The following is a 144,179-nucleotide window of genomic DNA, read 5'->3' on the forward strand; positions in this document are numbered from 1 at the left end:
AATTGCAATAGGGCCATGATGTACTATAGCTTTATCGAGAACATTTGTGTGACAAAAGTGTACAAAGTCTCCTTATCAGTTATTATTTTTGATATACAGTGAAACCTGTCTAAACCAAATCTTAAATAAACTGAAAACCTGCGTAAACATAACATGATCTGAAGCTCAGTTTAAAATTGTATGCATTGTGTACAATATAAAACAGAAAATCTACTAAAGCTGAACAAAATCATGACCACAAGTCTTGGAGAGGTAAATCGGTTTAGACAGGTTTCAAGCAAAGTCAAAATGTATTTCAATGAGTAATTTCAACAAAGTATCTCTACAGTGCCATTCTGCATTGAATTTTCAACTGAACAAATAGAAATATTGAGTTTCTTTAAGTGACTTTTAAAAATAATTGAATTTCTGCTGTTACAAAGTAATAAAGATGGAAGGAAAATGTCATGATGGCATTAGGTTTGCGTTAAAAATTACCAGTTTCAAAATCAAATTCAAAAATAAAGTTATTCGGAAACAATGAATAGACTTGTATAAGTTGAAAAATTAATGAAAATTGAATGAGAAATGTTTTCAAAATATAATTTGATACAAATTTTGTTTTATTCATATGAAATACATGATGTACTTTTCCTTTAATGTGACATACAATATTTGTACGTAATGTTCTCTAAATTTTATTTTCATATTTGTGCTTGTATTTACTGTTATACAGGTTGTAGTATTTTGAAAGTGCTATTTTGATTATTTCAGTTTTCATAAAAGTGTGAGACAAAACTGTTTCATATTTCCTTAAATTGACTTCATTGGTTATATTTCAATTGTTATCTACACCTCTATTTTTTTGGTATTTAAAAGATGGTTTGATATTACATCATTTGTATGTTTGTTGAGCTTTAAATCTACTTCAGTAGATTGAGCTAAGGGATGATTATCTAATTGGGATATATATTGGTTATAGAATTAAAATACTTGAGTAAGTTACTTAGGGTTGGGTTGAATACCGTGCAAAGGAATACAGATGAATGCTTTAAAAAAGACATTTGGGAATGTTAATCTTGTCAACTAGAGTGTAGAAATCCAGTTTTCACATTAATCATTCAAAATACATCAACAATCAGCGTTAAGGAAGTTTGCTGCTCAGTTTCAAAATAAATAACTTTCCATAAAACAGTAAATATTGATAGGGGATTAATTGAGGAATCAAAAAAGCAAAAATAATAATGGGGTCAAAGTGCTTGTTTTCGAGATATTAGCCATTTGAATTTTGACAGGAAATTAAATGTTCTTACTTGATTTTTCATAGCTTTATCATTGACAAGTTAAAATTCTTAAAAACTATTAAAAAATAAATAAGATTTTATAAGACTTTAACAAATGGCTTATAATTATACCTGTAAAAGATTTATGAAAAGTAAAAAGGGGTTCCATGGGCAAATTTTTTTAAGGTATTCAAATGGATAAAACCAGAGGATTTCGAAAAATCTGACAAAAATTCTGAAACATGACAAGCAAACATCCTTAAATAAAAGTGTTTTCTCGTATAAATTGATTTAAATGAATCAAATATATTACATGTTTCTCACATTTTCCAGTGTGAAAATCTTATCTAACACCTATCTTGCAGAGAATTATGTACTAAATAGGTTGTCATACATATCTGATTGTAGAGAAATATAAAAGGATTTGATTTTTTTTTATTGTCTGTGAAATTTCAATTGTATTGTAGTTTATTACCATGCAATATATTTATGATTATCCTTACTGATGCAGTGGTTAAGTTACATGACTAGAAACCTCAGGAATGTGGCTTTCAGGTCTTCTTTATGAAGGAATCCTGTTTATTTTCAACAACAGTTATTTAAAAAAAAAAAAATTTGTAAGTACCACAAAAAAGTCAATAACCTCTGTTAAAATTGTACAGATGTAATAACTATAATACCTTGAATTAATAAATGTTTGTTCCATATTAATTTTTCTGGATTTCTTAGAATGGGAGAAACTTATATTTAGATACTGAATGAAATGAAGTTTTCTGTTACTTAAGTCTTTAATTGAAGTAAAAGATAAAACCATTAAGTCTAGTACCTTTTTCTCTAGTTATACTTTAAAGGTTTTAAATTTAACTGAATGTTAAAACGACTGTTTAAATATTTTGCCAACTTATACATCACACCTGTTGATAAAGTAAGTTTTTTGTTGTCATTGAAATTTGTAAAAAAATATGTACTTGAAAACTTTCAAATAAATTGAAAAGATTTTATTCATTTTTGATGGGGAAAAGGTTAATTCTGTGAAAGCTGGTTCAAAGTTGTTTTTCAAAGAAAATATTTGGAAGAACTCGGGATTACATAACATAATTAGACCAAGGTTTATTTTCTCACTTCTTGTATTTTAAACGGGGGGATAAAATCAAGGTTTTTTCTGTTTCAATGCTGATAACCAGATAGTAACCTAACGCAAACAGTTAAAGTTTACAAATGATTTTAAATAAATTTATTTTATTCATTGAAGTATAAAGTTTAACATCTTAATAGGTTGTAACTTTTAATTTAAAATTGTTGTATAGAATTAAATCCCTGTTATATAAAATGTTTAGCAATATAAATATTGATATTATGTATTAAAATATGCATTGTATTGAAAAGTAGCAAGATGTAGAAATCTGCAAAAAGTTTTATTTCTAAACTTGTAATTAATTGCTTCTGGTTTATGGTTCTTAACTTTATTAACACAGTTTTCACAATTTGCACATTTATTAAAATCAGGGGAAAAACAAGTCAAGCTAACTGTATGTACTCCATGTTGTTGGGGAAATGGAAATTTGTTATCAATTGACATTTGGAAAATATCATCAGCAATATTGAATACATTTCTAGGCTGTGATTTCTACAAAAAGTTTTTCTCTGCTGCATGAATGGTAATATTTTATACATGTATATAATTTGCATACCAATATACCTATTTAGTTCAAATAAAATTATAAATGGCTTGATAAAATGAAATCGATTTTGCCGTTATTTATTTTTTTGACATTCTCAAAAATATGTTGACTATAGCTTATTCAAAGTTTAAAAGCCAGTTTGTGCTGTAACCAAAGCAATGACTGTCTGAAACTCGAAAGTTAAGTGTGTAAATATTTAGTTAATATTATTTGTCATAAAACTCTTGTGTTCATTTTTAATGTTCAATATTTACACTTTGTACAAATTTTAAATATTGTTGATATTTATAAAACTCTCTCGTTATGTACATTTTGTATATAGATATTTATATATAGAAGGCATTTGATGTTATATTTATGCCTGTAAATTTTATATATATGAGAAGTAGTTGGTGTTATATTCTATATATATTTGTTATCACATAAGAAACTGTTACAGGTATACATATATATATGTCATATGTATGTACTGGAAAAAGTGCTATTTGTGAACTGAATAAAACCGTTTTAAGAATTTTTGTGCTTTCGAAACATTATGGGACCAATTTTGAGTTACTGTATATTTAGAAATTATTGTGTGCATTTATAATTGCGATTTTGTCATTTTAGACTAAATTGCTATTTTAATTTTTGCGATATTGAGAAAAATCTTGTTCAATTCTTATCAAAAGTTTCAAAATGCGAGTTTGAATTATTGCGATAATAACCCTGTCGCATTTCTCGCAATAATAAAACAATGCAAAAATTTCTAAATTTTAAAGTAGTTGTTGATATTGTTAAAGATTTTGAAAAGTAAACTACTCAGATTCTCTTTTTGAAAGATATGATTATACTGTTCCCAATGGCAGATAACTCTTATAAAACTTTCCTGTTTTAAGAGGTTGAAGAATTGTCTTACATTGTTGATAACATTTTCTTTCTGTTTCTATTTGTTAATTTTATCCATTTTTGAGAACAATGAATGTCATTAAAAGTGCTGTCTGCTTAAGTATGAGTCTTTTGCTATTTATTGTGTGGAGAACCATTCATGTTATTTATATAACTGTTTGCTTTAGTATGTGTCTCTCATTATTTAATGTATGGTGAACCATTCATGTCATTTATAGAAGTGTCTGCTTTAGTATGTGTCTCTCATTATTTAATGTATGGTGAACCATTCATGTCATTTATAGCAGTGTCTGCTTTAGTATGTGTCTCTCATTATTTAATGTATGGTGAACATTTCATGTTATTTATAGCAGTTTCTGTGATATTTTTTCAGTATTAGAAAGCTGTTAGATCTTGTTTGTTATTGCTGACTAAATTATTGTTTTGATAGAAGCATTGTTTTCATTAAAACTGTCAAACTATTTTATTGTTTATTACATTTGTTATATTTCCATTCATTACAACATGGATCACTTTAATTGACTGATCCATTCAAATGTAAGCCCTCCACTCACACAATATTTCTATGTTCCAAGAACTATGAAATCAGCGTTAAAACCCTTATTTTGCGTTTAATTTTGAAAGTTTACCTTATGAATATGTGCACCAAGTTTCAAGTTGATGTGACCACAACTTGATGGTCATCTTCTTTGACCCTAAATTTAACCTGATATGGGTAAACTAACAGTCAGACACAGATGTACAGGCTGGTTAACTTAATGTCCCTTACTGTTGTAGGCTCGACATACCTATTTGCAAATTTATATTTGAAAAGGAATCGTTTCTTAAGACAACTGAAAGAACACATAATAACAACTTTCCATTATTTATTTAAATGCAATTTTAATTAAATTAAGCTAATGACAAACAAGTGTGCCTTCTGTACTTTCCATTGATTTTAGTTTGATAAATCTAAATATGAAGCTTTACTACCACACAAACTTAACATGATCCAAGAAAGAGGCCAAAGTCGGATAGACCAAACTGGAAAAACATGTTCACCTTAGAATCATTCCATACACCAAATATGCTTTAAATATAGTTGAAAATTGCACAAAATATCTGAGAAACAAACTTAACCAAGAAAATTTATCATTGATCATTAGTCCATGAAAATAAGGTCAAGGTCAGATGAATCCAGCCAGACAGATATGCACACCTTATAATCATTACATGCTTTAAATATAGTTGACCTATTGCATATAGTTTCTGAGAAACAAACTTAACCAGGAAATCTAAAGATTGACCAATGAACAATGAAAAGGATGTCATGGTCAGATGACAATTGCCAGACAGACATGTACACCTTACAATCATTCCATACACCAAATATAGTTGACTCATTGCTTATAATATAAGATAATTGGACCAAAGAACTTAACATTGTGCAAAGACCGTAAAAATGAAGTTAAGGTCAAATGAAACATGCCAGACTGACATGTAAATCATAAGATATTTTCATACACCAAATAGTTGACCTATTGCACAGCATTAGAAAAACAAACCTAAATACAAATCTTAACTTAAACCACTGAACCATGAAAATGAGGTCAAGGTCACATAGCACCTGCCTGTTGCACATGTACACCTTACAATCATTCCATATACCACATATATTAAACCTATTGCTTATAGTATCAGAGATATGGACTTGATCACGAAAACTTAACCTTGTTCACTGATCCACCAAATGAGGTTGAGGTCAAGTGAAAACTGTGACAGACATGAGGACCTTGTAAGGTACACACATACCAAATATAGTTATCCTTTTACTCATAATAAGAGAAAAAATAAGAATACTAAAAATCTAAACTTTTTTTTCAAATAGTCCCTGAACCATGAAAATTAGGTGAAGGACAATATACACATGACAGTCGAAACTTAATAACATAAGGCATCTATACAAAGTATGAAGGAATCAGGTCCTCTACCTTCAAAAATATTAAGCTTTTCAGAAGTTAGGTAACACTGCCAGAGCACTTTCCCTAGGGCGAGTAGTCACAACTTCTAGACAAAAACTAGATATTAAACAAATGAAACGGATGGATTCATGACAAAATTGTGTTTTGGTGATAGTGATGTGTTTGTAGATCATACTTTACTGATCATTCTTGCTACTTACAATTTTCTCTATCTGTAATGAACTTGGCCCTTTAGTTACAGAGGAAACATTTTGTAGAAACTTACCAAAATTTACCAAATTAATGAAAATAGTTAAAAATTTACCATAAAGGGCAATAACTCCTTAAGGGGTCAACTGACCATTTTGGTCATGTTGACTTATTTATAGATCTTAATTTGCTGAACATTATTGTTTTTTACAGTTGATATCTATCTATAATAGTATTCAAGATTATAACCAAAAACAGTAAAATTTCCTCAAAATTACCAATTTAGGGGCAGCAACCCGATTCATCTGTAAATTTTAGAGCAGATAGATCTTGACCTGATAAACAATTTTACCCCATGTCAGATTTGCTCTAAATGCTTTGGTTTTTGAGTTATAAGCCAAAAACTGCATTTTACCCCTATGTTCTATTTTTAGCCATGGCAGCCATCTTGGTTGGATGGCCTGGTCACCGGACACATTTTTTTAAATAGATACCCCAATGATGATTGTGGCCAAGATTGGTTTAATTTGGTCCAGTAGTTTCAGAGGAGAAGATTTTTGTAAAAGTTAACAAAGACAACGGATGCAAAGTGATGGGAAAAGCTCACTTGGCCATCCAGGCCAGGTGAGCTAAAAGTGACTATTAAGGGCAATAACTCCTTAAGGGGTCAACTTACCATTTTGATCATGTTGACTTATTTGTAGATCTTACTTTGCTGAACATTATTGCTGTTTACAGTTTATCTCTATCTATAATAATTTTCAAGATAATAACCGAAAACAGACAAAATTTCCTTAAAATTACCAATTCAGGGGCAGCAACCCAACAACCCATTTTCAAATTTCAGGGCAGATAGATTTTGACTTAATAAACAATTTAAAGCCTTGTCAGATTTGTTCTAAATGCTTTGGTTTCAGAGTTATAAGCCAAAATATACATTTTACCCCTATGTTCTATTTTTAGCCATGGCAGCCATCTTGGTTGGTTTGGCGGGTCACCGCACACAATATTAAAACTAGATACCCCAATGATGATTGTGGCCAAGTTTGGTTAAATTTGGCTCAGCAGTTTCAGAGGAGAAGATTTTTGTAAATGTTAACGACGACGGACGATGACAACAGACGACGACAGACGACGACAGACGATGGACGCCAAGTGATGAGAAAAGCTCACTTGGCCCTTTGGGCCAGGTGAGCTAAAATTCAAATTGATATGTTTAACCTGTGTGACAGTAGTTCAACATATAGTTTAGTATAAGTTTGCTAAGATAGCTTAAAAACAGCAGTCTGAAATGGACCTAGCTGTTAGACAGCAGAGTGATATCAAAGTCTAGCCTTGATTAAACGCTTGTTAGAATAAAGAATTGGTATTAAAGACAATTTAAAATAGAATGAAATGGCCAAAGGGGAAAAAATGTAATAGCATAGATTATATTTCCATAGAACATAATAGAAAAAAGAGAAGCTAAATATCATATTTTATTTTTGATAAAATAATGTCAAATATTTCAATAAATTATCACAAAATACATTGTTTGTCCTTTAAAATAATAATAGACATTTTTGTTAATTCAAAAATCTCCTTAAGTTTTTTCATTGTTGTAAGCATTTTTACAATATAATCTTATCACAAATTGTGCCATGAATGCAGGAGTTACCTCCTATGTGAAGAATAACATAATAAAACATATAAAGTGACCAGTGCTTGTATGTTCATTGCAGATGACGACTAGAATTCTCATAATAAATGCTAAAAATAAATAAAGCAAATATCATGAAAAAAAAGTTACACATAATAATCATAAAAATATATGGGTACTCAGACATAAAAACATTATAAACTTGCATGTTTTGACATATCCATCCACACCAATAAAACAAAAGACAAATCAATAAAATACAGAAGATGTTTTAAAATGACTATTCATCTTACCATTGAATAAAATCTGTTATCTTTTTGGAAATAAAAAAATGAACATCTATTGGAATGAAGGAAGAAATGGATAAAGATCAAGAATGTGTCCATAGTACACAGATGCCCCAATGGCAATATAATTATTCAGTGGACCATTAAATTGGGGTCAAAACTCTTGTTTGGTATTAACATTAGAAAGATCATATCACAAGGAACATGTGAACTAAGTTTCAAGTTAATAGGACTTCAACTTCATCAAAAACTATCTTGACCAAAAACTTTAAGCTGAAGTGGGACCCACAAAGGGACGAACAAACAGGCACACAGACCAAACATAATGCCCATAAATGGGGCATAAAAAACAAAACACATGTGATAAGCATTTAAATAATGTCATTAACAATCTCTTTTTGTTGACTAAAATCACATTTTTGGAAGACCAGTTAATAAAATGTTGTCCTTCGATAATCTATTTCCAACAGATAAATGTCTACTAATATTTGTCTCTAAGTACCAGATTGCTTCTGTATATTAATTATGGTATACATATTTAACTACGGTATTCTTGAAAAAATGAATAAATCAACAATAAAAAGCTGCACCAGTATTCAAATATACATCTGGATATTGGAATTGTTATATCAATTTAATGGTACATTTAATAATTAATAAAAACAGAAGTCAGTTAAAACTAGTTCTGAAAAATAATTTGTATGAGATTATCCTTTTGTCTAAAATTTGATGGTAAAAGTCCAATAACTCTGGAAAAGCAAGTTCAAAACTTAAATTACATAGAGAATTACTTTGAGAAATCCCAACACCAATAAAAAGTTTGAGATAAATTAGTTGAAACAAATTGAATCTCACCCTGATGAGGTACAACAACATATCTATAATCTGGTGATTCAAGTCCTACATTATTTTAGAATGACAAATTATATAACATGCTTTAAAATACAAATCCCCACAAAAATGTAATATTCAAGTAAGTTTAATAACTAATCATAAATTTCTATGAAAGGTTAACATACTACAACTTTTAAAAATATATATTTGAGCAAAACTGAATTTTGATAATATTCTTAAGCTGCCAAAAATCTCACCAAGGATGTAGCCCAATAATTCTTTGAAATGCCCATTTAATTGATTGGTTACAATAATTCCATCATCTTAACTGTAATATTCATGGTTTATTACAAGATCTTTTGACAACATCACAATGCAATAAAAAAATGAATAAATAAACAACATTTCTGAAATTGCATTTAAAATTAACACTTCCATTTTTTGGGGAAATTAGAGGTTTCACTATTACAGATTCCTTTTTCTGCTCTGCTAACAATCTGAAGAAAACTCAGTATATGACACCATGAACTAAATTTGTGACAGAAAATGCCTCAATCTACATCTGTATGTACACACACAAAAAACCTCAGCTGTCATATGTAAGCTTCTGTTATAAAAAACTCAGTAATTTTCTTCAAACTTTTAGATTGATTCTGGTTGCTTATGTCTTCAGACCTAGACTTCATGAATATTGGATAATAAAAATAAAAATAATTAAACAAAATATTAGACAAAAACATGGCAAACATAAACATTCTAGTCATCAATTTTGACAATATCTCATACTGCCAAACTTCTCTACAAAAATCCAGAATTTGAGATTCACGCATAAATTCTGTGAATTATATTTTCTTGATTATATAAAAGGAAAAAAACATTTCCCTATACTAAAAGCAATATTGATGAAAAGTCAGTAAGATCAGTTATTTGTGTTTTAGCAAATGATTTAAAAAACAAAATGGTTAAATAACGTAAAACAGATTTTTCCAAAACATGACAGTATTATGGATACATGTAGAGACAAGCTCATGTCACGTTGTGTCAGAGCATCTAAACCCTATAAAATGTAACCCTAATGTCAACTCAATCTAGTTTCCTTCTTCATAGAATGGAATGTAAGACAGTCTAAGCCATGAGGCTATTTGGTTTATTTCTAGGTGTTCAAAGATGATGTTATGAAAATGACCCCTTCTTTTGTCGAAGATGTAGAACTGCATTAGGTACAAGTCCACTAGCTTCTAATGTCTTTGTATCATCAGTATGTGTTTTATTTGGGTAGGCAGAAACTATATTGAAGTCTGATTCTGCTGGTGATCTGAAATGAAAAGTATGTAAATAAAATAATATGCATTTGATGCTTATGAACTTAATAGATATGATGTGTAGATGGCTTTTCCAATACTACATACAAACTATGTATCAAAAAGTGATACGCTAACATTCTAAATAACTCATGTTGATGAAGGGACAAAATTACAATACAAGTCTTTCTCTCAATTCACAATAAAAATTCATTGTAAACTGTGATATTGATTTCTATAAGTAATCAGGGATTCATATTTAGATATGAATGGAAAGTACATATAAGTGAAAATTGAAATATAAGTGCAGATATTAAATTTGTTGTAGTAATGTACATGTAAAAAGCTCAAGAAAAGAGTGGTTTGGTAGACAGACTATATCTATCTACTTGTACAGATAAGCTCATCCAAGAAGAAAATGGTTTAGTAGATTGCCTGTATCTTACCTAATCATATTCATAATTGTATCATTGAATAAATACTCAGGTTTTCATGAAAAGGCCATGAGTTCAATGATGTTTCTATGATATATATAATAAAGAAGATGGGGTATGATTGCCAATGAGACAACTCTCCACAAGGGACCAAATGATACAGAAATTAACAGCTATGGGTGACTCTATGGCCTTCAACAATGAGCAAAGTCCATACCACATAGTCAGTAACAAAAGGTCCAGAAATCACAAATGTAAAACAATGCAAATGAAACAAATGGCCTTGTTAATGTACAAACAAGTTGCTTTCTTTAAAAAAAGAAATGCAATCGTAAACCCAAATGCTTGTTTGGCATTATATATTAGAAAATTGTTTAATAAAGACGTATTGTTTTACATTACTTTTGTTGTATAAGAATTAGAAACTGACATTGATTGTTTACTTAATGTAATACCGGCGTCACACATCAATGTATATATATAAAGCTCCGACGTACGTCGGACGTGGTAAAAAATCATGCACGCTACCAATACGCTAGTAATTTAGGATGCATTCAACATGTCAATCATATCTGTATCGTGTGCACAACGAGCTTAAAACGTGTATTGGGCGTGCGAGAAGCGTACCTAAGCGTTTATCTGGCGTTTAGGTGACGAATGTTAGCGTATGCCTGGCGTATGTCTAACGTAGATGGAATGTACGCTACGAAGGAAAAACGTATATTGTACGTATTTGAGACGTGTCTTGGTCGTATCTGGAACGATAATCCGTGCTTTCGGAGTTTCTGGGACATGATGGGGTGTTTGTTTTAGTTAAAGTCTAACGATTTTGAAGCGTATACAACGTGCCCTAAACGTGTCTTAAACTTATCTGTAGCATTTTCAAAGCCCTTGTAGCGTGTATATTATTTGCGTGTAGCGTACAGGTGTACGCTTGACACACGCTTGTCGAGCTGAATGAGTTTTTGTATGCTCCATAAAAAATTCCTGGAGTAAAAGCGTTCACCAAGCGTATACCTTTCCATTTCGACGTACTTTAATTTAACGTATGCAACGCGCGTTTAACGCTTGCTTAGCGTTCCTCTAGCGAGCAACTAAGTTACGTATACGGACTTTGTTAATTTTCTGTTTTGACTGATTGTTTTACAGTGTAATTTCGGGGTCTTTTATAGCCGACTATGCTCATGTTGTTGAAAACATACTTTTTATAAACGTAGAAAAAAAAATCGTTTAAACAGGTTGAAGTTAGAAACAAATTAATGTTTGCAAGTATTGTATTAACAAACGAAAAACGACAAAACATTTTATAGTCAAGTGTATATTTTTAAAAATATATTTTAGATGTAGGTTTCCGTTTTATTTTATTTTTTCATATTCAATATCTTTTTAATTACATTTTTAATAACCATTTTTATTTTTATTAAAGTTGCAATATTTAATCACAAAAAAAATAACTGTAATTTAATCATATGCAAGAAAGACTTCCCTTTAATTTCAGTATTAAAAAAATAAATAACTTGCTTTTTACATCATGTAAATCTTCCCTAAACTTAAAATCTAAAATAAAATGCTACTAATACTTTTTTTAAAGATTTCATTTTTAATTATTCTTGTTCAGAATATAAATCGCATTGTTTACATGAAATCTTATCTCATATCTAAACACAGCTGGTTTCAACGTTTGACTCCAATTAAAATACTACGCATGAAGGTTAATATTAGCAGCTTGTAATCGTGTGCAAGGAAATATTATATCATAATAAATTTCAGGTCATACGTAAAATATCTCTATAGCAACTTAAGATGCTTATGCTTATTCAACAGATTAGTAAGCTATTGCGCATGTATTTGAAAGGTGGTAATAGAAAGAACAGAAGTGTTCCGAAAGACTACATCTATCGTCCAATATATACTATAGTCAAGAATGTGTCCATAGTACACAGATGCCCCACTCACCCTATCATTTTTTATGCTTAGTAGACCGTGGAATTGGAGTAAAAACATGTTCCCTATGATATGATCTTTCTAATTTGGCAGTAAAATTAGAAAGATCATATCATAGGGAACATGTATACTAAGTTTCAAGTTGATTTAACTTCATAAAAAACTTTAACCTGAAGCGAGACAGACTGAAGAACGGATGAACGAGCAAACAACCGAACGAACGGACGGACTCACTGACCAGAAAACAGAATGCCCCTCTACTATCATAGGTGGGGCATAAAAACAAATGAACAAAAAACAAATAATTTACCCAGCAACAAAAGACAACAACTGAATTACGGGCTCCTGACTTTGGGACAAGCACATACATACAGAATGAAGTGGGGTTAAACATGTTGGTAGGATCCCAATCATATCCCTAACCTGGGACAATGGTGTACCAGTACAACATAAGAATGAACACTAGTCTTATTTTAGTCTAATTCTGGTAAAGTTTAAATGTAAAACTGGTTCAATTCCACCACATATTTAATACCATGTTAAATATCTATAATTTACTTTCATTCATACCTTTGTAGATTTAAATATTTCCTCAGATCACCTACAGTTTCATTAAACTTCATCTTTAAGATATATGTCTGATTGCCTGTTTCTGATTTAATTCTCAGAGTTGTTATATTCCTTGGGGTTGATGGTCTGACTGACTCTTCAAGTTCTAACCTGGTAAAAAAATATATTCATCAGTTTTCAGATACCTACTATTGTGATTTACCTTTGTTCTACAATCTCGCCACATTTTTATATATAGATAAATGAAAGAACTCATTTTAATTAGCAGTGGATTAACATTAACAAATAGATGTGTATGCATGTTCATTAAAAAGATTATATTTATAGACACAATTTATGGTAAGAAATTATAGGTTTCATTAAGAGTGAGAATTAGATATTACTTGATATCGATCAAGTTATTTTATTTTGATATAATAACACGCCATCGGCAAATTTTATTATTATTTTTTGAATTAAATAACAAGTTCATATCAATTGATATGACAGGAATAATATCTCTTTATGCAAGTAATAGATAACATGATAAATCACCTGCTTTTCTTGTTTTGTTTGACCTTATTGTACTAACCTTTTCTTTAATTCATTAACTGTTTCTGTTTCTACAACTGTTACAACTGGTTTCTCACTTTTTGTCTTATCCTAAAATAAACAGGTAAAATAAATTATTTTTAAACATGTAATAAGATGGTGACATATACTTTTAATCTATGACTTGAATTCAAACAGACCAAGAAAATTCATCAAATACTATTCATGGGTCTGTTTATATTGGTGTTTATATCAGGTCACATGATCATCAGCAGAGGTCAGAGGTCATATCATGGGTTAATTTGATACGGTGTCCTATCTGTAGGTAATGCATATGAAAGCTTAAGCTCCTTGCATCTTGATTTGCCAAACTGTTTACATTTCAAAGTGGCGCAACATCTTTAAATAATTCTTGATCAAGATGAATATTAAAACTTATCCAAGATATTTCTGATGTTAACCTTAAACATTAATTTGAATAAACTGTAATTTAAAAAGTTGATTTTACAATTAGTATTTCATTTCAAGAGGTATAACTCCCAAAAGATATTTGATCCCTGCAGATTTTTTGTCTAATATGTTGATGAACGTTAACCTTGGACATAAAATTCTATTGAAAACTTATGAGTTTTGTCGGCCTTAAAATACTAACAATATGGGACAGATGGAAGGACACCAGAATTTCCCAATGCAATGATCTGTGTTCAACTGGGGATAACAAGAATGTGTCCACAGTACACAGATGCCCCAATCGCACTATCATTTTCTATGTTCAGTTGACCGTGAAATTGGGATAAAAAATCTAATTTGGCATTTAAATTAGAAAGCCCATATCATAGGGAACATGTGTACTTAGTTTCAAGTTGATTGGACTTTAACTATATCAAAAACTACCTTGACCAAAAACTTAAACCTGAACAGACCAGAAAACATAATGCCACTCTACTATCGTAGGTGGGGCATAAAAATTCAATACTCTTAATAATAATTGACTTACACTTAGATGTTCATTCAGTGTGTTTCTAATATCAACAATCTTTCCACCTTTAACAACAGATTGTGGTAATTTGTTTAAAAATTGGTCTTTCGTCAAGGTTTTACCTAAAAAAAAAACCATGCATATTACAATATTATTTTTTCATTAAATAAAGAAAATACTGAAGATGGTTTTTTTTATTAGTTGTACAAAATTTGTTATGTTATAAACACTGCAAAGAGAGTGGCCCATGTAGTTACAAAGTTCTGTTATTAACCTGTAGATTGTTATAACTATTTAGAACTGTTTATAACAACAGATCATGTAAAACAGCAAGACAGCACAAATATTTCACTTTCAATTGGGCTTCTTGAGATAATTTTTTGTATGAATGTACCATATATCCCATCTATTAGATGTATTTATTACTGTGGATTCATTAATATTTGTTGGATAACAATTTTAGTGGATTTTGTGGCTACAGGGGAACAAGAATTTAAATGTTCAATGAATACAAAATTTTCTAAAGGAATGAATGCAGACTTTTCCGCAGTGTTCTCCCCAGAAATTTTGGATAGCATCACATTTTGCGTTAAAAAAAATAACTATTTTTTTAATGTCATTTGTCGCGTCGCGTCGATGCTCTTTTTCCTTTATATGTTTTAGTTTATATTGTTATATATTCATAACTGAGAATACAATTAAACTATAACCACAAAAACAGTTGTTTCAGTTTATGTTTTCTTTATTCATTTATAGTTACAGAATTATTTTTTTCCTCTTGTGCCAAATAAAAATAAATATGTGGTTTCAGTTACCCAACAATAAGTCAAATGAATGAATGGTTCATTATAGTGCAAGCTGTATATATACAAAACTAAATATCTAGTACACAAAATTAACTATTCATATTATATTAAGTAAAGATAAAGTAGCAAAAGTAGCAAAAAAAAATCAATTTAAAAACTTTTTTGTTTGGTTTATCATTTTATGAAATTCATTGTTTCATGGCACTCAATCAATTAGTCCCAGTTGATTCTTATCTTTACATCAAAATGATATGTATTTTTAACAAAGTTATCTAACAAATACTAAGTCTATTAATGCGTAGTTTTTTCTCTTGGTATATTTTTTCGATCTGTTGTCATTATCGTGAAAATGCGGATTTTTGTCATATCTGGTCCGGTTCCGATCCGTAGTTTTCCCAAAAATGTGCAATGGCGGCCGTGGAAAAATTTACGAAAATGAGTCCGAGAATAAACATTGTTTGACAAGAGATTGTGAATGAATAAGACGCTTTTAATGCATTAAATAGATTAAACATAAACTTAAGCCAATTATGATAACTTTTGAAAGAAGTATTAAACTTATTTTAGCTCTAAACCAAAATTCTCGCTCTCGGAAGAGAAAGAAAGTAATTTTTGGAGAGTTGCACAAATAAACGACCTTTTATTAAAAAAATAAAAATCATTCCAATCTTTGCAAATTTCGTAATACAAAACGTAGATTTCGAATTGTTTTGTGATTGCATTTTCCCATGTCGAAATTGGTGATTGCACACGTGCCGTGGTATTAGTCATGTTATAAGTGTCAGCTTGGGATATTCGCATCCAAACAGTTATCACCCTGAAGGCAATTAACACCTAGCTATTTAATCTCTTAATTGCCTGTAGTGTCCGACTTAAAGGGATTACAATTAAAGGTGATATAATGTTTATGATCATAATCGATAATAGATGAAATATTAAAATTGAGGACAAGTAAAAAAGCATCTTCAAAATAATTATAGCGTCGCGGGAATAATTATAGCGTCGCGGTAATTATTATAGCATCACGGTAAAAACATATAGCGTAGCGGTACCGCGACGCTAAAACGGCCTGGGGAGAACACTGTTCCGTCATAACAAAATTAAATATCCACAAATATGCAAGTTTTCCTTAAACCACGAAAATTGGTACCAACAAAAATAAATGAATCTACAGTATTAGAACTATCTTACTTCCTGATTATGAAAATATTTTTTATTATCAATTCACTTAGAAAATAATAATATTGCAGCATTGATTAGACTATGTGGATTTACATGAAGATAATTTCTATCTAAACAATTTCAGCAAAGATGTTTATTGGTAAAAAAAATCACAAAATTGTACTTCAAAATCAGAACAGAATGTCAATAAAAATATGTGCCCTTTGCACAATCTTATTTCAATGTTCAATGAACCATGAAATCTTAAAAACACTAATTCGCATATATGTTATGCACATTCGTAATGATTATCTGTACAAGGTAAAAAGTTGATGTGATCATGTAGCTTCCTAAAACAAAAACTTTAACCTGATACAGACGAAACACATCTTTCAAAAAAACATAATGCTCCTTTAGATCTACTAAGAGTCTACCGTAAGCTGGGAATATAAATATTGCAATTTAAAAGAAGTATAAACATAGATGTGTCCATAGTACATGGATGCCCTATCCACACTATCATTTTCTATCTTCAGTGGACCATAAAAATGGGGTAGAAACTCTAATTTGGCATTAAAATTAGAAACATCACATTATAGTGAACATGTGTACTGAGTTTCAAGTGGATTGGACTTCAACTTCATCAAAAACTACCTTGACCAAAAACTTTAACCTGAAGCGGGACAGAAGGACAGATGAATGGAAGAATGGATGCACAGACCAGAAAACATAATGCCCATAAATGGGGCATAAAAATTAGTAGTCACTATTCATTACTGGTAACTGATAAAATTAAACCATTTTTATATTTCGTACCTGGTCGTTTGTTGGTTACTGAAACACTAATAGGGTGTTCTGGGTTCTCATGTGTATCAGATTTCTGTGTAGTTTTGTTCAGTGTGGAAGCTACTAGTCTTGATGGTTGAATGCCTCCACCTAGAGTTTGTCCAACACCTTTAAATGCTTTCAAGGGTTTCTTTATCTCAAAATGTGTATGTCGAAAATCTTTTACCTAAAAAACAAAATAAATGATTATATTGTCACTTAAGGTGGTACCTAACACTACAAGGAGATAACTCTGTAAAGTCAACTAAACGTTTTAATTACATTGTGTTGTAAAGGGAATATTAAGCTTCTCAATGACCAAAATTGGTATTTGTCAAACTGCTATATAACCAGTGTATTCCTTTTGACAAAACAGTTGGTTCAAAATTTTAGAAATTTTTATATATTTGTTTAAGGGTCAAAGTAAACGAGCCAAATTAATTTTAGTGAAAGTGTTGGGTACCACCTTAAATCTTAGCGATTGGCACCTTAATGCACATTGGGAATACTACAACTTAAATATAGCATTTAAGAGTGAAAAGTTTTACCTGAAATTAAGAATTTTAAATAAAAAAAGTATAAATAATAGCTCAGTATTGATATCCAAATATAGTTCAATAGCTATCTTCATAAATACGGTTATATTCAACAATCAGTTTGTTCTTTGAAACAGTAGAAAATGTCAAATTTTGCAAGTTTTTTTGTTGTTAAGAAAGCCAAAGTTGTGAACAAAATGGAAATAATTCACAATTTTCAACAGTAAACAAGACTACATTTCACAAAGACCAAAGCCATATTGGTATCTCCTAAAAGTATAATATACAAACTTACACAAATATCTTCATACAAATATTAAAACATTCAATTTTTTAACAAACTATACTCACTACAAAAGGAATACCACTTGGATATCTTGTTTGTAACTCAGATGGGAAATATCCATCCAATATGTCTTTTAGTAAATGCTGTGTTGGTGGGTCACTGAAGGGACGGAATGGACCACTATACATCATTATACCATTTGCATACAAAGCTAAATCAACTGGGTCAGGCATCTGTTAATAAAAAATAGTTTGAAATTTAAAGCAGAAAATCATTTAATCTTCAAAACAAATGGATCAACTGCATAAAATTTCTACAAAATTTATTAGTCAATTACATGTGACTTTGTCCATGAGAGTTCATATAACCAAAGCTTTAGTTTTCAGCGCTTCTTGAACTTTCCACTTTCATATCTACGATTAATGAATTGTATGCTAGATTTTGCCCTGTTGTAAATAGCCTTTTAGTCTGGTTTTGCCTCACTGAAATTGACTTGTAAACTCTATCCCTCCTTCCTAAGTGAAACATCCTATTTTAGCTGCAGTCAGTTATCATAAGAATCTAAAGGACTATAGGAAGTTCTCATTTTTCATACCCCAAAATTAAGATAATGTCAAGCAATTGGTTAAGTTTCCATAGATTTAGTTTGATGTAAGCAATCACAACACGTTTGTGTAAGCTTTTAAAAAATTTACCAGAATAGTGAAATGGTGAATTATGTACCTTGGTCTGATTCCATTCTACTTTCAAATCAAGTCACATATTTAGCACTTTACTGCAGAAAACAAGTTTAATTGAAATGAGAGCTAATGATTCAGTCTAACAAAAGTTTTTTGTATTGGATTATAATTATCTCAATAATGGGGTATTTCTCACAAATTACACAAAAGTTCACCCCTACACTTGGTTTGCCTAATTACTTTTTTTTATTTGATAAATGCTGCATTGTATAACATTTTATAATAAAATATGAAATATTAATTGCTTTATAAAAGGATAACACTGGGTAATCTATTTCACCTTTAGTCTAGCACCATCAGTTGTATGTTGTATTCTGGAAATACCGTCGCCAGCTAAAACATTGAGGTCTTTGATATTCTCTAATATTTTATCATAGTCTATTGATGGGGATGGTGGAGGGTCATCATCACCAGCAAGGGAAGATTCTGAAATAAAGTAATTTTACTATATGTCAATCATATTTGATAATCCCTAGTTAAAAGCATTTATGACAAATCTACCAACTTTGTTTATAGGTTTATTAACTACAGCATTATTTCTGACTATTTTTTCTGATAGAAATATTTCAAAATAATTTGAAACAATGTAGAAACAACTATTTGATATAAAAAAAAGTTGTGGTATCATTTAAAATCCTATAGGTTATTGTACGACCTTCAACTATGAGTAAAATCGCATAGTCAGCTATAAAAGTTTGAATTTATTTTATTTTGATCAGAGTGACATTGAAGGAACCTGTGTGTACATTTTCTGCTTAATATGCCCATATCCAATATGAACATTGGCATATAATAGATGTAAGAATATGAGGTATGAGTTCCAATGAGATAACTCTCCATCCATGTCACAATTTATAAAAGTAAACCATTCGAGGTCAAAGTATAGTCTTTAACACGCAGCTTATCTAAACCTGTTAAACAAACATACCTGGTCTCCATAACTCTTCACTACTACCATCGGACAACTCTTCATCATTGTAAACATCTGAGTGAGGATCACTCTTTTCACCAATCCAAACCATTCCATAATCCGCTAAAAATGTCTGCAAACAAACACAATTGAAAATAACATAATTCCAGGTAAATTTTTCTAATAAATATATTTTTACATATTGTGTCTTGTGATAGTCACAGTGTATCCTTTTTTGTTTTTGATGATTGAAACTATCTTTTTTTAAATGAAACTTAACGACAGTAATTGCAGTTAAATACTTTGGATCATTTTTATTTTGCTGTCGATATTTTTAGCTCAGATTATGGTCTGCATAAAATACTATAGAACAATTGACTTTTGTTAAAAATGTATTTCATTTTGTGGTTCATTTCTACCCACAAAATCCCAGAAAATTGATATCCCACAATTAATAATGAATCCACAGTAAGTGAGAGTAATTTTAACCTTAGTCATGTGCACATTGCTAACCTCTCCATATTTTGTTTATTTTTAATCATACATTTCTCATCAGTTTTCAAGAAATTTAAATGAGTCCTTGTTATTTTTCATTTTTTGTTGGGTTTTACAAATGAGCTTAAACTGTCTATGGAGCGGGACAAATTCCCCATGCTTTCACTGTAAGTATAATAATTTCTCTTTAAAAAGGGGCATAACTGTAGGATTTGTCAATGGGCCATCATAGCAAACATGTACTTTTATGCACATATTCCTGTAAGGATCTAACAAAACATGAAGTTTCATGAAAATTTGATGAAACATGTAGGATGAGATCATACTTAATAGTATAGATAGTTTCTTAGTTCAAAGAGGCATAACTCTGGCATTTGTCAATGAAAATAGTTGCATCTTCATGGCAGAATCTTACAATGAACAAAGAAGTTAATGGGGGAGATGTTCCAAGAGATTTCAAACTGAAAAGTTACAAATTTTTAGAGGTCAGATGGCACAGTTTCGGCAATAACCACTGAAGACAAATTCTGCAAATCTGAAACATCAAACCTGTTAATCATACATTGTTTGTTCTAAATTTAAAAACGACAAAAAAGTTTGTTTCAGATGACAGGCTGATTCCTTCAAACCACTTACTTTGAGTGGTGGTTATAACGATATCGGTAAAAGCAAAATTACCAAAATAACCACACAAGTACATTCTGCTGCTTTTATCTAGTATAAAATTATGAGGGAATGTGCTTCTTAACTATATAGCTACATATAAAAGTGTATTTTTCATTAAAAACTACTTTCCGAAGTGCATGAGACACACAGTGGTCATGAATTCATCAGACTAACCTCCATTTCATGGACATTCTGTTGTAGCAACAAACATTTCCTTTCCAATGCCTGTGTCTTACTATCCGTGTCTTCTGCAAAAACACAACATTTCAAAATTAAACTATGAAAGTATAGTACATATATATAAAGGGTAAAGTTTACGACTTGTCATTTGTCTTTCATCAACCTTTAACAACAAAAGTCAGGAATATGTGGACAAATTCTTCTTGCAGTTTGTAATTTTAATTAGAATTTAAGCTATAGTAATTGAAACAGTTGTTAGATTTGAAAATGAATATTGCTCAGGTGAAGTTGTTTGTTTCCAGTATTTTCCCTTACACTGCCTTTTTTGGATTGATGCAATTTTGTTTTGGACATAAGAAATCTTAGAAAACAGCTCCAAATAAGATTAAACAGAACTGAAAACTTTGATTATTACATGAAAGTTTGCTTCACCTGTTATTTATTTATTACTGACATTTCTAGCTTGTCTATCAGCTTATGTTGCTGTTAGATGTCTACCTATTCATAACACCACTATTTATAAATATTTGTTCAACTTTTACAATCTTGTTCCATATAACCATGCCTGGATTAATATTTATTATCGCTATTTTACGAAATTTGATCATACTTACTGATAATTTCCTACCCAAGCACAGTATAGTGATATGAAAAATTATTGCTAGAAACTAAGGACGAACATGCCGTTAACAATAATGAATTAACATCATTGTCATAGGTAAAATAGCGATAAACAGATTATCAGGTCATCTCAACTCAAGAGCTTTTCTCTCTTTCTCTGTACCGGCTCAACCGAGGTAATCAATCTCATTGAGATGACCAACAATAATCTGTAAGTCTCACCTGGTACTTTAGAAGACTGCACAATCTGAAGTTTCTCTTCAAGAATTTTGATTCTTTTATCCTGTAACAAAGAAATTGATTAGTTTTTACTCATTTTTTGGATGAAAAATCAACCGTCTTGTTGCCCATGTTATTCAGTGTGCACCACATTTTTTAAGTTATTTCTTCATAGTCAGAAAAAATAGTACAGTCATTCCTTATACATTTATACATGTGAATATTTTTCCATTAAGAATGTGAAATTTTTTACATTTTTATTGAAAGTTTTCTTTGTAGCTCCTCAGTAATTGTCTTAACTTTATATTAGTATTTCTTTTCTTTTATAGGAAAAAATGATTTTATTGGCAGATCCTTGGTAATCTCTGAAATATTTTCACTTGTTTTAACTTGGAATGATGTATAAGGCTTGGAATAAAGACACACACTCGTATATGGTTGAAATCCATAAATTGACCTCTAAATACATTGGGTTTTTTTGTGTGTTGTAACTTGTAAGGTTGCTACCTCTGTTACATATACCTAATTAAGTCAATAAAATTGTACTAAAACCATCCTATTAACCTACTTTTTCTGATATTTCTTTGCCTTGTGAAACAACTCTTGTTTCTAATGCTGTAATTTTACTCATCATGGCTGACATTAAGTCATGATCACTTGGAGCTGTAAAAGAGAGCAATATACCATAAAATAAATAAACTTCTAACATACTTAGTAACTTGTAAATGTAACACCAGAAAAATAAAATATTATTACAGAAATCACACATCTTGCCAAAACATTGTTATATAACAGGCGAAATAAACATTTAATTTTACAACCTTTCCATTATCAAAAGCGTTTATAACTTTAAATACAACACATTTTTCTATAGATGCAAAATTTATTGGCAGTCATATATTAACAGTGATTAAAAATCATAAACTTCAACATACTTCTTAATACAATTAATTATTGAATATACATATGTAACAAAAACAAGATGTAGTGAAGATCATAGTTATTCAAATGCTAGTATTAATAAATGGTTGGTTTCAAGCTTTTCATTTGTTTTTGAATAAAATCAACATTTTTTTAATTGTTTTTATCTATATGATAAAATCTGAGTAAATAAGTTTGAGGACCAAAACCATATTTTTGATTAATTCAGAAAGATAAAGGTGACAGTAAAAATGCATATATAATGTAAGATTTATATTAATTAATGTCAGACATTGTCTAAAGAGTAGAAAAGCCACACATTCTATATAAAACACAGGCAAAGAACATTATCCTGATTTAGAGTAATTTCTCGCAATTTGATTGGCTGATAATGTCCTAATAAATTTCAGTACAATTTTTTATTACGTCAATTGGAATTATCTCCCTCACACCATTGACCTAATAAAAAACAAATTTGAGTTGCTTTTTTGTCCTAATATTTTTATTTTTTCACAGTTTAAGATTAAATATGTAAAAAATATTTGATTGATATTGTCCCAATATTGAATTTGAATACAATAATATAATATAACAAATCAGGATAAATTCGTTTCACACGTTCAATTGTGCTAATACAAAATTTATCTGGTCAATAAAATTCATATCAGGTTTAGCTTCGCCTCACCCAATAAATTCTAGTATTGGGACAATTGAACACTGTGTAACTAATATTTAGTCACTAAACATAGACATTAATATTAGGCTATGTATAAAGAAATATTTTCTATTTCGAAATAATTTCTTATCAATTCAAGCAAAAGCACTAAATAAATTCCATCTTTGTTTAACAGTTAACCAAGAGTCATGATACAGCCCTTCCCTCTCTGGAGAGGAGGGGTGAATTGTAACCTTTGGCTAAAGGCTAGTGAAAATGTCACTATTTATATTAAGTATGCATATTAACAAGCAGAATAATTTTGATGTGTCATACAGTTTCTATTGATCAATAAAATACTCTTTTTTTTAATTTATAAACAGGCTAGATAGTTATGAACATTATAATGTTCTTTAAAACTGAAATATCTAGCTACAAACACAATGTATGATTCATGCAAAGATAATGCCATCATTCGTCACTGATGTATCTAATATTTACTATAAACCAGAATAAAAAAACTTTAAAATAAATGTTAATTTCTTAAATTTTATAAAAAAATAATTAATTCTGTGGAAATATAGCAGTCAAAGAAATAGCTTAAAAAGCAAAACACTACATATATATCTATAAGTCAATATATTGAAGTACAAGATATTACAAGGTGCTGTGCAAATAATTGTTTATCATTTGTTATGACATAATAGACTAACACAACTTATTTGATGTAAATTTGTAATTTTTGATTTTTTTTCTAAAGAACCTGGTAAGAAATGTGATGATATAAATAAAGAGGAATCATAAAAATCTGCCCCCCCCCCTTTTTTCCTCAAAAATGCATGGTTGGACCACATTTAAGTTGTCTGAAATTGTCTTTAATTATCAATATAAGATAATTGTAGTAAACATATATTTGTTGTTTTCAAATTAGTAATTGTCATGGCATTGGGGCTGCTAGTTTAACAATGAATTAGGAAAAGGAAAGACTGAGAAATAAAGTTTTTGAGTTCATAAAGTTTGATTAAGAGGAATATAAACATATGATATATACTTGTTAGATATTGGTTTAGCTACGGAACCAGTCCACAAATCGTAAAAAGCATCTTTAGGACCTGAGGTCTATACAGTTCCACAGCTAAAATTGGTTATGCTGCGTACATATCAGTGCTGAAGCAAGCCTGACTTACCTGTCAGAAAAGTATTGTGATTGTGGAAATCATAGGTGTTACGATCATAGGTGTTACGATCGTAGGAAGAGGCACTGGGAGGTCTTTCTACAACAGTTATCATACACAACAACATTACATACACAACATTTCCATCACCATTGCACAAAAAAATTGTGTGTATATGTCACTTAGGTTATATAATATTAATAATTGCAACTTTTCAAACAAATTTTCCTCTTTCCAACAAAACTCAAAACTGTGCATAAATCTATAACCAAAAGCAAAATAACCACCTACTAAAGTTTACCCTCTTAAATATTATTTCATTTAATTTTTTCTTTTTCATTTTAAATTCAGCACAACAAAGTATAAGATTCAACAAGTGTTCAGGCCCTTTAACCTTTAAATTATCAGTAACCCTACCTAATGATGATGTATTAGACATTCTAGGAGTATTCTGGTTGGACAGAAGACCCCTTGTGGTATCTAGTTTTGGAAGACCTCCAATGAACGGATCTCTAATTTTCATCCTCGCTGTAGCCATATTAGTAGTAATTTCTTCCAGTAGTCTACTTTCATCCTCTGTAAAATAAAAGAAAGGTAATTGTAATATACATGTTATTACAATGTAAAAAATCAAAAATCAAATATTTGACAACTTATAGTTGACAAAAAAAGTTTTGGTCATTAAAAAGCCAACATGTCAGCAATATCTTTCTGCTGATAATCATTACAGTGGGTTCAGGGGGTTGGAACCCCCTCCCCCCTTTTTGTTGACAATCAATGCATTTGAATTGGGACATTAGGTTGGAACCCACCCTTTTAAAAATAGCTTGATCCACCCCTGCATTCTTAATCCAAGACCCTTATGATGCATCATACTGTGGATTCATTATTATTCGTTGGATACCAATTTTCGTGGGTTTCGTTGGTACAGGTGAACCACGAATTCAAATGTTCAACGAATATCATATTTCCAATAGGCTTTGTATACAGAGATTGTTAAAACCACGAAATCAAATATCCACGAATATGCAAGTTTTCAGCAATCCACGAAAATTGATACCCACGAAAATAAATGAATCCACAGTATTATATACATGTATATATATGACAACTACAGACTCGAGTATCTCTCTGAATGTTGTCTATCCCCTATTTAATATCCTGGATCTACACCTGTGTGTTACATTTAAAATCAAATGCATTTTTATCAAGCAATTGCAACAACAAATTCAATAACTTACTTGACTCAAAATATTTCCACCTGTCCAGCATCCAAGCCATGGTCAAAAGAATTTATCAAATCTTGCAAAGAATGAATTATATATATATCCACCTGTCAATATCATTCCATAAGGAAAATCAATTTATATTCATCCCCAATAATAAAATCCAATAAAAGGATCTAATAGTTCTGTCTATACACTTTCTATTGTATCCTATGCTGTGATACATGCACATTTCTTTATCAAACAACTGCTCATATCCTTGATAAAATTCAATTTACAATCAATGATATCTAACACATTCTGCCATATACTTTATATTAATAAAAGTTCCTAAATGTTTACTTTGACTTTTACTATCTGAAAACTTCTATATATAATTAACATATTTTTCTAAATGGTCTGTACTCTGAAAAGGTACTAATTTTAATTATGATAAATATTGATTATGCAGTTCTACCATGAACCTCAGTGAAGCAAATCTTGTTATATATTTAAATAAGGCCAACTATAAAAAATGTAGGTTTCAGGTCACACATAGTGCTGCTGAGATTTTAATATAATTGATATTTGTTTTATCTTTAACGTTTCATGTCTCCAGGTGCAGTTTGCATATTAAATTTGTTATCCATTTTCAAAAGTACTTCCGGATAAAAATCCAATAGAAGGTGTATGTATAAGACAAAATCATGTAATACCCAAAACATATCTACATTCAGCAGGCCTTAAACTTAATGAACATATTAATCTCTGGTATAAGTTTATTACAGACATGTTTAACTCCTTTTAAAGTACACTGATGAGATATGTATACAAACAAATGATTTAAAGATTAAAATATTGTTTAAAACCAATGTGTCTTTACATGCTCCAGAAATCAATCAATGATTAACAATCTTTCATTAATGAATTTAAAAGATTTGATTTGATATTAAGGCCACCAAAGTGAAAAAAATCTGAAGTCATTCTTTGTAAAAATAAATGAAAGTGTGGATGGAGGATAACAGAATAGAGAATAATGCAAAAAAATATAAAGAATAGGGAAAATGTACCCAAACGTAAATAATAAAGAATATCAAGGCGCAAAAATATTAGGAATAGAGAATAATGGACAAAGAGTATAGAGAATAGAGAATAATGGACAAAAATATAAGGAATAGAGAATAATGGACAAAAAGTATAGAGAATAGAGAATAATGGACAAAAATATAAGGAATAGAGAATAATGGACAAAAAGTATAGAGAATAGAGAATAATGGACAAAAATACAAGGAATAGAGAATAATGGACAAAAATACAAGGAATAGAGAATAATGGACAAAAAGTATAGAGAATAGAGAATAATGGACAAAAATATAAGGAATAGAGAATAATGGACAAAGAGTATAGAGAATAGAGAATAATGGACAAAGAGTATAGAGAATAGAGAATAATGGACAAAGAGTATAGAGAATAGAGGACAAAAATATAAGGAATAGAGAATAATGGACAAAGAGTATAGAGAATAGAGAATAATGGACAAAAATATAAGGAATAGAGAATAATGGACAAAAATATAAGGAATAGAGAATAATGGACAAAGAGTATAGAGAATAGAGAATAATGGACAAAAAGTATAGAGAATAGAGAATAATGGACAAAAATATAAGGAATAGAGAATAATGGACAAAGAATATAGAGAATAGAGAATAATGGACAAAAATATAAGGAATAGAGAATAATGGACAAAGAGTATAGAGAATAGAGAATAATGGACAAAAATATAATGAATAGAGAATAATGGACAAAGAGTATAGAGAATAGAGAATAATGGACAAAAAGTATAGAGAATAGAGAATAATGGACAAAAATACAAGGAATAGAGAATAATGGACAAAGAGTATAGAGAATAGAGAATAATGGACAAAAATATAAGGAATAGAGAATAATGGACAAAGAGTATAGAGAATAGAGAATAATGGACAAAAATATAAGGAATAGAGAATAATGGACAAAAATATAAGGAATAGAGAATAATGGACAAAAAGTATAGAGAATAGAGAATAATGGACAAAGAGTATAGAGAATAGAGAATAATGGACAAAGAGTATAGAGAATAGAGAATAATGGACAAAGAGTATAGAGAATAGAGAATAATGGACAAAGAGTATAGAGAATAGAGAATAATGGACAAAAATACAAGGAATAGAGAATAATGGACAAAGAGTATAGAGAATAGAGAATAATGGACAAAGAGTATAGAGAATAGAGAATAATGGACAAAGAGTATAGAGAATAGAGAATAATGGACAAAAATACAAGGAATAGAGAATAATGGACAAAGAGTATAGAGAATAGAGAATAATGGACAAAGAGTATAGAGAATAGAGAATAATGGACAAAGAGTATAGAGAATAGAGGACAAAAATATAAATAATAGAGAATAATGGACAAAGAGTATAGAGAATAGAGAATAATGGACAAAAATATAAGGAATAGAGAATAATGGACAAAAATATAAGGAATAGAGAATAATGGACAAAGAGTATAGAGAATAGAGAATAATGGACAAAAAGTATAGAGAATAGAGAATAATGGACAAAAATATAAGGAATAGAGAATAATGGACAAAGAATATAGAGAATAGAGAATAATGGACAAAAATATAAGGAATAGAGAATAATGGACAAAGAGTATAGAGAATAGAGAATAATGGACAAAAATATAATGAATAGAGAATAATGGACAAAGAGTATAGAGAATAGAGAATAATGGACAAAAAGTATAGAGAATAGAGAATAATGGACAAAAATATAAGGAATAGAGAATAATGGACAAAGAGTATAGAGAATAGAGAATAATGGACAAAAATATAAGGAATAGAGAATAATGGACAAAGAATATAGAGAATAGAGAATAATGGACAAAAATATAAGGAATAGAGAATAATGGACAAAGAGTATATAGAGAATAGAGAATAATGGACAAAAATATAAGGAATAGAGAATAATGGACAAAGAGTATAGAGAATAGAGAATAATGGACAAAAATATAAGGAATAGAGAATAATGGACAAAAAGTATAGAGAATAGAGAATAATGGACAAAGAGTATAGAGAATAGAGAATAATGGACAAAGAGTATAGAGAATAGAGAATAATGGACAAAGAGTATAGAGAATAGAGAATAATGGACAAAAATATAAGGAATAGAGAATAATGGACAAAGAGTATAGAGAATAGAGAATAATGGACAAAAATATAAGGAATAGAGAATAATGGACAAAGAATATAGAGAATAGAGAATAATGGACAAAAATATAAGGAATAGAGAATAATGGACAAAGAGTATAGAGAATAGAGAATAATGGACAAAAATATAATGAATAGAGAATAATGGACAAAGAGTATAGAGAATAGAGAATAATGGACAAAAAGTATAGAGAATAGAGAATAATGGACAAAAATATAAGGAATAGAGAATAATGGACAAAGAGTATAGAGAATAAAGAATAATGGACAAAAATATAAGGAATAGAGAATAATGGACAAAGAATATAGAGAATAGAGAATAATGGACAAAAATATAAGGAATAGAGAATAATGGACAAAGAGTATATAGAGAATAGAGAATAATGGACAAAAATATAAGGAATAGAGAATAATGGACAAAGAGTATAGAGAATAGAGAATAATGGACAAAAATATAAGGAATAGAGAATAATGGACAAAAAGTATAGAGAATAGAGAATAATGGACAAAAATATAAGGAATAGAGAATAATGGACAAAGAGTATAGAGAATAGAGAATAATGGACAAAAATATAAGGAATATAGAATAATGGACAAAGAGTATAGAGAATAGAGAATAATGGACAAAAATACAAGGAATAGAGAATAATGGACAAAGAGTATAGAGAATAGAGGACAAAAATATAAGGAATAGAGAATAATGGACAAAGAGTATAGAGAATAGAGAATAATGGACAAAAATATAAGGAATAGAGAATAATGGACAAAGAGTATAGAGAATAGAGAATAATGGACAAAAATATAAGGAATAGAGAATAATGGACAAAGAGTATAGAGAATAGAGAATAATGGACAAAAATATAAGGAATAGAGAATAATGGACAAAAATATAAGGAATAGAGAATAATGGACAAAAAGTATAGAGAATAGAGAATAATGGACAAAAATATAAGGAATAGAGAATAATGGACAAAGAGTATAGAGAATAGAGAATAATGGACAAAAATATAAGGAATAGAGAATAATGGACAAAAATATAAGGAATAGAGAATAATGGACAAAAAGTATAGAGAATAGGGAAAAATGGCCTAAAATCCAAAGAAACCAGAAACAAAGGACCATCCAATACAGACCTTCATTAATAAATAAAAGGGAACTTTACAATTGTTCAATATATTTACCCATTACATATATATACACTAGAACACACCCATGATATCGCGGGTCCATGACTGAATTAAAGTATCTAATTATGTGTAAGCCTTATTGTAAGTCTAGATTTTTTTGGTATTCGTATTGTCATTTTATAAAGCCATGCTGATTAAAATACTACAATAGGAAACAATGTGACATTGATGAATTTAGTAGCGTAAACCCCCGTGTATATAGCAAATACCAAATACACGTTTGGTGGTGGGCCTGACAGATGCGGAATGTACAGATAAGGTAATAGGTAACATATGACATAATTATAATGACATGACTAAAAGGAAATCGCATTGGAGAGTTGAAACTTATTAATTTGTCTAATTGCTTATTGTTTGAAAAAGTAATTGATGTAAAAGGGTAAAATTTTCAGTATACCCTATCAAGTATATATACCCTTATATAAATTTGACTTGTAGCTTTCTTTGGTTATATGTTTATTAGGTGAAAGAAAAAAGGTTTTAGATTTAGTAGTATAGATATATTTCATAATTTTCAAATATGCAGAAAACTGCATGATAATATATATGATCACGGTTTTGACTTCAGGTATCACATAACCTTAACATACCGATAATCAATGATCCATAAAAATGAGGTCAAGGTCAGATGAACCCTGTCGGCCATGCAGACAAACATACCTTACAATCATCCCAGGCACCATATATAGTTGCTTATTGTATCTGAGAAACAGACCTGACCTTGTTTGAATTAATATTGAAGAATTTTCAATGGTACTAAAGTTCCTTTTTTAAGAAAAGATTCGGTTCTGTTTTAGAGTTTTTGCAAAAAAGTCTATCAGTATCTAACAATTGTAAAATGGTGTTTGGAAAGATTAAAGAAATTATGTAATGGCACCAAATTGTTGAGAATTTTGACTGATTTGACCATAAGCATGAACTTGACTAAGACAAAGATAGCTATACAAAATAAGTTCTTATTACATGTACATACCATCTTTGAAATAGTTCTAACCTTTTCTTTTTGTTATAGAATTGCCTTAACTGGTTAGTCTGATCTATTTTTTTTTAAATAAAATATAAATTCATCTTTTCAGAATCTAATGAATTCTGGGTTTACCTTTTAACAAGCCTAAAACCAAAATATTTGATTTGCTTACAACATCCTAAACAATTGGGATTCAACCAATAACATAACATTATTTTCATTTAAGGCGCCAGAAAGTAAACATCAGTGCGTTGATGGTTTTCTGTAACAAAAGAAGAAGAATGGTTCAAGCATTGAAATTACCCACAATCCTTTTTATTTTAATTTTGAATGTAACAAGTCTTCTGATTGGCTGAATGTGTTTTGTCTATCAGCTCATAGACATAAGTTGTCATGTAACTGTGATGTCACTAAGTTTTTTTCAAAATTTACTCCATGCAAATAGATTTTATTATAAAATTATAAGGAATGATTGTAATATTTCTTCTGTCTATTCAAAATAACTTTTAAAATGTGTTGCACTTTTAAATAACTGGCTAAATAACTCTAAAACAGTGTGCACCACATTTTTTATTTTATTTCTTCATAGACACAAAAATATAACAGTCATTCCTTAAATATTTCTTAATGGTGAATTGTGGATAGAAATTGTTTTTCTTTCATAATTACCTGAATATTCTGGATGCCTGAATGGTAGTGACCTTGACCTGAAATAAATTAAACAAATAAGTACAAACTTTAAAATACTTTATATTTCAAATAAACAGATTTTGTGTGAACTTATGACCTCTAAAGTTCTGTATAATTCTTTTTATAGAATATAGTCTATACAGTTCATGTATATGTAGCTGAGGATTAAAACAATTTCATGGAAAAACATGATTTTCTATAAAATAAAATATATCACTGGTTTATATACATGTACCATTGCTTTTATAAAGAAAACAAAGTTTATTATACATATACTTTGTTGCTTATACAGTTTAAAACACATACAAATATCTCATAAAAAAATTCTATTTACATGTACATTATGTATGTAAAATGCAAATATTTAATATCTGATAAAAAGAATTCTTTCCACAGGTTTACTTTCTCTCAGGTACATTTTCATAATCCCTTTGTATATTTACATTATTACACACCAGTAAACTGTCCTTTATTTTACTTTTACTATCAGATATTATATTGATCAGTTGTCTAATATTTTTTTTTAAATTGTTAACAGGCTTTCATCTTCATTTTACTTGTTAGAAAAAACAAAAAATAAAGGCCATAAAGATTTTTTGTTTCAAGAATTTTTCAATGACAATGTAAATAGTTCTCCTATTAAGCTGATCAAGAAATCTTCTAGTTTTTATTTGTTTTGACAATGGTTCCTTTGATAATGGTAAACAAGATATTTCTTTGTAGTGCTATTTATTCATTTATATTCAAATACCTACAAATATATATATACCTGTATATACTAATAAAGGACACAAATATCATTTGTTCAAAAGTGATTTTTATCTAGTAGTTTGTAAAAATACAAATTGACTTGAAAATGTAATTTCATGTTCTAAATAGTTTTATAAATACTTTTCCTGTTACATTATGATCGGGTGACTAGAGAGCTACAAATTGTGAAAGAATAACAATGGTTTATACCCTTTTTATCATACATTTTGTTAAGTTTCCAGATTCAGTTTATAATGCATTCTTTTTATTTGTGATCTAATTGCATTTTGAGAAATAGACCTGAGCACCAACACAAAAACAAATTACATTTTTATGACTATTGATCTTTCTTTTCTATTCCATAAAAACCTAGATTAAAGACAGGATATACAGAGAAAAACATTAAAATAGTTTTATTTCAACAGGATGAAGTTCATTAAAATTGAGAATGGAAATGTGGAATGTGCCAAAGAGACAACAACCCGGCCATAGAAAATAACAACAGCAGAAGGTCACCAACAGGTCTTCAATGTAGCATTAACCTTTCCTGAAACTCAAATTAAAGAAGACATTGCAAGCCAGAGAGAATTAATATCTCCATTCTGTGTCAACTTTTCAACCAACATCATTCAGAATATTACAGATATCTGTAGTTCAACCAACATCAATTAAAATATTTAACAGATACCTGTAGTTCAACCAACAGCAATTAAAATATTCAACAGATACCTGTTTATACACAACACAATTTAAGATTTATGTTTATTAATAAAATATCAAAACATACTAAAACTACAACTAAATATTAAAATAAACTGTATCATAACAGTACATATCTTTCTACATTGTATGACAAACTATATAATACATTATTGGCTTTCTGGGGGCTACTCATTCACTTAAGAGAATTGAAATAAACATTTCAAACTATTCAAAATATGAGAAATAAATTCAAAACTTATCAAAATATGAGAAAAATAAAAATAAGCGATTAGTGAAAAATGTTCCTGTGGCGATCCCCAGGAATGAACCTATTTGTTCCTCGGCAGGAACGAACCTATTTCCTGGGGTGATCCCTAGGAATGACCTAGTTCCTGGGGCGATCCCCAGGAATGAACCTATTTTCCTCGACAGGAATGGACCTAATTCCTGAGGCGACCCCCAGGAATGAACCTAGTTCCTGGGGCGATCCCCAGGAATGAACCTATTTGTTCCTCGACAGGAATGAACCTAATTCCTGGGGCGATCCCCAGGAATGAACCTAATTGCTCCTGGGCGATCCCAGCGTAGTAAAAATACTACTTAAAATACAATTTGTTCCTCGACAGGAATTAACCTATCTGATGTATTATTGAATTGGGGGAGTATGATTCCCCTGGAATTAAAAGAAAAGGCACATATCATTTCCATAAGAGTAGCCCCTAAACAAGAGATGAACAAATATATATATATTTAAACTAACGAACAAGATATATAAAAGAAAATATAACATGTCATATAGCAATTTCAAATCACTCTTTCTATAACTTCAATTGTATAGATGATATATTTTAGACTTTGCAGGAATGCATTGCATGAAAACACTTTAGCTTGAATGAAAATATAACAAACTAAACAACTATATGAATATTCTAAACAGAAATAACAGATATACCAAGAACTTGCAGTCAGAATTACACAATATTGGTCTGACTGTAACTTAGAGTAACTCCTTTAAATTTTAACATATTTAATACATCCATATCATAACTATCACGTAGGCTAAATACCCAGTTAATGCACAGGTGTAGTTGGGGCTGGTGGGTGGGATAACTGATTGTAATTGCATCAAATACAACGATGCTTCCTCTCAATTCATCAACAATACTCTAACCCCCCTCTAGGGCACTATTCCTACTAAGCTAAAAATAGATGTTATGTAATTTCCTAAGAATAGACTAGATACCTGCCTGCTGAAATCATTGATGACAGATACATTGTATTGTGTATAAACTATAATTTAATAAATCAAATTTCCTTTTATACACAACACAATTTAAGATTTATGTTTATTAATAAAATATCAAAACATACTAAAACTACAACTAAATATTAAAATAAACTGTATCATAACAGTACATATCTTTCTACATTGTATGACAAACTATATAATACATTATTGGCTTTCTGGGGGCTACTCATTCACTTAAGAGAATTGAAATAAACATTTCAAACTATTCAAAATATGAGAAATAAATTCAAAACTTATCAAAATATGAGAAAAATAAAAATAAGCGATTAGTGAAAAATGTTCCTGTGGCGATCCCCAGGAATGAACCTATTTGTTCCTCGGCAGGAACGAACCTATTTCCTGGGGTGATCCCTAGGAATGACCTAGTTCCTGGGGCGATCCCCAGGAATGAACCTATTTTCCTCGACAGGAATGGACCTAATTCCTGAGGCGACCCCCAGGAATGAACCTAGTTCCTGGGGCGATCCCCAGGAATGAACCTATTTGTTCCTCGACAGGAATGAACCTAATTCCTGGGGCGATCCCCAGGAATGAACCTAATTGCTCCTGGGCGATCCCAGCGTAGTAAAAATACTACTTAAAATACAATTTGTTCCTCGACAGGAATTAACCTATCTGATGTATTATTGAATTGGGGGAGTATGATTCCCCTGGAATTAAAAGCCAAATGAAATGAGTTCATAAAATGAAAGAATGAAAGCCCCCAAGAAATAATAATGCTAGCAAATACAAATGTAAAAAAGAAAAAAAAAAAAATTACATTAACAATACAATAATTTCAAAAACAACACATTTCTGTAGTGCTTTAAAAAGAACACTCTACCAGTTCTGAAAGAGTGATAACAGTAATCACTTCTCTCTAACCCAGACGGATAAAATAACTCTGTCTTACATAGTTAAAATTCTTGCGTTTAATGCTTAAAGAAGTGTGACTGTAGTTCTGACACATTAACTATGAATGCATGAATCAAGGTATCGTCCTCCTTATATTTTCAGTTGCTATATAGTTCTGAAGTTTGCTTCAAGATATTGCTATCCTCATATTCCAGTGCTTAATAGTTCTGAATTCTGCATCCGAAAATGATAGGTAAAAATAAACAAAAGTTGAACTGTTGTCTAACACATTATACTATATATGAAGGCAGGCATCAGGGTATTGTTTTCTATATATAACGGTGCTATAAAGTTCTGAAGTCTTCATCCGATAAAACGAAGGTTTTGATATCTGTATCTGTATTTTCCTGTAAAATAAAAGAAAAGAAACAACCTGGGAAGTCTTAGTAATCCTTAAACAAGAGAGTCTAAGTGGAAATACTAGCTGAGTTAAATATAACACATTAATACATAATAAAAGATAATATGACCTGTGGCGATCCAGCAGGCATAGTACAATACACATAATTAAATTAACCTGTAGCGATCCAGCATGCGTAGTACAGTATACATTAAGATAATGAATGATCTGTGGCCATGCAGCAAGTACCATACGACCTGTGGCGATCCAGCAGGTGTAGTACAATATACATAAAAAGAATGAAAGACCTGTAGCGATCCAGCAGGTTCGACCTGAAATATAATATATATAACTGTACTGTATGAAATGTACACCTGGAGAGATCCCTGCATGTGTGGAGCAATCTAGACTAAAGATATAAACATGATAAATACTGTGTGCTACATGTACTATGTGCTGAAATATAATACATATAAAATAAACCTACATGTATGCATTACTATACTGAAATAATGAATGACCTGTGGCGATCCAGCAGGGGTAGTACGACCTGTGGCGATCCAGCAGGCGTAGTACAATACACATAAGTAAAATAACCTGTGGCGATCCAGCAGGCGTAGTACAATACACAAAAAATAAAATAACCTGTGGCGATCCAGCAGGCGTAGTACAATATACATAAATAAAATAACCTGTGGCGATCCAGCAGGCGTAGTACAATATACATAAATAAAAAAAAAACTGTTGCGATCAAGCAGGCGTAGTACAATGTACATAAATAAAATAACATGTGGCGATCCAGCATATGTTATACAATATACATAAATAAATTAACCTGTGACGATCCAGCAGGCGTAGTACAATACACATAAATAAAATAACCTGTGGCAATCCAGCAGGCGTAGTACAATACACATAAATAAAATAACCTGTGGCGATCCAGCAGGCGTAGTACAATACACATAAATAAAATAACCTGTGGCGATCCAGCAGATGTAGTACAATACATGTATACATAAATAAAATTTCCTGTGGCGATCCAGCAGGCGTAGTACAATATATATAAATAAAATAACCTGTGGCGATCCAGCAGGTGTAGTACAATACACATAAATAAAATAACCTGTGGCGATCCAGCAGGCGTAGTGCAATATACATAATAAGAAAATGACCTGTGGCGATCCAGCAGGCGTAGTACAATACACATAAATAGACAGAATGACCTGTGGCGATCCAGCAGGTGTAGTACAGTATACATAAATAGAATGACCTGTGGCGATCCAGCAGGTGTAGTACAGTATACATAAATAGAATGAATGACCTGTGGCGATCCAGCAGGGTGATACGACCTGTGGCGATCCAACAGGCGTAGTACAATACACATAAATAAAATTACCTGTGGCGATCCAGCAGGCGTAGTACAATATATATAAATAAAATAACCTGTGGCGATCCAGCAGGCGTAGTACAATACACATAAATAAAATAACCTGTGGCGATCCAGCAGGCGTAGTGCAATATACATAATAAGAAAATGACTGTCCAGCAGGTGTAGTACAGTATACATAAAGAGAATGAATGACCTGTGGCGATCCAGCAGGATGATACGACCTGTGGCGATCCAACAGGCGTAGTACAATACACATAAATAGACAGAATGACCTGTGGCGATCCAGCAGGTGTAGTACAGTATACATAAAGAGAATGAATGACCTGTGGCGATCCAGCAGGATGATATGACCTGTGGCGATCCAGCAGGATGATATGACCTGTGGCGATCCACAGGCGTAGTACAATACACATAAATAGACAGAATGACCTGTGGCGATCCAGCAGGTGTAGTACAGTATACATAAATAGAATGACCTGTGGCGATCCAGCAGGTGTAGTACAGTATACATAAAGAGAATGAATGACCTGTGGCGATCCAGCAGGATGATACGACCTGTGGCGATCCAACAGGCGTAGTACAATACACACAAATAGAATGACCTGTGGCGATCCAGCAGTTTTTTTTTTTTTTTTTTTTTTTTTTTTTACGACCTGAAATATAATATATGTAACTGTACTGTATGAAATGTACACCTGGGGAGATCCCTGCATGTGTGGAGCAATCTAGACTAAAGATATAAACACAATAAATAACTGTGTGCTACATGTACTATGCTATGTGCTGAAATATAATAGATATAAAATAAATATATACATGTATGCATACCAATACTGCGAAATGTCCATCTGGAAGATCCTGGAATGTGTAAAATAATCTAGTATAGAGATAGCAAATAGAATAGCGATATGAACATGATAAAAACTGTGTGCTTCATGTACTTTGTGCTAAAATATATATACATTTAAATTCATATAATTCTAATATACCGTACGAAATATACACCTGAAGAGATTTTGGACGGTTGTGGAACACTCATGAATAAATATAAATATGATAAAAACTGTGCTATGTGATGAAATATCATACATATAAAATAAATACATATGACTGAGAAATGTCCTGGAAGGTGTAGAATAATCTAGAATAGATATACATGTACATGTAGCAATCTATAATAGCAATATGAACATGATAAATACTGTTGCTTCTGTACTACATGTATGTGGAATATATACATGTACATAAAATATAAATTCATACTATATGTACGAAATGTTAACCTGAAGAGATCTCTGTCGGTGTGGAACAATCTAGAATAGAGATAAAGATACCGAGTGATACTATGTTCTAAAATATGAGACATTAATACATAGTATTACTTATTTAAATACATGTATGTGTCTGCTGTTATTACAGATGTATGTTGTGCTTATCAATAAAATAAAAATAAAAATATTACTAATATACTTAACAAAGGCAGAGTTTCCACCAATACAATACATTCAGTTGCATATCCTTAAGAAGTTCAGACATATATATGTGCTGAGTATACGTGTCTTCGAATCTCCGTGCTGCTCTTCACACCCTACTCTGCAGTAGTATAAGATAAACCTGTATACTAGCCTAGTATATGGTAAACCCGGTGTGTTCTGTATGATCTAAGCGTTCCCTCAGTGCCCTTGGACTAGTGTTGAAGAACTGCGGAAATAATACATGTAAGGACTAAACTGGAACTATATATCTACGTTGAAGCAAAGTGTCCACCAGACGCAGTGGTTCTGCATAAAACCATAACAAATTTGTATATATCTCATGTATCACGATCACTGACTTCCGAGCCTGGGCTGTAGAAACATGCTTATCGGCTGCTTATCAAAGAAATTAAGCATTAAATGCCGACGCAAATGGAATGTGTATGCATAGCTAGTGTGCTGATATAGCATGAGTTCAAACGTAGTGTTTATGGAATATTGAATGCCGTCGACATAGCGATAAAACTGGCGGGCATAATGTACGGAAACTGTAATGATACTGACATTGGAAAAACTGACCAACAGTTATTATTAATTCAAGCTGTGTAGTAAATATTAAACGAACGTTAACGTTTACACACTTAATCTACTCAATCGTGGTTCTATTCCAATATGTTATTGTTTACATATATGCGTTGCATTGTGGGATCGCGCACTTGTAAATGCTGTCATGGCCGAATGTCTCCATATCGAAATAAGGTCAATCAGTCATTCTCATAGCGTGAGCCGGACATCTATGTTCTTGTTCTCAACTCTACAAGAAGAGTTAATCCAGTTTCGAAATATTAAAGCTCATAATACGATATCTGTGTTTACCTGGGTGCGTACCCATAGCACGCACTTGGAAAGTGACAATGAAGTGATAATAATACTCAATCAAATGAACAATATTCAATCAATATTCCAAAGAAACGTATATCTATGTCAATATCCGTTAACATAAAAATATTTTTTCGAATATGGTTCGAAAACAGTAAATAATAACTGATTGTAATTGCATCAAATACAACGATGCTTCCTCTCAATTCATCAACAATACTCTAACCCCCCTCTAGGGCACTATTCCTACTAAGCTAAAAATAGATGTTATGTAATTTCCTAAGAATAGACTAGATACCTGCCTGCTGAAATCATTGATGACAGATACATTGTATTGTGTATAAACTATAATTTAATAAATCAAATTTCCTTAGTTCAACCAATATCAAATAAAATATTTAACAGATACCTGTAGTTCAGCCAACATCAATTAGAATACTAGTAATCTAACAGATACATGTACCAGTAGAACAACCAAAATCAATTAGAATAATCAAACAGATATCAGTAGTTCAACCAACATCAATTAGAATATTACATACATCAATAGTTGATAGAATTACTCAGCTGGAATGAATAAGGGGAAGTAAATTAAAAAAATGTTGTTTATCCCAATCTTTTTTTCATCAAATTACAAAATTGCAACAAAAACAGGAAACAAAACTCTTTAAAATCATGTATATACATGACCCATTCATGGAATTGATCACAGAGGGTTAAATAATTAAAGCTACTGTTTTTCTTATGGTAAGATACCAATAAAAGGGATGTGACAGCAATGCAAACAAAGAAAAACATAAAATATCTACTTGTCAACACCCAGTCTTTAACAAGACTTGTGTCTTCACGTGATAACATTAACTTAACATGTGGCCTTGGATTGCTGGTCTTTTATTTCATAGAAAATTCTGCTTAAACAGAAAACAGGAGAAAAGGAATACTGTGAATTCATTTTTATTCATTGGATACCATTATTTCCATGGGTTTCATGAGTACAGGTAAACCATGATTTCAAAAGTTCATTGAATTAAAAAAATTCTACAGTATTATGTACATACATACACACAAATATCCAGGAATATGCGGTACAAGTAAACTATGAAGTGCAAAGAACTATACATTTTCTATAGACTTGTATGCCATTTATTAGCAAAACCATGAAATAAAATATCCACAAATATGTAAGTTTTCCTCATTCCTTGAATATCAGTATACCATTATGTACATGAAAATAAATGAACCACAGCACTGTATCTTTACCATTCTCAAAGAAGTATGTATTTATCACCTACAATCATAACCATCTACAGTTATTTTCAAATATGATCTACCAGTCTCAGACTAAGAATCATGTTAGTATTAGTAGAAAAATACATGTATCAGATCACCACAAAATGATGTTGACGTTCACAACAAACATGTTAGTTCCTACCTAAAAATTTAGTTGGTTTGTGCTTTTCGTGTGTTAGCGGGTGAAAGACAATAAAGGGGAATTTACAATTGGTCTTTAGTATGTTAGCTTTACAGCTAACTTATATAGAAAGATGCCAGTCTGTTTTTAATATTTAGAATTGAGTTCTTCAACTTCAGACAAAATTTCAAGATTCTATCTTGAAACTGACAGTTTTGTGAGCACCCTTCTTTTCAGTTCAATCAGTGTCCTATTCAGTGAAATAATGAATTATAGAAAACAGTAGTGCTAAATATCTCATTCCCTATTGTGCTAAAACATGTCTTATTTCAATGTAAGCAGTGCACATTCATTGGATAGTACATGTATTCACATATATGTACGCCATTGCTTATATCCGGCATGATTCTTACCTTGACTTTTTACCCTTTTTACCATCATCTAATTTTCGACTTTTTGAAGACCTAAATTTATTTAAGATAAACAAATAAAATCTAAAAAAAATAATTGTTACTGTACGGCTTTCAAAATTTTATTTGAATCTTATATTGTACAACTTTTTGTTAATGTTTGTTTAAATTGAGTTACATGTTTCAGGTAATGTTTGTTAAAATTTTTCTTCTGTATACATTGTTCACACAAATGTACTTGATTTTCATGATTTTCTTTTTTTTTTTAATTTTCAACTTCATCTTCTAAATAAACATATAGCAAGTCAATTAATGAAAAACAAATATAACAAAAATGAACCAAAGAAAACTTCTAAATTCCAGGCTCCTGAATGTGAAAAGGTTAATAAATGTTTACGAGAAACAGTTGTGTTTAACTCCAGGGCCGTAACTACCTATGAGGCAGGAGAGGCAACTGCCTCCCCTGAATTTTCTACACCAAATTTTTTTTTAAGTAATAAAATAAAATATTGAAAATATGTACACGAAGAAATTGAATTTATATTATAAACAACACAATTAACCATTTCAGTTACTTTTTTTTTCGTGTGGCCGTCCGTCTGTTATTCAGTATTGAGGGGGTCAGTATTTGAGAACACATATGAAACTTTGCTTTCGATAATTTTGAATAAAAACTTAACTATTCACATTTCTTTGGGGCTTAATTAAGCAGAGGAAGTTCCTTTTGTATTGTAAGTCTTTTAAGATATCGGATATTCGTTACCGGCTGAATCAGCTGTTAGATCGTTTTTTTAAGTCTCCCGATCGAACGAGAACATACATGTAATTTATGGTCAATGTCTTAGTAGGTAAACACTCCCATTCGTTGTAGCAGGGACTTTCTATACTAAGTATATACTAGACTAGGATAGAAAGTCCCTGGTTGTAGTTATATACATGTCTATTCAGCTTTCAACAATATTGAAATTCAAGATCCTCGATAAAAAAAAAAATATCTTGCGTTCTATTATCTTGCTTTATATGTTTTTTTTTAACTTACCAGTTTCTTAAAAAAATATCTTTAAATACAGATAATAATTGTTTGCATGAAAATCCAGCAAAACTGATCTTTCTTAAAGTAGGGAAATCGAAGGAAATTTTTAGCCATATCATTTGAGAAAAAAAATCCGCGGTCATAATGTATTTAATGTTAACAATTATAGATCAAAGTACGGCCTTCACGACGGAGCCTTGGCTCACCCCGAATAGCAATCTTAGCTTGTTTTTGCATAAGTTTGAGTGCTTCCAGGTTCAAGCAATACTGATGTTTCTTAAAGTAAGGAAATCGAAGGGAAACGGGTCATTTTTAGCCAATGACTGAGGGAAAAAAATATTGGGGGCCTCAATCGGTGGTCCCCATACCCCTGCCTCCCCTGAAGTCGAACTCTAGTTACGGCCCTGAACTCAGTTGCAAATCAATAGATTGGTAAGAAACACAGTGAATATTAATAGACACATGTTTGTTTCATGAACAAATTCAATGAGCCTTAAACTATTTGTGGTGGCTAAAAGGATGTCAGATCAGGTGTCAGGTATGGTGTAAAGTAAAACTGCTTTATTAAAACCTTAAATTTAGCTATCTTGATATAAGCACCACGATATGAAGGTCACATTATAGCTTACACGCAGACTGAACTCAGTGATGATCACAGCAAAGAAGAGTGAGCATGGAGTAGATACATGTATAAGAAGATGTGGTATAAGTGCCAATGAGACAACTCTCTATCCAAGTCACAATTTGTAAAAGTAAACCCTTATTTGTAAGGCCTCCAACAAGGAGCCTTGGCTCACAATGAGCGATAAGCTATAAAGGGCCCCAAAATTGACATTGTCCTGGTCTAGGTAGGGTGACATGTTTCCTATAGACTTACTTTGTAAATCATCAGATTAAAAAATCTGTTTTGAACAAAGCAGTGTATGTTCATCTCACAATAGTTTGATTTTGTCCATAATATGCTGCTTTTGTGTGTAATTTTTGTCAATTAACATGAATATAATAATCTAAAACTTAACTTCACAGTGACCTAGAGCTCACACTAATGAAAATGCACAGTAACAGTCAAATATGTGTTCAGAAAGTGACCTACATGTATAACTAGGTTCATATAATAAATTCCCAAATGTGTACATAATTCAATCTTTAAAAAGTTTACTGTACATGGAGGAAGTTCAATTGGTAACCATGTGTTCATTACATATGCATATACTAAAATAGATGTGTATTTTTCATGCAGGGATAAAGGACAGACACTTATATGTTACTGGGATACATGCAAATGTACATGTAAAAATGGTATGTGTCAAGTCATTTAGGATAGACAGCACATTAAACATGAAAACAAATAACAGTACAATGTGGGACACAGACCACTACATGTGAAACATTGTTTCTCCCACCTCAAACACTCTTACCTATCTGTAAGGCTGTGTTCCATTTGGTCCAATCTCCTATAAATAGCCACAGACTTAAACAATTGGTAATAAGTGATAAGTTTTACAAAACATGAATAGTAAACTAGTCTAGAAAAAAATGCAGTTGTACTTCATTCAGGTTGCAAATAAGAAATATAGTACTTAAAGGTTAATAACATTTAATAAAAGAAATGAGTTCCAATGTCCAATGCGTTGCACATATTTTAATAAAAAAAAAAAAAAAATCAAAAGTGTTCAATTTTTTTTTTGTCGCGTTTTTGAATTTCTGGATCGACGCAGAAATCTACTTCCGTTTCCGGTCTTGTTTACATGAGACTTTAAATAAAATGTATATTCATTAGTCTAAGAAAGGAACTTATACTAATTCATTTAAAAAAAAAATGTTTGTTATTAAAAAAACGTTACCTGATGACAGCGTTTCTTTGTTTACATTAAATATGACGTCATAACTTAAATAATGTCATAACTTAAATAACGTCACAACTAAAATCCCTAACAACAGAACCAAAATCGGAAACGTTACGGTATTTCTGTTTCTCTTTTTAACATTGTTGATCACTGTTGATTAAACAAAAAATCATAGACTTCGTCCCCATTCACAGGTAATGCCTGCCTCATATTATATCTAAGGTACAGAGTCAATAACTAGAAAGCTCTTTTGGGGGGATTCTTTGTTATACACTACTGTATAATTTATAAAATTTGGTAAGAATTGTTCCATAAATTTATAATTTTTCCAAGGGGAATAACTCTTTCAAAAATGATGTTATCATACATGTACATGTACATGTACATGTACATAATCATACCCGTAGCCAGGGGGGTTCAGACTAACACCCCTTGTCTGAACCCCCCTTGAAATCAAATAAGCACTGTTAAAGTCAACGTTTTGTTCAAATTGTGACTGTCAAAGTCAGGTTCATGAGTCCAACGAAACCCCCCATGGAAATTCCTGGCTACAGGCCTGATAATTACATTGTAACCTTGGTCTAATTTTTAATATACATGTATTAAACTGTATAGTGTAAGTTACATGTATATCAAAAACCAGACAAGAATTTACCCTGAGAGCGCCAAATAGGCCATTTTCCTTAAATCTAATATTTCCAAGGGGCATAACTCTTTTAAAAAAATAGCACATATACAATGTACATATTAACACACAAAAAATGCATTATAGTTAGCTGCAACTTCTGTTTACATACAATCTGAGACTACTATAACACATAGTAGTCTCAGATACAATGTGTATATATATATACACATCATTCGTCACATGTATATAAAATGCTGTGCCTGTTCTGAGATTATGGGCGTGGGTGAACAGGCTGAAATGAAAATATTGAGAATGACTTTAACTCACCCTGGCAGTAAAGACTGTTTGTGTGATTTCTTCAAACTTGATAGTGGTGAACTCATTCTGATGATAAAAAGTTATTTCACTTCCATAGGCTTATGCACAGATCATATGCTTTTGTTATTATTTTCCTGTGTAAATATTTTGTGCGTTAACGTGGTTCAGTTGTCGAAGAAGACCTCAGCTTATTGTAATATAAGAAGATCTTCAAATGTGTTGAATAGTTGTCGAAGTAACACGACTAGGTTTTAACATCTTCGTGAAATAAAACATATATAAAATACTCAGAAATCAATACACCACATTTTGTTTGTTTACTTGCCACCGGAAATATAATGAAATACAAGTATATCCGGAACAGTATCGGAATAATAATTCCGTAATCATAGTAAACTGGAACCCTGCTGTTGTTTCAATATTATCTACACAAAAGTGTCGAAGTATCAATCAGCGGGTGGCCAGTAAATATTCACATAGTAGGCGCAATCAGATTTTTCTATTATTTTATTAATAGCCAAATCCAGATATATATATATATATACACATGTTTCTGCCAAATCATAGTACGGGTTAAAAGGGCACTATAGCTACGAGATATGAAAAACATAAAATATGATTTCGTTTGGTACAATGATTGATAAAAGTGAAATAATGAAACAATAATTCGTTTTAAGCAAGCAATTTGGTACAATTTTGTCTATTATAAGCAAAGAAATATCGCTGATGAATTATTCACTTGCAATTGAATAATTCGACCTCGATAAATCCGTGTCATGTGACCTTCAATTTATCACCGAATCACATAGCGATTGGTTACGCATGCATAAGTTGTCCCCTAAGTTGTGTCCAGCCATTAAAAGGAAAATAAAGTCAACAATGAAAATGAAACAAGGGTGACCATTTCTTTGACTGATATTCGATCCACAAAAAAACCCTATTCTTATAAAGGAAAAAGTCACTTGATTAACTATTTTTTTAACCTATAACATGAAATCCAGCAGATATATAAAGAATCCAAATACACGAGGTAGTCATCTATTTATATCATGTTTATGTTTATATCGGGTTATGTGACTATCGGCAGTATTCGGAGGTAATATCGATAGTTAGCTTGAGACGGCGTCTAGACTACAGTACTATCTGTGACATTATCTTACTAATGGTGGCCATAAAAGCTATGTTCACCATGCATTGTAGCCCTATATGTCCAACATTAGACCTCCTGTTGATTAGCAACGGTTAATACACAACTGAGGTATTAATAAAAAAAAAACTGTTGTAACATACATACGAAATTCTGAGATATATTATCAAGAACATGCCTTTAACTGTTATTTCAGACTTATTGTAATTTGGATATACGATTTAGAATACATGTAATACATCAAACATTAGAATTATGTAAAATCGGTGAATATGATGACTTTGACAGCTAGTGCCTCTTTAAATATATTTAATCTAGCTTCGGATTGAACATTTTCAATGAATTTAAGTATAGTATACAAATACATATAAAATTAGTTTATTCGTAAAGGAAATGATAAACATCATAGAATAGAAGCCGGACAAACCCGACGATTCCCTGACGCCCTCAATTGGACGCGCTTAAACTTATACCAAGCACCCATGAGCATATAGCCTCGAAAAAGTTTTTAGACTTTAAATTTACGTAGACTGAAATTCCGGTGTGCTTATATTTGTATTTCAATTTGAGCGTAAATGTATTGATCAACTGAACTGACCATATTGTATGAGTTTCATAACTAAAATTTGCGCACGTTTAACGCTTTTCCTACCTTTATAAACAATATAAAAAGACCCATTTTACCAACATGATTATGCTACAACAATGAAATAAGGATTAAGCCTCTCATGTGTTTTCCTATGCATTCAGGCCTCAACCCCTCATGTGCTGTCAATAAATAGTAAAACCAGTATCTTATAATGGATGTATTTGCTTTGGTTAAAGTAGCAGTACACAGAAGATATGCTGAAGAGTAATGTAATCATCATGTGAACTATTTATTTGAGTCATTCTACACTTGGTAAACCTTTTATTCCTTTTTTTTCAGAAAACAGAGGACTTTGACCCAAATCCTGTTCAAATTATATTGAGAATGGAAATGAGGAATATGTCAAAGAAACAACAACCCGACCATTCGATCGCCGAAGGCCACCTACGTTTACTGTGACCAAGTTTTTGATTGAAAACTCTGAAAGTGATAACAGAACTTCGACATAGTAATGAAATATTGACCCATACGAGCTCTTAATTAACTTGATGAACTATAACGCAACAGAATACTACATAAAGAGGATACAAATAAAAGCATTGGATAGTAAACAACAGATCATACCGAAAAACAACTCATGACTTCTCCGAAAAACACATTCAAACAAAGACAAACCACGTGAAGAAAAATAAAAATTATTAATAGATAATCTGATTAATTATATGATATATCATATTTAGATATTTCATACAAAAACTATTTTAAATAGTAAATAGAGATGTTCTGAAAGTCATATAACAAAACAGATAAAAAAAATCTGATATGCGTAAAACGTCTACAGATTCAGCTTCCGTAATTCAATCATCCAGGCACGTATCTGTGTAGCATTCTTTCAGTTGTGTCAGCTGATATGGTTTCCAGCTCAATGCAGTTTGGATGAAGCGAAGACCGATACAAGTATTTATTATTTTACTTTTTAGGATGCTTAAGTAGTTTATTTTAGACAAGAATCGAGCAGTGATCTGAGGACATTCAGATAAGAATAGATTGATGAACTCTTGAGTACAATTTCCAGAAATACATTAGATATCCTTCGAACGCGTGTAATGTGCAGTTCTCAGAAATGCACTTGAAAATTAATTGGTATCGCATGTATTTTGACTAATATACTTTTCAAGACATTTTAATCCCAGTCTAAATAATTTAATTGTTAGTGTGTAAAAACAGCAACATTAATCAATACCTTGGTGTTTCGAGATAGTTCTGAACTAATTTCAAAATTATTGATACAGCGGACGAAGAACAAACACATTATTCCATTTAAATATGAGGAACAGATAAACTTTTGCAATGATCATTGACTATGAGAGGTGTCTCCATCATGTTGATACTTCTGATATGCGCAGGGTATAATAATGGAGAAGAAGACACCAAAACACATCATGATAGAGCACTGATACCTGGTCACAGTTGTGATCTCAGTAGGCAAGAAATTTATGGTTGAATATGACTGATATATTCGTATATGTTGGGATAAACTAGATTCAAAGGCAATTCAGATCTAACAAAAAGACAACAATCTAAACATTAAGCTTATCGTGGAGTTCTTCATTCTAACAATGAAACTATTCATAGTCTTGTCATGTCTGAAAATATATAAGGTCAGTATGCAGTTGAATAAATTAAAAAAAATATATCTCTTGCTCGAGATTTAAATGTTGATAGTTCAAAGTATTTTGAAAAATGTATTTATCAAGAGTTAAAATAGTTTTGTGTTTGCTCTTAAGCAGAGTCAGAAAAACCATTTTAATATCTATTTGAGTTAGTTCTAGACATGACTGAATGATAGAATGTCTTCTCAAAATAATTTTAAATCGACAATGATGTTATGCCTGGCTATAAGTGTGAATCGAGAAACTGCCAATAAGTTTTCCCTGATATCATTGGAGTTTAAACGGTTTGGTTTTGCTGCATTTCGTTAAACTTAACGGTCGTTCAAACTGAAGGCTTTTATGTTCTTTTTAGTCATAAAGTTCTTCTAACTATTTCGGTTCTTTTACAATCTTGACCTTCATCATTCGGTTTTGACCATTTTTGGGGAAGACAATTCTAGACTCTTAGAAGAAGGATTCGGACACATGCCATTAATAAAGTGTTCGTTGTTTTCCTATTTTACAGCACTGGATTGATACCGCTCCTCGTGGACTATTAGTGCCCAAGGATAGGTAGCCAGTATGTCGGCACTGACATAATTTATTACAGACATGAACACATATAAATTGTATACGTCAATTTTCTATTTTTGAATTAAGAACTTATAATGTAACTAAGTTTTCAACTCCATCAGGCAAAGTTGTTCTAAGATGGAGTTGGCTATAATTTTTAAATTATAAGAAATAAATAAAATTTTGTTTTAATTTTTGTCAGAATTGTAATAAATCATTTATTGTGTTTGTCCTGTTTCTTCTTTATTACCGTGTGTTTTTTTTTTTATAGAATAATGACGAACTTATCTTACAGATTCTTTGACGCACTCAGAAACTGAAAACTCGATTTTTGTGCATTAAACTAGTAGGTATGCATTTACTTGGTTTATTTATTTATTTGAAATGAGAGGCCAACTTCCCATACATATAAATAATATTTATGTTTTGTATGGAACAAGATTCCCATGCCAAATATTGTAGATGCAACCTTTTTTTTTATTCTAACGGAGGCCCGTTCATACCCGTATAGAAAGACACATTAGATAGAATTAAAAATTTTGCGCAATATTTTTAAATCTTTAAGAGATATTAACGAATTGTTTAAAGAATTATAGGACATGCTTGTTGCATGTCTTAGTTGTGCCAAAAGATTAACATTTGGAAATAGGGGAGGGTTGATATGGTATATTTTGTAAATCAAAACAGGGACTTGGGTTTACTTTGAAAAAATACTATAACAACTAATGCTTTGCTTCAGCTTGATACACTATTTTACACGATATTGTTTTTAGCACGGCAGACTGACTCATGCAATTGTTTCTCCGGTTCTTATCATGGGGATGTACCTGAAGAAATATAAAGGAATATTAGGCCGCTTGTTCTCCCAATTTGATTATTTCTTATTTTTCATGTTGGTGCATTTTATTGCTGACTACATAGACTCGTCAATCATACTATGTTGTGTATTTGAAATTTTACAAACATGATTACTCCATTATATTTTGTTTTTCAATACTCTGTGGTCTGTCAATTCTGGACATCTCCTTCTGACATTTAATAACTATTGTCCATCTCCATATAAAACATGTATGTATACCACCCGACATAACCCTACAATAACATCCCAAATAAATTATGCAAATCCACTGAATTAACAATTTATTGTTTATTATTTGTTTATGTTATGAGTGTGCTTTGGGTTGATGTTTTATATTTGAACATTCACATGTGCGTATATATGGAGTTTATAGATATAAAAAGATGTGGTATGAGAGCCAAGGTGTGGGTGATATACACACATATCTATGCACGTTCAAATACATTTTTTTCATTTTTTTTCATTAACATTTGTCTTAGATATTGTCGGTAAAGCTAGTAATATAGTCTTTGTGGGCACATTCAATGGAAATAAACACTTCTTTATCTTTTTCTTCATATTATAATATTTTACATCTACGTCATAAATTATTTTTTAGATTAAAAAGAAATTTCTTTCGCTGTCCATAATTTTGCATTGCAGATATCATATATTTATGATTCATAATTAAAGATATTCTGAAAAAAACACACAACAATACAGGAAAAGCAATGTGATATGCGTATACATTATTTGGGCGGATTGGGCCTATACAGATTCTTCCGTAATTTAATCAGTTTTTAGACTGTTTAGCATTGTTAATAATTTGTGAGAGATAAATTGATGTCCAGAGTTTTAAAATAAAGTTTGGACGAAGCAAAGATCGATAAAAGTATTTGTCTTTTACTTTTTATGATGCATTAAATAGATTAGTTAATAAGTGACATTTTGAAGAGATTCAGCTAAAAATAGATTAATATACATGCACCAGTATGATTTCCAGAAATACATTCGATATCGACTGAATCCTACGAATCTTAGAAACTATTGTCATGCGCATGCAAATTCGAATCATATGTATACTCGCTAATTTACTTTCCAAGTCATTTCAATTATATTTTAAAGAAGTTAATCATTTTTTTAGAAAATAGAACACAATGAAAACTTGGTTGTTTGCCGATAATTACAAAGGAATAAGATTTTCTAATAACAGAACGATACAGATAGAGGAAATGGAAGAACAAAAATCCAAGCTTACGAGGAAACTTAAAATCTTTTTGAAAAAAGATTTATATGTATATGTAGACATTACTAATCTATCATTGGTACTGATATACTTTTTAATGTTCAATGACACCAGTATTTATCATAAACTAGACTGTTGTGACGAACAATTGTATATCTGATCATCCTAATAGTCAATAACCTAAATAATTTAGTTAATGCATGGTGTCATTCTTGTCATCTTTTGAATACATTATCACAAATTGCAGCGAGAACTTGAAGAAATAGAAATAGAAATCAGAATTTGAATGTTGATTGTTCAAAGATTCGTGTGTTTGCTTTTAAACAGTCAGACCAACAATTTTATCAAGTTTAAGTTAGTTTAGTAAGACGGGGGAAAAATAAAATCACAAAAGTACCTAGCTCTGAGAAAATTCATATAAGAAAGTTCCTGATTAATTTTATCAAAAAAAGGCAACAGTAGTATACCGCTGTCCGAAAGTCATAAATGGATTGAGATAAAACAAATCCGAGTTACAAACTCAAACAGTGGGAAACATCAACTATAAGTAAGATAACAACTGCCAATATCCTAACTTGGTACAGATTTTTAAGAAAACATGGTGGGATGAACCTGGTTTTGTGGCGAACAAATGTTTTTAATGTTATGCCTGGCCTAGTGGCATCTCAGAAACTAGTGAATAGTTTTCTATAACTTATAAGACCATGAAATACTGGTTTGCATCTTTTTTGGTTCTGTACGTTTCAATAAGTTTTGAAATTAAAAAGAAATTAGTTTTCAACTCCCTGAAGCAAAGTTGACCTTAGATGAATTTGGCGAATCTTTGGTTATATAGCTCTTCAACTGTTCGGTTCTAGCACATCCTCGGCTTTCATATATCCGGCATTCCTGATGACATTTTTTTGAAAAGGGTACCTAGCATTCATATAATTTTGGAATGACTAAAATTTGAATATAGAACATAAAGGCAGCAGTAGTATACCGCTGTTCAAAACTCGTAATTCTATGGACAAAAAACAAAATCGGGTTAAGAAACTAAAACTGAGGGACACACATTAAATATAAGAGGAGAACAATTGGGTTGCAATAGAAGCTTCTCAACAGATGGTGCAATTTGTTATATTAAAAAGATAACAATTGGTGAAAGCAGCAAGCAACCGTTTATTTTGGAAAAAGTTCAACCCCAACTTTAAACAAACCGTAAATTCGAATATATTGCGCGCATTTATTATTGCAATTTTGTCATTTTAGACTAAATAGTTACCAAAGGTACCAGGCTGATTATTATTTAATACGCCAGACGCGCGTTTCGTCTACATAAGACTCATCTAAACACCATAAGACTAAAAATGCGTTACTGAGAGAAATTATGTTTAATTCATATAAAAAATTTCAAAATGCGAGTTTGAATTATTGCGATTATAAATAACCCTGTCGCATTTTTCACAATCATAAAAACAAATCCCAATAAGTTCTGAACAGCTTTAGAACTTGACAGTGTGGTCGCGATCGTCGACGACATACTGGTTTACGGATCAATCCGGGAAGAATATGATTCAAACCTGCGGCGAGTATTACAGATCTCTCGCGAAAAAGACATGAAACTTAACGATGATAAATTAGAGGTTGGGGTCACTGAGGTTACTTATTTTGGTCATGTTATAACCTCATCTGGTCTGAGGGCAGATCCTCACAAGGTCCAGGCTATCTCGGATATGCCACCCCCTTCTAACAAAGCTGAAGTGCAGACTATATTGGGTATGGTCAATTATCTTTCAAAATTTGCGCCCAACTTAGCGGAAATCACTAGCCCAATGCGAGCCATATTGAATAAAGATGTTGAATTTGCATGGGACAAACATCGAATCGCGGCATTTCAAAAGGTCAAGGAGATTTTGACGAGGTCACCCGGTCCGATTCTTTCTTAGTATGACCCAACCAAAATCTTAACTTTACAAGTTGACGCATCCACATACGGTCTAGGCGCAGTTTTACTGCAAGACGACAAACCGGTAGCTTACGCTTCAAAATCCTTAACAACATCAGAAATAAATTACGCACAGATAGAAAAAGAAATGTACGCAATTGTTTTTGGGTGTACCAGATTTCACCAATACATTTAAGGCCGTAGTATCAGGGTTGAAACGGATCATAAACCGCTAGTTTCAATTATGAAGAAATCATTATTAGACGCCCCCGCAAGATTGTTACGCATGATTTTACGGTTACAGCGTTATGAACTCGATGTTGTACATTTGCCCGGAAAATGTATCCCCGTGGCTGATACCCTGTCGCGCAAATTTCTATCGGACACTTACCCTGGTCTTTCTGATAGTTCTGAGGCACAAGTTCACATGATTTTTTCTAGTCTACCGATTAGTGATAGAAAGACAGAGAAAATCGAAAAGGTCACTTTGTCAGACCCCCAGTTTGATATTTTAAAATCTGTAATTCTTGAAGGTTGGACAGAATCTCGTAGTGAAGGCCCAGCACAAATTTTAGAATTTTGGAACCATAGAGATGAACTTTCTGTGAATAGTGGTATTATTTTTAAGGGACACAAAATTGTTATCCCAACTAGTTTGAGGGACATCATGTTAGACAAAATTCATACTGGGCACATGGGAGTAGAGAAATGTATTTGCAGAGCTCGTGATGTTCTCTTTTGGCCTAAAATGTCATTGGATATTTCGGACATGGTGTTAAAGTGTTCAGTTTTTTTTGGAACGTAGAAATTCTAATGCTAAAGAACCATTAGAACCGCAGAAAATTCCTCAATATTCTTGGCAAGTTGTAGCAACTGATCTTTTTTATTGGAATAATGCCGATTACATTGTAATAGTTGATTATTATAGTCTCTATTTAGAAGTCCATAAACTACATGGTACTACAAGTACAACTGTTATTAATAAGTTGAAGGATACATTTTCTAGACTTGGTATCTCTGAGACAGTTGTTTCTGACAATGGTCATCAGTATTCGTCCCAAGAGTTTAGTGAGTTTGCGAAAAAATGGGATTTTAAACATGTTACATCCAGTCCCCATTACCCTCAATCTAATGGGTTGGCAGAGAAAACGGTACAAACTGTAAAAAATATGTTTAATAAATGTAAAAAGGATGGTAAAGACCCATATGTAGCTCTCTTGGAGTATCGCACAACTCCTTTGGATATCGGATATACCCCTTCACAGTTACTGATGTGCAGAAAACTCAGATCAGTTCTACCTACCACTCTAGAGGGACTTATACCAAAAACACCTATTTATAACGAAGTTCAGAATAAAATTGATTGTTAAAAGTCTTATAAAAAAAATACTATGACAAGGGCTCAAAACCATTAAAATCTTTCAATTCCGGAGATTCTGTCAGAATTAAGGGAAGAAATGGACTCTGGAAACCTGCTATTATCTCTAGTCAACACCCTGCTAGTAGGTCTTACATTGTAGAAAGTCAAGATGGTGGTATTTATAGACGCAATAGACGTCATATAAGAGGATGTACCCCTTACTACTATGAAAATAACACAATTGTACCCCCTGTTCGTTACGAACTGCAGTGCAACCTAACTCCCCCTAAATTAGCTGAACCTACTTCGAACATAAATAACTCGCCCCAAATTACGAGCGATACAGAAACTACAGAAACCCAACAAATTCCTTCTGATGGTTTATACATTACAAGATTTGAACGTATCGTAAAGCATAAAATCATTGAATCAATGTAACTTCCTGTATATGCTTATATTTTTTTCTAATTCATATATGGTATATACATGCATTTTGAGTCTTTTTATGCTTGTGTAATGAACTTTATTATGCAAGGACAATTATTGAACACTGACTTTATATTGGAACATTAATTGAATTTGTCTATTGTATTTGTATAGCTTGTGCATTTTATTTTATTTTTATTTGTGTTGAGAAGGGAGATGTAACATTATTCTTATATAGTACTTTACGTACTTTGATTTACGTTCGTTGAGTTACTTCCCTTTGGTATCAGTCTGACATGATTTATGTAAACCATATATTGTTTGTATTATTATTCGTGTGGAATACAAATGAACATGCTGCTTTTTTGTCATTCTTATTATCGCCATATACGGCCTCAGAGAATATTACAATTTCCATTCTCAATTTCAAATCAACCAATCAACAATACAAGATAACAAAACAATTCAACATTACTTAAACCATTTACCGTTCCTCATTGGAGAAATAATAAAAAAAAATTCAATTTTGACCAATAAAGCATGCATGTTATTCATATCATATCAAACAACATTGTAATTAGATTGAAAGTCAATAAAAACAGTAAACTGCTAAAATGGGCAATATTTATACTCGCCTCTACTTATTCTTACATGGAAGGATAGTGTTGGGCTCTCTGTACATTAAGAACTCTTCAACGGTTATGTTGATGACCTTTTGAATGGCAACATGTAAATCAATTACGTTTTATACCCTCGTGTTCAGCGGCAGAAATGTCTGCCCTTCATTCTGGTCAGTCCACTTTATTCCTAATTTGTTGTCGTCCTTAATATTAGTGAAACATTTGCATCTGTATATAAAAAACAACAAAATCTTTTTTTCCTGCTTTGTATTACACAGTTACTGTTCTGTTTTGATATTCTATTTCTGAAAATTAGATTGTAAGTTTTAAGGATTTTCTTACCCCAGGCATAGATTACCTTAGCCGTATTTGACACAACTTTTTGGAATTTTGGATCCTCATTGCTCTTCAACTTTGTACTTGTTTGGCTTTATGAATATTTTGATATGAGCGTCATTGATGAGTCTTATGTAGACGAAACGCGCGTCTGGCGTACTAAATTATAATCCTGGTACCTTTGATAACTAATTATTCTATTGTAACAACTTTTTTTTTGTCCTTCTGTCATCAAGTAAATTCTCTGAAAATTCAGGTATTTTAAAAAAAAAAAAAGAAGTCTTAAGCGAATAGACAAAAGTAAAAGAAAGAAAAAAGATAATCTCTACAAAATTCAAAACGGTAGTCTCTCTTTAAATGGCAAAATCAAAAATTCAAACACATCAAACGAATGGGTAATAAGTGTCATATTTCTGACTTGTTACCGACATTTTCTTATGTGAAAGGGTTCGGGTCTCACCACATACTGACCCATATAGATCCTATCAGATCACTAACACCCTATGAAACCAATAATTAATATGCATTTTTCTGATTAAAATATCCTATTTCTTTGCAGTAAAAATTCAAAGTTATTAAATGCAAGGTTTTAGTTGTGCCGGCATTAATGTTTATATGACGATATTTGTTGAATCAAAATGGTTACAATCGAAAAAAAAAAAGAATACTCCTGCAATGAAAAAACATCTGACAATTAATTTTGTTTCTTTAGAGTAAGTTTTCTGTATACGTAAGGGGCTAAACATACTTATCTTTAAAATGTTATTTTCCATTACAGACTTGCAAATAGTGAAACATTTTCGGCATGTACAACTGGTTCTACCTCGGCCAATGTACTCATGAAAAATTTGATTTATAAAGGTAGCACAATTTCGAAAGATCATTATTATCTCCATGATCTCACCCTCTGTGTTGCTATGAATGTGAATAGAAATTGGATATACGTATACCATACATAGATTCTTCCGTAATTGAACGAGCCTTTACATTATTTACCTTTTAGGATGTTTTCGGTAGTTTAGTTTAGAATCAAACTTTTGAAGAGGTTTGGATATTTACTGAAGCATATCTCGTAAAAACTTGTGTTATTGGGAGAAAATTGCTATCTGATGTGTCTAGAGTACGTATCTACTTTTCCAAGAAATAAGGATGATAGTCAAAGAATGTTATTGTGAAATTATAACCAAACTAATAAGTTTTTGATGGCAGATAATTCAAATCAATAAACAGAATGATTTATTTGATTTGATTTACTTTGTTTTAACGCTACTTTTAAGCACCGCATTTAGGCTATTTCGTGGCGGCCAGTTTTTATTGGTGGAAGAAGCCAGAGTGCCCGGAGAAAACCACCGACGAATGATTGAGGTAGTGGAAGAATATCAAGAAACAATATACCGTGTGAACATGAGGAAATTAAATTGATTTGGCGTCCTCCCCTATGGATTTTACTAACCCTCTATGGATCCGTATGGGGTCAGTAGCGAACCATATAACTTATAATAGTGCACCGTTGTTGGTCGTTTAACGTCAAGTTTAAAATATGTCATGCATGTTCTGGACAAAAAATCTGAATTGAAGATAAGGAAAAAATGAAACTGAATTAAAGACATGGATATAATGAAATTGAACTAATGATAAGGACATACGTAAATTACACTTAAAAATATGGTGTGCGCCGTATTTTTTTACTGAAAAGTTCACATCGTCACAATTACACATACTGATAGACCATTCTCATTCCATGACTTTGGTGTTAATATGGAAGATATAAATGCTCGAGTTTACTGATATTTATTCTTGTATGGACGCCAGTTGTTAGAATCAACTAGACTACTAACTATAGCAGGTAATTCTGAACCTATTATTTAAGACATATAGTTATTAGTTTAATAATGGTGCTCTTGCTTCGACCATGATACTATACACATTGTTGTGATGGCTATAAACATATTAAAAAATTATTACACCAGGGTTTTCGATATCACAAACTAGTCAAAACATTTACTAAATTTTATCATCGGTATAAAGACATCATTCGTAAATATAGCTCAACATGCAGACTTCTAATACGTTCAGGTATTTCACATCCAATTTTTTTATGGAAATATTCTTTATAAAGCACAAAGATGTCAGTATTCACCTCAGAAACTTACAAAACCTTTGAATAGACTTATTAAGAAGGGATATAATTACGATACTGTTGTCAAGTCATTAAAGATTGCATATTTTGGAGTTAATATTGAGTCACTGATAAGGTCTTTGCATCGGAACTAAACACTCTAACATTCTAAAAACAGTTGTTGGCATGACACGGGTTACGTTCTTCTCATATATGTTATGATAGTATGATACTAAACCCTCTAACGGGAAGGATTGTGCCTGATGTTCATATGATGAAATCATAATCTTTCAGTCAGTTTAATTGAAGTCTGGAGCTGGCATGTCAGTTAACTGCTAGTAGTCTGTTGTTATTTATGTATTATTGTCATTTTGTTTATTTTCTTTGGTTACATCTTCTGACATCAGACTCGGACTTCTCTTGAATTGAATTTTAATGTGCGTATTGTTATGCGTTTACTTTTCTACATTGGTTAGAGGTATAGGGGGAGGGTTGAGATCTCACAAACATGTTTAACCCCGCCGCATTTTTGCGCCTGTCCCAAGTCAGGAGCCTCTGGCCTTTGTTAGTCTTGTATTATTTTAATTTTAGTTTCTTGTGTACAATTTGGAAATTAGTATGGCGTTCATTATCACTGGACTAGTATATATTTGTTTAGGGGCCAGCTGAAGGACGCCTCCGGGTGCGGGAATTTCTCGCTACATTGAAGACCTGTTGGTGACCCTCTGCTGTTGTTTTTTATTTGGTCGGGTTGTTGTCTCCTTGACACATTCCCCATTTCCATTCTCAATTTTAGCTCAACAAGCAGTTAGAACTTGAAGAATTGGCAATATTTTTCAATATTTAAATGTCTTATGGATTATGAATAGTTACGTGGGAATACATTATTTAAATGTTTTCAAATCATTCTTATTAAAAAAAAAAGGGAAAAAGTATGCATTAGAGCAAATAAATGTAGTGACGGACATTTTCCATGTCAGCTACTATCTTTATTCAAAAACCATTTAATTTTTATTTTTTAGCCATGGCGTTGTCAGTTTATTTTCGATCTATAAGTTTGACTCTCCCTCTGGTATCTTTCGTTCACAATGCATATTCATATAATTCATATTTGATCTTCGAGTGACAGATACTTCAAGCACAAATTGATCGGCTGCCTTATGATAACTTACGGTCAAACAATATTGCAAACAAGATACAAACGTTTCTAGCATTTTTTTTTCCAGCACGATTATTAAGAACACGAACAAGAAAAAATAACGAACAGTGCCATACACTACAGAAGTAAAAGTGAGAATGGAAGTTAGGGAAGTATTTCTAGGCACACTTGGTACACGAACATGTTTGGGGTTCATCATATTTTTCTAGTGTCTTTGACTCACTTCACGTTGCATTGATTCATACAGGTTTTAAAGAAAAATGAAACTAATATAAGGATTATATAAAAGCTTTTTGTCGAGCCTGCTACTTTTGTAGCACCCGTCGTGTTGCTCACGTTATAACATGAGTTAATGAGACAAATTTTCCTCATTGCAATGAATTAAATAAAATCAAAAATGGAAATGGGGAATGTGTCAAAGAGACAACAACCCTACCATAGAACAGACAACAACAGAAGGCCACCAATAGGTCTTCAATGCAGCGAGAAACTCCCGTACCCGGAGGCGTCCTTCAACTGGCCCCTAAACAAATATTTATACTAGTTCAGTGGTAATGGACGTCATACTAAACTCCAAATTATACACAAGAAACCTAAATTAAAAATCATACAAGACCAACAAAGACTAGAGGCTTCTGACTTGGGACAGGCGCAACAATGCAGCGGGGTTAAACCTGTTTTTTGAGATCTCAACCCTCCCCCTATACCTCTAGCCGATGTAGAAAAGTAAACGCATAACAGTACGGACAGTAAAATTCAGTTCAAGAGAAGTCCGAGTCCGATGTCAGAAAAGGTAACAAAAGAAAATAAAGAAATGACAATAGTACATAAATAACAACAGACTACTAGCAGTTACTGACATGCCAGCTCAAGACCTCAATTAAACTGATTGAAAGATTATGTCTTCATCATATGAATATCAGGCACAATCCCTCCTGTTAGGGGTTTAGTATAACACCATCATAACATATATGAGAAGAACATAACCCGTGTCATGCCAATAACTTGTTTTTAAATAAATGTGTTTAATTCCGATGCGAAGGCCCTATAAGTGAATCAATATTTAAGCCAAAACATGCAATCTTTAATGACCTGACAACAGTATCGTAACTATATTCCTTCCTGTATAAGTCTGTTTAAAAGTATTGTTACCCTCTGAGGTGAATTCTTGTGCTTTGTAAAGAATATTACCATAACAGATTGGATATGAAATACCTGAACGTATTAGAAATCTGCATGTTATGTTATATTTACGAATGATGTCCTTGTACCGATGAAAAATTTTAGTGAATGTTTTGACTAGTTTGTGATATCGAAAACCCTGCTGTAATAATTTTTCAGTAATACATAAATTTCTCTCGTTAAAATCTAAAACGTTGTTACATACACGAGCGAATCGTACAAGTTGAGATATATAAACACCGTAAGATGGTGACAAGGGAACGTCACTATCTAAAAATGAATAATTAACAATTTGAAAAGAAAAATCATCTCCTTTATCATAAATTTGTGTAATAAGCTTTCCGTTAATGATATTGATATCAAGATGGAGTAAGGGCAGTGGTCATTGTTAGCATTAGCTTTATTTAAAATAAGTTCAACAGGACAAATGTCTTTAGTATACATACTGAAGTCGTCATTATTGAGAGCCAATATATCATCCAAATATCTAAAAGTATTATTAATTTTTTTTATTAGATATTGTTTCGATTGGTCTTTCCTGATTTTAGTCATAAATTGTAACTCATAGCAATACACAATGTATTTTTAAAGTCTCAAATATCTCTAAACAAGCGCAAAAAATCTTTATAAATTAAAAAAAAAATTGACATAATGAGAGCCATTCCGTACCGAATTAAAATATACTACTAGTATGAAAATGCATAGATACACTACATCAATCAATATGAAATTAAAATTGACATACATAATTTCTACGTCTTATTAAAGTTAACAGGTTTTGGCACACGCAATTATCATATTTACAAATGAAAAATAATAAGACTAATTTTTGGTTGTCATCAGTATAAAAAAACAATGTGAACAATGTAAAATCTAAATTTTAAGGTATATCTTAACTTGATACTTAACCTACAGGGTATAATAAAGTGACATTAGACATATAATCTCCTATGCGTTATTTGTCATATCAATGTCAAATGTAAAGGACATATAGATTCTTACTATTTCAAGGTGATAGCAATATTACACATTCTTATCATGGAATGATAAAATGATGCATGCAAACCAAGAAATTTCTATTGCAAAGGTTTACAGTCCCTTTTCAATCGTATACTTTGAAAAAACAAAGACGTATTTTTAATAAAATATTCTCTTCAGAAAATTGGAAAAATAACTGAAATATTTTTTGGGTTATATTTGCACTGGAAAGAGCCGCAGATGCCATAAACTAGATTTTCTAAATTTTCTATAACCCCTCTCATCCCCACAAAATCCTAGAAGATCTATGAGTTGTCTCTTCTAAACCAAGGATATATATTCTTGTTTTCCAAATCATCCTTCATATTCCACATGCTTTTATTCACATATATTTTATTTTATATTAAAAAAAACCCATTGGTTACCATAGCAACACCTTAATACCGTAAACCTGACAAATTGTATTTTTTTTTTTACAGAAATTGACCTTTTTAAAATTGTATTGCAGAAAATATACAACCCGCCCTAAAGAAATGAAAATGTACTAAATATACCTCTAACTATAGGCAATTATGTAATGAATTTAAAACTGGTACTTGTTTACGTTTATTGATAAAAATTACTTAAAAAACTGAAGAAAAAAAATGGAAATTTTGCATACTTTGAGATTTTGTGCATATTTAGTGTTTGTCTCTTTTTCACAGTAAAAGAAATATATCAATAATTGCATTAACTGTAATTGAAACAAATGAAACGATATTGATTATATTCTGCTGCAATTCACATAATTTCTATTATAGTAATTAAGACAATTTATTATAGCCTTCTACTACATTTAGGTAAATTTTGTTAGAATTGAAGCCTTTATAATTGAAAGAGAAAATACGTATTGGACTTGCTTTTCCCAAAATTACATCATTCATTTTTTTTATCTTTTTTTTCTGAATAGTTCCAAAATTACATTCATCAATCCCCTTTCGAAGGGGAGTCACTTTGTAAAGGTTCATCTGTATTCTTCAACTTCAACTTCATTACTCGTCAAAATCAACACTGGATATCTAAAAACGAGGATTTGTGTCCATATGAGTAGAATGATGTTCTTTGTTTCCCCCTGTATTTCAATCGGGAGTGACAGGTTGGTCTTACAATGATTGATATGTCTCCACAGCACACTATGTAGTTTATTATGTGCTACTGATGACAAGATGTTAAAGTTGTTGTTTGCAAATATTCATTTTTTATCCAATTTTATATGTACTAGTGGGTTCACTCATCAGTTGATTTTACAAAGATACATGTATATGTTGTGTACAAGTTGTAATGTTGTACAAATTATAATTTGTACATATATTTTGTACAAGTTATCAGTGTTTTATGAACTGCTTAACACAAATGAATGATTTAAGCACACAGTCTTTTGATTCGCATATTTCTGTCATATTTTCACAACTACATGATACAATCTAATACTGAGCATTGATACAAAAACATTATAAGACCACAAAAAGACTCTTTATGGATAAATATGGTATCAGGAGGAAAATACAATTTGAATTTTAACCATTCAGGTATCCTCATTTCCAGTTGGATGACAAGTAGAATAGCAGTAGATGTTAGGTTGAAGTATATTAATTTGAATTTAAAACATTAAACTAGTACATTTTAGAAGATAAAACTGTATCACCTGGTGCAAGAAGGTATGAGTCAAAGTTATAATTTGTACAAAAACTCTGTACAGATTATAATTTGTACAAACTTACATCTTGTACACAACATATATACAGAATTTAACCGGAATCAAAGAATTTTCTCAAATTCAAAATCAAAAGGACTGGCCTTACAATCCAAAAGAGGTTGTTATGATGTTTATAGAAGCCAATCCTACAATCAACACACTTACACTCATCTATCCCCTTTTTGAGGAGAGTGACAGTTTTAAAAATATTTCAACTATCTTCTTTGTTATCCTCTGTATTTCAATCGAGACTGCCAGGTTGGTCTTGATTTGATTGATATGTCTACACAGCATAGTTTTCACACTGTGTAGCTTATTATTAATGTTATCTATAACAAGATGTTAAAGCTGTCGTAGGTAAAAAAAAATCTAAAATTCATAATCAAAAGGATTGGCCTTACAATCCAAAAGAGGTTGTTATGATGTTTATAGAAGCCAATCTTACAATCAACACACTTACACTCATCTATCCCCTCTTACAGGTAATCACTGTGTAAAGGTTCATCTGTCTTCTTCTATTACCGTTTCGCAATCGGGACGAACAAGTTTGTTTTGATATGAATGATATGTCCCCACAGCACAATTTGTACACTCTGTAGTTTATACATGTTACGAATTTGAATATGTTAAAAAGCTATTCATATAACTAGATTTCAAAGGAAATACAGTATTCCTAAATTCATAATTAAATGGACAAGCTTAAGTTGCCATTTGATTAGGGACTTTCCGTTTTGAATTTTCCTCGTAATTCAGTAATTTTGTGATTTAATTTTTCATAAAGAGGTTGTTATGGTGTTTATAGAAACCAATTTTATAATTAGCATACAAACACCTATCCATTCCCCTCTAGCAGGGAGTCACTGTTTAAATGTTCATCTGTCTTCTTCTATGCTTTTCTGTTACTCAATCGGAACACACAGGTTGGTCTGGATATGATTGATATGTTTCTACACAAAAATTGTACCCATAATGTTCCTTATTTGTAAGAAGATAGCAAAGATGTTGTCGTAAATGTTTATTTTTGTAATTTTTTTTTTCTGCATAACTGGGGTCTACTTAGTTGTTTTATATAAAGATGTTTGTATAAATAGATTTCACTGGAAATATAATTTTCTCATGTTCATTATTAAAATAATAGGCTAAATAATTCAATTAGAGGTTGTTATGATGTTTATAGAAGCCAATCTCACAATCACCATACTTCAACTCATCGATCTCCTTTTTGAGGACAGTCATTGTGTAATGATTCCAATGTCGTCTTCTTTGTTTTTTCTCTCTATGTATCTCAATCGTGACAAAATGTTGGTCTGGGTATGATTAATTTATTTCTACAGAAAAGTTTACCCTCTGTGTACCTAATAAGAAGATGTTAAAGATTTTGTCGGTAAATGTTTATTTTTGTTAATTTACTAGAGTAGAGACTAAATGTGTACAAACCTGACATCTAACTATGTTGTAGAAAATGTGATCATCAATTCATCAAAAATATATACACAGAGAACAATATATTTCACAATACATATATGCATTAATCCAAATTTATATCTCTTCGTACGGTCTCAATCGAAGAATTTCCCGCGGAAATGTCATGTGATATAAACATGGAATTGTCCACACCGATACAGGTGAAATGCGTAGAATAACAATTGTGGACACAGCAATAAAATCAGATATAATGACCTTCATGAGCTCGGTGTAAAGTAAAGAAAAAGTAAAAATCAATTATTAAATAAATTTGCTCGATTAACCTTGAAGTTAAGACTAATAAAAATTTGCATCTATCGAGTGAACCCCCTAAATAAAATAATACTGTGTTTTTGACGACTTCCCAGCGGGATGATCGATAGAAAAGATATTTACTATATAGTATGTTAATAATATCTGCATATATGGGTTTACAAGTGTCCTGTACCAAGTCAGGAAGATGGCCATTGTTATATTATTGTTCGTTTCTGTGTGTGTTGCATTTTAACGTTGAGTCGTTTGTGTTTTCTCTTATTTTTGAGATATTGAGATCAGACGTGCACGGTACTTGTCTATCCCAAATTCATGTATTTGGTTTTCATGTTATATTTGTTATTCTCGTGGTGTTTTGTCTGATGCTTGGTCCGTTTCTGTGTGTGTTACGTTTCAGTGTGATGTCGTTGTTCTCCTCTTATATTTAATGCGTTTCCCTCGGTTTTAGTTTGTTACCCCGATTTTGTTTTTTGTCCCTGGATTTATGAGTTTTGAACAGCGGTATACTACTGTTGCCTTTATTTACTTGTCAAATGGTACTCGTTCTAGAAAGGATGTAATTTTTGTTACGTCAGATAAAAATAACTAGACAACCATTATTTTCTATAGATATATTTGTATGACTTGGTTTCACTGGTAACATAATTATCTCAAATTTACAATCAATAGGAAGCACCTTACAATTTCTAAAGAGGTTGTTATTATGTTTATATCAGCCAATCTCACAATCAATATACTTACACTCATCAATCCCCTCTTGGAGTATAGTCACTGTGTAAATGTTCATCTGTCTTCTTCTATGCTTTTCCCGTTATTCAATCGAGATAAAACATTTTGATCTGCATATGATTGATACGTGTCTACAGAATAGTTTATCCACTGTGTATATACCTAGTTAGTGTTATTTATAACGAGAAATTAAAGACATTGTCAGTAAATGATTATTTTTGTAATTTAATTTTATCTGCGTAAGTTCTACTTAGTTGTTTTATTTATTTAATATAGGATTTCTCTATATTTTTCTATAAATGAACTTTATCTTATGCTAAATAGAAAAATGAAATAAAAAATGGGATCACCGTTCATTAACGCGCACAATCTGCCTTCGAAAGAAGCATACATTTTTGTTAATGTCCTTTTTTTCTATTGAACTAATAGAAGAAATAGCGGTAATATCGAAATAAAAAAAATTACAGAAATCGCTAAAATTTTACAATTATTTAGTTTATGTACAGCTTATTCGAAAACAACAATAAAAAATATAGGTCACCGATGAGTTTAAAAAGATATTTCAATTTAAATGAGAAAAAAATGGCATTTTTGCACCAAAGGGAGATAATTTGGAGCTTTTCAATGATATCTACATTTTAAAAGCCCACTGGGGCCAACACGAATTGTTTTTTTGGAATGATTTTTGTACCATATGATAAAGTAACAACTACTCAAGGTAATAAATAAAATTTGTAATGAAAAATTAATGTTTAATTTTTTTCTGAAAATCTTATACCCGCGAGCCTCCTTAAAATGGGTATACTTAGATAATACATAGTAATATCATTGAAACTATTTTCCATCTCAACTTTGTTATCCTAGTTATCGTTTTTTTTTTATCCAGATCCACAATAATTTCATAAAATTGAGAAAGGAAATGGTGAATATGTCAAAGCGACAACCACCCGACCATAGAGCAAACAACAGCCGAAGGCAACCAATGGGTCTTCAATGTAGCGAGAATTCCCGCACCCGTAGGTGTCCTTCAGCTGGCCCCTAAAATATGCATAATAGTACAGTGATAATGGACGTCATACTAAACTCCGAATTATACACAAGAAACTAAAATTTAAAATCATACAAGACTAACAAAGGCCAGAGGCTCCTGACTTGGGACAGGCGCAAAATTGCGGCGGGGTTAAACATGTTTATGAGATCTCAACCCTCCCCCTATACCTCTAGCCAATGTAGAAAAGTAAAAGAATAACAATACGCACATTAAAATTCAGTTCAAGAGAAGTCCGAGTCTGATGTCAAAAGATGTAACAAAAGAAAATAAATAAAATGACAATAATACATAAATAACAACAGACTACTAGCAGTTAACTGACATGCCAGCTCCAGACCTCAATTAAACTGATTGAAAGATTATGTCTTCATCATATGAATATCACCGATTTTTAATAAACTTTAATTTAGGTTTAAGATGGATAGTCTTGGCATGTAGTCTTAAAGTGAAGAACTTGCTAAATTTTCCTGAGGGTATATTAGATTTCCGGTTTTACTGCTATTTGTATGAACACAGCTGTATAATACTGAAGCTTTTATAGAAACTACTCCCAGAGAATACTCGGAATTTATTGTTTAGCAGTCAATGAGGAAGAGTTTTGTTATTACAATTCCAAGTTAAAAATATTTCCAATTTTGATGAATTTCTTAAAATCTACATTTCTAATTTAGATATCTCTTTTGCATTTCATTGCTATTATGTTCTTTCATATAATATTATTATGTTCTTTGATACAATATTAACTTATAATTGTGAACTTATAACTAGTACCAGTTTAAGAGTGTAAAATGGGTTACACTGTGCTGTGTAAACTTTTTGTCTCTTCGTTATTTCCAGGAAATCCCTGCATTTCTTCAGTTGTAACTTTTGCGAGATCGACCTCACTTTAAACCCAATTTTCTGCCGATTCAAGATAATGATAACCAATTTTCCTGAAATAATTTTTTTCATCAAATGAAATTGAGATCTAGAAGTGAAATTGAGTTTTATTTTGCTCACTGTAACTTATATATTATACTTAAAGTTGTCGATTTTCGCGTCTGTTACAAGTAATATTTCGCGCAACCCTTAAATGCTTCAGATTTACGGCTTACGATTTAACAGGTTGATCAAAAAGATCAAATTGATCACACTTCACAGATTACAGTAAATAAAGGCAACAGTAGTATATTGCGGTTCAAAACTTGTAAATCTATGGACAAAAACAAAATCGGGGAAACAAACTAAAACTGAGGGAAACGCATTAAATATAAGAGGAGAACAACGACACAACATTAAAATGTAACACACACAGCAACGGACTAATCATTAGTCAAAATCCGATGAGAATAACCAATATAACATCAAACCAAATACAAATAAATAGGAGAACGTATTAGGCAAAGAAACACATGAATAATAGATAACAAAAGGCATCAGGTTCAAAATTCAATACGTCAAAAACGCGCTTCGTCCACACAAGACTTACCAGTGACGCCCAGATATAAAAGTTCGAAAGTCAAAAAAAAGGTACAAAGTTGTACAGCTCTGAGGATCAAAAGTTGAAAAAGGTTGTGCCAAATACGGCTAGGGTTTTCTGCTTGTGATAAGAACATCCTCATTATTTAGAACAATTTATGCTGTTGCAAACAATACATTTTATCAAATGAATATGAAAGATTTACATGATAAAACTGACGTCTTAACTAATTACAGAAAACAAAACCCGAATACATAATACATTGAAGACCAACACAGAAAATAGACACACCGACTTAGTCCAGGCCTCAACGCAAAGTTTGATTTTTTGTTACAAAAAATTATATTTAGTTAAATAAGAAAAGTTATCGTTTTAGTTATAGGTATATTTAATTTTTCCATTCTTATATCTTATTTTTCATTTTAGTGTTACAAGATATACTATAGAACACTTGTATTGTTTTGAATAGATGAATAAATAATGAAAATAAGCTACAAGACATCTCTGGAACAATTCTTATTTTGAGTTTTATAAGATAAAGAAAAAAACTGAAAGACATACGCTACTAGTAAAATATGAAGTATATTTGAATAAGTTATACAAATAAAAATCCTAGGAGTTTTATGGTCAAAACTACACTGCTGTAAAAGTCTGTGGTATTCGTCTAGAGTTAACGAAGTATTCTAAATAATTTACGAACATTATTCTAAAAATGAAAATTCATTTGAAAAAAAATATATAATAGCTAACGATGGTAGTGAAGTCTGTAACACAATTGTCATTATATCTTAGCTTATATGAATTGAGATTCACAGGTATTAATAGAATCTTTAAAATTTAGACATTTGCTGTAGCACAGGCCAAGCTTGAACACTTGTCTCTCTAAATTTGTTGGTAATGCAAAGAGTCAGTTAGCAAAGTTCGTATACTAAATAAAGGCAACACTAGTATACCGCTGTTCAAAATTCATAATCGATAGAGAAAAAACTAATCCTGGTAACAAACTAAAACTGAGGGAAACGTATCAAATATAAGAGAACTACGACACAACAGAGACACAACACCGAAACGTAACACACATAGAAACGAACTATAATGTAACAATGGCCATTTTCCTGACTTTGTACAGGGCATTTTATGAAAAAAAATGGTGGGTTGAACCTGGTTTTGTGTCATGCCAAACCTCCCGCTTTAATGGCAGTGTTAATTTTAACATTAAAATGACAACATTACACGACAGGGTTACAATAAATCAACAGATAAATAGGAGAAAATATTGGACTGAGAAACAAACGAATAATAGCCATCAAAAGGCAACAGGTTAAAAATATTTTTATACGCCAGACGCGCGCTATGTCCACATAAAACTATGCTGAGATGTATAAAGTTTGAAAGCCATAACAACTACAAAGTTGAAGATCGCCGAAGACCAAAAGTTTAAAAAAGTTGTGAGGCCAGGGTTATCCGCCTTGAACAAAAACATCATTATTATCAAGAATACTACATAGTTTTGCAAACAGTAAATTTTATAAAATGACTATATAATAGATATACATGATTAAACTAAAGTGGTGACTAGCTATCGAATAAAAACGAATACATTACAAAATCACAGCCCTGTTAGCCATAGTCAATGCAACGTTCAAAGTGACGTCAATTTAAAATTTCTAAAACGTGTTCCGAAAATTAAGAAAGAATTTGGATGAAATTCAAGATAAGATTTGTATGACTTATCTAACTTATATTAATAACAGTGAAAATTATAATACTAATTAATATTTAATTGTAGTAGTAATAAGTTAATTAATTGTATTATCTAGCTTTGTGGGTGTTTATTCTGATCAAACTGCAAACCTATTATATATTGTGTAGAATTTGTTGATCCAAAATTAAATCTAGCAAATGAACTGGATGAGTAGTTATCCCCAAAACAACACAAAAATACAACAGAAAAAATACGATTAACAACTATAAACGTTAAGACATTTGACAAAATCCGATGAGAACAACAAACACAACATCAAAACTCAACAAATTAATTTGGGATGGAAAAGTACCCTGCCACGTCTTAAAGCAATACGAATTTACACTCAGCAAAACAGTCACATTCGGGGAAAAGTCACGTTCTGTAATAAAAAGATCAAACGAAGTAATGACAAACCACAATCTAACACGTGTTAAAAATGTCCATAGTTAGTTTGGACAAAGATACATCGTATGGATCAACCAATTCGTGATGGTGTCCGGAAAACAACTCATATTAAAAGGATACACAACATCATCATCTATAATTTAAAACAAATACTATGTGAAGTTTACACTGAATAATTGTCTATCAGTTCTAAGTAGCGTTCGATGAACTGTTAAAAGAAAAAAAAATGAATCGTGGTTTGAAGCTGCTATCGGAAAATTTATTTTAGATTCAATTTAATATACATATTATTGGTTCAATTAGTAGTTTTTTTATGAAGATAATATATACAAGTAGATTTCACTGAAACTAATTAGTATCAATTCGGATTTATTTGTTGGTGCGATTACTACGACTGGTTAAGAATCGCAATAAAAAGAACTCTCATTCTGGTTTATGTATACAGATTTCCAGAAGTTGCAATAATTAATATCGCAAAAATTTGTTCATTCTTAAAACACCTTAATATTAAATGCATTCTATAATTTCTGAATATGCATTATTTCTTTCTATCAAATACAAAAACGTTACACTTTGGGGAATAAAGAGGAAAGTACCTGTACCATAATTTGTATAAGGAATAAACCTATTATTTGATCGAGCCCAATTACATGTTTGTAAATGTTAATACTATTGTCTTTGTAGTATCCAATCTGAAGCAGCTCAAATGTCAAGTTGTCTTTTATTTGGCATCCAGATTAAAAAAAAAGATGTGATGATATCTTCCGATTTGCCTTTAGCCTTTACATCTATTAAATTCATGTTTCTAATTTTACTTCAAACTGAATTTTCACAAAAATGAAAGAAAACAATAAGTCACCCTTCTTTGTAAAGGGTACATTAAGAGAACACATGTATGGTATTATTATTAAAATAGCCTATATCACCGCTTACGCATTCACATAAATGTCACTGGTTTTATCGGATTCAGGATATGTTTGATAGGAAAATGACAGTTGTTTTCTATTTGTTTGATGTTGTGTTGCGTCTGGCGTAAATATAAAATTTCATTCCTGGTATCTATGATGATTATAAAAAAGAAGATGTGATATGATTGCCAATGAGACAACTGTCCACAAAAGATCAAAATGACATAGACATAAAACAACTATAGGTCACAGTACGATCTTCAACAATGAGCAAAGCCCATACCGTATAGTCAGCTTTAAAAGGCCCAGATATGACAATGTAAAACAATTCAAACTAGAGAACTAACGGCCTTATTTATATAAAATAATGAACGAAAAATAAATATGTAACACATAAACAAACGACAACCATTAAAAAACAGGCTCCTGACTTGGGATTTGAGTTTATTTACAACCACTGGGTCGATGCCACTGCTGGTGGAGATTTATTTTCCCGAGAGTATCACCAGCCCAATAGCCAGCACTTCTGTGTTGACTTGAGTTATCATTGATATGTTTATAATTATAAATTAACTGTTAACAAAACTTTGAATTTTTCATATACTAAGGCTTTTCTACCTCAGGATATAGATCACCTTAGCTGTATTTTGCAAAACTTTAAGGAATTTTTGGTCCTCATTGCTCTTCAATTTCGTACTTTTTTTGGCCCTTTAAACAATATTTGACACGAGTATCACTGATGAGTCGTTTGTTTATTTCCTGGTTTGTTTTGTAACGAGCTGAACCACTGGATAAACAGTATTTCTGTCTTTTCTTTGATTGGTTTGAACATTACTTTTATGTACTTATATCATGAAACAGAAGTTCCATGTTAATAAAAGTTCCAAGTGAAAGATGGAGGTAAAAACTCCGTTATTTCCACTCGAACACAAATTACGGAATTAATAGTATCGAATATGTGTCCAACAGGAACAAATATCATGGCATTGTTTATAACAAAGATTTATAAGTGAGTTTCTGTAAAGGCGAAAAATATATACGTTGACTCTTACCATACCAAATTTTGTGTTTAATGATGTCTGATAAATGCCAGTATGATATTCACACAAATCTATTTTCTTAAGACTGATTTTTTTGGGGATTTTTCAGAATATTTTTAAACTGATCAATAAACGAATAATTACAGGCGAAAACCCAGTTGAAATAGAACAAAAGAATCGAAGCTCTTTGTTAGAGAAGGCTATAAATGCTTACTGTAATGTTTACTATAGTCTTTGTTAGAGAAGGCTATAAATGCATACTGTAATGTTTACTATAGTAACAAAAATTTTAAAAGTTAAAAGAAACAAATGAAATGACAATTTTCTTCCAATTACGAATTATTTTTATTTTATAAACACCATTTGCATAAGTTTTCAATTTATCTATAACATAGTTAAGCAGAAAAATTTGATATCAGGTCGACGACATAGGTACATAGATGACATTTAAGTGCATTAAAAATGATGCCCCATCATATCTTACTAACAAGTTTCATTATGTTTCAGACAGAAATCCATACCCCTTGAGAAATGCTGTTCAAGGAACCCTCATACTCCCTAAACCAAAAACAGAATTGTTCAAAAAATCTTTTATGTATTCTGGACCATTCTTGTGGAATAATTTGCCAATACCGTTAAGAAATATTACAAATGTTAATTCTTTCAAATACAAAATAACAGATCATTTATTGAAATCAACCTAGCTATAACAATAATATTAAAAACTGATCATGTCATCATGTTTATTTTTTTTCATCACATTTTATCAAGTTGAATTAAACATTATTATCATACTTGACTTTTTATACTGATGTATGCAATGTATATGTTTGCATTTTGTTTTGAGTCATGATGAGGGCCTCAGGGAAGATTAGTTATATAGCTAACTGTGTAACCCTCTTAAAATAAAGTATTGTTGTTGTTGTTGTTGTTGTTGTTGTTGTTGTTGTTGTTGTTGTTGTTGTTGTTGTTGTTGTTGTTGTTGTATCTATCAAGTTGGATGTAGAAAATGCATAACCTCCGATTTGTTTGAAAAAATTACCACGGACGGAGAACTTATCAATCTATACACATGGAAAAAAGTATTGCAACACCTTGATTTTTCAAAAATCAGCCTCTTTTTTTGGATGAAATATAATAAAATATTTGTATAATACTATTGAAACATAGTTTATGATAACATTGGCATTGAAACGAACAAAAAATGTTTGAAAAAAAATGATTTATATCACCACAATTTTAATAACAAAATGAAGTGTTTTTTGTACAAAAAAATGTATTTTACAACTTTTACTGTAGTCGAACTTTACAATGTCAGACATTTCAAAATTAATCTTCATATGACTATTCACATCATGGTTGATCGTTATACGCCAAAGAATTAGAATTTTGTGCGCAGCCTCCATTCAAACGGATAACCGCATCTAAACGTCTTCTGATTCCTGTCAAAAATCGACTAATTTGTTGCTAAGGTAGCAGCAACCATTTCTGATGAAGGGCATTGTTTATTTCATGATGTGTTTGAACTGGGGTGTCCGTTTTCGCGCACGTTCCGCCCAATAGTATCCCATATATGCTCGATATGGTTCAAATCCGGGCTACGATCCGTCCAAGGAAGATGAACCGAATTCCATTGGAACAATGGATCTTCCTCCACGATGCTAATTTTCAACTTTAGCGAGCTCTGCACTACATTGGATACGGAAAACTGTGTGTCTGTTCGTAAGCAACGTCTCCGAAATGGTCTTATCGCACAATAACCAGTAGCGATGAGTCGATCTCGAACAGTTCTTGTTAAAAGACTCCTGTATGCCCACCACTCTCTTTTTAGGATTGTATTGTATGCAATGGGTTTCCTTCTGACCAACCTTCATTATGCTTGATTTTCCCTAGCAAATGGTATAGGGGGTCTTCTTTATCTCGGAAGGTCTTTAACATCGTTTAGTGCCTTATTTTTATTCTCAAAACGACTTATAGTGGAATGGAAGAACCGTTACAAGGTGTCAATCACATAACTTTAAAAACTTGGTTATTTAAAGTGTTAAAAACAATGAGGATGAAAACATCTGTTTTGCTGTTTACGGGTATAGTAGCTGCATGTAAAATAATGTAAAAGCAGATAAAAAACTTATCGAGTCGATATTTATTGATTAAACTCAGGTGATACTTAAATAATGTTTAATTAGTTCTATTTTACCAAATTATATCACAAAAAAATTCCAAAAAATGGGTAACAATTGTATCGAAAAGAGAAAATCGAGTGCACCTTTTTATGATAGGGCGTGTTTGAGTTAAATATTTTATCCTGAAATCGTACAAAACAAGACTATTTGATAAGTCATCTCGCTTCAGATTCAATCATTTTTATATATCAAAGCTACAGGTTGACTGTATAACATAAACAAATAACAGTACTAAAAGATGAAATATATTGGTCAAGTGAAATACCTATCTAATGAATCACAAAAACATAGTAGGTGTGTTCGAATAGGATTTTTTTTTACTAAAAGTACTTGACGACAGTCTTTTAAGTTGGATGATGAGAATGCATATCTTCGAAAAAACGATATTTTTGTGTGTGATAACAAGGGTTTATAGCCTTCAACCACTAGTTTGCCCTTCCACGAAATATTTAATTAGAATTTTTTTAAATGTTTAAGAATTTTCGAAAGTTCCACCTGACAACCGATCAGACAATAGTTTTAAGTTGAATCAATGCAGACAAGATCATTAACTGATGCGCATTAGCTGGTTGGTATATTTGTATTTTAAAATACAACTGACATAATTATAAGAATCATAATGGTGCTATGTGGATTAATTTATCGGTTTTCAAGAGCAAAATTGGCAGCGCGTCATCTCTACAATGGCTTCCATTTGTACGATTGTGAAAATGACCTGGCGTAATGGGGAGATAATTTTGAAGATATAGAATCCTGACTGATTATGAACAACATAAGTAACCTTCACCTCTAATATAAAGTTCGTCTGTTATCTTTTTACTAAAGACTTTTTTTGAAAGTCTTAAGTAAAGTTGAAATAAGTACTTACATGCTTCTTAACCGAAACCTTGAGATTTTCACATTTAGAACATCGTCTTGGCACAGAACTCAAGTAAACTTAGAGATACATCATCTATGGTATTATCATTAAAAATCCTTTATTAAGTCTGACACAGTTAGTTTTGCTACCTTTTCTTTACCAAATTTACTATTAAAATGTGTAAATCGTAATGCATGTATGTGGACAGTACTTCCTCAAGTGCATAATATAATTCTGGTTGTGTCACTATTTGTTTGGAATGTAGCTGTTTAATTGCTTTACAGTAATGTAGCAACTTGTTATGAAATTTGTATGAAATTGATGATAATAATTTCAAGCTGGTATCCAGTTTAATATCAGTGAAATATTCATATACATTAATTGTTTATCCTTTATCTGTCAACAAAGTAGAGTTTTAATGAAGTTTTACAAGGAAGAAATATTTCCATATATCCGTAATTTTTTTTAGATGTAGAGAACTCTTGCATTTATATGCTTTACCTTTCTTTTATATAAATCTTGCTTTATCTTATTGTGAATTTATTCTTTCAGTTGTAAATTTTGCGAGATAGACCTCACGTAAGACATCCAAATTTACAAAGAAACCTGGTTTTTCCTGATGTAAAATGGATTTCTAGAATTAACCATACCCCACTTAAGATTATGTTTTGCGCTTGAAATTGTCGATGTTTGCGTCGGTTTCAAGTAATATTTCTCGCAACCCGTTATTACTATAGATTTACAGCTAGCAATTTGATAGATGGTCTGCAGAAATCCAGTTTAGTATAATGACTTCTGCAGAAAAAATCTTCAAAAATGTTTTATTTTACGGAAAACGTAGAATATATAAATGTGGATACTTCTCAAATTCTATATTTTTAACTCTTTGTCGGATGATATTAAGGAAAAATATCCAGCTTGGTATGACAATGGTATTTGATATGCAATTGTTTTAGCATTGGCATAGTCTGAATAAGTATTTTCATGTCCCAAGCCAGGAGCATGTAATTCAGTGGTTGTCGTTTGTTGATGTGTAACATTTTTGTTTTTCTTTCATTTTTTGTACATACATTTTTGGTCTCTTGTGGAGAGTTGTCTCATTGACAATCATACCACATCTTCTTTTTATATGTCTCATTATAGGAGATTATTTGACCGTGTCAAATCAGTCCTGGTACATTGAACATGTTAAAATAATGCCATGGGTTTTCCCTTTTGATTTTTTACATCATTTGTCATGCCTAGGTCTTTTATAGCTTAAAATACGGTATCGGTTTTGCTTATTATTAAAGGTTGTTCAAGATATGTTAACATCCATGTACTGTTTGACTACAATGGATGGCTTTCTAATTGGCAATATCACAACATCTCCTTGTTTTTATATTAAAATTAGGATTTAAAACAAACGCAATGATGTCAGTATGTCCACGTGTATATCTCTTTATATAGATTTCACTATCAGAACATGGGTGTTTTCCTAACTCAAAAACTTTTCTAGTAGAGTTTTTGTCACTTACTAGTATAAAGAATGAAATCGACAATTCATAAGCGTTATGGTCACCATTAATGACTGGTTGACCGATGTCTCAGTACATAAACTCAAGAGACATATCGGTTCGGTTTCCTAGATCTTAATATACAAAACTAGTCGTCCGATCTGTCTTTATGTTTTACCGATTCTGGATTCGCGTGGCAGGTGCTGCATGCGAACTGGATACGCTTGTCATGTAGAAGCACCGGTTTTATCTCCGTTTTGAGGTCATGTGATTTCCTCAGAGTTTCATATCTTGTATTACGCCATTTGAACATTTTTAGATTACTGTCGTCTCTTATTTTGTAATTCAGAAAAACATGGTTTCAAAAAATGAAAATATCTACTATTTTTCTCATGGATTCTAAAAAAACTAATCTGTAAATGATCACCCGTTTCTGCAAAGAAGTTGCACAGTTAGCATAACAATAAGATGATGATAAATATTGAAATGAAAGAGCTATGTATTCCTTTATCTTGAAACTGGCTGTTGACAAGTAAAGGATTATTAAGTCAGATGCTTGGTTAGTTAGATAATAGAATAAGAGATTGCTTAATATATATGTTACAGTGAATTTGTAAAATCATGGTATGGTAAAATCACTGAAATTTTAGGGAATATGTATAATCACTGAATTGTTTAGTGATTTTATAAAATCCCTGATTTTGACTTGGAATTTTACAAAATTACTGAAATAATTATGATATTTTACAGATTCCCTGATTAAATTCAGTGAATTTGTAAAAAAAAATGTAAATTATTTTTTATCTAAAAATTCATATAAAAAATTAACAACAATTTAACTCAACAATTCTGAGGCTAAACAAGCCTTAATAGTAATATTATATAAGCAATTTTCATTAAACAACTGACACACTCTAGAAAAATTGCTCAGGTACACACGTCTTAAAATCAAGAGCAAGTATACACACATAAAATAATTCTACTAATTTAGGGAAATTTAAAATGTAACATATTGAACCAGGAAAAAATAAGAACTTTAAAAACCTTATTATTTTATGCATGTCTTGAAGAAATATACAAGATACAGTTTAAACTTGTAATCAGGGGTTTTGTAAAAAAAATAAAACTGTTAGTGATTTTACAAAAACACTAATTATCCAGGAATTTTACAAAATCCATAATTTCACAAATTCACTGTAATATATGTTTTGTTCCATTCAGTATTATTTAATTCTTATGACTGATACTACCTCTCGAAAGATGATTTTGGTGGTCTTTGCTGTAAACCTCAATGAATATTTTTATAAACAATATTTTATATAAACTATTTACTGTTCAATTGTATGATGAAACACTTGTCAATGACCTAAGAGATGTATTTATAACAATATGTATTATAGCAATATAAATGATATTATAAATTTAATACGCAGTATTACCAAATTATGGTTTTATATTGTCTATTGAATATGTGTGTTTTAATTATCTTTCAAGTGTGACGACACGAACTTACTATTTTACGATGATTAGGAATTTTCCCATAAATGTTTAAATTTCCAATGCTGATATCTTAAGTTTGTAATACAATATGATTACTTGAATAGATTTCGCACTAACAAAAAAGTCAGATTAATTTAATATCATATTTATATTTGATAATTGAATTTTTCAAGTACTAATTAGCCTTGATGAAATAGAAAGTTACTTTAGTTTCCATTTCTAGGACGGGAGACCTTATGTGAAGTTAATTTTGTTTAGTAGTTTTTCTTCCTTCTCTGTCTTTCAAACCACCTTGTCCAAAAGGGTATTGAGTTTAAGATCATGACACAAAATGTACACAAAAAGTAAATTAACAGCGCGTTTAACATTTTAGTGTTTTGGGAGAGGGTTATTCGCCCTTTTACATACATATGTATAACCATAAAATGGTTTCAATATATATATTTATATAATAAATATGCAATTTGGCATTAGTGTCAGCATAATCAATTTTTATTTTATTTTCCAGGAGATGAAATTGATGGCATAGGCTTTAGATATTCGGCACATATTCCGATGTGTTTCGTACTATTGAAAATGACCGCCGACCTTCAATATAAATAACTTAGTTTTTATATATACACCCCAATAACACGTTTATAACCCTGGTACCTTAGATAACTATTTACTGTTTTTATCCCCCTATCCATCTCCTCTCATCATTACAGTTAATGTAGCGGATCACATCATTCAGGCATCAAATTATAAATAAGGCGATAACTCGAGTATGCGGTCTATAAGTATCTTTTATTTCTTCAAAATTACATTTAATTTTGGCTTCTTATACTTTATATCATATCAACCGATTCTCTACAATAGAATACAAATACACATAAACATACATCGTAAGTAAAAATATAACTTAAAACACTAAAATCATAATACTAAACAAACAATAAGAAACACTTTCTTTCACGCTTAATGAATAACTTGTTAAATTAAAAGTTAATTGAATAAATATTACTTTATAAATACTTTTACAATTCTTCATATTTCTTCCTTAACTAAATATTGTTCTTAAAAATGTACATAAATTATCTCTTACCGATTATGATCTCTCTATAAAAATAACGATGTGTCTCCGAATATCAAATAATTTGTAATGAATAAAAACTAGACAACGTAACTAACGTACGTAAAAGGCTAAACGTCATAAAACTTTAAAAACGGGAAATATAACAATTCATAAGAGCGCAACGTTACATGTATGCGCAAATACCCAAAAATCGTATCTACAAGTATTACAAATAAAATAAATAACTTCAGTAATAATAAATGAAGTAACCCAACAATTTGGAATTACATTTCAAATCTAACACTCCCCACCATGACATTTCTTAAAATTGTCATCACACAAAAAACTAATAAAAATATCAATTAATTATTGTAAATTCTATTGAGAACATTCAAGTATGCATAATTTAGTTACTGGTCTTAAAAATTTTGACTCTTTTGTTTTGATCACACAACTACGTATAAGACTATCGCGGCTCCTAATGACCTCAATTACTCGGCCCAATGGCCACTGTCCTCTCGATGTATGGTCATCTGCAACGATTACAATGTCGTCAATCTTTACATCTCGTTGTTCTCTTTGCCATTTATTTCTCTGTTGTATAGTTGGCAAATATTCACGTAACCAACGTCTCCAGAATACATTGGCTAAGTATTGTATCTGCTTCCACCACCTTTTAGCATACACATCTTTCTCGTCAAACACCCCTTGCGGTATTGAAGTGTTGTTTTTCATTAGTAATAACATATTCGGTGTGAGAACTGGCAAATCTCGAGAATCATTACTGACTGCTGTTATCGGTCTATCATTGACGATTCTTTCGGCTTCAGCCATAAAGGTTAGTAACTGTTCATCGGTAAGCAGTTGTTCATTTGCAAGAGCTCTGATAATTTTGCGTGTCGTACGAATCATTCTTTCCCATACACCACCACGATGACTAGCGTTTGGCGGATTGAAAGTCCAATTAATATCCTTGTGTGACATGTAACTGGATATTTTTGTTTTGTTCCATTGATCAATATATTTCCGAAGTTCCGATTCTCCACTGACAAGATTTGTCCCGTTATCACTATACACCTTTTCAGGTATGCCTCGCCTGCTCGTAAAACGTTGGAAAGCAGAAATAAAGGAATCTGTAGTCAAACTATGAGCTACTTCTATGTGAACAGCTCTTGTTGTCAGACATGTAAAAAGGCAACCGTATCTTTTAACGACTGAACGTCCAACTTTAACATTTAATGGACCAAAGTAGTCTATTCCAACAAAGGTAAATGGTGGTTTATCAGGAGTTTTCTGATCGTCTATAACAGAAGCCATCTTCTGAAAACAAAGCGGTGCTTGATATCGTCTACATCTTACACACCTGTTCAAAACTGTTCGGACAGTACTAGGTCCTTTTAAAATCCAATACTTTTCCCGTAATGATGCTAGCACTTGTGCCATTCCTGTATGACCATTTTGTTCATGAAACGACCTGATTATCAAAGTGGTCACGTGATGAGAATTTGGTATAATGACCGGACATTTGCTTAGTGACAAGTTGAGACGTCCCTTGACGCGCAATAACCCATCATGCATAACAGGATTTAAAGATGCTAAACGACTATCTTTCTTAACAGGATTTTGCTTTTCAATCATTTTGATTTCATTTAAGAATGATTCTTGTTGTACATGTATCAATATATACCTTGTTGCTTCCTGTAATTCATCAGCATTTAAGCTGTCTGTCTTTATTTCGTCGTCTCGTTTTAAGAAACGACGTATACAATATTTCTTGAAACGGATTAGCCATGCTACAGTCCGTTGTAATACTTGCCAGTTTGAAAAGTATGTAATTATATCGCGTATCGAATCAGTTGTAGTTGAGTTAATCATAACGACCCTTTTGATCTCAATGTCTTGCTCGTCTACCGTTGATACAGCTTTTGGTTTCGGCCATTCATACGAGTCTTTCAACAAGAATTCTGGTCCATGGAGCCAAAATTTGATCTGTTTATTTTCTGTTGCAAGAATGCCTCTAGATGCTATGTCGGCAGGATTTGATCTTGTATCTACATATCGCCACTGACCTGGTGATGTCAACTCGTGAATACTGCTTAATCTGTTTGCAACAAATGTTTTAAAACGACGAGATTCATTCTTAATGTATCCAAGTACTATCATAGAGTCGGTCCAAAATACTACGCTGTCAATCTTAATCTCTAATTCGTCTCTAATTATTTCGTAAAGTTTGCAAGCAACAACGGCACCTGATAACTCTAGTCTGGGAATCGTTGTCTGTTTTAATGGCGCTAAACGAGATTTTCCCAGAATAAGCGAACAGTTCACTTTTCCATTAGTGTCTACTAGACGTAAGTAAGCGCATGCTCCATAACCAATTTCAGAACCATCGCTAAATATATGAAGTTGAGCATCATATATTTCTTTCATGTCTTTTGTCTTGAAGCATCTAGGTATTGATATATTTTCAATTTCTGGCAGTGTCGATTTCCATTTTATCCATTCTTCTTCTTTTTCTTTTGGTATAGGATCGTCCCATCCAAGCTTAATTGGCTGTTTACTTAGATCTTGTAATATAATCTTCCCTTTTAAAATGATTGGCGCTATGAGTCCCAGTGGATCAAATATCGAACTTACCGTAGAAGTTATTCCGCGTCTTGTCAGCGGCTTCTCCTCGAGTTTGACTTTATATTTGATGGCATCATCATTTACGTCCCATATTACGCCTAGTGCGCGATCGGTCGGCAAAGCTGTGTTTGACTTCAAAATTTCAACTGAAGGTGCTCGTTCCGAATTCGGTATTTCGTTTATAACGACTTTACTGTTACTTAACCACTTCGTTAATCGGAATCCACCACGTTTCATAATTTCTCGTAAATCCGTTGCAAGCTGAACGGCCCTTTCTTCCGTGTCCACTGACTTCAAGAGGTCGTCTACATAAAAGTTTCTCTCTACGGTTGATGCTATCTCTGTTTCAAATAACTCACCGTTGTCAATAGCTGTCTTTTTCAATGCGTATGCGGCACAACTGGGCGATGATGTTGCACCAAACAGATGAACCTGCATCTGGTAACATTTTGGCTGTACTTTTAAGTTTCCATTAGGCCACCATAAAAATCGTAAAGCATCACAGTCATCGTCTTTCACGCGGACTTGATGAAACATAGCCTCTATATCAGCAGCTAATGCAATGTGGTCTTGTCTAAATCTCATTAGAACTCCTACCAAGCTGTTCATAAAGTCTGGACCTTGTAATAATCGGCTATTTAGCGAAACATCTTTAAATTTGGCTGCACAGTCGAAGACTACTCTCACCTTTCCGGGTTTATGTTCATTTGTGACAGGGTGGTGTGGAAGGTACCATATGTGACTTGACTCATTACTTACATCAGTAACTTCCTTTGCATATCCTTTTTGTATATAATCACTTACCGTTGCTGTGTACATCTCATGCAGCTTCGGATCATGTGACAATTTGCGGTGTAATTGATTTAATCGAGCATGTGCTAAAGGCAAATTATTCGGCAATTTTACATTTTCATCCCGCCACGGTAATCCGAGTTTATAGTGTCCATCTTCATAGGCTATTGTTGACTCCATTGTTTTCAAGGCGCGTTTATCCTCCAGAGACATGCATACTTTCTCCGTGCTAGGCTGATCGAGAAAATCAGTGGTCCAAAGTCGCTCTAACTGCTGCTGCAAAAGTACATTATCTGCATGCTCAAAATTGATGTTAACTACATCACTGGTGCTTGTGTTGTTGATTGGTCCTCTAACGATCCATCCTAAGCGTGTTCGTACGGCATATGGCTCATGACTACTTCCTGAACGCACTTCTATGGGAATATGTGCTTCTGGTGTATCGGTGCCTATTAGAAGCAGAACTTTATTGCTGCTTATTTCTGGTATATAAATATCTGACAAGTGTTTAATACTCTTAATATCTTTATTATTTGCGGCTGAGTGTGTCGATATCGGTAGATTTTTAACTGACCATACCTTACTAAGTGTTATCGGACAGTTGCTGCCAACTGATTGTACATGTAAGTCAACCTCTTGACCTTCATGTCGGACTCGCTGTGCTGTTGCTGTTGTCATTTTAAATGTAACCGGTCTACTTTCGGTTTCTAGCATTTTTATCAAACGCTCGTCACATAACGTTTTATCCGCTCCATCATCAATCAAGGCATAAGTTTGACAAGTTTTTCCATTTGACCCTTTAACCTCGACGGGTATAATTCCTAGACAATTCTTAATAACTGTCCCGGCGGATGAACAATGGATGCCTACCTTTGTAGCCGTGTGATCAGTGTTGTTATTTTTACCCCAACTATGCATTAAAATGTGATGTTTAGAGCTACAATTTTCTACAGTACACATTTTAGCTTTTCTACAGTCCCTTGAAAAATGTTTACCCTTTAAACAATTAAAACATAGCTTAGCAGTTCTTACAAAATTGACTCTATCGATTAAACTCATAGACTTGAATTTTACACACAATTCTAAATTATTACATGTACCATTACAACAAATACATTTATGATCTTGTGTCGTAGCCTTGCTGTCATACATATTATTAGAAGCAAATGTAGATACCTTTTCTCTTGTATTCATATCAGTACGTTTGTCTATATCTTTTCTATATGTATTTGAGTTTTCTCTTACGAGATCTAGACCAAACATTGACGAAGCTAGACGAGACTTTTTATCAATAAAATTTGCTAAATCAGAAAATCTAGGTTCTCTACCATTTTCAGTAATGGAATGAGCAATATCAACCCATTTTACCCTTAAATGCATAGGTAAACGCTTTACAATCTTTCTAAGATTATCAGTATTATCTATATCAGAAACATATCCTAATTGTGATAAAGTTATCTCACACTTTTGCATTTCAAGAGCTAATTTTGAAAGTGACTCAAAATCTGACGCCTTTATCGGGGCACCATATACAAGATTTTCTATATAAGACCTAACTATCATGTGTGACCTGCCATAACGTGAGTGTAAAATAGACCTAGCACGTTCATAACCCTTTTTCTCTAACAATACACAATCTTCAATCGAAGATTTAGCCTCACCTTTACAATACTGTATTAAATAACTTAACTTTAACTGATCATCTGTAACTCTACATTCAACATTCGTTTCAAAGTTCTTTATAAATTTGCAGTAATCTGTGGGTTTTCCATCAAAAGTCAAAAGTTCAGGTTTAGGTAGATTGAATCCTTCTTGTAGTGTTGATGCTAATCTTTGGAATGCAGTGTCGATGCTGCTGCTTGACTGTAAACTTCCGGCAGTGGTGCACTCTATCCTTGAAACGACATTTTCTGTACTCTTTGTTGTAACATGTTCCTTATTATTAAGTGTCTTATTTTCTGTGTTAAATGGCACGTTTATGTTTTGCTGGTTCTTAAATGTTACCTCAGTATCTTCTTCTTCTTCTTGCCACACAGATTCTTCCAACTTTGCTTCTTCTAGCTGACTTTTTCTTTCTAACATCTGTTCTTTCATTTCTATTTCTCGACGAGCGCGTTCTAGTTCTTGCTTTTCTGCCATTTTCTTTACTTGAACCTCGGCCTTTAAACGGTTAGCCCTCGCTAGCTTCAGCCTATACTGTGTTGACGATGAAGTCCGAGACACAGACGTAATACGGCTATTCTTGTCTTCTTCCTCTTTTGCCTTTTCGGGTTCGCGAATCCACTCATTATATCTTTCACGGAATTCTATGAAGTTTTTCTGTGAGCTGTCAAAGTTCATTTCTAATGTCTCAATTATATCCGAATTTGTACAAAAATCCAAACATTCCAAATGTGCAGCTTTAAAGTGTTCATAGCGGTCACACAATTTTGTGAATAATATTTTCACAGTTTCCACATTATCACGTGAAATCATCTTTGTTTCCAATTCATTGTATAACTTAGTAAGCTGAGACAAATTAACTGTTCTTTTCTTCCGGGATTCTTCATACGCTCGCTCCGCTTCTTCACTATCCATCTTTTTGGAGTAAATCGAGAATTGTAGCGGATCACATCATTCAGGCATCAAATTATAAATAAGGCGATAACTCGAGTATGCGGTCTATAAGTATCTTTTATTTCTTCAAAATTACATTTAATTTTGGCTTCTTATACTTTATATCATATCAACCGATTCTCTACAATAGAATACAAATACACATAAACATACATCGTAAGTAAAAATATAACTTAAAACACTAAAATCATAATACTAAACAAACAATAAGAAACACTTTCTTTCACGCTTAATGAATAACTTGTTAAATTAAAAGTTAATTGAATAAATATTACTTTATAAATACTTTTACAATTCTTCATATTTCTTCCTTAACTAAATATTGTTCTTAAAAATGTACATAAATTATCTCTTACCGATTATGATCTCTCTATAAAAATAACGATGTGTCTCCGAATATCAAATAATTTGTAATGAATAAAAACTAGACAACGTAACTAACGTACGTAAAAGGCTAAACGTCATAAAACTTTAAAAACGGGAAATATAACAATTCATAAGAGCGCAACGTTACATGTATGCGCAAATACCAAAAAATCGTATCTACAAGTATTACAAATAAAATAAATAACTTCAGTAATAATAAATGAAGTAACCCAACAATTTGGAATTACATTTCAAATCTAACAGTTAATATAGATTTTCTTATCTGCCACGACAATACTGGACTTTCCTGTACTGTTATGTTTTCTTTACCACGTACAGTTACTTTTATGTCTGTTAAGGAAGAGGAGGAACATACGTTTGCATCTACTAAAATAGTTTCACTTTTTATATATAAGTTGTCTGTCTTGAATATTTATTATATATATATATATATATGTCGTGGTCACAGCTTTAATATTTAAAGTGAGAGGTTATGTTAACTACAAAAACAGGTTCATTCACCCTTTTCTACATTAAAAAATGCCTGTAACAAGTCAGGAATATGACAGTTTGATGGGTTTGAGCTTTTGATTTTGCCATTTGATTTGGCACTTTTAGTTCTGAATTTTCCTCTGAGTTCAGTATTTTTGTGATTTTACTTTTTGAACTAATATAGTAAAGATTTGTTTTGAAATTTTGTTTTTACGTTATTATATTGTTGTACTCGTTTTTAGCTCAACTGGCCCACATGGCCAAGTGAGTTTTTCTCATCACTTGGCGTCCAGCGTCTGTCGTCGTCCGTCGTCGTCGTCGTAAAATTTTACAAAATTCTTCTCCTCTGAAACCACTGGGCCAAATTAAACCAAACTTGGCCACAATCATCATTGGGGTATCTAGTTTAAAAATGTGTCCGGTGACCCAGCTTACCAACCAATATGGCCGCCAGGGCTAAAAATAAAACATAGGGGTAAAATGTAAATTTTTGGTTATAACTCTGAAACCAAAGCATTAAGAGCAAAATTGACAATGGGGTTAAATTGTTGCTCAAGTCAAGATCTATCTGCCCTGAAATTTTCAGATGAATCGGACGACTGGTTGTTGGGTTGCTGCCCCTGAATTGAAAATTTTGAGGAAATTTTGCAGTTTTTGGTCATTATCTTGAATATTATTATAGATAGAGATAAACTGTAAACAGCAATAATGTTAAGTAAAGTAAGATCTACAAATAAGTCAAACATGACGAAAATGGTCAGTTGACCCTTTTGCAAAATATTTTCCTCTGTAACTAATTGGCCAAGTTTGTTTTAGATAGAGGTAATTGCAAATAGCAATTCAGTAAAGTAAGATCTACAAACACATCACTATCACCAAAACACAATTTTGCCATGAATCCATCTGTATCTGTTGTTTAATCTGCACATATACCAAGGTGAGCGACACAGGCTCTTTAGAGCCTCTAGTTTATATCAGTGATTGGACTGTCATTTACATGTACGAAAACATAATGTTACCTTAAGCTCTCCAGTCTTTTTTAAAGAAAAAACATATTCTTTATTAATGATAAAAGTAATAAAATAAACGTATTGAACAGCTGTAGGCAGCATAATTGATTCTTACAGGTAAAAAAAAAAAAAACGGTTCAAAGACTGAAAAATATGACATCAATTAACACTATTTGAATTTCAGATTGAAATTTTTTTTTTTTTTTTTTTTTAAATATTTATAGTTAAATTATGTTTTAATTAAGGTCACCTTCCAATAAAATAATTTCGTTGCTCATTTAAAACTTTCGATTTGAATTTAAAACTGTCAGCATTAATATATATTTTACGGTCATATTTTTCATGTTTTAGGTTGTCTACTTTAAAATAAACTTTGAATTTTGAAATAATAAGGCTTTTCTCCCTCAGGAATAGATTACAGTAGTTGTATTTGACAAATGTTTAGGAATTTTTCGTCCACAACTTCGTACTTTGTTTGGCCTTTTTAACACTTTCGATATGAGCGTCACTGATGAGTCTTTTGTAGACCAAACGCGCGTCAGACATACATACAAATCTCAATCCTGGTATCTATAATGAGTTTATTTACAACCACTGGATCGATGCCACTGCTGGTGAAGGTTTTATTCTCCGAGGGTATCACCAGCCCAGCAGTCAGCACTTCTGTTTTGACATGAGTTAAAATTGATATGGTCATATTTATAAATTAACTGATATTTTGAATATTTAGGCTTTTCTACCTCAGGAATAGATTACCTTAGTTGTATTTGGCAAAACTTTTAGGATTATTTTGTCCCCAATGCTCTTCAACTTCGTACTTTATTTGGCCTTTTTTTTTTATCTTTTCTGATTTGAGCATCACTTTTGAGCAAGAGTCTTTTATAGAGGAAGCGTGCGTCAGCGCAAATACAAAATTTCAATCCTGGTATCTTTAATGAGTTTCTTTAGCACAAATTTAGCTGTCAATGCTCGTTGCAAGTGTAGTTTTATGTGCTTATCAGGGTTTCCCCTGGGTCAATTATTTTTTTCGCCACCTCTTTCGCCAAAACAATATATTTTTCGCCACTTTATTATTTTTTTTCGCCAAGTAACATAAATATATTTTTCATTTAAAATTTACCTTTTTTTCCACCCCTCCCCCCTCCTTCCCTTAAATAAGATGATTTCGCCCTTTTGTACTAAGAAGTGGTTTTTTTTATACAATACAAAAGTTTTTATCACATGAAATTGATCCCTTATTTCATGTGTAGTCATTACATTGAAGGGTTACTCTCATTCGAGGGGTTGTTCCCAACCTTTTGAATATATTTCTTCATAACGACAGTTTTTTTTTCTTGACCATCATAAATGAAAAAGTTGAGACGTAAAACTATGCTTGAAACCGTAACGTGTGTCACTCAAACGACTTTAAAGTAGTCTCCCTAATCAATTACCTATATTAAGTAAATGGATAATTAAAGTTTTAAATCGGAGATTTTTCTTGGTTTTGAACATTTTTCGTCACAACAACAGCTTTCGTTTCTAAACTATCTTTAAAAGGAGAGGAGACGTCAAAAGTTTGCTTCAAACACGTGCGTCACAAAGTGGTAAATAAATTCTGTATGTGACATTTAGTGGAAGCAATTTAACCATATCATTTTGTCAAACAATTCAATCAAGACCTTTATTAATTAGTCCTTTGTTGTTGATAGCTATAAAATGCAATCAGCTGATTATTGATTTTCTGTCCAAATCTTAATGAGGTCAAGGTAAATTCTGAGTATTGTCTGATCCGGTAAAGTCCGAGAAACTCGGAAAAAGTAAATAAACAAGATGGAGGAAAATAAATCGTTATATATATATTTCTTTCGCCAAATTCTTTCGCAAATGACGAATTTTTATCGCCACAATTATTATTTTTTCGCAATTTGCGAAAATGGCGACCGACAGCGGAAACCCTGGTGCTTATAGATATTTCTTTTTTTTGCACAAAAGTTGTTATATCCTCGTCCGTCTTAGGGTTTGAATATAGACCTCTGGTGTAGCTCTCATTCTTCTTATTATCATTTTCAGCCACAATGAAAATGAGAAAAATTAAAATTAAAAAATAAAAATGCCGCAATACCACGGGTAGTACGGTCGTCATATCGAGGGGCGTTTAGTACAGTGATTTTGTCATAGTTTGGATAAGTTAGACATGGTTGTGTTAAGAGTTTTTATTGACAATCAATGACAAAATATAAACATTCAGATTTTTCGCTAAAGGAACCTCTGAATAGAAATTCAAGCTGGTCAGCATCTTTGTTTATTGCTAATATGATAGTACATTAAAGTTTTTGTCAAATAGTTATAATTTGACACAGAATAATGCTTGCGTATGTCAAAATTTATAAGTTGTTGTTCGTTGCTAATGCATAAAGTACAGCTATTTATTTACTGTCTGTTACATCCCATATTTCGATATGGTATGAATCTGCCGTCAATTAATCCGGGAAAAAACTACATTTGCACACAATTAAATATTGCAGAAAATTCGTTGTCATGGTTTGGTTCATAAGTGTCATGGTTTAGTACATGTTCGACATGGTTCAGTTATAAGATTCCTGTTGTGATAATGGAAGGTTTACGATCAAAATAAACAATATTTTCGCTGATATTTTTTTTCATGTTAAACCCATTCTATCCTATTTTGAGGCAATATAGTGTCGTTATTTTCTGATGTTGTTTTGTTCACAGACGAGTAGATCTGAGTTTTACATATAAACGATGATCTTCTACTCGCAAAAATACACCGTGGCGCTCAAGAAAATAAGTCGTCAACAGTAAAGCTGAGATACTATCATTATAATAATAGAGCAAGCACTTATAATGGGATCACTAGAGTGTTATTTTAATGAATTTGAATCATAGCAAATTCTGTAAAAGTTGGTGTATTCAAAATTCGAATATGACATAAGAAAGCATATAGTAATATACAATTTGTAAATACAGTATGATTTCCAATGAGACAACTATCAACCAAAGACCAAAGAGGGACGAAAGATACCAGAGGGACAGTTAAACTCATAAATCGAAAACAAACTGACAACGTCATGGCTAAAAATGAAAAAGACAAACAGACAAACAATAGTACATATGACACAACATATAAAACTCAAGAATAAGCAACACGAACCCTAACAAAAACTGGGGAGGGGGTGGTGATCTCCGGTGCTCCGAAAGGTCAGGCAGATCCTGCTCCACATGTGGCACCCGTCGTGTTGCCGTTACTATTATGTCATCGAAAGCCTTCAACAATTAACAAATCTCATACCTTTTAGCAAGTAAGTAAAGTCTCTAACAAAATTAAAGATAAAAGAATTCAAATAAGAAAACTTACAGTCTGACTTATGCAAAACATAACAGTGAGAAATCAAAAAAATAATTTTCGGTACTAATTTTCAAATCAGTCCAAAACATTGCTGATATGAACCTATGAGTTAATTTTCATAAAATTCGGGTATAAATTGTACATATGAGAGCGCTTAAAATGAAGTTTTCCATATAATTAAATATTTATAAGGGACACAACTCTTTTAAAATTAATAGACCACTTTCGAGTTCATCCGTCACCGGAAAAAAACTCTTCTATTTGGCAAAACTTTTACGAATTTTGGTCCTCAATGCTCTTCAACTTCGTTCTTTATTTGGCCTTTTTAACTTTTTTGGATTCAAGTGTCACTGATGAGTCTTTTGTAGACGAAACGCGCGTCTGGCGTATCTATTAAATTTAGTCCTGGTATCTATGATGAGTTTATTTACAACCACTGTGTCGATGCGACTGCTGGTGGAGATTTATTTCCCCGAGGGTATCACAAGCCCAGTTGTCAGCACTTTTTGTGCTGACATGAATTGTCATTTCTCTAATTCTTCGTCAATTTTTTCCCTTTCTGCACCCATTGTAAAAAAAAGGTAACCAACGTGTGGTTCCTTTGATCTCAGTACCTTATTTGTTAAAATTCGATTATGACGTCGAATTTTCTTGCTTTCCTCTGAAATTCCTATTGTAACGGCATGAAAAAATGCGACCCTGCCTGATGACGTCACATAGAAAGAACACATCTTTTTGCAGATCATTTGAAAAGAAGATATAAGTTTGCCTGCATAATGTTAGAAAATCATTAGAGAAACAGATTCTACCACTAAATCTCGTGTAATACGATATTTATCCCCTCTTGACAGTTAAATTTTAAATATTTAAAACGCTCGGGTAAGCCTCGCGTTTTAAATTTGAAAATTTAACTGTCTCGAGTGGATAAATATCGTGTTACACTCGATGCAGTGGTAGAATCTATATTGATATGGTTATATCTATAAATTTACTGTTTACAAAATATTGAATTTTTGAAATACTAAGGCTTCTTATCTCAGGCATAGATTATCTTACCTGTATTTGGCAAAACGTTTAGGAATTTTGGTCCCAATGCTCTTCAACTTCGTACTTTAATTGGCCTTTTTAACTTTTTTGGATTCGAACGTCACTGATGAGTCTTTTGTAGGCGAAATGCGCGTCTGGCGTATCAATTAAATTTAGTCCTGGTATATATGATGAGTTCATTTACAACCACTGGGTTGATGTCACTGCTGGTGGATATTTATTTCCCTGAGGGTATCACAAGCCCAGTAGTCGGCACTTTTTGTGCTGACATGAATTTTCATTGATATGGTTATATTTATAAATTTACTGTTTACAAAATATTGATTTTTTTGAAATACTAAGGCTTTTCTACCTCAGACATAGATTACCTTAGCTGTATATGGCAAAACTTTTAGGAATTTTGGTCCTCAATGCTCTTCAACTTCGTACTTTATTTGGCCTTTTAAACTTTTTTGGATTCGAGCGTCACTGATAAGTCTGTTGTAGACGAAACGCTCGTCTGGCGTATCTATTAAATTTAGTCCTGGTATCTATGATGAGTTTATATTCAAGTATGCGCGCCTTTATGACGTCATTTACAAGATAGAAGAGATCTCCTGTATCCCTGCCCTTTTAACGTTCATCAAGCGTCTTATTGATCGTCATCGTACAGGATAAACGAGAAAAAGTATTTGTTTCGTAAATACGTAATTGAAATTCCCAAATGAATGCAGTGCCGATTATCAATTATGATAATTTAATTTGCCGTATAATTCGTGCAATACAACATTCTAGTCTCTCAACCACTCGCTCAACATTGGAACGGAAGTGACGATGCCCTTAAACGCACTAATGATGTTCACTAAAACCAAAGTTTTTGATGGAAATGCTTCGAACTCGAAAGTTGTCTATTGATAGGCGATAATTTTTGAATTCGTCGAAGACATTGCTAATATAAACCTATGATGTTTCTTAAAATTCTGGCAAGAATTGTACATGTGAGAGTGCTAACAATGCAATTTTAATATAACTAATGTTTCCAAGGGGCATTACTCTTTTAAAAAATGGATAATCGGCACTGATGTTCGAACTAGCCCAAATCATTACTAAAAAACTATGATATAAGTTTCATAAAAAATCAAGCAAGAATTGTAAACGTGAGACCGGGTGGATGAAAGCACAAACAAACGGACGGAAGGATGGACACCCGATATTTCCATTTACACCGCAATGCGTTACGCGGGGTATAAAAATATTTAAAATGTACAATTTGCCGTTTACGCCAACCAAATTGGTTAGAAGGCTTTTCCCCTTTTTAGTCAATTAGTTAATTGTGTTACTTTAATTTTGCACAATCGCCTTCAAAATTATCAATATCAATGTGCCACAAATATGTATTGATTTGGATCTAAACCATGACAAATGTAATCAAAACCATGACGAATTTCTAGACTCTTATCTGAACCATGTCAATCGCTTAACCAAACCATACCAATTTGAATATTTTGGTTATCCTGCGTTAATTTCTTAAAAACAACAATTTCAATTTAAAAAGTTTGACTTACAATATAGATTCAAACATTGAAATTGCTTTTTATTTGCTCATTTGTAAAGAACTGAGGCAATCTTTTTTAGAAGTAAGTTTAAGTAACATAGCTTATCCATGACCAACTTAACCAAACTATGACAAAATCACTGTACTAAACGCTCCTCGATATGACGACCTTACTACCCGTGAATACAAGTAAAATAATTGTATTATCATAATGAGAAGAAACTCGTTCATCTGAAGTACATGTTGGGCCAAATGTTTACAAAATGTGTATGCTAGCCATAGATTATTCATTGAACAAAATAGCTTTTCTAAGAATTTGATGAGCAACCCACATCACACCTTGTATGCACAGTTCAAATCAAGAACTTGCTTAATGAAATAGGGGCTACGGCGGTTTGTTTTTAATTTTTTCAGGTGTCGAAGTTGATTTGTAAGATATTAGGTTAAAAAAATCTGTTGTTTTTGCCAGTTTAGAAATATGATACAATCCTTCGTACTTTATTTTGGCTTTTTTAACATTTTTTGATTCAAGCGTCAGTGATGAGTATTTTGTAGACGAAACGTGCGTCTGGCGTTAATATAAATTTTTAATCCTGGCATCTATGATGAGTTTATTCGCAGTTTCAATATTTTTTTTGTGTGTCTGATTTTCACTTTGTTTGTAGTGAACGTTTTTTTTAAGAAACATATGTAGTCTCTTGAAATTAAATAAAAGTAGGTTGTAGATTTATTAAATATGTTTTTAAACAAATCTGTGAATAGATTCTATGAATTTGAACATAAAACCCTTGATCGAAAACTGGGGAAATATATATGAAGGTATTTTAACCATGTGTAATGTCATATCTCTTTACGAATTACATTACACTATCCGTCCAAGTTACAATTTGTAAAAGTAAAGCATTATAGTTCAAAGCACGGTTTTCAACACGGAGCCTTGGCTGACACCGAACAGCAAGTTATAAAGGGCACCACAAATGACTAGTATAAAACCATCCGAACAGGAAAACCAATGATATAATCTGTATTAAAAAAGACACACGAGAAACACTTATGAACCACATCACCAAACTACTGGACATCAGGTTCCTGACGTAGGACAGGTACACACATATGCATATGGTTTAAACGTTTTTAAAAATTAATCCTTCACCCTTACTTGACACAATAGTGTAACATCGAAAGAAACACTATATAATATCAATCAAATGGCTTAACTCAATCAAACGACCTATTGACACAAGTGGATATGTCTGAATAAGTAATTTACTCTATGACACAATGTTGATTCGAAATCTAAAATAATTGGTGAATACATAAAGGCAACAGTAGTATATAAACTCATCATAGATACCAGGACTAAATTTAGTATATACGCTAAATACAGATAAGGTAATCTATGCCTGAGGTAGAAAAGCTAGTCATACTAAACACTTATCAGAGCTTGTTTATATCAAAAATCGAGACACGAGATATAACGCTAAATAAGTAATCATTAAATAACAAAAAAAGCATTACAAATTGTATCCACCGGTTAAATTAACACGAAAGTGCGATTTGGTAGAAGGTGAATACGTCTGATCGTTTTCTTGATTTCTGGATATTCCATGGCAACGAATTTTGATGTTATGACTTTATTCATTCATTTCAATAAAATGATACATTTTACATAGCTTTTGTTCCTAACTATTTCTATCGCATCTTAATATAAAAGGTATAGATAAATTAATTTGATTATGCTGTTATAGTTATTATCATAGGTGCAGCACGTTAAAAACGAAAACAACACGTACGTTCTAAAAATAAGAAATTTTGACCAAAAACAACTATGAATATAAGAAAAAAAAAGGTAAAAATAATATCGCAGTTTAAGGAAATCATTTGGGTGTCTGATTTTCATGTTAATACTGCATCAGGTTTAATCCATTTTACCGAAAATGCCTATTCCATGTCAGCAATATGATAGTCGTTTTTAGACGTTCCAGTGGTTGATATACAGTTTTATTTTTATGTGTGTGCATAAGATAGATGAATAAAAATCACACAGTAAATCATGCACAATAGAAAAACAGTTTAAAGAGGAACTTTAAGGTTTCATTATAATGTATGGGTTTTGTCTCAAGATAATAATACTATTATAAAACAATAATAAACTTTGTTGTAGATTTGTTTCATATCACAGTTATTTTTCAATGTCTCCACGAGGTTGATATACCGGTAGTCGAGAGTTTGCCTTGAACAAATTTTAGGGACTTCTTTTGATTTACCTCGGAGATCGGTAATTTTGTTATAACATTTTGTGCATTGTTTACTCGTATCAGTTTGGATTTTTAACTATGTCTCAAACATAACAATAGATAAATTAAATGGATCAGGTTAACAACGGATACCCTTGTTAAAATCGGTGAATCAATCTATAGAACCATGTTCGTTTGCAACAAATAGTAGTGTGTGTACATAGAGTGTTTACAACCGATTTTTTTAAATCAAAACTGCATGGTTCCTTATGACAAGGATGGCATATGAATCTTCCACATTTACAAAGTACAATGCGATGTGTCAGAAAGTTGTTGATGATTTAAATTCAGGTAAGTTTATCAATTAATACACTATTCAATGATTATTTGAATGAATTATTTTCTTCTGTATAAGGGGTCGACATCTTGAAAGCTCTAGAAATTTAAAATGAGCTTTCTAATATCTTCAAATATTACTCCGACCTTGAAACGTTATTTCATTTATAGATAACAAAATAACAAAAAAAGCAAATATTATCAGGAATATGCAAAATTATGATGATATTTAAAGTTAGGATTTTTGTCTTTTTTGAAATGCAATTATAAATGGAAGTTATATATGCACCAAGTGTCAAATGTTATAACGCTCGTTAAGACACTATTATTACATTAATCTTATTGTGTTTATTTAAATGCATAATTCTTTTATCAATTATCACTTTCAGTTCTGCAGTCAACTTAGTGCAATGAATGTCTTGATATTTTAGATATTTGTTCTACTTGATATCTTCATTTTCTTTTGTCTTATAAGTGAAGTATCCCGTATTATTAAAATTGGTTGACAATTTATCTCTTATTGTTTCAAGATCATCACTCTGTGTTTTGGAGCGTATACAATTATACAGTTGTCTATCATTTCACACATTGATAAATGAATATAAAATGGAGGATCATAACTGTACTGAACAGTCACTTACAAATACATCAGCTATGACTTTCAATATCATGATTATATTGATATTTAAGTTAGTATAGAAACAAAGTTCCAAACTTTAAAACAATCGTAAACAAAACTATGCCCTATATAGTAAAACAATGAATACAACCGCTCCACAAAATTCCTATTTATGTTATGTTTTATTTTCTGTAACATGGTTTTCAATATTATGGAATTTATTCGACTGTCATACAATTTAGAGGTTTAGCTAGCTATAAAACCGGATTTAATTCACCACCATTTTCTACATTAGGAAACGTATTACAAAGTCAGGAATATGACAGTTGTTTCCATTCGATTGACATGTTTGATGTTTTGAATTTTTCTTGGAGTTCAGATTTTTTGTTATTTTACTTTAAACACAAAGTATCTAGATGTACATTGTTTTTTCCAACATCTATTTCATAAGATTTACATTGAATCTATATCTGCATACATCTGTTTTAACTAAACAGCACTATTATGAATTGAAAAAAATAAAGTAGTACCCTATACAGGATCTGACAGTGTTGTTGAAACTAATGTTAGCATCGATAACCACGTCAGGTTGCATAGAACCCAATGCTCTAGACCACTCTAGATCATTAACTTCTGGTGCAAAATCCCAAAACAGCTACACACTCTATGTTTAATTTTTCTTTTTTGCTGTACAGGTCTTTATTGTCCACTGCGAAATAACTATTTGTTGTATTTCTGAAGACCTTTTTTACTTTTTAACCTATAGATGAAATGTTCTACTTGGACATAGATCAGTCATACCTAAGGCATAGATCCAATAGAACAAAGAATAGCTCTTTACATAAAAACCACTAATGAGCTGTTGCTTAATCATATTCTTTAATTTCTTAAATGTCGTTATTGAGTGATGATAGATGGAATTCAGATAGATGAAAATCTCGGATGATTTTGATTAATGCTGTGTCTGTTTTTTTAAACTTCAGATGATATCAAACACCTGAAATTTTGTCTTAGAAGCACTCTTACAAAAGGGGAATTAGAAAATATAGAAGATGGCCAAGATCTCATTACTACATTAGAAAAACGAGATTTATTGTCTCAGAAAAATGTGTCTCTGCTGCATGATTTGTTGAAAAAAAAGTGTGGAAGATTAGCTAAAATAGTTGGTGCTTATGGCTTGACTATCACGCCTCAAAGAACATTCAACAAAGGTAAAACATGTATATTGCATAAACTTAATAAAGTACCTGTCACCGTAGAAGACTTTATCTTAATTCATAAATATTCAGAAATTGCTGTGGGGATAATGTCAGAACATCAATTCCTGCGTATATTCGTACCCAAACAGATTCTTAAAATATCTTGGGTATATTTATGAATTTATTGAATATTGATGATTTGGATACCGCATTGAAACAGCTGTAGGAATGTTAACAGGATATTTGTATAGAAATCAAATTGAAACTTTTAAAGATACATCTTTATGTACAGTAACGTTGTGATAACTTGTACACAATATATGCATAAAAAAAATAGAATTATAGGTGTTAGGAGCTATACACTCATTATAGACACTAGGAATGCAATTGAGTATGCCAGACGAGCGTTTTGTCCTCAAGTGACTCATCAGTTACACTCGATTCAAAAAAGCGATAAGATCCAATAAAGTACGAAAAAGAGGGACGAAAGATACCAAAGGGACAGTCAAACCCATAGATTGCAAATAAACTGACAACGCCATGACTAAAAGCAAAAAGACAAACAGACAAACAATAGCACAAACTAAAGACTAAGCAACACAAATCCCACCAAAAACTGGGAGTGATCTCAGGTGCTCCGGAGGAGTTAGCAGACCCTGATCCATATGTGGCACCCATTGTGTTGCTACTGTTATTACAAATCCGGTAAATAATACAGTAGGTCAAGTTCCTGAAAAGGGAAGGGTATTGTAGTTAGGTCATAAAGAAGACATCCGATGTCATCTGTGAAACAGTTTTTCCATAACAGTCAACCAACTCGTGATGGCGTCCGTAAAATTTACGAAGGGATGATTTCAACTTCACCAATTGGAACTCTTGGTTTAATACCTTCCTTGTGAGCAGTAATCTTCTGTCAAGGAAATCATGATAGGAAGTACAAGCGCGGGAATTTCGTATCAATTGGGAGATATCTACTCCGTATGCAGGGGCTGACGGAATGATGCTGCATAGAAATGGAAAGTTCACAATTGGGAAGCTGAAATCATCTCTTTTGTCGTAAAGTTGAGGACCATACATTCCTAGAGGTTTTGCCAAATACAGCTATTCCTGGTGCTTCCACGATGCTTAGGGTGGATAAGAGGTCTTTCACCCTCCTTGATTGTAAATAAACCATTCATAGATACCAGACTAAAAAGCGGCACACCTGAAGGGCGTTTCGGCTACAAAAGACTCATAAAATAGCAGCAAGCAATCTGTCTATATTTTAAATTTTTCAAAATTTAGTATGCGCTGTGGTGTACTTTATATTGATAAAATGAGATAAGGTGTGTTTGTCACAACATTTACAAAAAGACATCTAGCTGACAATTTGTTTTGTAGACAAAATAAACTGTAATGCTGCTTTTGAATATCATCTTTGCCATGAAGAGCAGAGCCTCAATGTATTGATCATATCTGCATTCATATAGTTTCACATCTTAATGTAGTGAATGATTAGTTAAATTGTCATGTTTAGCACAATGATTGTTCTCGTTGTAGAAATTTTAATTGACGCTATTGTTTTAGTCAGAAGAAGCAGCTAAATCGATTTTCTTCCATTTCAGATAAATATGATATATCGTCAATGAATATTGTTGATCACTTCGTAAAGACTTCTGCAGCTGATCAGGTTTTTCATTTATTGAAGAATAAAGGAGCTGCATTCATAAAAGGTATTGCTATTATTTCTACTAATACAGCTGTTAATGATGATAACTAGAGGCTCAAAGAAAATATGTCCCTCGCCAGATAGTATGTGCATTTTTAACTTTTGCACCTTTCGAACAATGTAGACTAGAATAATAAATAATCTAATCTTTTTTTCTGGTCATGGCTTGCTAATCATTATTATTGTTTACATTTAGAACATATCTGTCGTTATCTGTGAAATGTATATTCAATAACTAACAACTAACTCGTGATGGTGTCCGTAAATTTTCGAAGGGATGATTTTAACTTCTCTACTTAGATCTCAGAAAGGTTCAAAATGGGGGCAGTTCTGTTTATTTTCTACATTTCTATATTTTCAGAAATTCGCTCGTGTCAATATTTATTTTAAGCGATGTGTTAAACGCTTGAAAGAACTTTTTCCGAATGGATTAAGGTTGTGAGGTCGTTGATACCAACATAATTTAAAAAAAATTGAACGGGTCCATAAATACCCATGATACATACAATGTGCTAAACATCTGTTCTACCGTCATAAGCCCCACCAAACATCGCTTTTTGAGTGTTAATAATCCCTACACACTGCGGGTTCATTATTATTCGTTGGATACCAATTTTCGTGAATTTTGTGGGTACAGGTTAACAACAAACTAAATCTTTCAATCAATTGCAAATTGTTCATAATATTGTTTGCAGACTTTGGCCAAACCACAAAATTAAATGTACAAGTTTTCATCAATCCACAAAATTGGGTATCCTCGAAAATCAACATTGAATCCAGAAAACTATTTGATCAGTGAATGAGTATTAACGATTCACATAGAAATTCAACATGTACCCCAACGACACTTACCAAGGAGGAAATCCTGTATAATCATAGGTATGTTCTTTTTTCCCATGGAAATTCAACAAAAGATTGAGAAATGGATATTCCTTCATTGTATAACTATTGTATATTTTCTTTTGTTTCCTATTCTGACATCGGTCTCGAACTTCTCTTAAACTGAGTTTTACTGTGCGTACTGTTGTTCGTTAGTTTTTTCTACATTGGATAGAGGTATGGGGGCAGGTTGAGATCTCAAAAACATGTTTTAACTCTCCCAGTTTTGCACCTTACCCTTGTCAGGAGCCTGTGGCCTTTGATAGTATTGTATAATTTTTAATTTTAGTTTTTTGTGTATAATTTGGAGTTTAATATGACGTCCATTGTCACTGAATTAGTATACATATTTGTTTAGGGGCCAGCTGAAGGACGACTCCGGTGCGGGAGTTTCTCGCTGCATCAAAAACCCATTTGTGGCCTTCGGCTGTCGTCCGCTCCATGGTTGGGTTGTTGTCTCTTTGACTAAGACGGCCTAACATACAGCATTGTATTGCTTGGTCTTCAAAGTGTTCCACGAAACCTCTTTCTAAATTATTTATAGCCGTTTTATTAGCAATCAAAACCGGAAATCAAAGTATTATGAAACTTCATATTCTAGAGGGGGTATGAATCAAGCGTAAATACTTAAACATTCTAAATGTGCGAAAACAGATTTCAACACAGCGAAAAATTCAGCATCCGAAGACAGGTTTTACCTATTAAAACGTTCAAACCCGCTTCATTTGCTTGCACCTGTCATAAGTCAGGAACCTGATGTTCAGTAGTTGTCGTTTGTAAATGTGGTTCATAAGTAAAATTGAGAATGGAAATGGGGAATGTGTCACAGAGACAACAACCCGACCATAGAACAGACAACAGCGGAAGGTCACCAATAGGTCTTCAATGCAACGAGAAACTCCCTCAGCCGGAGGCGTCCTTCAGCTGGCCCCTAAACAAATATCTCTCGTTATTTATATACTAGTAGATTCCAATACATCGGGATCGTTGATTTTCTTGTTTTGATGGTTATACACTTGTCATTTTTGGAGCCATTTATAGCTGACTGTACGATGTTAGCATAGTCGCCGTGTTGAAGACCGTATTTTGACCAATAATGGTTTTTCTTTACAAATTTTGACTTGGATGGACAGTCCTCTCATTGGCACTCATACCACATCTTCTTATATCTATTAAGGTTGTCCCTTATAAAATGTATACTATCTCATTCATTCTAAGAATCTTTCATCTTGCAATATTATAGAATTTTTACTTTTGACTTTTCTACACTTTTTAAAGGTCTCCACCATTCCAAACTAAAAGACAAATTGAAAGAATTGGTCTTGATTTGTTTCATAAAAAAGGATACTCTTATTGTCTTAGGGAAGGATAAATTTATGAAACTGATACTATCACGATACTTGATTTCTTAAACGACAACATATTTGTTAGGTTTGGAAGACTTTTTTTCAACAATCGGCAGTCCCCTGCTCCTCTTCCTCTGGACTTGTTCCTTTGTTCCTATAAGATCTAGTTCATGCAGTAGCTTATAAGAAAGATAGTAAAGACATTAGCTCTATCCTTCAACTTCACTTTCAGCTATAAAGATGCTATTATGTCACAAAATAAATCAAAAGTTGATGAAATTCCCCTTCAGGTAAAGAATACGACAGATATAACAAAGTATCTTATCTTGATTAACATCTACAAATTGGCAATAAATGTCGATTGAAAACAAAATTTTACAAAAAGGGATGGTTTCAGCTTTCCAATGGTAAACTTTACATTTTTATGAAATAACATTCCAGCAGCACGAAATTTCCCAGCTGATTCGATATTCAAGGGTTTGTACACAAGGAAGCCAGTTAACCAAAAGTTTCACGTAATGAAGTTGAAATCATTCCTTTGTAAGTTTTATAGACGTTTATAGATGCTCTCACGAGTTGTTTGACTATTATGGAATACTATATACAGTATCTGTTTCTCTAATGTTTGTGCCATTTTCACATTTCCTGATCAGTGTGAGAAAAATATTTCTCCTCACTAGTGAAAAATCTGTTCTCGGCAAATGGTTGGTCGAAATTTAATTGTGACGTTTAATTTTCTTGGTTTCTTTCGAATTTTCCTCTTGTGACACCATGAAATAAGGCGACCATGTCTGATGACGTCACATAAAAAGTACACAACTTTCAACTTTTTTTTCGAAAGGAAGGATAAAAATCATAAGATAAACATATTCCACCACTATAACTCGTGTATTACGATATTTCTCCACTCTCATATGTTAAATTTTAATTATTTAAAAAGCTCGGCAAGCCTCGCGCTTTAAATATTTAAATTTAACTGCCTCGAGTGGAGGAATATCGTAATACACTTGTTGCAGTTGTGGAATCTATATTTCACAGATGACGACAAATATGTTCTTATTGTCATAACTACAATACTTTTTCCCCCAATGTAAACTACCGAATTGAACTCATCATCGGGTTTATTTTTACATCAGCACGACGTTTTGCTAATTATTTCCATTTGTATACATCCCCTGATTATTTTATTCTCGTCGTGACGTCACAAAAATACCAGAAAAGATAACTCTAATATTCGTGATCTCTTATGTGGGAGGTGAAGAACACCTACAAAAAAGGAAAACACGTGTTGATTTGATTTCTCATTTTTATAAGGGGGATTCGAGTGTTTTTAGGCTTTGAAAAAATAGTTGATACGAAATATTAAAGCTGCTGGGAAGAATTAATACGTTCGTTTGTATCTATGATGAGTTTATTTGTATTAAACATTTATTGAACGTTCTTTCGTTCAAAAAGTCATGAAAAAAAAAAAACCAAAGCATGTTTTCCTATTAGAGTTGTATTTTTTTGTTTTTCGTGACGTCACGACGAGATTCAATATGGCTGAAGAAAATAGGTGGTGAATGTATACAAATGGACATAATTAGATAAAAGTGTCCAGAAAATGAATTTTCAAATATAAAAGGTTACGTCATATCCTGGGAAAATGTCTAACGAAGCGAACTATATACATTGACAATCTATGCAAGGATGATAAACAATATGTTTGGGGAAATAAGTGCGACCTGAACCTGGGTCACAATTCCGAAGAATAAGCAATATGCAAAATCCGTAGCTCTATGGTCCGCCAATAGTAAAAAAAATATCATAAGGACCTAAGAGCTACGGTATCGCAGCTTATATATACTTCTATAACTGTATGAAAACTAATACTAATGAACTTTCTAGCATTTCAAATGAAAATCAAACAAATTTGTTTTACAGATTACATCCTTATCGAGTTATTTTTATATTTTAGGTCCAAATGGTGTAGGAAAATCACAAATTGCATTTTGGTATGCTAATCATTTTTACAAAGAAAACAAGAAATCCGTTATTTGGAGGATAAACAGTAAATCTCTTGAAAGTACCCACCTTTCTCTTGCCACTTTGTTGTCAACTTTGAACATTTATGATGATCATATGATTTCTCAGAAAAACTTATCGCAATGTGTGAACAACATGCTTGATATAGTCCTCAGAACACTTGTGACAGAACAGTGGCAACAGCATAAACATCTTATAGTGATGGATGATATTTTCAATCCGCAGGATGACATCATGTATGAAATGCTTGACAGGTTTGTACGACATTTGAAAAACATAAATCTACTTGCAACTTCAAATGTATCATTTCCAACACATCTGGCATCATCGTATGAGGTCCAAATTTCAGGAATGACTCCAGAAGAAGCAATATCTTTGCTAACATCTGCTAGTGATGATGAAGATTGTCTAAAAAAACTAGTAAAAGATCTTAATTATCTCCCTTTGGCAATATCTCTGGCGTCGTCTTATATAAAAACGACGAAAATAAGCATCGGGGATTATCTAAGAAATATTTCTGCATTCCAAATACAAGCTCAGCAAGAAGATAGAAAAGGCCAAAATCTACAAGCATCATATGATATGACATTACAAAACGTTGAAAACAATTTGTCTTCGCATTGCAAAAGGGTGCTGTCGCTGATCCCTTACTTAAGTCATACGAGCATATCGGTTGATGTTCTGAAAACTTTTCTTCCAGAAAAAGTAATAGAAAGAGAACTCGAAATAACAAATTTGATGTCAGCTTTACAAAACTATTCATTAGCATCAGCAAGACGAAGTGGTAACATACGACTGCTAGAAATGCATGGTCTATCTGTATTGGTTTTGAAAAACAAAAAGAGTTCTGATCAAGAAAAAGAAGACTTGTTATGGTTGCTGAAGCATTATTGCAGAGAAATGGCAATTGACGTAAGATTAGTCAAAAATGCCAACCGCAATATTGAATTTCTGGATCATGCTTGCCTACTGATGAACAAATATCTGGAGATATTAAACAATTCGTCTGATGAAGTTCTTGTATATGAAGCTTATTTGGCATTGTGTATTGGGTCCACCTTCAGAGTTTATGGTCGAACAGAAATAACTGCGGAAGATTTCTTTGAAAGAGGAAAACATATCATTGCCAAGCTTGGAAAAATTGAATCAACTATATATCCAGTATCAAGTGTCTCAGAATCTTTCGAAATAAAAGAAGAAACATGTGGCATGGAACATTTCCTTAAGGGTGATGAGAACATACGAAATAGAGCCAGTAGAATCTTTTCAGCACTCTGTGGTGTTCACACTTGTTTTACAGAGGAAATGCTAGGGAATTTAGTAATGAAAAAATACAGGAACGAAAAAGAAATGGGCATTATTCTTGGTAAAACTTCTAACATGGATGAACATAGGGAGAGATGGATTCCTGACGTTTTGAAATCCGACCTTGAGAAAAGAGGTTTGTTAATGCCATTATGCGAACTTCGTGTAACATTCTTGATTGAGCTGTTAATTCTCCTCCTTTACAACAGCAATGGTAATAACTGGTGGATAAATGAGAGTGAAGCAGTACTTGCCTTTGTAGAAGGTAGACATATGTCGTTGGATTCAAAATGTTTCGCTGAGTTTCAACTCACCTACAATATGGCTTGCATCTTAAGTTCGTTTTATGAAGAAAAATATCCTTCGTTTCGGCCTGTGATAGCAACTGTTATTAAACGGAGCGGTGTGTTATACTATGTACGAAATGACACATTGAATCATAATGTACCTGAAATGAAAAAGGTAATCACATTTCTTGAGGGAATGTTAGAAAGTTCAGCTGTAAACATATTAATTGGAGTTGTTAATATGCTTTCTGGATTGGATGTTGATCATACATGTCATGTGCTTGAGCTTCTTAGGGAATGCTACATTAAACTTTCCAACATTGACGAAAGCAATCAGAACTATTACATTACGCAAGCTTTAGCGAAGACAAGTCTACTTGAAAGTTATATTGAAGATTTAGAGCCATGGAATCTTTTACCGAGGGTGCATTTGGCAGTAGCTGATATGTGTGTCAGAATTAAAACACCATCAATGGCTAGAAAAGCCAGAAAACACTTTCGTCTGGCAATACAAGACAATCCAAATGATGAAATTACAAGATATACCTTAAAGTCCTACAAATGCTACATTGAATTTTGCATATTAGAAGGTGATGATGATGATCTGGAAGAAGCAGAAAGACTTTGTAAAATAATGATTGCAAAAATAAAAAATTCCTCAAAGAATTCTTACTTCAAGCATAAGTGTGAGAAAATAAATGAATTAAAGGTAATTCATTTTGAAATATTATGTATAATACTGGCTTATAATTTGAAATGTCCGACGCGTCTGTGTTTACATCGGTCACACAAGCCAGGGTATTTTTAACCGTCTGGAAAAGTTTTGCCAATTACAATTACAAAAAAGGCAATATAGAATGAAATTCAAAACAGTGTGGCTGTGGCCATTGATTGACACATTAAATTCATCCATTGACTGGGACAATTTAGGTGAACGTTTGTATGTAACGACCACTGATCACTATGTACTTTTTAAAGACACTTAAACTATGGGGTCACCAAAGGTTCTCAACACCTTAATAAAGTAATTCGAAAAATTAATCAGAAATAACGCGATGTTTTGATTTATATCAATTATATAAATCAAAACATAAAGGTTATTCCTGATTAATTTTTGAATTATTTTATAATTAAAGGCGTTAAGAAACCTTTGGTGACCCCACAGTTTAAATGTCTATCGTAGGTACGTCGTGAAAAGTGGTCGTTACAGACAAACGTTTATGTAAATTGTCCCAGTCAATGGATGAATTTAATGTGTCAATCAATGGCCACAGCCACACTGTTTTGAATTTCATTCTAAAAACGATTAAGACATTTCACTAACCTCGTTTTTGCCTAATATTTATATTCATGATTTGCATTGAAGATTGTTTTCATTCCGTTTTAATGTGGAAATATCTTTTTTAAGCAATATTTATATTTATCTTACTGCTATACATTGCTAGAAACATGATTTGTTAAAAGCAACCGCGTAGAGACCGTTAATATTCCATATTAGGTAAGTAGGCGGGGCTTATTTCAATACATGGTTAGTAGTGTTCTTATGGCCCTTTATACAAACAACACGGTGTTGAGAAAAGTCTTTAATGTTTCAACAGACGATGAAATTGATAATGTACGATTTAAACAAATTCATAAAATAGATTTAAAGCTAATAAGTTGTTATTGTTGGCATTTGTTTTTGAATATACCAATCGAAGTAGGTTCCTTATACTAACGGTATTACAGCAAAACCAACTGCATATAATTGAAGGGCATTTTAAGGTTCATGTCTTCATGTGGTTTTTCCTGTCAGCAGTTTCTTTTGTTTGTTTTTCTTAAATTTTAATCCTTACTTTTGGTTCAAGATAACTAAGTAATGGAATAACTTCATACATACTTTGTAGGAAACTCGAGAAATCTCACGACATAAACATATAAATGATAGACCATTTGTACAAAATGGGAGCAAACATCAGATAGAGTGTGATGCAGTTCCTGCACATAGAATACCACCAGAATATCAAAGAGAAAATCAATTATTAACACAGCAAAACTCGACGAGGAACGTTGTTGGCGAAAGGTTAGACAACTTATTAGAATATGACCATTTAAAAATAAACTTTTTTTTTTTTTAAACTTTTTAAAAACAAATAATCAAAACCAGGGAAACAACCTCTTTTAAGTCAAACTTATAGCTGTTCATAATATAGAAAGTTATCAATAATATTGGTGTCATATGCTGTACGTTACAAAACCAGACAATTGTACAACGTGAGATAAACTGATTGCAAAATTAAAATTATCTACTGTGTGAAATATTTTGCCGTCGTTTAATCTTGTGTTTTACATGTTATGTGTTTCCGTTAACTCACAACTTATCATAGATACCTGGATTGAAATTTAGTTTTTGCGACAGACGCACATTTCGTCTAAAAAAGACTCATCAATGACGATCGAATCCAAAATTTAAAAGGCCAAATTAAATACAAAGTTTAAGAAAATTGAGTACCAAAATGTTCAAAACGTTTTGCCAAATACAGCTAAGGCAATCTATTCCTGAGGTAGAAAAACCTTAGTATTTCAAAAATTCAAAGTTTAATTTACAATTATGACCATATCGATGATAATTCATGTCAACACAAAAGTGCTGACTTCTGGGCTGGTGATACCCTCGGGGAATTATAACTCCACCAGTAGTTACATCGACCCAGTGTTTGGAAGTCACCATTGAATACCACGTAAAAACTTATTAAGATGCCAGTATTTCACAAAATTATTCAGTGACTGAAATGGATATATGAAAAATAGATATAATGGTTTTACTATTAGATAGATTCATGATATAATTGACTATTCTGAGATATTCAATGTAGATGGAGCAATCTTATTTCTTTTATAATGGGAATGTATTTACAAAATCCTATTGAAAATTGGATACAGACATTTTATACTAATATTAAAGGATGTGTAGAATTAATGGTTGGATATCTGCGCCATTGACAATCATATGGGAATTAGGCAAGGCTGTCTGGTCAACACGATAATTTTCATAATGGCGGTAGAAATCTTAGCATGTAGATGGGACAAAACAATGATTTAAAAGGCATACAAATCAAATTTGATAATAAAACAGAGTTTAAAATAAAGTAAGCTAGCAGATGACACAATTTTTTTGTTAGATCTAAGAATGAAACTAAAGTAGCCCTAAATGTAAGAGATATTTGGTTCTTTGTCTGGTCTTGAACTAAACAGAGATAAAACAGAAGGAACTTGGCAAGGAAATCTGAAAAGTAGAAGAGATATATAGGAAAACATAAACTGGTCAACAAAGCCAATAAAATGGTTAGGAGTATACTTGCGCCATAACAAGATTAAATGTGATAAAATAAACTTAGAAAACTGCTGACTAAATACTAGTAAGAGACAATTATAAAAGATTGATGTAAAAGACAACAAACTATCTAATGGTAGTTGTTATCAAATAGTTCGGTTTCTATATATGTTGGTGTTGGTTGTTTTTGTTGCACTTCAGTGTTTCTGTCGTTCCATTGATTTCCTCTTATAGTTGATGTGTTTTCTTCGGTTTTGGTTTGTAACCCGGATTTGGTTTCTCTCAATCGATTAATTACTGTTGAACATTGGTATACTACTGATGCCTTTATTTAGGCAGAAGAACTGTCTTCAAAAGTACCAAACTTAACCTTCTTACCATCAGTTATCAAATCAATACTAATGATAAACAGCTGCGCCATGAGCGCATGATACGCCTGTCATATTTTAAAAAAAACTTCTCAATGTTACCTCCGAAATTTAAAAAATAAAAAAATAAACGGATTTTATCTTTATAGATCAGTCACCAAAGTTCAATGAAATCTGCTCAAGCACTTTATCATTTCCGAAAACTGGAAAATCCCCCTTTTTGTAATGTATAAACCCCCTTAACAATTAAACGTAAAATCTGAAATTTACAAAATTCAAAAAGGAGCTTAAAGTAAATAGATATTAACGATTCACCAAACTTTCATGAGAATTTGTTAAAGCGTTTTTGAGTTATTGTCTGAAAAATTTGAAAATCACCATTTTTTAATAAAACCTCTGAACTCAGAAACGTAAAATCTAAAGTTTATAAGAATTGTAAAGGAGCTTATGTCAATATATATGAACAATTCACCAAAGTTTCTTGCAAATTGGTAAAAGTGTTTTGAGTTATTGTCCAAAACTAGAAAATCCCCTTTTTATGATGAATAAAACCCTAAAACTCGAAAACGTCAAATCTAAAACAAATAATACAAATATGTAAGGGAGCTCACGTCAATAGATATAAACAATTCACCAAATTTTCATGAAAACTGGTAAAAGCGTTTTTAAGTTAATGTCCGACACGTTGACGACGACGGACGGTCAGACAGACAGAAGGGCAACGGTATACCATAATACGTCCCGCAAGTGGGCGTATAAAAACTACATATCAAAATTTAAAAAAATATATTTAACTTTATCTGGGACAAAAAAAAAAGAGAATAGGTTAAAAGATCTGTTGTTTGAACAAATTATGCTAACGGAGGATTAACTTGATTGATATAGATAAATGTATTGAATCATTAAAATAAATTGGATTAAAAGATTGATTAACTATGATGAAACGTTACCGAATTGGAAAGTGATTCCTCAGTTCTAATTTGATAAACTAGAAAAAAAAAAACTTTATTTTCTATACATAGATAAATGACAAGATATAGAAAATTTAAAAATATGATGTAACACCAATATGCTTAGAAATGATTAAAAGTGTGTGAAATTGAAAAACACTAGAGCAGAAAAGAAATTCCAAATACATTATTGAAATAAGAAAACAAATAATATAGGGAAACAAATACATAAAACTAAATAATGTCTAATGTCTAATCAATAATCAATGGCTTAAAAATAATATATTATATAATATTCACGTCCTGGATGATAATGGAGATATTTTTCAAAATTTGATATTAAACAAACTGTCATCTCATCTCAATTGGTTCTAAGAAAACAAGTATACAGAAATAAAAAAGAATTGCAAAACTAATTGTTAAATTAACTTTAAAATGAAAAATCAAAGCGAACAAAATATAAGTTTCATAAAAATTGGAAATAGCATGTAAAAATCATAAAAAGTTTGAGTTACAAAAAGTAACAACAAAATATACTCATACAATCTAACATAGAAAAACCAATAGGTTTTGTAAAGTGGAAAAAATATTTTGCAAGATGAAGATATTAATTTAAAATACTTATAAAGCCAACAATTCAAAATACGTGTACAGCAACTAACGAATGTCATCTTTGCCTGAATATGGAATGTTTCCTGTAACCATGTGATTTTTATATTTTTACATTATATTTACAGGACACGACCTTATCAATGATATTCTATTGATTACGGATCTGCCATTACTCTTACTAGTTAAAATGTCATCACCACTGTCTTATACAAAGTGATTGTAAAGCCTTGTCAAAAGTATAACTTGGTATATGAGTCGCGCGGTTTTTTTAGGGTTTTTTCGTGCACAAGAATCAACTTTTGATCATAACCAAAAAAGTTTGAAAGCCATTTAAAGTTCAAAAACCTTGCTATTATTTCCCAGAAAATGCATATTAAAGTTATGTTGAGTTTTGCTTTAATCTTAGCTTTAATGTCATATAACTAATTCTAAGAAGTAATTGGTTAAACCTTTTTATTTAATGTTAAAACAATATCAAATTAAAGCTTTCCTCTGAGACAACTCAAGCTAAATCATGCTTGAGTTGATCGATGCTTGCAGAATATGCATTAGATATTTGTCACTGGACATCAGATAAACAATGAAATACACAAAATGCACCAGTTTGGGTAACCAAATCTTTTAATTTATCACTTTCATGATACTTTTGGTAGAGAAATTAACAATTTGTTATATCAAATTGATATTTTGTTATATCAAATTTATAATGGAATTTATTGCACGCTAACTTTTGGGAATACTTTCTGTGGGAAATATTATATTGCTATGCAATAAAACGAAATATTGCATTCGGGCAATAAATCTTCAAAATTTATGACGTCATCAACGACAAAATCTTAGTTAAAACCAATTACTTTCAAATATTATATTACTATTCAATAAAAGGGTGTTTGCATGAATATTGGGGTATATTGTCCCTCGTAGAACATATTTGATTTTGCACTCGCAGGCTCGTGCAATATAAAATTCTACTAGGGACAATATTCCCCAATATTCATTCAATTACCCGATAATATTAAATTATAATCAGTTATATCAAATTGATAATCTGTAATATCAAATTGATAATATGTTATTCTGTTATATCAAATTAGTAATTTGTTTTATCAAATTGGTAAAAGTAAATTAACATGGCCCTAAAAGGATTCCGTAAAAAAACAATTTTAATTAAATGCTTCACAACTAAAAACTTACCAAGATATCAAAGAGAAAAAATATTTCAGCATATGAAATCGTAGTTTACTTGTTAAAATAATAATTTCTATTGAAACTATTGGTCATATTTGTTTAAACTAAATTTCCTTTTTATTTCTAGCTTAGTTGAGCGTTTAGTTGGCATTGAAAGTGAACGACTGTCTTTCGAAAGAGAACGACATGATGAACGAATGTCTATCGAAAGAGAACGACTGTCCATCAAACGACAACGTTTGTCCATCGAAAAAGAAATGCTAAATGAAGCAAGGAAAACCAATGAAACTCTAGAAAAACTTTTCATTCAACGTGAACACATTAAATGATTTTCGTGATACTGATTACACGTCAGTATAATAAAGGATTTCCATGTATGGCAAAACTAATTGTGGTTTAGCGTTCACTGCCATTTCATTAATACAGAAAAAAATGAGATGTATATGATTTATCTAGAAGTGAATATTTTAACACAGTTTAAGACAGCATTACAAAATTATTCAATACTCGTTAAGGTAGCTTCATGGAATACCGCCATCTTGGATTGTACAATCACAGTACAAAATCGGTCTAGTTATTTGCCCAAATCAGCAAATTTGGAAACAGATTTGCAATTTAATGGTTAGACTGTTTATTTATATAAAGAAAACATGTTAATTTATTGTATTATCTAAAATATTTTAACAAATATCAACTTTTTTTTTTTTTTTTTAAATAATTTTTTTTTCAAATGTGCCAGTTAACGTCAGTTTGATCATGTAAATCTTTTATATTCATTTGATAAAATTTACTGTTTGCAATAGCATAAATTGTTCTATATAATAAGGATGTTCTTATCACAAGCAAAAAACCCTAGCCGTATTTGGCACAACCTTTTTCAACTTTTGATCCTCAGAGCTGTACAACTTTGTCCCCCTTTTTTTGACTTTCGAACTTTTATATCTGCGCGTCACTGGTAAGTCTTGTTTGGACGAGGCGCGTTTTTGACGTAATGAATTTTAAACCTGATGCCTTTTGTTATCTATTATTCATGTGTTTCTATGCCTAATACGTTCTGCTATTTATTTGTATTGTAGTCCTGTATTATTATGTTGTCATTGTAATGTTATATTTAACGGTGCCATCAAAGTGCGAGGTTTGGCATGCCACAAAACCAGGTTCAACCCACCATTTTTATCTTTAAAAATGTCCTGTACCAAGTCAGGAAAATGGCCATTGTTATATCATAGTTTGTTTCTGTGTGTGTATCATTTTTACGTTGTGTTTCCGTTGTGTCGTTTGTTTTCTCCTATTTTTGAGTGTGAATTCACATTACTATAAGACGTGTCACGGTACTTTTCTATGCCAAATTCATGTATTTGGTTTTGATGTTATATTGGTTATTCTCATCGGATGTTGTCTAATGCTTAGTCCGTTGCTGTGTGTGTTACATTTTAATGTTGTGTCGTTGATCTCCTCTAATATTTAATGCGTTTCCCTCAGTTTTAGTTTGTTACCTCGATTTTGTTTTTGTCCATAGATTTATGAGTTTTGAACAGTGGTATACTTGCCTTTAATTAAGGGGAGATAACTCTTTTAGTACATAATTTATACTGGGCTAATAGGGGCTTTTTTTTTTTTTACTTGTGGCAAGAAAACAAGTTCGGTGACACCATGTTTTCTTTTTCTTTTCTTAAAATATTTTATGAAACCTATCTTCTCACAATTTATTTCAAAATTCTATCTCATAGATTTTTTTTTATGCTCTCTTATGTGTTTTTTCATGAACAAACTAACCAAATTTAGGCAATTTTCAACGACTCATAGCTTGAAAAATATCACGGTGACCCATACTTTTTATTATATTTTTGAAAAAGCATAGTAAAATCTTCAATTTGGCAAATTATAAGAAAACTCTGTCTCAAAAAACATTTACTTATAATCTACCATAACAAATATTCAATCAAATTCTTGATCATGTGTTAAATGCTAGTTGTCGTTTGCCTTTATATGTACATCCTCTTTTCATAGGAGTAGGGTGTTGGTTAATTGGCGTGGTTTGTTTTTCTGTGTGCTTTTTTTTATTGTTATTCCTGTCTTCCTACGTCTGGCGTATCAAATCATAATCCTTTGGTAGTACCTTTGATAACTATTTTTATTCTTAACACATTTCAATTTCATAACAAATTTTATATCACTAGTTTTTTTGTAGTTCCATTCATAGCACATTTCAGTTTTATAATAAATTCTATTCAACCAATTTTTTTATTGATTTATTTATCAGTTCTTTAAACTAGTAGAGGTATACACATGCTGGATATATATATTAGTATTGTCAAATCGTACAGTTTTGCCTAACCGGTTATTCGTTTGACCGTTCGACCGATTAACCAGTTAACTGGTTGTTTAAGTTGATGTTTGAAGGTCTTGTCAAAAGTACCCTACACATCGTTATAAGGAGATGTGGTATGAGTTTTAATGTGACTTCCTGTCATCTAAGTCATACATTAACGTTTTTATAATACGTTGAATTGAAGTGTTTCCTTTGGTATTATCATAAGGCTTGTCTGTGAAGATTCCTGTCGAGGTTTGACTTTTAAAAATCAAATACACGGTATCAACTTTGGATCTTCAGATTGAAAAAAAACACGTCTTGATCTCGTAGAATTGAATATGTACGAAACCGATGATTCTTTCATTTTGTCATTTTGTCTCCGAAAATAATGATTACATTCACGTTTGTTTGCTTTTTACAGTTTTAGAGTTAGCATTTAGTTTAAAGTATGACAAAGACTTGCACGACGGAGATGTAGGTCTACACAATATGAGATCAAAAATGAAATAATGAAGTAAATCGTAAAATGTAATCGTATTACTGATTAAAAGTTACTGTTAAAAAAACTTGTAACTAATAATGTTCCCTTAAGATCTTGCCACGAGGTGGGTGACAAGTTCTAATTTATTTCATATTTTCGGATTAACAATAGCAATCAATATACTGGACAATTGATCCGTCAAATTAATTGCCACGACGACATTTTTAAAAGAAAACACAATTATTTAATGATTTTAATACAAATTTATATCAAATCTATTAAAATTCAAAAAAAAAAGTCTGGTTGACCTGTTAGCGTTTTTTGTATTCGGTATTCTGTCGTTCGAACGGTTAACCGGTTAATCGGTTTACTGTTGACAACACTAATATATATAGAATAAATTGTAACGGCATTTTATTTAAATTTGATACTGACTTTATCAGCATGAAAGAATATCATGCGAGCACGATGGGACGAGGTTATATTTAAGTTGAAAAAGTCGGTACCAAAAAATAAAATGCAATTACATTGTATTCTTTTTATCTGCAATTTGTCTGAATTGTATACTTTTTTTCGGTGGAGAATATGGAATAAAATGAAATAAAGTGAAATAGTAAAACTTTTTTGTGATAGCTGTTCGGTTGTATAAATAAAATTGCATGAGTTTCATTAATAAAGTGACGAGTTTGGTCATAAAAATTTTGGGTACGATAACCTTACTCAAGAGAGGAACGAAAGATACCAAAGGGACAGTCAAACTCATAAATCAAAAACAATTTGACAACGCCATGGCTAAAAACGAAAAAAGACAAACAAACAACAGCACACATGACACAACATAGAAAACTAAAGAATAAACAACACGAACCCCACCAAAAAACTAGGGGTGATCTCAGGTGCTTCGGAAGGGTAAGAAGATCCTGCTCCACATGTGGCATCCGTCGTGTTGCTTAGGTAGCAATAAACAGTTAGGAAAAAATATTAAAATTTGCCCTTATAAATTTTACCATCCCCTTTTCATTGCTTTCTTGCAATATCAAGCTTACTGTTTGTGTCATATATGGGAATATGTATGTAATCAGAATCTTTCATAGATTTTATATCCAGTATATAAAATGGTAAAATATAATTTGTTTTGGGTGTATCTATGGCAACAATCTGCATTTATTTGTTATAAAATATTGAAAAGGGGGGGAAAAGATGTCACATATTTCCCCAAAATTTGGCTAAAAGTAGAATTTCAATCGCTTGAAGTAATACCTTTTCTGAAACTGTGTACATATATCATTCAGCAAATCCAATGAAAATCATATGTCTTTCATCTCATTTTTTTTTGAAAAATTGCGTCAAAAACTTCGTGTAGAAAAAAAGTGTTTGTAAACATTACATTAATTTCTGGACCGATGGCCGGTCTAGCTATGAAAATACGGATTGTCAAACAGAAAACAGCCCATAAAACATGTAAATAATAATCTTGGTGCTCTTATAAACCATCTTTGAAGGCTAAATTAGCACTCAGCTGTCTAAAAATGAATTTTATTACACAATAACTTTCCTATTTGAAAAATCCACAGGGGCCAAAATGCGAAACTAATATCCTAACTGTGTATTGCTACCTGATGTGAAAACAAATCCGATAAATAGTCTAATTCGGTAGGTACTCAACCTTAGAAATCAACTAAACAAATAAGTGAATTTTGTGTTTTCTAGTACATATCTAATACTCCGAGTGCTGAGTAATGTTTTCTGACCCTGACGTTGCTGCACTGATACTTAACACCATTGCCTAATATTTCCGAATATCAAGTCCTGTCCATGATTTTGAAAATATTAGGGGGAAAATGTACAAATAGCCAGTATAAATATCACACAACTGATGTGATATTTCTATACAAAGTGCATAAAACAATTCCTTCTTTAATATAGCGAATGAAATAATAGAAATTACCATATAGGCAAGCTATTTTCAATATGTTCACCGTATTGATATACCACGATCTTCTTCTCTCCACATTGACAAGTCTAATTCGGAAGGTCACATTTGGGGCGAAGGGGAGGGATTTGAAGTTACAATAATTGTAACGTATCCATTTTTAAAGCTTTGACCCTTATTGTTAATTTGTAGATGTAAGTCAAGATATGAGACACATTTAACTGTATCTATTGCATCCTTTATTTCATGTTCAAAGGGACAGATGAGTTCAACATGATCATCAAAATATGAATTATTTAGTGAAAGAACATCTGTATAGCGGAAAATGAAATGAAAAAATAATGTTAACATCTTATCTTTCTTCCTAATGGTTGCTGTATGAAGTCAGTCTCATATGAATAAAGATATAACTTGACAAGAGGAAGAGCACAGTTGATTCCCATGGGAGTACCGATTGTTTGTTGAAAATCATATCCTCCATGTAACAAATATGGTGTCAATCAAGAAATCAAGGTTCTGATAATGTCAGTTTCAGAGAATATTTTTATTTGAATCAGAATGATTTTTTACGTAGTATCATTTATCTCTTTCTGAGACAAGACACTTACATATCTACGTTGGTAATTTTTTTATGAAACAAGCCGGGCCAACTCTTCCAATTCGTCTTCGATGCCACTGCTGGTGGACGTTTCGTCCCCGATGGTATCACCAGCCCAGTAGTCAACACTTCGGTGTTGACATGAATATCAAAACTTTGAATTTTTTCGAAAAACTAGGGATTTTCTTATCCCAGGCATAGATTACCTTAGCCGTATTTGGCACAACTTTTTGGAATTTTGAATCCTCAATGCTCTTTAACTTTGTACCTGTTTGGCTTTATAAATATTTTGATATGAGCGTCACTGATGAGTCTTATGCAGACGAAACGCGCGTCTGGCGTACTAAATTATAATCCTGGTACCTTTGATAACTATTATTTTAGGATTGGGAATTCTTGTGTAAAGTGTAGAAAAGTCAAATGATTTGATACTTCTAGTATTGCAAGATGAAAGAATCTTGTGTTGTATTTACTCTAAAAGATCTATGAAATTTTGTAAAATCCACAACTGGTTAATGATACCATACCTCTAGAATATGTATTATCACAATTACTTTGAAGCCTAGCTTTGATTGCTGTTAAAATTAATGTTCATTTTTTAGAAAGAGGTTCCATGCAAAATCGTGGAGAACGTCATTTTAAGTATAATCATGATATAAAAAAACTCCTATCATCATACCTGTAGAGATTTAGAAAGAGCAACTTGTATGAAAAATAAATCATAAACACTGCTGAACGCCTATAGACCAGCAGCAGTTAAATAAACGAAAATGTAATGCGCCAATCGAACACACGGCTAAATCATACATCACTAAAATAAGAAATGGAAAACTTTCAGGTTAATGATAGCGTAAGCCTGGGATCTGTTTACAAATTGCCATAAATGGGGTCATATTGTGACATATTTTTAAGTATTGTCATAGCTGTTGATTTCAGCTTTAAATTCGGGAATTTTGAATATATAAAAATATGAGGATAGTATTTTATTCAGCCTTTGTGAAACCTGCAAATTATGAAACTAATGAAAATAAGAGGTCATAAAAGCATTTATGCTTCCTTTAGGTTTCAAGAAAGCATTCAAAGCCGTACACAATCGCCTCTTAGTACATGAGCTGCGACTTAATGGACTTATCAGAAGTTATGTCAATTGGATATACAATTGGCTCGAAAACACAAACAAATCACCCTTCTAGATAAGAACATCTCACATCTGCTACAATACGATCAGGAATTTTTCAATGCACTATTCTGATACATTTTCGTTTGTACATAAAGGGCATAGTGGATGAAATAACAGTTGGTATTAGCATAAGACTCTTTGCAGTTGACTGTTTAAAAATCTGTAACATCAACCTGGAAATGACATATCAAGAAACTACAGAAAGACCATACTGGCTTAGAAAGGTGGTGTATGAATTGGAAACTATCATTTAATCTAAAGTAATGATATGCCTTATGAGTTACTTATAATATCCGATATCGAATTGAAAGACCATACTTCTCACATGGTACCAACCTTGAGCATCACCCATGAGCAGGACAATAAGCTCCAGTAGAAACTCCAAGATAAACAAAGCATCACAACTAACTTTTGTAAGTAAAAATTTATAGTAATGCCCTCCATAACTAATATTGCCTTGATTTGACCACATCTAGAGCACAGCAGTTCAGTATGGGACCCTATTTGAAAAGAGTGGAAAGATAAGTAGCAAACATCTACAATTACCGAATATCAATCGTGCTACTCTTGAAACAAGAAGATCAATAAACTATCATACTCCAACAGATTCTATACAACCAAGTTGCCACGTTTTATCATTTATCTTGTTAACAAATAAATTTTAACAATCTCAACAAAGAATGCTAACTAGGAAGTGAATGACATTTTTTGGTGCTCCATTTATCTTAATCTGAAACAGGAATGAAACTACTACAAATAAAAAGTGAAGATATGGGCTAAAAACAAGTAACAGCAAACCTACAAAAAAAATATCTAATTCCATCAATTAAACCATATTTCTTGGGGAAAACTAGCATATTATTCAAATTATATAATTTCAGAATTAATACCCCGAGTGTTTTATGCTAAAATAACAGTTCTATTTTCATCAGTTTATTTATGTGTTTCACAGCCTCGTTGAAAATATTCAAATTATTATGCCCTGAACAAATATAACCTCCTATTACAATGACCCAAAAAGCCATCATTGTGTACTCCTAACAGTAAAAATCCTAAGTGTGTTTTGCACCCTATCCTTCACTTAAGTTGCACAATGACATAAAATCTTTTATTTTAAAGCTTAAAATTGTTATTGATAATTCAATCATACAATTTTTATATTTTCAGTTAATTTGAAGGTACAAACAAGCCCTATGATGTTCTTCTCCTTTGTGAACATGACTTAACAATTGGCAAAAAACAAATCTGAGAAATCTGGCATCATGAAAATTCGCAAGTTTGTTTTTATAACAAATTTTAATTTAAAATCAACAATGTTTGGTGTTGAAAAAAAACAAGTATAAAAATATCAATCAACAAAAATAGAATATACAACAAACATTATACATGATATATGAAAATACATTAAATCACAAACTTTCAAATAATGTAAAATAGAATTTTAAAAAATACAATGTACTTGTATTTAAGTATCTTCCTTTATCTATCTTAACCATACAAGTGTGTAAAATTTATTGTCAACTGATCCAATTCAATCTGAATCTTGCACTGGAGATGTTTTAACAATACTATATTTCAAAAGCAATTTCTTTATAGTAACTATAAATGATTTCAGTGTTTAACCATAAGATAAACCCAAATTCAACCTTAGTAAATGGGGATACTACACCTTACAGTTCTGAAACAACTCTTCATAAATGCAAATGTAATTTGACATCTACCTGCTTTAAGTTGTAATTTAATATTAAACATTCCTAGTTACATTTTCAATTTTAACATTAAGTATTACATTCACATAATTATTTTTTGATTATTGACCATTAAGGTATCTAATGTTTACCCACAAAACACAAAATACATAGAATTGTCATGATATGTAAAGCAACAATATGGTCATTGACAATAACACAATACCATATTCAATCTATTTGACATGATTAGAAATGCAAAGTGTTTAATGCATGTGACAACTGCAGGGAACTCTTTGATCACATTTGACAACTTCCACTCTGATAAAAAATCTAGTTGACTGGTATCCTGCCTGATATACTTGATGCTGGAGTATTCCTAGACTGTTGTGTGGACTGGTACCTTGATTGACCAGGAGACAGGGAGAACTCATAAGGATCTGCACTGGTAAATATTCTCATCTTATCCTCTGAAAAATAAATTATAAAATGTTAAGGAAGTTGTATCTAGTCCTGAGACTGAAACCACAGGATAAATTGGTACAACAAAACATTTATACACAAATACCATTATAAATTTCAATATGAAAAACAACTCAATTTTAAATGATTAATTTATGCCTTGTACAAAACACTATCTGAAAACCAATTAATCAAGGAGTTCCCAAAATATCACAAAACATTTCCACTGTACCATGAAACAGACAGCTACATATTTTCATTCAATGTAAAAATGAAGTTACATGACATGATTGCAAATCAGTTGACCAACTGTAGACCAATGGAAAAGATGAGAACAACTACAATTTGTGAAAAATTCAAAAAAGCTAATCAATTAAAGTTTATTAACTTATTGTATTCAAACTCTCAAAGAACTCATGGTAAAAACTGTATTAACCTACCATTCCAAAATGTGAACAGTTTTATATTTCTCTGAGACAATCAGGAAGACTTTCTATAGGCTTTCCAAATGTCAAATGACCTTGAACAACAATCTGGTATTTCAAAATTTTAAATGTAAAATTTTTTACTTTCAAAACTTTTACAGTGACTTGACTGTTTGTGTTGCTATCCATCAATTGCAATTCATTCAAAATTTTGACCAAATTGCAATTTGTTTTATTAAACCAAATTGTTCAACTGGTCAGAAATTTGAACCAACTGCTGTAGAAAACCACAGTCAAGTCGTGAAAGTGCAAGGTGATAAAATAAAACATACTTACAATCCTATAAGACTTTAACTCCACTTTATTGATGGTATTACTTAATCAGTATATCAATCTTTATAGTTACATTATAGCCATTACCATACTAAAGGTGAACTGTTTTATTTTTAATTGCTATAAAAATGTCCAAACTAAGCTTTTATATAGTTTTTCTTTCGAAAAGTATTCTATATTCATAAGAATCACACATTATGTGAATAAAAACATTTCATATGCAGTAAAATATTTGTGAAATTGCAATATGTTTGTAGGAAGGGGAGATAATCTTTTTTGGTTTCAAAAAATCTTTATTCAAAAGAATAGTATTTTAGGTTATCTCCCCAAGGAAACTTATCAATAGCATATTGTTATTTCACACGTATTTTACTGAATATATGATGTATTATTTTAAATGATATATGATTCTTATAAATATAAAATCCGTTTCGAAAGAAAAACTATATAAAAGCTTAGTTTGGACATTTTTATAGCAATTCAAAATAAAACAGTTCACCTTTAGTATGGTAATGGCTATAATATAACTATACAGATTGATAGACAAATTTAGTAATAACATCATTTAAGTGGAGTACAAGTCTTAAAGGATTGTAAGTATATTTTATTTTATCACCTTGCACTTTCACATTTTGACTGAACAATTTGTTCAATATTCTGACCAGTTGAACAATTTGATTTCATAAAACAAATTGCAATTTGGTCAAAATTTTGAATGAGTTGCAATTGGTGGATAGCAACACTAACAGTCAAGTCACTGTAAATAAAATCAAAATAAAGAGACATATAGAATGAGAGAAAAGTGAAATGTATAGTAAAGTGTGACAATCCTTGCTAGGCAGTGAAAACACTTAAATAAATATTTGCTAGCTTCTACTTAGTAATTTATCTTATAAAGTAGTTCAGGAACCTTTGTTTTACTATCTTAGAAATCTTGAAGTTTATCTTATCCTACATGTGATTGACAATGAAACTCATATCAGGAGATTGAGAAATTTTGGTCAGGAGATTAGACCTCAGAACAAGAGTTTTTTTTCAAAGTGCTTTTTCTTCAATTTTCCATCTGAATGTAATGTGTACCCTTGTAGACTTTCCATCGTAAGACTTTTATATAACTTATCTAAATCATTTCATGTAACAACAGATTATTTACTAAATTTCACAACTACTGTGGTTTCATAAGTATTCATGGAATAACAGTTTTCATGGATTTCTGTGTATAAACAAACAACAAATTCAGATGTTAAACAAAGTGTCAATTATAGTTAGGGTTGTATGCAGACTTTCCTAAATCAATGAACATTGATTCCCACAAGTTATATAAATCAACAGTAATTTATACTCGACCATTTGAGTTTTCTCATTTGAGCCATTGTTAAACATGATTGCCTACAAGTCAAACAAGTTTAAGGCCTAGTGAGGAAAATTTGTATACTTCACACAAGAGTCTGCTTAAAATCTTTCTTGCTGCTCTTATCAAAACTGCCTGATACAATAAAATGGGCTCCAATCTTTTCAGTTTATATTTCGACACTTATTAAAGACCATAACTCAATAAGCAAACAACTTCAAAGAAAGATGTTGTTATTTACATATATAAAATATATCACTTAAGGATTTTTTTTCAAAATAAAAAGTCACAAATTTGAAAATGTCAGTGAATAATTATAACTTAGTAAGCACAGTGAATGCAGGTGAAGATAAATAAAATGTTTACATTCTGTGATCACATGGAAAGCTTAACGAGCAAATGACTAATGATGTTTCTTTCCTGTGAATAAAGCTTATATTTACCAATATATGAATATTTAACTTTTAATAGGCTGAAATAAAATCAGATATACTGTAAAAGTAAAAAACCAGCTCCACACATAAACATATACAAAATGAAAACTCAAATCAAAAATGCATTAGTAGATGAATGAAATAGGTAGAAGTAAAGAATCACACATAAACCATCCTTAATATTAAAAGGACCAATGAAAGAAGGATAAAAACAGATAGGGTCCAGTTCATTAGGAGTTAATGATGATGTCCATAAAAAAATTATTGGGTGATATGGATAGGTCATACTGAACTATTACTAATTATTATGGCATACAAGTTATCAATACTACATGTATATCTATACATGGCAAAACTAATTACCAAATCTATAGGATTAAAAAATTTGTAAAAAAAAGTAAGTGATCAACAACAATAGCATGTTGAGAATTATGCATACACACCTTCAGTAGTATGAGCTTATTATAGTTCATTTTCATTTAATTTTTTTATCATTAACACTTAATAAATAAAAAATAAATTGTTGACTATTATGTCAAAATATTTATAACAGCATCTGAACTTCTTTATAGTCATGAAAATTTGTATCCATAAAAAATATAATACCACAAAAACTCAATCAGGCATGGCGGAAAATTGGACCATAACAAGGATTTAGGATTTTGTCTTTTTAGTACATATAAGTCAGGCTTTATTTTACCTTTAGTTGCAATCTGTTTTCTAGGTCCTATAATCGAAGCATGGCATTATGGGTTAAGTTTATATTGATATGAGAAAAAAATTAATAAATATTTGATATAACATATTTTTCATATCCTGAAGGAATTCTTTTAAAATATTAGATATTTTCAATTTTTCTAACAGAATTCTTGTAGGAGTTGGGAAAAGGAAGAGATTGACAATTGCAAGTAGGTATGATGTGTGAAGATGCTACCATAAAGGGCACAATAATTGTTATCTATTTTCATCATAAAAATACACAGTGAATAAAAGGTTTGACTAGCTAAATGAGCTAGTGACTAAATCATTTGATTATATTCACTGGTAAAATAGTAAAAAATACAAAATGGTTAATTCAGATTGAGATTTGATAATATAGCTTGTAAAACCCTATACCTATATATGATATGAAACAACACAAACACATTATGAGTATGTATACCAAAACTTAGCTTTGTTTAATGAAATGATATGTATAGCACAAACATCTATCAATATGACAATTTTCATGAAGTACCAGCTTTTATATAAAATTTGAATTTATATCATAATTTAAAGGTTTTCAACAGAAAAAAAATCTTTTCATTTGTAACTTGTCTGCTGCTGCTAGTTACAAAAATCTATTCTTTCAAATTAAATTTCTTTCAAGAGGTTGTATAATTTTTTTATACCATATAAAGCACTATAAAAACTGGTCTGACATACTAAAAATATTGATACATTTAATGAAAAACTCCCCTTATACCCAGCTTTTGTATCAATGAATGTAAACAAACCTTCTGGAGGTCCTGTCTCCCACTTTCCTAAAATGTAGCCATGGATATGTTGTATTCTCTAGTTTTTTCAATTAATTTTGAGTTAATTTACAAAGTTAAATTTATCTACCCATTATCATATGCATGTTAGGATACATTTTTTTTTAGACATCTCAAAGATGACAATGATGGATTGGTGTTAAACCTCCAGTGACCATGTACATGCATATCTGTAAGTTATTATTTATGTGATAGGAATATAATATGAACCCTGCTTTGTACACTCTAAACTGGATTTTTATTTGTTTTTTCAAAAAATCATATGTGACCTGTGTTAAATAGAAATCAACTGTATGCAAGTGCACATATACATGTGACATTGTTTAAGACTTTGATTAATTTTGGAACAATCAAATACGAAATAAATGATGAATTTAGGTCTGTTTTGTGGGGTTCCTATAACAAATCAATTTTTAAACCATTACAAATATTCCGTAGAGTTTTTTTCAACCCTAAATAGGTTAACAGATGTATTGATATTCATTTGCATAAGGTCGATTTCTATCCTATACAGCTCATGTACAGCATCATTCCTTCCTTGAATAATTAGTTATGCTACTGATGGTCTTAGTTCAGATGTTTGATATCAAAATGATACTACAAATTTTAATCATAAATTGGCATAATACTGTAATTAACTCATTAAGTGCCAGTCTTTGTAAGAATCAGGCAATTTAAGAAAAAATTAAAACATGATAAGAAAAAACCCACGGAGCTAATTATGCTATTTAATACAAACCATCATACTGAGTTAAAAATATTTGGTCTTTTGTTTGTATGTGTCTGGTAATATCAAATAACTTGGTTAGAAAATTGGCTAGAATGATAGCAAATTACAGAGTTATCTCCCCTTTTTTGTTAATTTCTAGTGCATTTCAACCAAATTGTATCTTCTATTACCAGAACAGAAAATGGAAATGAATGTTATTTTTGTGCATGACTGCATATTATAAACTGAAATCAATGTCAAATAGGGTGGGTTTTTTTTTATCATGTTTTCACCACTGCCTGATTCTTAGGCAGACTGGCACTTAAATATTATCAATATATATATATTTGTACATTATATTATACATTGATAAACATCTATATATTTGACCACTAATGCTATGTAAGCTCTATACTTTTGATAACATGTATGTTATAGTAGACAATTATGTTTGAAAACTAATCTAAACTGTAAGCAAATGAAATAGTAAAATTTTAAAGTGTTTTTAAAATTTATATGAGTTGCAAAAAAATAAATCTGTATTTAAGGAATACATTTTTGATGTTTTTTTTCAACTTTGACTAACAAATGTACAGATTTCAATAAAAATAAGTAAATTAAGAATATTCTTTTAATTTTATTTACAATTTTGTCAAATCTAAGTTATGTTATTTAAAATATTCATGTGTTCAATTGAGGCATTTATGTGACAAGTACTTAAACATCTTGTAAAGAAGACCCCCTTTAGAATTTACAAGCTCTTGTACAAATCATTGTATACAACCTATTACAGGAAATGTTAAATTGAAACAAAAAGCCTTGAGAGCAAAATGTAAACTGTTTCTGCACTGACCTTTTGGTCTTCTGAAGAAAAAAGTTAACTTAAACTAGGATTGCATAAAAAAATGTAAATTAAAAAAATAGAATACAAACCTATAAATTTCTCTGAATTTGCACTGGTAGCTACTTCCTTCCATCCACTCAAATAACTGGAAAAAAAGATTTTAATATGAAAAAAAGATTTTATTATATTATAACTTTTTTTATATATTGATAACAAGTATAAGTCAGAGAACTACAGTTTCTCTTCAAACCAACATTACCATTGTGTTTTTATTTGTGAATAAGAAATAGTATGATTACTTTTTCAATATATATCTTCTGGCATAAATCTGCTGAAATTTGCTTTGACTTAGAATTCATTCCAACTTACTCATCGAAATTAAGACTAGTGGTCCAGTCGAGTAACTCATCCACTTCCCAATCCTCTAAGGCATCTGGGCCCATCTTTTCTACTGTAGCAACCATACCAGCAGCAGCTCCCTCAATAAGGTTGATTGTTTCCAGATCATCTGACTTGGCTTTTAACATACCATCTTTGTACCTGAATATTTAGAATTAGATAATATTGATTACCATGTTTTCACATTTTAAAACAAATGGTCATATTTAGACAAACAACTCTGCCAATTAGATCTGTATAGTACATTATCCAATTACTGACGTTTTTCAATTTTAAAATTAATGGCAAAGGGAAGTAACAACTAAATTAGACAAACTGTAACCTTGCTTCTAGTACACAAACCTTAAGGTGAGGGCATGTTTTGATTGTTTCTATTTATTTTTATTGCTCAATCATAATGTTTTGCAAAAGAGAAATTTGTTATGGCAAGATCCTGCACATTCATGCTCATTCCAATGTCTTTGTATAGACAGGGATAAGGTTTGTCCAACCAAGTTCATTCTCCTTACAAAAACTTTAAAAATTGGGATTTAAGCTTGTTGATGGGAAATGGACACAATTAAGGCATTCTCTTCCATGTAAAACACTTTTAAAGTCATTATTTTATACCATTCTTTTTATGGAATAATACTTATATTTTCTTGTCTTACAACTAAATTCTTGATATTTAATTTGATATAAATTTTTCTTCACAATCCTCCAGAAGCTTAAGCAGTATCAACCAGAATGTCAATAGATCAAATATAAAGGTTTGTACTCTGAGTACAGTAAAAGCTTGAAATTTTTAATGTTTGTGATGTTCATGATCTAAATATCAAGTTGAACTGAAACATAAACAAGAATGTGTCCCAAGTACACGGATGCCCCACTCGCACTATCATTTTCTATGTTCAGTGGACCGTGAAATTAGGGTCAAAACTTTAATTTGAAATTAAGATTAGAAAGATCATATCATAGGGAACATGTGTACTAAGTTTCAAATTTGATTAGACTTCAACTTCTTCAAAAACTACCTTGACCAAAAACTTTAACCTGAAGCGAACGGACGCACAGACGGACGAACGGACGGACGAACGGACGCACAGACGGACGGACGAACAGACCAGAAAACATAATGCCCCTCTACTATCGTAGGTGGGGCATAAAAAGCCTGTATCTTTACTTACAAAAAATAGATACTATATTACTTTTACTGAAATGCACCACGGTTAAAATTATATGTCAAAATTACATAAAACAAGTTGATCTCAAGAAGCAAAGCAACATTACAAGATGTATGCATATGCTTTAGTAACTGTATACAGTCATGGGTTACTCCTTCAACGTTCATGTTGGGGCTTAAGATAACATTTTAGAAAGTCCAAGTGTATGCTTGCATTCTACATTTTTCTTACATTTTCTGCATCCAATCTATTTTTCTCTGTTTCTTTAACTTTGAAACATCCTGTATTCTTTGAAGCTAAAATAAAACAAGTATTAATAATCTTTCTTAATACTTTAAAGTAACCAGAGTTGGCTAGCTCCACATGAAACTAATTAATTAAAAAAAAAACTAAATAACCTATCATGCATATAGTTCCATAGCTTCAAATCTAAATACAGAACTTTTCCACAGTTGCACTTGGCTTCTTTTTTTAGTCGTTATTTTATCTAATCTAAACTTTCATAAAGTGTATGAAAGATCCTTTGTTAACGTTTTCAAACATATTTTTGACATATTTTCCCATAAACTGTAAACATGCTTATATATGACTTGAAACTTAGAGTTTCACCTAGTGATTAAAAAGTATTTTTCATCCATTTCTTTGGCGAAAAAGGGTGTTCAAACTTTACATAACTTTTACAGTAATTCTGAAAACTTAACTTGACTTCTTTGGCATTAAAACAGGATAAAATCATATGAAAATGACTAGATGACAAGGGTTGACCATAATACATTGTGACTTATAGACAACAGAAGCCAAGAAGACCAAATGAGGGATATTTTTACCAGGTGAGCCTAATATGTTGCATCAATACACAAGTAAAAATCTATCCTACCTTATCATGATTAAATTCATATTTCTTATTTGATGATTCCCAGGTAACAGGATCAGCCATTAAATGATGAATAAGACGATCTGAGACAAGTCTCCAACCATTGTTATCTGTACGTTTGTACCATTCATTTTTATCTGTTAATGACAAACACAAAAAAAATTAAATTAAATAAATTTTCTCATAAACAAGCCCTCTAATACATGTACTATCACATTTCCATGTTCAGTGAACAGTAAAACTTTTACAAATTAATTTGACAAACTTAATCTTTCAAAGTTCACATCATAATGTAAATATGTAAGAAAAAGTTCTATACTTTTTTTTACAAGAATGAAAGAACCTTTTGAACATCGTTAGTATTTTACTATTGCCATGGATAGAGCAAAGGATTCATTTCCATACAGACCATTCAGTGTTATTTTTCTGACTATTTGCACACATGTTTTTTTTTAATACAGAAAACATAGAAGAAAACTTTCATTTCATAAAAAAATCATAAATAGCAAATTGTGTCAATATTATTTGTGTTTTAACCCTTTCAATGCTACACAAAAAAATAGAAAAATGGCTGCTGCTGCTGCATTTTTTTTTATGTTCATTCATTAAAACAGAACATTCTTTTTCAGACTGCTGTATCTTTTTTATTATAAGAGATACAAAGGAAGTTATTGCATGAAAAATGCTCAGAAGAGCATGAACTGTAATGTTAGGCAATTATTTCAGTAAAATTTTTATCAGGTTACCTGCATTTTCAGATAATTAACAGGTAAAAGGTGTAATTTATTACATTTGTGTTGAATTTTGAATAAAAACTACTTTTAGTCTTCATTTATTTTGTTGTTTTATCTGCAATATAATAAAGAAGACACCAGTCGCTCGATTCCGTAGCATATTGCACCATACACAATGTATTATGTAATATTGGCACAAATAAGTGGCTACCTCCTCAAAATTTTCAGTCAACCTCTGTTTTCCACCCTTTTTCTATGTCTCGTAATGATCCATCAAATCATATTTCCCACATGAATTAAATGTAATAAACACATTGAGATAACAAAAAACCTTTTAGCTAATCCTTGTTGTCAGTTTCGCTATAGAAATGCTGAAATATTTACATATTTACAGCTTCGTTTCTGATTTCCACCATTTGCATTTGTCAAAATATTTGTTTTTCTTTCCTTCTACTGCATGATTTTACTATAAAAATTACAAGGATTTCAGTCACAAATGAGACCTTGTATATCCCCAATACATTACATACGAGGAAAAATTAAAGAGGAATGGTGTAAGAGTTTGGAAGAAAAATCCATTTTCATCGCAGCATATGCGAATAGCAGTGGCGGACGGGTTACGTCCTAACGGAATATGCTGTGTATAGCATTGAAAGGGTTAATGAAATGTATGATTTTCACATGATTTTAACTTTAAAACTCATTTAAAACAATCTCTCCTATCCTACCTGGAGCTTCTGGAGCACCTCTTACTTTACTGTGGACATCTTTTGCCATTTGTAGTTTTACTGTTGATACTGTGTAATTTTTTGGACTATTTGCACACATGTCTTGAATAGGTCTGTGTGTAAAAATCTTATAGTATATATTTGGTGGAAATCTCTCCTAGACAAAAATAAATAAAATAACCTTAAATCAGAGTAATTTCAAGAGATATGAAAGTAAGATACAATTCTATATGGATTGAAAGTTTAATAACATAAGTATTTAATGGCATTTTTTTGCTTCATTTTGCTTTTTACTACATGTACATCTAAATAAAACCAAGCATCAATAATATAAACTTTTAGATTTCTCTCACATTTCAATAAGTAATGCATAAACAAACACAGAATTGCTTTTTAATAAACAACAAAATGGGAAAAACTGTTATAGCACTTCCAGATACTTTGTTTTTTCAGCCATTCTGTTAAACATGAAATAGCGAGTACTCTGTTGAGTGTCATATTTTTGTGGTTTCCAAAGCCATTTATTTAAACAGTACTTCAGTTTGTGCCAAACACTTTGGATTATAGGTTTTGTCTCACTGATCAGATCTTTGTCTGTCCAAAGATAAAACAATTACAGTAATTTAGCTTATTGTGTTGTTTAAGTTTTTAAATGTACTGTGTTGTTTTATGATGAAATTCATTGTAAAAACTGCATTTAGGGAAAGCAGTTCATATATTTTATTAATTATCATGATTGCTTGCCTTGTAAGTCACATTATGTTTCAAGGGCTTACTGGCTTTACCTAGAAGTTTTCATTTCTGTGCGCACCCATATCAACATACAATATCAAGTCACAGAAACGAGACGGTAAAAACAACAAACATAGGGAATGGAATTGAAATACCATTTGGCGGAACTGCAATATCTGTGCATACTTCCAAAGTTTGTTTGACTTACCCCTGCCAATCTAAATTTAACATGTACACCAGAGGCACCATCTAATAGTTTGGCTTCATTAGGATTTATACATCTTAACATTAAGGCAGGGTTTCCTCTGGCCTTAAAGTTGATTAAATCTCTGTAATATCTATACACTTGTATATCCTGTAAATAAATATGTTTACTAAACTACTTCAGTCATAACAGTCTTCTTCATTGAAAAAAAAATGTAATAAAAGGGATTTAAGTTTCATTCAATTACCATTATTAGATCTTTCTAATGTACATTTTTAAATTCTGCATTCTAAAAATATAAAAATTCAAACAACTAGTTTATGCCTTCAGCCAAAACAAATAAGAATCTGTATATCTCTTATTTGTCACAGGAAGGACAAAACTGTAACATCCTTTTGAAAGGATCGAAGAGTTGTACTATTTAAAAAAATTTAGAGATCAAAGGAAAATCAAAGTCAAAACATATTACATGCATTTTAAAAAACATAGGACAAATAAAGGCTAGACAGCATTTTGTTAAATGTTTCAAATTTGAGATAATAATTACAATATGTCTTCTCCAACTTTTCTGTATAATTGTTGCTGCTAATCTTTCTGTTAAAGGCCGACGAGGTCGTGATATTTGGACTGGCATTTGTACTGGTTGAGGTTTAGGAGGTACATACTGTACTTGTTGTACAGGCGTTTTAACTTGAAGCTTTTCTCGATGTTTTTTCCACCAATTCTGTATATATAGGGCACAGAATTCTTCATATCTGCAAAGTAAATATAAAATAAAGGTTGTTTTAAAGGTTTAAACATTACAAATTTAACAGCAAGTGATATACATTACAGAACTGAGTTAACCTTTTTTAATGTTATATTCTGTTTATCTGTTATTGCATAATAAAAATATGACATTGTTATTTAACACGACAGTTCTTTGATACAGAGAGCATAAACCAGCAATATTAAAGGCTGAAGGTCAAGTTATAGAAAATTGTACTCTAATTCTATTGATGTCCAGGTCATATTTATGTGTTTATGCATACAACAGTACCATTTTCAGGAGAACTCCTTAAACTTTATTACTGAGAGGTAAGTTTACTTTGCTGTGTTATTTCTGAGTAATATATAGCTAATTGTTCCATCCTTTTCCACTTCAGTAAGTTAAGACGTTTAACCATATATTAGGGGAAAAAATTAGCTACAAATTTGTAAAAAGAATATATACCATGTGTTTTTACTTACGACATAACTGGCCCTGGGTCATCTGATTCCTGCATTTCAACCAGATAGTCATTGTAGTACAGCCTTAATCTATCTTCTTTAGGAGGACCAACTTCACCCTAATTATACAAAAAATATAAATACAAAATCAACTAATCTCTATCTAGATGTATTAGAGTATTTCTAGTATTAGATGAGGATGGATGACTGTTCCAGTGGGAAGTTAAATTAGGAAATAACTGTATTTGTATTTTAAGCTTGGCCTTCGTAAAACGTAGATCTAATTGTCGCAAATTGAGTTTACCTAGCGACGCGTAGGTAAGCTCAATCAAGTTACTATTAAGTTTAACAAAAGCCAAGGTTTAAATACAATACAGTTATCTCCATTCTAATGCAGCATACATACTTTTTAACAAACATTTTGGCGTAAAATAACATAAATGAAAAGTGCACGAAACTGATGCATTATAAACAATGTGACGTCATATGTATACTCACAATGTCAAACATAAAACTCTAGACATATTTATACCTTTGAACGCTTCAAAATGGTTTCAATATGACAAAAAGAATATTTTGAGGCTCAAAATGTCACTTTCATGCTAATTTTGCGAGAAATTACAAACCCAAAAAAATCAGAATTCAAAATGGTGGCTTTCTTAGTTACAGAATTTACCCCTTCAAAATATTTGTCAATGTCCAATGAAAATTATTGTTACAAACATATTGCATTAGAATGCATATTTAGGAAAAGAACATGTTGATCTGATATCAATATGTAGATGTAAAAGGCTTAATTTTTTTTCAAAGTCTACAGGGAGACATATACCATCCTACCTGGATATTTCCTTCTATAATTAAAACAAAATGTTTTATACTCTTTTTAACGACGTTTTACATTTCCGCAAATTGGCATTACTTTTCCGGAAAAAAAGATGGCGTTTCCAGAAAAAAAGTCTACATTTCCGCAAACAAATAGCTTACTTTTCCAGGAAAAAAGTAATTATTCCGGAAAAAATAAATTACTTTTCCGCAAATAATTAAGGAATACCAGTTTGTCGAAAGCAAAGCCATAATAACAAATACATATTTATTAAGTTAAAGGTCACCATAACATGCAAATAAAATTCATAGTTGAAATGTATGAAAAAGTTATTAAAGGTCATCATAACATGCAAGTAAAATTCATAATTGAAATGTATGAAAACGTATATTCAAAAGTCAGCACTAATTAGATATACATGTATCTTGTAATGAGTTCATAAGTCAGTTCTGGCAGAATATTTGTAGCCAACACGTCGTACAAAGGCCACAGTACTAGTACTTATGTTGACCGTTTACAAGTTTTGTATTTTGTTCAAGAAGGAAGTGAATGAATGAATACTTTATTTTCTTAAAACAATTGTTACAGAGAACATTTACATATTTACAATATCATCTTCTCCTTTTCATATTTCGAACGGTTGCTTATACAGTTAGAGTTCTCATCTTTGTGTATGATGTTGTTTGCAGTTTCAATAACACATCGACAAAGACAAAAATGTAAGGATGGCTAGCGTAAAATGATCATTCAGGTGGGGATGAAAAGACTCGACACCATTCGTTGTTCTTACCAGAGTCAACTGGTTATATTTAGTATATTGTAGATATAAGACCTCAACCTTTTCTTTATTAAAAAAATAAAATAAATAATTTATCTATCAACTATTTATAATTTACAGTAACCAGGTAAATTACCAGAAAAATAATAAATACAAATTGCGGAAACGTATGCTTTAAATTTCCGGAAACGTAGTATGGGGACTTTGAAAAATTAGCAGAAAAGCAATATGCCCATTTTTAAAACTTTGTTTCCATTATAGTAAAACATGATTGAATGATTGCAGTTTGCTAAATGACATGTTGTAAACATTATATATCACGATAATGACCAGTTTTTTAAAATCTATTATGTAAATTTATCCCATGCATGTTCATTACAAAATAAATGATTTTAGATCCTACATGCTAAAGATTGACTAGTTATTAAACGTTTATTGTTTGGTCATAATTCCATCAAAGTCAACAGAAAAAAAAATCATAAAATCTGCCTTTTGATGAGCGTCAGTTTTTCTTTGCTGTTATGAGATCTAGAGTATGAAGAGACAATTAAGTACTTATCATCATAGCCCTTTCACAAAAATATTTAAAAAAAAAATAATTATCAACTGATAGCTGATCAATTCTAAATCTCACTGTGGTTTAATTTTCCAGGTTCCAATTTTCATGGATTGAGGGAAATTAAACTTTTGTGATGTTGCCAAATATATATCAATAGAAAGTTTATACTATATAGAACATTTATGTAAGTGAGTCAATAGTGGTTTACCTATACCCACAAAATCCATAAAAATAGGTATCCAAATGAAAAATAATGAACCCACAGTATGTCATTTCCTCAAAATTATACATGAACTGAGTAACTTTTTGTTATATGCCAACATGACACAATTTTATGTTAAGTATCTGACCTCTTCATCTGTAATTCCATCAAATTCTTCTTCTCTTGCAATATGGTGTCGACTGTCACTGTAAACAGCTGTTTTGCTGACCTTGGGGTTAACTGCTTCATATACATGAGACCTGAAATCAAACAGAAATAATTGAAACATATTCAAGAAATATTTCAATTACTTTAATACATTTTGTATATACAATTCGTCTAAACATCAACCCAACAATGTTAGATCTGTAAATTTGCTTTCGCAAATATTTTGTTCTTTCCTCGCCGGGTTTGTATATATTTTTGACAGCCTTACAACATTTGATTTTAACCTATCAGATTAATTTTGACTTCTACAACTAAGTTGATAAATTGGAATCTTTTTCCATGATTTGAAAGATGTTTCAACTATTTTCCTTTTAAAAAATCCCTTCCAAGTTTTAGGACTCAGGTCCAATAATTTACAAAATTTGTCCACAGGTTCCTGATCATTAAAGAGTGTAAAACAGCAGAACAGATATGCATGGTTTATCTTTTTCTCATGTGCTCAGTGTTCTCCCCAGAAATTTTGGATAGCATCACATTTGGCGTAAAAAAATAAATTGTATTTTTTTTCAATGTAATTTATCGTGTCGTGGCAACGCTTTATTTCCTTTATGTTATATACATTATTGTTTATTACAAAATGTATTATATTGTTTGTATGCTATAGGCCCTTATTTGGTAAATAAAATATTCTATTCCACCCTATTCTTTGTTTTTATATTGTTGAAGTCATAACTGAGAATACAATTAAACTATAACCATGATAACAGTATTTTCAGTTTATGTTTTCTATATTCATTTATAGTTCCAGAATTATTTTTTTCCTCTTAGTCTAAATAAAAATATATGTGTGGTTCCAGATACCCTACCTATACCCAGCTAAATGAATGAATGGTTTAGTATAGTGCTACTGCAACCTGTATAGATACAATTGCACTAAATATGTAGGAAAAAACATGGGTTCTTAATAAAAAATTTGAATAGAAAAAATTCTTTATCATGTCTTTGAAACATATTGGTTCATGGTCCCAGTTGTTTCTTTTTACAAAATGATATATTTTTAACAAAGTTATCTACAAGTAGTCTGTTAATGCTTAGTTTTCTCTTTATGTATCATTGTTTTCTGTCTACTGTGCCATTTGTGCATATGTAGTTATTATTGTAAAATGCGGATTTTTGTCATATCTGGTCCGGTTCCGATCAGTAGTTTACACTAAAATATTAAATGGCCGCCGAAAGCAATGAAAAATACGAAAATAAACAATGTTTGACAAGAGATTTGGAATGAATATGGCGTTTTTAATGCATTAAATGGATGAAACATATGCACAAGCAAATTTCGATCACTTTCTAAAGAAAGTACAAAACTTATTTTGCCCAAAATCAAAATTTTCACTCTCGATTTAATAGGAAGAGAAAGAAAGTAATACTAATATATCAAAAGTCGTAAAAAGCTAAGACTCAACCTCATTTTAAAAGAGAAAAATTGTTTGTTTCTTTGAAATTTCATTTAGTAAACATATATTTCGATTTTTTTATGATTTTCTGATTACGTTTTCTCCTTGTCAAAATTTGCCGATTACAAACCACGTGGTATTAATCATGTCAAAGTGACAGCTTGGGGTATTCGTATCCAAACAGTTATCACCCAAAGGGCAATTAACACCTATTTAACCACTCTAAATTGCCTCTTTTGTCCGACTTGAAGGGATTACAATTAAAAGTGATATATTTTTTTTATGATCATAAGTGGTAATTAGATGAAAGTTCAAAATTTAGGAACGAGAAAAATAACATCCTGAAAATAATTATAGCGTCGCGGTAATTATTATAGCGTCACGGGAAGATATATAGCGTCGCGGTACCGCGACGCTAAAACGGCCTGGGGAGAACACTGGTGCTGATTATCTAATTTGAGGATTTTCTCATGTAAATGTTCAGGTCATTTAAAATATTTCTGTATAACTACATACCGACTATTATAACCTCTCCAGTTTCTCTGTATTTCTATAGCAGCTGATATCCTGCCTTCCTCTGAATCTGGATTAGATGACAGTAAGGTCTGTAAGGAAAAAAAGTATATATTTGATACAATTATTAAAGATGTAAATATAATTTGAAATTGCAGTTTAAAAGTTCTTTAAGCTGTAGGTGTCATAAAAAATAGACAATAAATCACATCCAACTTGATACACATGAAGTTCATCAATATCAACTGATTCTACCAAAATGATATTTCTCAGTATCTCAAATTTTGTACTCAATACAGTATGCAATCATGTACAAATGTATGTATTCCACAATGAGCACTCTAAACACATTTATAAATCAAATTATGCCGTGTTTGTTCCACTGTATAATTATTTTCATTTTATGATGGCAAAACTTGGTTGCTTTGGCATATGTTTTGAATAAATTATTTCAAATTTTGCTAACCAACCAACAAAAAAAACAATTTTATTTAATATTTAAATAAATGATTAGCCTGTGCAAGCTAGTGACAAGTTAAATTCAGTCTAGTAAAACTGTCAAACCATTAAACAACAAAGTAACTGAGATTCAAATTATGTGTACTCTGAGTTTGAGTTCAAAGTTCAATAAAGGTGAAAATTTCCCTTACGCAATTCTGATGCTTGACATCTAATGCCTAAATCATTTTTAACTGATAGGCTGGAAGTGTTTACGTTAACTGGAGTGATAATTTCAATTTAAACATGTCAATTGATGGTCATGACTAAAAACCCTTTTTCAGGGATTTAAACTTGATACAAGACAAATTATGGCTGCAATTTTAATCTTAAAGTAGATACTTACATGTCTTAATGTCTTTGGTGCACCAGCTAATTTGTTAGCCTTTGATGAAGAAGTCTCTGAAAAATATCATTACCTTGATTATCATCAGGACTTCAAGTATAATTAAAATATAAACATAACACACAAATCATTTTCCATGAGAGCCTTTAAAAATATACTTCAATCCATAATTATATTAAGTGATTTGAACTAAAAGAAAGACCCTGTTTGCTATCTTTATTATATATAAAATAATGGATTTTTATAGACATGAAGAATTGCTTCTGTGTCTGCCAGATAATGGATTATGACCATAATCAAAGAACTGAATATACTGTTGTGGATTTGATGCACAAACTAAACCACACCCTCCCCTAATATTTTTTTTAATTTAGTTCAGCTTTGTCGTCATTGCTTGGCCAGATATTTACAACCCCAGGAAGAATAGGGTTCCAATCTCAGATGGTTTTGAGAAGAAATATTTTTTTTGCGATAATCATAGGACGCTGATGGTAACTGAAATCAATTGTCCTGCTTATTTCTCAACAGTCTTTTCCGTGGCACATATATAATGTATAAGACAACTTTTCTTTGACACAGACACTTTTGTGTTCTAGGGATGTCCGTGTTAGTTGTTAATGTTGGAGCATGATGCTAACGCTCGAGTGGATATGATTGACTGCTTCTGAATTTCTGTGGTGTTAACCTGGCTTGTAGTTGTTGGAGCATGATGCTAATGTTTGAGTGGTTATGATTTACAGCTTCTTGTCTGTTGGGTAAACCTTATAGTTGTATACATCATTGCTTATCGGTTCTTTTCCATGGTGTATTGACTATAGTTGTCACATGAGCAATCATACTACATATTAAGTCTTTCCAAGTAACATTTGTACTATGCTATTTTTACGGGAAAATGACGTTGAGATTTGTTTGTAGTCTCACTGAAGCCTTGAAGGGAAGGTGTAGTTCAGCAAAGATCGATTATTGTTATTTGTACGTATTTTTTTTTAGTGTTTACTCTTGCAAATACAGTACATTTTCTCAGAATCATACCTTCAAGGTCTGATTTTTTATATATTTCTTGACCTCGATTCATTTTGAATAAGAAAACTGTATAAAAAAAAATGTTAATTGAAAATAAAGAAAAAATAGGTTGTCAATTTTAACAATGATGGCCGTCACAGTAACACACATGCGCAGATGCTATACTGGCGAGTAAACTAGAGGCGTGACGGTGTATCAGGAAATTTGTAAACATAATGCCTCTTAGAACAAAATAACGGAAGTCGGAGTTTTTAAAATAATTTATTAATTTCTTAATTATAGACATGGGAATCTTCCGATGGGACTAAAATTATCTCGATTTTTAAGCCTTTTTCATTCCCTCCCGATAATAATCCATCTAGTGTAAATAAAATGACAACTTTGAGGAGCCAAAATTTCTACAATTAAACTTTTTTTCTAAACCTGTTTTTTGGGTTTATATGACTGTAAAAAAATAATTGGTGAAGAAAAAATTCATATGGTGGTGCACTTTTTTTTTTGCTACGGCCCTTTGAAAGTAACCAATTTTGATGATTTTCACATTTTCATCAATTTTTACCTATTTTTGGGCTGTAATCATGAAAAAAAATCACATTTCCACAATTAAACTTTTTGTGATACTTTCAATAAAGATGAAGGGGACCGATCTGAATAAATTTGAATTAAAAAACTATAGGTAGATGTAAATATAAGAAAGTTTTATCATATTATGATGCTTTTTTGTGTCAAATTTACCATGTTGTCAATTTTGTAAATTTGTGATTTTTCTCCGTTTAAAGTACAAATTGCATATTTTTTCAACTTCTTTGCTATAAATAATTGAAAAAATACATATCTAAAAATTTGGAAAGAAAAAAGGGATGTGGGATGTACATGTTTATGATAAAATCATTTTTTTTATCCCTCACCCATTTTCTCAAAATTTTGGCTAAAAAGACCGACTTAATTAAGAAATAATTCCTTCATGTCATGCTCTATGCTCATTTTAACATGGTTAGGCATTATATTTGTCGATATTTTACACTGAGCGTTAGCGAGGTGTAAAATGTGGTCAAATATAATGCTTACCCATGTTAAAATGAGCATAGAGCATGACATGAAGGAATTATTTCGATTCTAATATGACAAATACAATATATTTATAGGTCGAAACTTACAAAAATGCTGTAAAAATGTTTGGCTGTTCCCGTGTCCTCCCCGAAGAGTCTGTATATTACATTTCATATTTGATAAGATTAAAAACTACGAGCAGGGCAAATATATGTTGTTTGATAAAAATATATAATAAAAGTTTATGTAAGCTGCTTAAATGTAAATATTTAAAAGGATAACGATGGAAATAAACAGTAAGTCCGTGCGCATGTGTCAAACATATTTTTTGTGCTCATTAGAACACGGCTTTGTATACAAAGCGTAATAAGGATGTCATATTAGAATTCATAATAAAATTTGAAATATCGATTACTCAAAAACTACTCAATGGAAATACCAATTTTTTTCACAGAGTTAAGTTTGATTATAACATTTTTTAAATTCATTGATATTTTTCACTTGTATTACATTTTTTAGAAATAATTCCAGAACGAGATTTCAACGAGACTGAACGAGACTGAAATGTCAGAAGAATACATCCTTAAACGCAGCCAGGACACCTGGGAAAAGGAAAAGTGCCAGGGGAAGAAAAAATGGCGCCCAGGAGAATAAAATAGGAATATTTTACAACAATAAATGTTTTCATGAATAAAAAAAATTTAATCATTGCAAGTTTTGTCCTTAATATAAATGGGGATATGTACGATGCTACATCTAAACTGTGTAGATCAAGTTGTTGTACTTTTACATTTTAAATTCCAAAATTGTATATAAGTAAGTAAGTTAATATAAACAAGAGTTTGTAGAAGAGTCATGAGCGATATTGTTCTCGATCAAAACGTATATTTTGTTATTTAAAAAAAAACAGTGCACAAGGTCTAATATTTGCAACTGCATGGTGAATACTTTTCAAAGTTTTGAATTTTATTAAACACACTTGAATTGACGGTGGAAGATTGTGGAAGGTTTTCAACATGCCTGCCATTAAGAAAAGAAAAGTTAAAACTACTGCTCAAGCAAATATATTTTGGCCTTGTGGAATATGCTGTAAAAATTGTAAAATTGCAAGCATCTGTTACGACAATTGTGATACATGGTTACATTTACGATGTTCAATTTGATATTGTTTTTGAAAAACATGTCTTTTGATAACTAACATTTTATAAATCTTCAGCATAAACTGTGATCCATTATTATCTGTCTTTCGAAATAGTATTCATTATTGTTAAAATTGAAACATTCATACTTGTTTTTGTGCTTTATTACAAATGTCTATTATCTGAATTTGCAAAATACTTGTCTAAAAAAAAATTTAAATCGATGTGCATAACTTATTTCATCGACACAAAGTTGTCCCTTGCCAATACAATATCTATATATTTTTCCTGTGTGCCTTTTCTTTTCCCTGGGCATTTTTTTTCCTTGGGCGTTTGTCTTTTCCCCGGGCGTTTTTTCTTCACCCTGGTGTTCCCTGGCGCTTTTTAGTAGGACCCCTTCTAAATGCTTAAATTTTCATTGATAAGATATGTGTTGACCACCAGTGCATCCATTTATTCCAGTCATGTCTCAGTCATTACAACTGAAAGGCCTATGTTATGCCAACTCAGTTACTGATGTCTGAGGGTCTGTATACTAGGTGTTAGATAAAGGACCACCATTTCACTGTCTCATGACTTTGGTCATGATAATGCTTCCTGTCATTGTTAAAACGATGTCCAAGACTCATTAACCAGTACTTCATCGTCGTGATTAGTGGGCTACACAGTTGACCAACCTGGTCCTGAAAGCAGCTGTTGTGAAGGCAATAAACAACAACAAAATAGTCAACATACCAAAAAGATCATATCAAATCTAAAATAGCTGCCATCTTTTCCATTTTTTCATAGTTACACGACAAAATATTTAATCGCTCACCAAACGCCTTCAACCACTGAGCTGACAATGCAATGGCTGCAGCTGTAAAGCTTTATTGTTTCATCCAAAATATGGCTATCAGTTTTCTTGTATTGATTGTTTTACATTTTTATGCCTGGGCCTTTTAAAGCTGACTATACATTATGGTTATGCTTATTGTTGAAGGCTGTACAATTTAATCCCCTTCCTTGGACTTTAGTTGACACTTTCTCATCTGTATACATTTTGTCATGTAAGGTTGTCATAGTTAGCTATGCTGTATTTGTTTTGCTCATTGTCAAAGGCAGTCCAGTACAGTTACTAATATTTGCTTCATTTCAGCTCTGGTGGATAGTTGTCTAAATTACAATATAATAGCACCTCTGCCTATTTCTAAATTAACAAAAAAATCATAAATGTCATATTTTCCGTCAAACCATTAACCATGGTACGGTGTTGCCATCTTTAGTAAAGTAAAGAAAAACAGACATGAAAAAAATGATACAAAAAGATGTGCAAAACACACATTTATTTTTCAAACAAATAAATAACACCAAAATTAGCTCTACACTCAGAACTTATTTATACTTTGTCTACATTTTCTCACACATCTATAAATGATTACGGGTACATTTAAACACATAGCCATATATCTATGAATAGTTGTTATGTACATTCTCTAATAAATAATTATGGTTTTATTTTATAAATGTAAACAAAAAGTTGCAAAAGCTAAAATGTCTTGCCTGTGTATCTGACCATGATTGAATTTTATGTTAAAAGTGTGTATACAGAAAAAAAAATGTAAAAATATAAAAATTCTGACAGAGTATTTGCAATGATCGCTGTTAATTGCATGCAATAAAAATAGCATTTTTTAGTCTTAATTTTTTTCTTCAAAATGGTCAATTGAGAGAGCAACATTTATTATCTACCAGTACATACAATATACTTCTTTTTCACATCCTGCATTTTCACACTAAATAAAGTTATACTTAGCCTCCAAAACTAGAGGCTTTAAAGAGCCTGTGTCGCTCACCTTGGTATATGTGAATATTAAACAAAGGACGCAGATAGATTCATGAAAAATTGTGTTTTGGTGATGGTGAAGTGTTTGTACATCTTACTTTACTGAACATTCTTGCTGATTACAATTATCTTTATCTATAATGAACTTGGCCAAGTAGTTTCAGTGGAAAATGTTAGTAAAAATTTACAAATTTTATGAAAATTTTAAACAAGAGTGCACACGCTGAAATGTCTCGCCTTCTATACTAATCATTGATATTATGTTGAAAGTCTTAAGTATAAAGCTAAGCTTTAATACAACTGTCACATAAACTTAACATTAACCAAGATAACTAAACAAGTACCAATGAACCTTGAAAATGAGGTCAAGGTCAGATGAACCATGCCAGGCAGACATGTACAGCTAACAATGCTTCTATACAACATATATAGTTGACCTATTACTTATAGTTTAAGAAAAATAGACCAAAACACAAAAAATTAACACTGTGCAATGAACCGTGAAAATGAGGTCACGGTCAAATAAAATCTGCGCGACTGACATAAAGATCATAAAATATTTCCATACACCAAATAAAGATGACCTATGGCATATAGTATTAGATAAAAAGACCAAAACTCAAAAACTTAACTTTGACCACTGAACCATGAAAATGAGGTCAAGGTCACATGAAATCTGCCCGCTAGATAGGTACACCTTACAATCATTCCATACAACAAATATAGTAGACCTATTGCATATAGTATGAGAAAAACAGACCAAAACACAAAAATTTAACTATAACCACTGAACCATGAAAATGAGGTCAAGGTCAGATGACACCTGCCAGTTGGACATGTACACCTTACAGTCCTTTCATACACCGAATATACTAGCCCTATTGCTTATAGTATCTGAGATATGGACTTGACCACCAAAACTTAACCTTGTTCACTGATCCATGAAATGAGGTCGAGGTCAAGTGAAAACTGTCTGACAGACATGAGGACCTTTCAAGGTACGCACATATCAAATATAGTTATCCTATTACTTATAATAAGAGAGAATTCAACATTACAAAAAATCTCAACTTTTTTTTCAAGTGGTCACTGAACCATGAAAATGAGGTCAAGGACATTGGACATGTGACTGACGGAAACTTCGTAACATGAGGCATCTATATACAAAGTATGAAGCATCCAGGTCTTCCACCTTCTAAAATATAAAGCTTTTAAAAAGTTAGCTAACACCGCCGCCGCCGCCGCCGCCGGATCACTATCCCTATGTTGAGCTTTCTGCAACAAAAGTTGCAGGCTCGACAAAAATTACAATAACTCCTTAGGGGGTCAATTGACCATTTCAGTCACGTTGACTTATTTGTAAATCTTACTTTTCTGAACATTATTGCTGTTTACAGATTATCTCTATCTATAATAGTATTCAAGATAATAACAAAAAACAGCAAAATTTCCTTAAAATTACCAATTCAGGGGCAGCAACCTAACAACCAGTTGTCCAATTCATCTGAAAATTTTAGAGCAGATAGATCTGGACTTGATAAACAATTTCTTCCACTGTCAGATTTGCTCTAAATGCTTTGGTTTTTAAGTTATAAGCCCAAAACTGCATTTTACCCCTATGTTCTATTTTTAGCCATGGCGGCCATCTTGGTTGGTTGGCTGGGTCACTGGACACAATTTTTAAACTAGATACCCCAATGATGATTGTGGCCAAGTTTGCTTTTATTTGGCCCAGTAGTTTCAGAGGAGAAGATTTTTGTAAAATATAACTAAGATTTACGAAAAAAATTGTTAAAAATTGACTATAAAGGACAATAACTCCTAAAGGGG

The 144,179-nt window shown here is 31.5% G+C and overlaps 5 protein-coding genes and 2 long non-coding RNA genes across 18 annotated transcripts; 2 read left to right on the forward strand and 5 right to left on the reverse strand.

Moving 5' to 3' along the window:
- Nucleotides 1-7,447: 7,447 nt before the first annotated feature.
- On the reverse strand, nucleotides 7,448-45,866 carry LOC139490889 (UBX domain-containing protein 11-like). Of its 8 annotated transcripts, XM_071278015.1 has the most exons (17): nucleotides 45,389-45,712; nucleotides 44,005-44,040; nucleotides 41,557-41,607; nucleotides 31,973-32,010; nucleotides 25,115-25,273; nucleotides 24,710-24,796; nucleotides 22,515-22,609; nucleotides 21,950-22,010; nucleotides 21,101-21,174; nucleotides 19,784-19,898; nucleotides 19,136-19,281; nucleotides 18,181-18,348; nucleotides 17,285-17,480; nucleotides 14,520-14,623; nucleotides 13,563-13,633; nucleotides 12,992-13,141; nucleotides 7,448-10,057 (listed from the first exon to the last, which is right to left on the reverse strand). In XM_071278015.1, the coding sequence occupies exons 1-17, from the start codon at nucleotides 45,442-45,444 to the stop codon at nucleotides 9,916-9,918; spliced, it is 1,749 nt and encodes a 582-aa protein (XP_071134116.1). In that variant the 5' UTR covers nucleotides 45,445-45,712; the 3' UTR covers nucleotides 7,448-9,915. The 8 variants fall into 8 exon arrangements, with proteins under 8 accessions (XP_071134116.1, XP_071134119.1, XP_071134117.1 ...); XM_071278018.1 differs by lacking the exon at nucleotides 24,710-24,796 and having other exon boundaries at nucleotides 45,389-45,723; XM_071278016.1 differs by lacking the exon at nucleotides 41,557-41,607 and having other exon boundaries at nucleotides 45,389-45,716.
- Nucleotides 33,492-40,097, reverse strand: LOC139490887 (uncharacterized). Its single transcript, XR_011656431.1, has 2 exons — nucleotides 37,855-40,097; nucleotides 33,492-37,807 (listed from the first exon to the last, which is right to left on the reverse strand). It is a non-coding gene; the product is annotated as an uncharacterized lncRNA (long non-coding RNA).
- Nucleotides 45,867-53,022: 7,156 nt separating the features above from the next.
- On the forward strand, nucleotides 53,023-53,352 carry LOC139492702 (uncharacterized). The gene has a single exon (XM_071280854.1). The coding sequence runs from the start codon at nucleotides 53,023-53,025 to the stop codon at nucleotides 53,350-53,352; it is 330 nt and encodes a 109-aa protein (XP_071136955.1).
- Nucleotides 53,353-79,147: 25,795 nt separating this feature from the next.
- Nucleotides 79,148-79,782, reverse strand: LOC139490919 (uncharacterized). The gene is made up of 2 exons (XR_011656438.1): nucleotides 79,465-79,782; nucleotides 79,148-79,229 (listed from the first exon to the last, which is right to left on the reverse strand). It is a non-coding gene; the product is annotated as an uncharacterized lncRNA (long non-coding RNA).
- A 30-nt stretch (nucleotides 79,783-79,812) lies between these two features.
- Nucleotides 79,813-86,044, reverse strand: LOC139492703 (uncharacterized). The gene is made up of 2 exons (XM_071280855.1): nucleotides 85,827-86,044; nucleotides 79,813-85,591 (listed from the first exon to the last, which is right to left on the reverse strand). The coding sequence occupies exon 2, from the start codon at nucleotides 85,429-85,431 to the stop codon at nucleotides 79,813-79,815; it is 5,619 nt and encodes a 1,872-aa protein (XP_071136956.1). The 5' UTR covers nucleotides 85,432-85,591; nucleotides 85,827-86,044.
- A 9,488-nt stretch (nucleotides 86,045-95,532) lies between these two features.
- LOC139492704 (uncharacterized) lies at nucleotides 95,533-111,969 on the forward strand. Its single transcript, XM_071280856.1, has 6 exons — nucleotides 95,533-95,856; nucleotides 97,444-97,671; nucleotides 99,264-99,371; nucleotides 103,550-105,918; nucleotides 107,096-107,271; nucleotides 111,819-111,969. Exons 1-6 carry the CDS (start codon nucleotides 95,775-95,777, stop codon nucleotides 111,967-111,969), a joined length of 3,114 nt encoding a protein of 1,037 aa, XP_071136957.1. The 5' UTR covers nucleotides 95,533-95,774.
- Nucleotides 111,970-119,967: 7,998 nt separating this feature from the next.
- Nucleotides 119,968-138,490, reverse strand: LOC139490920 (protein MFI-like). Of its 5 annotated transcripts, none has more exons than XM_071278060.1 (14): nucleotides 138,345-138,490; nucleotides 137,313-137,368; nucleotides 136,472-136,560; nucleotides 134,482-134,593; nucleotides 131,993-132,090; nucleotides 131,310-131,517; nucleotides 130,766-130,912; nucleotides 129,826-129,982; nucleotides 128,367-128,500; nucleotides 127,721-127,785; nucleotides 126,297-126,467; nucleotides 126,017-126,072; nucleotides 124,336-124,362; nucleotides 119,968-120,304 (listed from the first exon to the last, which is right to left on the reverse strand). In XM_071278060.1, exons 1-14 carry the CDS (start codon nucleotides 138,385-138,387, stop codon nucleotides 120,168-120,170), a joined length of 1,500 nt encoding a protein of 499 aa, XP_071134161.1. In that variant the 5' UTR covers nucleotides 138,388-138,490; the 3' UTR covers nucleotides 119,968-120,167. The 5 variants fall into 5 exon arrangements, with proteins under 5 accessions (XP_071134161.1, XP_071134163.1, XP_071134164.1 ...); XM_071278059.1 differs by lacking the exon at nucleotides 119,968-120,304 and adding an exon at nucleotides 123,397-123,566; XM_071278062.1 differs by lacking the exon at nucleotides 124,336-124,362.
- Between the last annotated feature and the right edge of the window lie 5,689 nt (nucleotides 138,491-144,179).

The sequence above is a fragment of the Mytilus edulis genome, chromosome 10, assembly GCF_963676685.1.
Source record: "Mytilus edulis chromosome 10, xbMytEdul2.2, whole genome shotgun sequence".
NCBI classification, from domain to species: domain Eukaryota; kingdom Metazoa; phylum Mollusca; class Bivalvia; order Mytilida; family Mytilidae; genus Mytilus; species Mytilus edulis.

What these genes read in the sequence shown, in the direction of transcription:
- LOC139490889 (XM_071278015.1), bottom strand. Translation starts at nt 45,444, where the DNA reads ATGAGTTCACCACTATCAAGTTTGAAGAAATCACACAAACAGTCTTTA. An exon ending in AAAAAGGGTAAAAAGTCAAG is followed by an intron (nt 32,011 to 41,556) that starts GTAAGAATCATG and finishes AATTTATTTCAG; the next exon opens with GTCAAGGTCACTACCATTCA. An exon ending in GCAGTCTTCTAAAGTACCAG is followed by an intron (nt 21,175 to 21,949) that starts GTGAGACTTACA and finishes GTGTTTTTGCAG; the next exon opens with AAGACACGGATAGTAAGACA.
- LOC139492702 (XM_071280854.1), top strand. Translation starts at nt 53,023, where the DNA reads ATGAAACTTAACGATGATAAATTAGAGGTTGGGGTCACTGAGGTTACT.
- LOC139492703 (XM_071280855.1), bottom strand. Translation starts at nt 85,431, where the DNA reads ATGGATAGTGAAGAAGCGGAGCGAGCGTATGAAGAATCCCGGAAGAAA.
- LOC139492704 (XM_071280856.1), top strand. Translation starts at nt 95,775, where the DNA reads ATGACAAGGATGGCATATGAATCTTCCACATTTACAAAGTACAATGCG. An exon ending in AGGAGCTGCATTCATAAAAG is followed by an intron (nt 99,372 to 103,549) that starts GTATTGCTATTA and finishes TTTATATTTTAG; the next exon opens with GTCCAAATGGTGTAGGAAAA. An exon ending in AGGAACGTTGTTGGCGAAAG is followed by an intron (nt 107,272 to 111,818) that starts GTTAGACAACTT and finishes GTCTTTCGAAAG; the next exon opens with AGAACGACATGATGAACGAA.
- LOC139490920 (XM_071278059.1), bottom strand. Translation starts at nt 138,387, where the DNA reads ATGAATCGAGGTCAAGAAATATATAAAAAATCAGACCTTGAAG. An exon ending in TGGAGAGGTTATAATAGTCG is followed by an intron (nt 134,594 to 136,471) that starts GTATGTAGTTAT and finishes GTTTGATTTCAG; the next exon opens with GTCTCATGTATATGAAGCAG. An exon ending in ATGGAATTACAGATGAAGAG is followed by an intron (nt 132,091 to 134,481) that starts GTCAGATACTTA and finishes TTGTATAATTAG; the next exon opens with GGTGAAGTTGGTCCTCCTAA.